This window comes from Procambarus clarkii, chromosome 29, assembly GCF_040958095.1.
Source record: "Procambarus clarkii isolate CNS0578487 chromosome 29, FALCON_Pclarkii_2.0, whole genome shotgun sequence".
Taxonomy (NCBI): domain Eukaryota; kingdom Metazoa; phylum Arthropoda; class Malacostraca; order Decapoda; family Cambaridae; genus Procambarus; species Procambarus clarkii.
The window spans coordinates 31,413,412-31,557,590 of record NC_091178.1 but is presented as its reverse complement, the minus strand read 5'-3'; the positions used below and the strand labels follow the sequence as shown (position 1 = coordinate 31,557,590).

General features: G+C 44.8%; 2 protein-coding genes across 2 annotated transcripts; both read left to right on the top strand.

The window, feature by feature from the left end:
* The first annotated feature begins 8,915 nt into the window (after nucleotides 1–8,915).
* LOC138369701 (uncharacterized) lies at nucleotides 8,916–9,743 on the top strand. Its single transcript, XM_069333135.1, has one exon. The coding sequence runs from the start codon at nucleotides 8,916–8,918 to the stop codon at nucleotides 9,741–9,743; it is 828 nt and encodes a 275-aa protein (XP_069189236.1).
* Nucleotides 9,744–11,458: 1,715 nt separating this feature from the next.
* On the top strand, nucleotides 11,459–12,400 carry LOC138369700 (uncharacterized). The gene has a single exon (XM_069333134.1). The coding sequence runs from the start codon at nucleotides 11,459–11,461 to the stop codon at nucleotides 12,398–12,400; it is 942 nt and encodes a 313-aa protein (XP_069189235.1).
* Nucleotides 12,401–144,179: the final 131,779 nt, after the last annotated feature.

Here is a 144,179-nt window from a genome sequence, read left to right as displayed (position 1 = left end):
GTATGTGTGTGTGTTTGTACCTATTTGTACTCACCTATTTGTGCTTGCAGGGGTTGAGCTTTGGCTCTTTGGTCCAGCCTCTCAACTGTCAATCAACTGGTGTACAGATTCCTGAGCCTACTGGGCTCTATCATATCTGCATTTGAAACTGTGTATGGAGTCAGCCTCCACCACATCGCTGCCTAATGCATTCCATCCGTTAACTACTCTGACACTGAAAAAGTTCCTTCTAAAGTCTCTGTGGCTCATGTGGGTACTCAGTTTCCACCTGTGTCCCCTTGTTCGCGTCCCACCAGTGTTGAATAGTTTATCCTTGTTTACCCGGTCGATTCCTCTGAGGATTTTGTAGGTTGTGATCATGTCTCCCCTTACTCTTCTGTCTTCCTGTGTCGTAAGGTGCATTTCCCGCAGCCTTTCCTCGTAACTCATGCCTCTTAGTTCTGGGACTAGTCTAGTGGCATACCTTTGGACTTTTTCCAGCTTCGTCTTGTGCTTGACAAGATACGGCCTCCATGCTGGGGCCGCATACTCCAGGATTGGTCTTACATATGTGGTGTACAAGATTCTGAATGATTCCTTACACAGGTTCCTGAACGCTGTTCTGATGTTAGCCAGCCTCGCATATGCCGCAGACGTTATTCTTTTTATGTGGGCTTCAGGAGACAGGTTTGGTGTGATATCAACTCCTAGATCTCTCTCTCTGTCCGTTTCATTAAGTACTTCATCTCCTATTCTGTATCCTGTGTCTGGCCTCCTGTTTCCAATGCCTAGTTTCATTACATTGCATTTACTCGGATTGAACTTCAACAGCCATTTGTTGGACCATTCACTCAGTCTGTCTAGGTCATCTTGTAGCCTCCTACTATCGTCCTCAGTTTCAATCCTCCTCATAATTTTTGCATCATCGGCAAACATTGAGAGAAACGATTCTATACCCTCTGGGAGATCATTCACATATATCAGAAACAGTATAGGTCCAATACTGACCCCTGCGGGACTCCACTCGTAACGTCTCACCAATCTGAGACCTCACCCCTCACACTGACTCGTTGTCTCCTGTTGCTTAGGTATTCCTGTATCCAACGGAGTACCTTCCCTTTCACTCCAGCCTGCATCCCCAGCTTTTTCACTAGCCTCTTGTGTGGCACTGTATCAAAGGCTTTCTGATAATCCAAAAATATGCAGTCTGCCCACCCGTCTCTTTCCTGCCTTATTTTTGTTGCCTGGTCGGTAGAATTCAAGTAACCCTGTGAGGCAGGACCTGCCATCCCTGAATCCATGTTGGTGTCTGTGTGTGTGTGTGTGTGTACTGACCTAGTTGTACTGACCTAGTTGTGTCTGCAGGATCGAGCATTGACTCTTGGATCCCGCCTTTCGAGCATCGGTTGTTTACAGCAATGACTCCTGTCCCATTTCCCTATCATACCTGGTTTTTAAATTATGAATAGTATTTGCTTCCAGAACATGTTCCTGAAGTGCATTACATTTTCCCACTACTCTCACGCTAAAAGAAAACTTCCTAACATCTCTGTGACTCATCTGAGTTTCCAGTTTCCACCCATGTCCCCTCGTTCTGTTATTATTACGTGTGAACATTTCATCTATTTCCACTTTGTCAATTCCCCTGAGTATTTTATATGTCCCTATCATATCTCCTCTCTCCCTTCTTTTCTCTAGTGTTGTAAGGTTCAGTTCCTTCAGCCGCTCTTCATATCCCATCCCTCGTACCTCTGGGACGAGTCTCGTTGCAAACCGCTGAACCAATTCCAGTTTCATTATATGCTTCTTCAGATGGGGACTCCATGATGAGGCGGCATACTCTAAGACTGGCCTCACGTAGGCAGTGTAAAGCGCCCTAAATGCCTCCTTACTTAGGTTTCTGAATGATGTTCTAACTTTTGCCAGTGTAGAGTACGCTGCGTTCGTTATCCTATTTATATGTGCCTCAGGAGATAGATTAGGTGTTACGTCCACCCCCAGGTCTCTTTCGCGCGTCGTCACAGGTAGGCTGTTCCCCTTCATTGTGTACTGTCCCTTTGGTCTCCTATCTCCTAGTCCCATTTCCATAACTTTACATTTGCTCGTGTTGAATTCCAGTAGCCATTTCTCTGACCATCTCTGCAACCTGTTCAGGTCCTCTTGGAGGATCCTGCAATCCTCATCTGTCACAACTCTTCTCATCAACTTTGCGTCATCCTCAAACATCGACATGTAGGACTCTACGCCTGTAAACATGTCGTTAACATATACAAGAAATAGAACTGGTCCCAGCACCGATCCTTGTGGTACTCCACTTGTTACTGTTCGCCAGTCCGACTTCTCGCCCCTTACCGTAACTCTTTGGCTCCTTCCTGTTAGGTAGTTCCTTATCCATGCTAGGACCTTTCCCACCACCCCCGCCTGTCTCTCGAGCTTGAACAGCAGTCTCATGTGCGGTACTGTGTCAAAGGCTTTTTGGCAGTCCAGAAATATGCAGTCTGCCCAACCATCTCTATCCTGTCTGATCCTCGTTATTTTATCATAGAATTCCAGAAGGTTTGTTAGGCACGATTTCCCTGTCCAGAACCCATGTTGATGTTTGTTCACAAACCTAATGTTCTCCAGGTGTGCAACCAGTCGTAGCCTAATTATTCTTTCCAGTATTTTACAGGGGATGCTTATCAGTGATACAGGTCTATAGTTAAGTGCCTCCTCCCTTTCACCTTTCTTGAAGATCGGCACGACATTTGCCTTCTTCCAGTAACTGGGCAATTCTCCTGACATAAGTGACTCTTTAAAGATCATTGCCAGAGGCACGCTGAGGGCCTGCACTGCTTCTTTTAGTATTCACGGTGATACTTTGGGTAACTAGGGTAACCCCTTCCAACAATGGGAGCTGCTCAGGCTCGGTAGTGAACACTCCATGGAAACTGGCATTCAGTGCCTCGCAGATTTCCTTGTCACTTTCAGTATATGCCCCCTCTGTCTTCCTTAGTCTTGTCACTTGGTCGTTCACCGACATTTTTCTTCTTATATGACTGTGTAGTAACTTAGGTTGTTTTTTCGCTTTGATTGCAATATCGTTCTCATAGTCCCTTTCCGATGTTCGTCTTATGTTAATGTAATCGTTCCTAGCTCTGTTGTATCTGATCCTTTTGTTTTGATTGTTGCCGCCGAAGGCGGCTAGTTTATTGTGCACCCCATACTCATCCTGTGAGCGGTAGCGCAAAAGCATTACAGAGGGCACAAAAGGTCTTTATCAGACCTCATCTTAGATTATTACATAAACAATTTATTCAATCCTTCACACCTTATAGATACAATGTCAGCTAGTTACAGAGAAAGTGCTATTACAAGAGCTACATATTTACAGTAAGTCATCATACATTAATGGTAGGTCTTATCGTTAATACATAATAGTTTGGCCAATGGGGATATTACAGAGTCATAGGGGAGCTTCTGTTTATTATTAGTCCTCACAATACACTACTTGTTTCTGAATCTCATATGTCGTTCATCTACTGGAAGCAAAATATGGGTACAGTGCAAGGATTTCAGGTAATTTATCCATGGTAATAAGATAGGTTGCCATATCATACAGAGTGAGCTTAGATCTATCCCTAAAAGGCTCAATTTTACAACAATCCAAGATATAGTGCTCGAGTGTGTGTCCGTGCCTATGTCCACACACTTTACACTTTACTTCATCTAAATCCCTATACAAGCCGAACTGCCAGAGATACTTGTAGCCAAGTCTTAGATCCTGTTGTCCTCTGTCCTTTGTCTTCTGTACTTCCTCCACTCCCGCCTGCTGGCCATTTTTGCTTCCTGACACTGTCTATTAAACCATGGGTTATTATATTCCTTCTTATTTTTTCCCTTTACTGTTGGTATAAATCTCTCTTCAGCCTCCTGGCATTTCTGTATGACTAGGTCCATCATATCTTGGACTGTTTTTCCTCTAATTTCTTCCTCCCACTGCACTTCACCCAGATAGTCCCTTATCCTCTTATAGTCCCCTTTCCTGTAGTCAATTCTCTTTATCCCAGATCTCTTGTCCCATGGTCATAAGTTTGAATTCCATCATGTAGTCAAAGACTGACACAATGGTCACTGGCCCCTAGAGGTATTTCATGCTCTAAATTCTCGATATCTTCTACGTTCTGGGTGAAAATCAGGTCTAATAGGCTCGGTGCATCTCCTCCTCTTTCCCTTGTGTCTTCCTTCACATGTTGTGTTAGGAAATTCCTGTCTATAACATCTATAACACACACACATCTGTGTGTGTGTGTGTGTGTGTGTGTGTGTGTGTGTGTGTGTGTGTGTGTGTGTGTGTGTATGTGTGTGTGTGTGTGTGTGTGTGTGTGTGTGTGTGTGTGTGTGTGTGTGTGTGTGTGTGTGTGTGTGTGTGTGTGTGTGTGTGTGTGTGTGTGTGTGTGTGTGTGTGTGTGTGTGTGCGTGTGTGCGAGTGTGTACGTGTGTGTGTCCAAGCGTCGTAAGTCTGGCAGTAGAGCCGGGAGCCTGAAGCTGTACGACAATTGGGTTGGCTATCGTTGTTGACCCAGCAGTAGAAATTGACCGGGGGGGGGGGGCACCAACCTTCTAATTGGCAGACACTAAAATACCGGCAATTCATATCTTGTGAAATGGGAACGCGTTGCCTCTCTGCGTGATCCTATTGAAACGTTTCTCGTCCTGGGGAACCTAATGCTCTGCCGTCTGGTCTCAAACAATACATCGCAATTTAGCGTGAAATTGACACAATGCCTAATGGACACAATGCCTTTTGGATACAATGCCTAATGGACACAATGCCTATTGGACACAATGCCCATTGGACACAATATGATGTACTATATATCATATCGGCTCACAAACTACAGGGCTTACGAGGCCTGGGTCATACAGTCAGCTTAGGGTAGGTTGAGGCAATTTAGTATATCATTTTTGTGATGTCCAAGGTACCACATACGTCTGATCCCTTTAAACCATTATCATTAACCTTTCTTCTCCTGCCAACCAACCTCCCAAAAATATATAATGATTACAAATAATAGCAACAAAGACATGAATAATAATAATTTTAAACTAATATATACATATGAAACAATTATTAAAAAAAAACAATTTTATAATCGTCACATTTCATATTCTAACAGCGTTACTGGACATGATCCTGGATGAAATTGGGGTGTTGTAAAGAAAAAGGTCACTTTTAATTATATAATCTATATAAAATGTGAAAGTCTGTGTCTGTCTGTTAGTCTGTCCGTCCGAGGTTGGACGCCAGATGCTGGGTCTTGCCTCGTTAAACATTCTCAAATTAATGATGATTTTATCTGGGGTGCTATAGATAGGTCAGGGATCGGCCCAGTGCCCCCCTGGAGGGGGGTTTGACCTCCAGTTCCCCTACTTCACAAATACTGTTGATAGGAAATGTTCTGCCTCGAATCCATAGATTTTAGCATTAGCTTAAATAATAGTTAACTAACTCACTTATTGGGTGAGAGGGAAGTGAGATCTAGCTCTGTGTGCCCCGTCAGCTGGGCTCATCGTTAAAGTTGTGTATGGAGGTGGCTTCCACAACCTTTTCTCTCATTGTATTCCTCTTGTTGACCACCTATACAGGGTATGAGCATTTTCATCTTTTATATTCAACACATTTAGCTTTCCAACTTCTAGAGCCTAGATGGTCTCCCTTCATGCAGGTCGGCGTTCAATCCCCGACCGTCCAAGTGGTTGGGCACCATTCCTTCTCCCTTCCCCCGTCCCATCCCAAATCCTTATCCTGACCCCTTCCAAGTGCTATATAGTCGTAATGGCTTGGCGCTTTCCCCTGATAGTTCCCTTCCCCTTCACTTATTGCCTTTCAGAGCGGACCTTCAGATGATATATTTCCTTGGTGGACCTCTAGGCACAACCTCTTGCCTACAGTGGTGCAGGAAGGGTGTGTGGGCTAGGAAGGAGGAGGAGGAGGAGGAGGAAGGGTGTGAGGGGCAGTGAGGTAAGTGGAAGATGGGAAGGGGCGTGTGACGGGGCGGAGGAAGGGGAGGGGAAGAAGGACGTGTGAGTGATGGGGAGGAAGGGGAAGGAGAGGATGTGTGTGTTTTTTGGCCGGACGAAGAGAGGGAGAGTGTGTGTTAGTGAGACAGGGAGAGTGTGTGTTAGTGAGACAGGGAGAGTGAGTGTTAGTGAGAGAGGGAGAGTGTGTGTTAGTGAGACAGGGAGAGTGAGTGTTAGTGAGACAGGGAGAGTGTGTGTTAGTGAGACAGGGAGAGTGTGTGTTAGTGAGACAGGGAGAGTGTGTGTTAGTGAGACAGGGAGAGTGTGTGTTAGTGAGACAGGGAGAGTGTGTGTTAGTGAGACAGGGAGAGTGTGTGTTAGTGAGACAGGGAGAGTGTGTGTTAGTGAGAGAGGGAGAGTGAGTGTTAGTGAGAGAGGGAGAGTGTGTGTGTTAGTGAGACTGGGAGAGTGAGTGTTAGTGAGAGAGGGAGAGTGTGTGTTAGTGAGACTGGGAGAGTGAGTGTTAGTGAGAGAGGGAGAGTGAGTGTTAGTGAGACAGGGAGAGTGTGTGTTAGTGAGAGAGGGAGAGTGAGTGTTAGTGAGACAGGGAGAGTGTGTGTTAGTGAGAGAGGGAGAGTTAGTGTTAGTGAGACAGGGAGAGTGTGTGTTAGTGAGACAGGGAGAGTGTGTGTTAGTGAGACAGGGAGAGTGAGTGTTAGTGAGACAGGGAGAGAGTGTGTGAAGAGAGAGACAGAGTTGGTGTGTTTAGGGAAAGATTGGGAGGGTGCCCTGGGTGAGACGTACGACCCCAGATTGACCCCGGGCACCGCTGAGTACCCCCATCTAATATTCCATATATATAAAATCCTTTGCAACTAATATTTCTGCTCTTCAACTGTGTTCAAACTTGATTTAGTATCAGCTCACTACCTCAACAATACCCCAACATTGCCCCAACAATACTTCAACAGTGCCTCAACAATACCTCAACAATACCTCAACAATGCCCCAACAATACTTCAACAGTGCCTCAACAATACCTCAACAATACCTCAACAATGCCTCAACAATACTTCAACAGTGCCTCAACAATACCTCAACAATACCTCAACAATGCCTCAACAATGCCCCAACAATGCCTCAACAATACCTCAACAATGCCTCAACAATGCCTCAACAATACCTCAACAATGCCTCAACAATGCCCCAACAATACCTCAACAATACCTCAACAATGCCTCAACAATGCCCCAACAATGCCTCAACAATACCTCAACAATGCCTCAACAATACCCCAACAATGCCTCAACAATACCTCAACAATGCCTCAACAATACCTCAACAATGCCTCAACAATACCTCAACAATGCCTCAACAATGCCTCAACAATACCTCAACAATGCCTCAACAAACTATCAACAATACCTCAACAATGACTCAACAATGCCTCAACAATGCCTCAACAATGCCTCAACAAACAATCAACAATGCCTCAACTATACCTCAACAATGCCTCAACAATGCCTCAACAATACCTCAACAATGCCTCAACAATGCCTCAACAATGCATCAACAATACCTCAACAATGCCCCAACAATACCTCAACAATGCCTCAACAATACCTCAAAGATGCCTCAACAATACCTCAACAATGCCTCAACAATACCTCAACAATGCCTCAATAATGCCTCAACAATGCCTCAACAATGCCTCAACAATGCCTCAACAATGCCCCAACAATACCTCAACAATGACTCAACAATGCCCCAACAATGCCCCAACAATGCCCAACAATACCTCAACAATGCCTGAACAATGCCCCAACAATGCCCAACAATACCTCAACAATGCCTCAACAATGCCTCAACAATGCCTCAACAATGCCCCAACAATACCTCAACAATGCCTCAACAATGCCTAAACAATGCCTCAACAATGCCCCAACAATACCTCAACAATGCCCCAACAATGCCCAACAATGCCCAAACAATGCCCAACAATACCTCAACAATGCCCAACAATACCTCAACAATGCCCCAACAATACCTCAACAATGCCTCAACAATACCTCAACAATGCCTCAACAATACCTCAACAATGCCTCAACAATACCTCAACAATGCCTCAACAATACCTCAACAATGCCTCAACAATACCTCAACAATGCCTCAACAATGCCTCAACAATGCCTCAACAATACCTCAACAATGCCCCAACAATACCTCAACAATGCCCCAACAATACCTCAACAATGCCTCAACAATACCTCAAGAATGCCTCAACAATGCCTCAACAATGAATCAACAATGCCTCAACAATACCTCAACAATGCCTCAACAGTGCCTCAACAATGCCTCAACAATGCCTCAACAATGCCCCAACAATACCTCAACAATGCCTCAACAGTGCCTCAACAGTGCCTCAACAATGCCTCAACAATGCCTCAACAATGCCCCAACAATACCTCAACAATGCCTCAACAATGCCCCAACAATACCTCAACAATGCCTCAACAATGCCCCAACAATGCCTCAACAATGCCTCAACAATGCCCAACAATAACTCAACAATACCTCAACAATGCCTCAACAATACCTCAACAATGAATCAACAATGCCTCAACAATACCCCAACAATGCCTCAACAATGCCTCAACAATACCTCAACAATGCCTCAACAATACCACAACAATGCCCCAACAATACCTCAACAATGCCTCAACAATACCTCAACAATGCCGCAACAATACCTCCACAAGGCCTCAACAATACCTCAACAATGCCTCAACAATGCCTCAACAATGCCTCAACAATGCCTCAACAATACCTCAACAATGCCTCAACAATACCTCAACAATGCCTCAACAATACCTCAACAATGCCTCAACAATACCTCAACAATGCCTCAACAATACCTCAACAATGCCTCAACAATGCCTCAACAATACCTCAACAATGCCTCAACAATGCCTCAACAATGCCTCAACAATGCCCCAACAATACCTCAACAATGCATCAACAATGCCCCAACAATGCCTCAACAATGCCTCAACAATGCCCAACAATACCTCAACAATACCTCAACAATACCTCAACAATGCATCAACAATGCCTCAACAATGCCCCAACAATACCTCAACAATGCATCAACAATGCCCCAACAATGCCTCAACAATGCCTCAACAATGCCCAACAATACCTCAACAATACCTGAACAATACCTCAACAATGCATCAACAATGCCTCAACAATGCCTCAACAATGCCTCAACAATGCCCCAACAATACCTCAACAATGCATCAACAATGCCCCAACAATGCCTCAACAATGCCTCAACAATGCCCAACAATACCTCAACAATACCTCAACAATACCTCAACAATGCCTCAACAATGCCTCAACAATGCCTCAACAATGCCCCAACAATACCTCAACAATGCATCAACAATGCCCCAAACAATGCCTCAACAATGCCTCAACAATGCCCAACAATACCTCAACAATACCTCAACAATACCTCAACAATGCATCAACAATGCCTCAACAATGCCCAACAATACCTCAACAATGCCCCAACAATACCTCAACAATGCCCCAACAATTCCTCAACAATGCCCCAACAATTCCTCAGCAATGCCTCAACAATGCCCAACAATACCTCAACAATGCCCCAACAATACCTCAGCAATGCCTCAACAATGCCTCAACAATACCTCAACAATGCCTCAACAATGCCTCAACAATGCCTCAACAATGCCTAAACAATACAATACAATGCCTCAACAATCCCTCAACAATGCCTCAACAATACCTCAACAAAGCCTCAACAATACCTCAACAATGCCTCAACAATGCCTCAACAATGCCTCAACAATGCCTCAACAATACCTCAACAATGCCTCAACAATACCTCAACAATGCCTCAACAATACCTCAACAGTGCCTCAACAATGCCTCAACAATGCCTCAACAATGCCTCAACAATACCTCAACAATGCATCAACAATGCATCAACAATGCCCAACAATACCTCAACAATACCTCAACACTGCCTCAACAATGCCTCAACAATGCCCCAACAATGCCTCAACAATGCCTCAACAATGCCCAACCATACCTCAACAATACCTCAACAATGTCTCAACAATACCTCAACAATGAATCAACAATGCCTCAACAATACCTCAACAATGCCTCAACAATACCTCAACAATGCCCCAACAATACCTCAACAATGCCTCAACAATACCTCACCAATGCCCCAACAATGCCTCAACAATGCCTCAACAATGCCTCAACAATGCCTCAACAATACCTCAACAATGCCTCAACAATACCTCAACAATGCCCCAACAATACCTCAACAATGCCTCAACAATGCCTCAACAATGCCTCAACAATGCCTCAACAATGCCTCAACAATGCCCCAACAATACCTCAACAATGCTTCAACAATACCTCAACAATGCCCCAACAATACCTCAACAATGCCTCAACAATACCTCAACAATGCCTCAGCAATACCTCAACAATGCCTCAACAATACCTCAACAATGCCTCAACAATGCCTCAACAATGCCTCAGCAATGCCTCAACAATACCTCAACAATACCTCAACAATGCCTCAACAATGCCCCAACAATGCCTCAACAATGCCTCAACAATACCTCAACAAACAATCAACAATGCCTCAACAATGCTTCAACAATACCTCAACAATACCTCAACAATGCCTCAACAATGCCCCAACAATGCCTCAACAATGCCTCAACAATGCCCAACAATACCTCAACAGTACCTCAACAATGCCTCAACAATACCTCAACAATGAATCAACAATGCCTCAACAATACCTCAACAATACCTCAACAATACCTCAACAATGCCTCAACAATGCCTCAACAATACCTTAACAATACTTCAACAATACCTCAACAAAGCCTCAACAATACCTCAACAATGCCTCAACAATGCCTTAACAATACTTCAACAATACCTAAACAATGCCTCAACAGTACCTCAACAATTCCTCAACAATGCCCTAACATTGCCTCAACAATACCTCAACAATGCCCCAACAATGCCCTAACATTGTCTCAACAATGCCCCAAAAATTCCGCAACAATGCCTCAACAATGCCTCAACAATGCCCCAACAATACCTCAACAATCCCTAAACAATTCCTCAACAATGCCTCAACAATGCTTCAACAATGCCTCAACAATGCCTCAACAATGCCTCAACAATACCTCAACAATACCTCAACAATGCCTCAACAATGCCCCAACAATGCCCCAACAATGCCTCAACAATGCCTCATCAATGCCTCAACAATGCCTCAACAATGCCCCAACAATACCTCAACAATGCCCCAACAATGCCTCAACAATGCCTGAACAATGCCTGAACAATGCCCCAACAATGCCTCAACAATGCCTCAACAATGCCTCAATAATGCCTTAACAATGCCCCAACAATGCATCAACAATTCCTCAACAATTCCTCAACAATGCCCCAACAATACCTCAACAATGCCCCAACAATGCCTCAACAATGCCTTAACAATGCCTCGCCAATGCCTCAACAATTCCTCAACAATGCCTCAACAATACCTCAACAATACCTCAACAATGCCTCAACAAGGCCCCAACAATGCCTTAACAATACCTCAACAATACCTCAACAATGCCTCAACAATGCCCCAACAATGCCTCAACAATCCCTAAACAATTCCTCAACAATGCCTCAACAAGGCCTCATCAATGCCTCAACAATACCTCGACAATGCCCCAACAATGCCTCAACAATGCCACAACAATGCCCCAACAATACCTCAACAATACCTCAACAATGCCTCAACAATGCCTCAACAATCCCTAAACAATTCCTCAACAATGCAACAACATTGCCTCAACAATGCCCCAACAATGCCTCAAGAATACCTCAACAATTCCTCAACAATGCCCTAACATTGCCTCAACAAGGCCCCAACAATGCCTCAACAAGGCCTCAACAATGCCACAACAATGCCGCAACAATGCCTCAACAATGCCTCAACAATACCTCAACAATTCCTCAACAATGCCCTAACATTGCCTCAACAATGCCTCAACAATGCCTCAACAATACCTCAACAATACCTCAACAATACCCCAACAATGCCTCAACAATACCTCAACAATACCTCAACAATGCGTCAACAATGCCTCAACAATACCTCAACAATGCCTCAACAATGCCCCAACAATGCCCCAACAATGCCTCAACAAGGCCTCAACAATGCCCCAACAATGCCCCAACAATGCCTCAACAATGCCTCAACAATGCCTCAACAATGCCTCAACAATACCCGAACAATGACTCAACTATTCCTCGAGGCCAGAAGATGATTCGACTGATTTTCAGGCTACATTACTAATAGCATATTGAGGTTCAATGATATAAAGCGTGTGTTTGGAGCACCGAGGATGCTGGTTCGAATCCCCCCTCATGGTTCCTGCTGATTTTCTCATTGATTCATTCCATTAACGTGATCTCTTTGTACAATAATAATAATAATAATAATAATAATAATAATAATAATAATAATAATAATAATAATAATAATAATAATAATAATATAAAGAATATTTATTCAAATACTATTACGAATAATCAAAATAATGAAAACATTAAGCAATATTCATGAACATTGTTTCACGTCGTACAAAATAAAATTGAAGGGAAGCCAAATATGCCGACAGTTCCTGAGACAAATATAGTGGCAATATTCAAGCTTAGCAGAGTTTGGATTTTACATGTGTCAGAGGATGGTTGGAATTGGAGGAGCATCGATACCCTGCACTCTGGTCTCATTTGTTGTCGAGCAAGGAACAGACTGCTACAGTGAGGTAGTGCTTCATGAAGGTGAAGGAAAGACCAAATTTATGCTTCAGTGTATTAAAAAAAAAAAAAAAAATCGGATGTACCCTACATCCATTCTCAAGGGTAAAGTTACAACGTTCCTTCCCTTAACTTAACTTTTCACAGAGAAAAGATTACCAGTTCGTGAGGGAAAATGGAGTTAATAGAAGAATGGATCATGAAAACGCAATCATTTATTATCAGAGTTTCTGCATGTACCACATAGGGTCAAGTGCATCATGTACCACATAGGGTCAAGTGCATCATGTACCACATAGGGTCAAGTGCATCATGTACCACATAGGGTCAAGTGCATCATGTACCACATAGGGTCAAGTGCATCATGTACCACATAGGGTCAAGTGCATCATGTACCACATAGGGTCAAGTGCATCATGTACCACATAGGGTCAAGTGCATCATGTACCACATAGGGGCAAGTGCATCATGTACCACATAGGGTCAAGTGCATCATGTACCACATAGAGTCAAGTGCATCATGTACCACATAGAGTCAAGTGCATCATGTACCACATAGGGACCAGTGCATCATGTACCACATAGGGTCAAGTGCATCATGTACCACATAGGGTCAAGTGCATCATGTACCACATAGGGTCAAGTGCATCATGTACCACATAGGGTCAAGTGCATCATGTACCACATAGAGTCAAGTGCATCATGTACCACATAGGGTAAAGTGCATAATTTTTGCTTCTCCTTCGATTAGCAACTCAATTTTAAAATATATTTAATAATTCTTTAATCCACTTAAACATTTAAAATCCAACCTCTGCTAAGCTTGAATGTTGCCACTAAATTTCCCTCGGAGAGTGCAGGCATATTTGGCTTCCCTTAAGCTATATTTTTTATGACGTGTGGAATTTTGTTCAATATTTTTATTATTTATTTGATAACAAATATATTTAATACTTTGAAGGTAACTTAAACAAAGTTTGACTGTGAACAGGAATCTCAACTTTATGGCGAGTACTCAATGTTAGAACTAATTCTCGTGCTGCAGAGTACTATCCTTCCCCCAGCATGTTGGTGATGCGCTAGCCATGATAGTTTGTTAACATGCTAGTGTTAGCATGTTGACATGCTAGTATTAACATATTGACATGCTAGTTTCCTAAAGTTGACATGAAGTTAACATGCTAGTTTCCTAACGCATCTTGCTGTAACATTTTTCATGTTTCGTAAAGAATAAATGTTCATTCATTAAAGCATAGAAAATTATATAAGGTAATAGAGTAATGAGAACTCAGGTGACCTTAGTGAGCATGGCTTTTTGAACAGTGACGTCAAATGTTGGCAGTCAGCTGAGTAACGCCAGTGAATGATTGCAGATGTTGTGAATGTTGCAGATATCTATATTGAATTTTTTTACTTATTTCCATTCCACCAAGCGAATAACGAAGCACATTCCCATATGATACTCACTACCACAGAACTGATAGTGAGTAGTCGTCCAGCTGTGAAGACTCCCCAGTGATAGTGGTGTACCAGCTGTGAAGACTCCTCAGTGATAGTGGTGTACCAGCTGTGAAGACTTCCCAGTGATAGTGGTGTACCAGCTGTGAAGACTCCTCAGTGATAGTGGTGTACCAGCTGTGAAGACTTCCCAGTGATAGTGGTGTACCAGCTGTGAAGACTCCCCAGTGATAGTGGTGTACCAGCTGTGAAGACTCCCCAGTGATAGTGGTGTACCAGCTGTGAAGACTCCCCAGTGATAGTGGTGTACCAGCTGTGAAGACTCCCCAGTGATAGTGGTGTACCAGCTGTGAAGACTCCCCAGTGATAGTGGTGTACCAGCTGTGAAGACTCCCCAGTGATAGTGGTGTACCAGCTGTGAAGACATCCCTGTGGTGTACCAGCTGTGAAGACTCCCCAGTGATAGTGGTGTACCAGCTGTGAAGACATCCCTGTGGTGTACCAGCTGTGAAGACTCCCCAGTGATAGTGGTGTACCAGCTGTGAAGACTCTCCAGTGATAGTGGTGTACCAGCTGTGAAGACTCCCCAGTGATAGTGATGTACCAGCTGTGAAGACTCCCCAGTGATAGTGGTGTACCAGCTGTGAAGACTTCCCAGTGATAGTGGTGTACCAGCTGTGAAGAGTACGCAGTGACAGTGGTGTACCAGCTGTGAAGACTTCCCTGTGGTGTACCAGCTGTGAAGACTCCCCAGTGATAGTGGTGTACCAGCTGTGAAGACTCCCCAGTGATAGTGGTGTACCAGCTGTGAAGACTCCCCAGTGATAGTGGTGTACCAGCTGTGAAGACTCCTCAGTGATAGTGGAGTACCAGCTGTGAAGACTACGCAGTGACAGTGGTGTACCAGCTGTGAAGACTCCCCAGTGATAGTGGTGTACCAGCTGTGAAGACTCCTCAGTGATAGTGGTGTACCAGCTGTGAAGTCTACTCAGTGAAAGTGGTGTACAAGCTGTGAAGACTTCCCAGTGATAGTGGTGTACCAGATGTGAAGACTCCTCAGTGATAGTGGTGTACCAGCTGTGAAGACTCCCCAGTGATAGTGGTGTACCAGCTGTGAAGACTCCTCAGTGATAGTGGTGTACCAGCTGTGAAGTCTACTCAGTGAAAGTGGTGTACCAGCTGTGAAGACTCCCCAGTGATAGTGGTGTACCAGCTGTGAAGACTTCCCAGTGATAGTGGTGTACCAGCTGTGAAGACTCCCCAGTGATAGTGGTGTACCAGCTGTGAAGACTCCCCAGTGATAGTGGTGTACCAGCTGTGAAGACTACGCAGTGACAGTGGTGTACCAGCTGTGAAGACTCCCCAGTGATAGTGGTGTACCAGCTGTGAACACTCCCCAGTGATAGTGGTGTACCAGCTGTGAAGACTTCCCAGTGATAGTAGTGTACCAGCTGTGAAGACTCCCCAGTGATAGTGGTGTACCAGCTGTGAAGACTCCTCAGTGATAGTGGTGTACCAGCTGTGAAGACTACGCAGTGATAGTGGTGTACCAGCTGTGAAGACTCCCCAGTGATAGTGGTGTACCAGCTGTGAAGACTCCTCCGTGATAGTGGTGTACCAGCTGTGAAGACTTCCCAGTGATAGTGGTGTACCAGCTGTGAAGACTACGCAGTGACAGTGGTGTACCAGCTGTGAAGACTCCTCAGTGATAGTGGTGTACCAGCTGTGAAGTCTACTCAGTGAAAGTGGTGTACCAGCTGTGAAGACTCCTCAGTGATAGTGGTGTACCAGCTGTGAAGACTCCCCAGTGATAGTGGTGTACCAGCTGTGAAGACTCCTCAGTGATAGTGGTGTACCAGCTGTGAAGTCTACTCAGTGAAAGTGGTGTACCAGCTGTGAAGACTCCTCAGTGATAGTGGTGTTCCAGCTGTGAAGACTCCCCAGTGATAGTGGTGTACCAGCTGTGAAGACTCCTCAGTGAAAATGGTGTACCAGCTGTGAAGACTCCTCAGTGATAGTGGTGTACCAGCTGTGAAGACTCCCCACTGATAGTGGTGTACCAGCTGTGAAGACTACTCAGTGATAGTGGTGTACCAGCTGTGAAGACATCCCTGTGGTGTACCAGCTGTGAACACTCCTCAGTGATAGTTGTGTACCAGCTGTGAAGACTCCTCAGTGATAGTGGTGTACCAGCTGTGAAGACTCCTCAGTGATAGTGGTGTACCAGCTGTGAAGACTCCTCAGTGATAGTGGTGTACCAGCTGTGAACACTCCTCAGTGATAGTTGTGTACCAGCTGTGAAGACTCCCCAGTGATAGTGGTGTACCAGCTGTGAAGACTCCTCAGTGATAGTGGTGTACCAGCTGTGAAGACATCCCTGTGGTGTACCAGCTGTGAACACTCCTCAGTGATAGTGGTGTACCAGCTGTGAAGACTCCTCAGTGATAGTGGTGTACCAGCTGTGAAGACTCCCCACTGATAGTGGTGTACCAGCTGTGAAGACTACTCAGTGATAGTGGTGTACCAGCTGTGAAGACATCCCTGTGGTGTACCAGCTGTGAACACTCCTCAGTGATAGTTGTGTACCAGCTGTGAAGACTCCTCAGTGATAGTGGTGTACCAGCTGTGAAGACTCCTCAGTGATAGTGGTGTACCAGCTGTGAAGACTCCTCAGTGATAGTGGTGTACCAGCTGTGAAGACTCCTCAGTGATAGTGGTGTACCAGCTGTGAAGACTCCTCAGTGATAGTGGTGTACCAGCTGTGAAGACTCCTCAGTGATAGTGGTGTACCAGCTGTGAAGACTCCTCAGTGATAGTGGTGTACCAGCTGTGAAGACTCCTCAGTGATTGTGGAGTACATCTCATTTCTTGTCTCTCCTACATTAAGTTTAGCCTCCCTCCCTTCACCTCCTGCTGGTACCATTTCTTCTCCCTGTCTCCCATTTTCTTCTCCGTTACCCCACAGACGACGTACACAGTGCGCGTCCCATCCTGGGTGTTGCTCCCCAAGCACCAGTTAAGGTGTGTTGCCGCACAGGCGTAATGTATGTTAACTGGATAGAGTGAGTTACACAGATAGATCTGATTGGATTATTACCAGGGTGGTCCGGAGGGTAATATTGCCTCGCCTAAAGAGGTCGTAATTCATGGGCGATGATTAGTTCTTGGCGCGCGTCACTCCTCCGTGGGGGGGGGGGGGGGGGGGGGGGGCGGCGGGGACGGGGATGCTGGATTATGGAAGAGGAGATATCTTCTCCTCTCCCACGACACAGCGATGAGGAGCACCATGGGATCTTAAACTTCTCTCCAGGGCTTGGCTCTCCTCTCAAGATGGTCCCTAAGCACGCAACAACTGGTGAATGACAAGGCAAAAACTGGTGAATGACATGGCAAACACTTGTTTATGACATAGCAACCACTGACGGATGACAAGGCAACCACTAGTGGATGACATGGCAACCACTGGTGGACGACATGGCAACTAATGGTGGATGACATGGCAACAAGTGGTGGATGGCATGGCAACCACTGATCGATGACATGGCAACCACTAGTAGATGACATGACAACCACTGGGGGACGACATGCCAACCATTTGTAGATAACATGGCAACCACTGGTGGATGACATGGAAACCATTTGTGGATGACATTACAACCACTGGTGGATGACATGACAATTTTTGGTGGATGACATAGCAACCACTGCTGGATGACATGGCAACCACTGATGTATAACATAGCAAGCACTATTGGATGACATGGCAAACACTGATGGATGACATGGCAACTACTAGTGGACGACATGGGAACTAATTGTTGATGACATGAATACCAATCGTAGATGACATGGCAACCTCTGGTGGATGACATGGCCACCACTGGAGGATGATATGGCAACTACTGGTGAATGACATAACTACCACTGGTGGACGACTTGGCAACCACTGTTGGATGGCATGGCAACCACTGGTGGATGACATGGCAACCAATGGTTGATGACTTGGCAACCAGTAGTGGAAGACATTGCAATCACTGTTAGGTGACATGGCAACCACTGGTGAATGACATTGGCAACCACTGGAGGAAGACATTGAAATCTCTGGTGGATGACAAGGCAACCACTGGTGGATGACAAGGCTTCCACTGTTGGATGACATTACAACCTCTGGTAGATGACATGGAAACCACTGTTAGATGACATGGCAACCACTAGTGGATGACATGGGTACTACAGGTGAATGACAAGGCAACCATTGGTGGATGACATAGCAACCACTGATGAATGACATGGCAACCACTGGTGGATGACATGGCAACCACTGATGGATGACATGGCAACCACTGGTAGATGACATGGCAACCACTGGTGGATGAAATGGTAACCACTGGTGGACAACATGGCAACCACTGGTTAGTGATATGGCCACCACTGGTGGATGACATGGCACCCATTGGTGGACGACATGGCAACTAATGGTGGATGACATGAACACCACTGGTAGATGACATGGCAACCACTGGTGGATGACATGGCAACCACTGCTGGACGACATGGCAACCACTGGTGTATGACATGGAAACAAGTGGTGGATGGCATTGCAACCACTGATGGATGACATGGCAACCACTGGTAGATAACATGAAAACCACATGGCGACGACATGGCAACCATTGGTGGGTGACATAGCAACAACTGGTGGATGGCATGGCAACAACTGGTGGATAGCATTGCAACCACTGGAGGATGACATGGCAACCATTTGTAGATGACATGGCAGCCCCTGGTGGATGACATAGCAACCATTGGTACATGACTTGGCAACCACTGGGGGATGGCATTGCAACCACTGGTGGATGGCATGGCAACCACTGGTGGATGATATGGCAACAATTGGTGGATGACATGACAACCACTGGTGGATGACTTAGCAAGCACTGGTGGATAACATGGCAACCTCTGATGGATGACATTGGCAACCACTGGTGGATGACATAGCAACTACTGGTGGATGACATAGTAACTAATTGTTGATGACATGAACAACACTGCTTGATGACATGGCAACCTCTGGTGGATGACATTGGCAACCACTAGTGGATGATATGTCAAACACTGTTGTATTAGATAACAACCACTGGCGGATGACATGGCAACCACTGGAGGATGACATGTCAACCGCTGGAGCACGACATTGCAACTAATAGTGGATGACATGAACATTATTGGTAGATGACATGGCAAACTCTGGTGGATGACATAGCCACCACTGGTGGAAGATATGGCAACCACTGGTAGGTGACAAGGCAACCATTGGGGATGACATGGCGACCACTGTTGGATGGCAAGGCAACCATTGGTGTATGACATAACGACCACTGTTGGATGGCATGTCAACCACTGTTGGATGTCAAGGCAACTACTGGTGTATAACATGGCAACCACTGGTGGATGACATGGCAACCACTGAGGATGACATGGCAACCACTGGTGGATGACATTGGCAACCACTGGTGGATGACTTGACAACCACTGCTGAATGACATTGGCAACCACTGGTGGATGACATAGCAACTACTGGTGGATGACATAGCAACCAATTGTAGATGACATGGCAACCACTGATGGATGATATGGCAACCACTGGTGGATGACACTGCAACCACTGGTGGACAACATCGCAACCGCTCGTGGATGACATGGCAACCACTGGTTAATGATATGGCAACCACTGGTAAGTGACAAGGCAACCATTGGGGATGACATGGCCACCACAGTTGGATGGCATGGCAACCATTGGTATATTACATAACGACCACTGTTGGATGGCATGTCAACCACTGTTGGATGTCAGGGCAACTACTGGTGTATGACATGGCAACCACTGGTGGATGACATGGCAACTACTGAGGACGACATGGCAACCACTGGTGGATGACATTGGCAACCACTGGTGGATGACATGACAACCACTCCTGGACGTCATGTCAACCACTGGTGGATGACATGACAACCACTCCTGGACGTCATGTCAACCACTGGTGGATGACATGACAACCACTCCTGGACGTCATGTCAACCACAGGTGGACGACATAGCAACTAATGTTTAATGATATGAACACCACTGGTAGATGCCATGGCAACCTCTGGTGCATAACATAGCAACCACTGGTGAATGACATGGCATCCACTCGTGGATGACATGGCAACCACTGGTGGGGAACAAGGCAACCAGTAATGGATGGCATATCTTCTTGAGGTTATCTTGAGATGATTTCGGGGCTTTAGTGTCCCCGCGGCCCGGTCCTCGACCAGGCCTCCACCCCCAGGAAGCAGCACGTGACAGCTGACTAACACCCAGGTACCTATTTTACTGCTAGGTAACAGGGACGTAGGGTGAAAGAAACTCTGCCCATTGTTTCTTGCCGGCGCCTGGGATCGAACCCAGGACCACAGGATCACAAGTCCAGCGTGCTGTCCGCTCGGCCGACCGGCCAACCGACCGGCATGGCAACAACTGGTGGATGATATGGCAACCACAGGTAGATGACATAGTAACCACTGGTGGATGGCATGGCAACAACTGGTGGATGACATGACAACTATTGGTGGATGACATGGCAACCACTGGTGGATGACATGAAAACCACTGGCGGATGACATGGCAACTACTAGTGGATGACATAACCACTGGTGGATGACATGGCAACCACTGTGGATGGCATTGGCAAAAACTGGTGGATGACATGACAACCTCTGCTGAATAACATTGGCAAATACTGGTGGATGACATGGCAACCATTGGTGGACGACATTGCAACCACTGGTGGATGACATGGCAACCACTGGTGGACGACATGGCAACCACTGGTGGATGACATTGGCAAACAGTGGTGGATGGCATGACAACCACTGGTAGATGACATGGCAACCACTGATGGATGACATGGCAAGTATTGGTGGATGACATGGCAATCACTGGTAAGAAACATGGCAACCACTGGTAAGAAACATGGCAACCACTGGTGAATGACATTGGCAACCACTGGTGGATGACATGGAAATCACTGGTGGATGACAAGGCAACCACTGTTCAATGACAAGGCAACCACTGTTGGATGACATGGCAACCACTGATGGATGAAATGGGAAAAACTGGTTGATGACATTGCAACCCGTGGTGAATGACATGGCAACCACTGGTGGATGACATGGCAACTACAGGTGGATGACAAGGCAACCAAAGGTGGATGACAAGGAAACAACTAGTGGATGGCATGGCAACCACTGGAGGATGACATGGCAAGCTCTCGTGAATGACATGGCAACCACTAGTTGATGACATGGCAACCACTGGTGGATGACATGGAAACCACTGGTGGTGAAATGGTAACCACTAGTGGACAACATGGCAACCACTGGTTGTGATATGGCCACCACTGGTGGATGACATGGCAACCACTGATGGACGAAATGGCAGCTAACAATGGATGACATAAACACCACTGGTAGATGACATGAACACCACTGGTAGATGACATGGCAACCATTGGTGGACGACATGGCAACTAATGGTGGATGACATGAACACCACTGGTAGATGACATGGCAACCACTGGTGGATGACATGGCAACCACTGCTGGACGACATGGCAACCACTGGTGTATGACATGGAAACAAGTGGTGGATGGCATTGCAACCACTGATGGATGACATGGCAACCACTGGTAGATAACATGAAAACCACATGGCGACGACATGGCAACCATTGGTGGGTGACATAGCAACAACTGGTGGATGGCATGGCAACAACTGGTGGATAGCATTCCAACCACTGGAGGATGACATGGCAACCATTTGTAGATGACATGGCAGCCCCTGGTGGATGACATAGCAACCATTGGTACATGACTTGGCAACCACTGGGGGATGGCATTGCAACCACTGGTGGATGGCATGGCAACCACTGGTGGATGATATGGCAACAATTGGTGGATGACATGACAACCACTGGTGGATGACTTAGCAAGCACTGGTGGATAACATGGCAACCTCTGATGGATGACATTGGCAACCACTGGTGGATGACATAGCAACTACTGGTGGATGACATAGTAACTAATTGTTGATGACATGAACAACACTGCTTGATGACATGGCAACCTCTGGTGGATGACATTGGCAACCACTAGTGGATGATATGTCAAACACTGTTGTATTAGATAACAACCACTGGCGGATGACATGGCAACCACTGGAGGATGACATGTCAACCGCTGGAGCACGACATTGCAACTAATAGTGGATGACATGAACATTATTGGTAGATGACATGGCAAACTCTGGTGGATGACATAGCCACCACTGGTGGAAGATATGGCAACCACTGGTAGGTGACAAGGCAACCATTGGGGATGACATGGCGACCACTGTTGGATGGCAAGGCAACCATTGGTGTATGACATAACGACCACTGTTGGATGGCATGTCAACCACTGTTGGATGTCAAGGCAACTACTGGTGTATAACATGGCAACCACTGGTGGATGACATGGCAACCACTGAGGATGACATGGCAACCACTGGTGGATGACATTGGCAACCACTGGTGGATGACTTGACAACCACTGCTGAATGACATTGGCAACCACTGGTGGATGACATAGCAACTACTGGTGGATGACATAGCAACCAATTGTAGATGACATGGCAACCACTGATGGATGATATGGCAACCACTGGTGGATGACACTGCAACCACTGGTGGACAACATCGCAACCGCTCGTGGATGACATGGCAACCACTGGTTAATGATATGGCAACCACTGGTAAGTGACAAGGCAACCATTGGGGATGACATGGCCACCACAGTTGGATGGCATGGCAACCATTGGTATATTACATAACGACCACTGTTGGATGGCATGTCAACCACTGTTGGATGTCAGGGCAACTACTGGTGTATGACATGGCAACCACTGGTGGATGACATGGCAACTACTGAGGACGACATGGCAACCACTGGTGGATGACATTGGCAACCACTGGTGGATGACATGACAACCACTCCTGGACGTCATGTCAACCACTGGTGGATGACATGACAACCACTCCTGGACGTCATGTCAACCACTGGTGGATGACATGACAACCACTCCTGGACGTCATGTCAACCACAGGTGGACGACATAGCAACTAATGTTTAATGATATGAACACCACTGGTAGATGCCATGGCAACCTCTGGTGCATAACATAGCAACCACTGGTGAATGACATGGCATCCACTCGTGGATGACATGGCAACCACTGGTGGGGAACAAGGCAACCAGTAATGGATGGCATATCTTCTTGAGGTTATCTTGAGATGATTTCGGGGCTTTAGTGTCCCCGCGGCCCGGTCCTCGACCAGGCCTCCACCCCCAGGAAGCAGCACGTGACAGCTGACTAACACCCAGGTACCTATTTTACTGCTAGGTAACAGGGACGTAGGGTGAAAGAAACTCTGCCCATTGTTTCTTGCCGGCGCCTGGGATCGAACCCAGGACCACAGGATCACAAGTCCAGCGTGCTGTCCGCTCGGCCGACCGGCCAACCGACCGGCATGGCAACAACTGGTGGATGATATGGCAACCACAGGTAGATGACATAGTAACCACTGGTGGATGGCATGGCAACAACTGGTGGATGACATGACAACTATTGGTGGATGACATGGCAACCACTGGTGGATGACATGAAAACCACTGGCGGATGACATGGCAACTACTAGTGGATGACATAACCACTGGTGGATGACATGGCAACCACTGTGGATGGCATTGGCAAAAACTGGTGGATGACATGACAACCTCTGCTGAATAACATTGGCAAATACTGGTGGATGACATGGCAACCATTGGTGGACGACATTGCAACCACTGGTGGATGACATGGCAACCACTGGTGGACGACATGGCAACCACTGGTGGATGACATTGGCAAACAGTGGTGGATGGCATGACAACCACTGGTAGATGACATGGCAACCACTGATGGATGACATGGCAAGTATTGGTGGATGACATGACAATCACTGGTAAGAAACATGGCAACCACTGGTGAATGACATTGGCAACCACTGGTGGATGACATGGAAATCACTGGTGGATGACAAGGCAACCACTGTTCAATGACAAGGCAACCACTGTTGGATGACATGGCAACCACTGATGGATGAAATGGGAACCACTGGTTGATGACATTGCAACCCGTGGTGAATGACATGGCAACCACTGGTGGATGACATGGCAACTACAGGTGGATGACAAGGCAACCAAAGGTGGATGACAAGGAAACAACTAGTGGATGGCATGGCAACCACTGGAGGATGACATGGCAAGCTCTCGTGAATGACATGGCAACCACTAGTTGATGACATGGCAACCACTGGTGGATGACATGGAAACCACTGGTGGTGAAATGGTAACCACTAGTGGACAACATGGCAACCACTGGTTGTGATATGGCCACCACTGGTGGATGACATGGCAACCACTGATGGACGAAATGGCAGCTAACAATGGATGACATAAACACCACTGGTAGATGACATGAACACCACTGGTAGATGACATGGCAACCACTGGTGTGTGACATGGCCACCATTGATGGATGACATGGCAACCACTGGTGAATGACATGGAAACCACTGTTGGATGACATGGCAACAAGTGTTGGATGGCATTGCAACCACTGGTGGATGACATGGCAACCACTGGTGGATGACACCGCAACCACTGGTGGATGACACCGCAACCACTGGTGGATGGTATTGCAACCGCTGTTGGATGACAGGGCAACTACTGGTGTGTGACATGGCAACCATTGGTGGATGACATGGCAACCATTGTTGATGACATGGCAACCACTGGTGGATGACATTGACATCCACTGGTGGATGACATGGAAATCACTGGTGGATGACAAGGCAACCACTGTTGAATGACAAGGCAACCACTGTTGGATGACATGACAACCATTGATGGATGAAACGGCAACCACTGGTGGATGACATGACAACCCCTGGTGGATGACATGGCAACCACTGTTGGATGACATGGCAACCACTGTTGGATGACATGGCAACGAACGCTGGATGACATGGCAACTACAGGTGGATGACAAGGCAACCACAGGTGGGTGACAAGGTAACTACTGGTGGATGACATGGCAACCACTGGTGGATGACATGGCAACCACTGGTGGATGACATGGCAACCACTGGTTGATGACTTGGCAACCACTGCTGGATGACATGGCAACTACAGGTGGATGACAAGGCAACCACAGGTGGATGACAAGGCAATCACTGGTGGATGACATGACAACCACTGGTGGATGACATGGAAACCACTGGTGGATGAAATGGTAACCACTAGTGGACAACATGGCAACCACTGGTTGTGATATGGCCACCACTGGTGGATGACATGGCAACCACTGATGGACGACATGGCAACTAACAATGGATGACATAAACACCACTGGTAGATGACATGGCAACCACTGGTGGATGACATGGTAAGCACTGTTGGATTACACGGTAACAAGTAGTTAATGGCATTGCAACCACTGGTGGATGACATGGCAACCACTGGTAGTGACATGGCAACCACTGGTGGATGACAGGGCAACCGCTGTTGGATGACAGGGCAACTACTGGTGTGTGACATGGCAACCATTGGTGGATGACATGGCAACCACTGTTGATGACATGGCAACCACTGGTGGATGACATTGACAACCACTGGTGGATGACATTGACAACCACTGGTGGATGACATGAAAACCACTGCTGAATGACACTGGTAACTACTGGTGGATGACATGGCAACCACTGGTGGATGGTATAGGAACCTCTGGTGGATGACATTGCAACCACTGGTGGAGGGTATGGCAACCACTGTTGGATAACACAGCAACTACTGGTGGATGGCATGGGTAACCACTGGTGGATAACATGACAACCACTGCTGAATAACATTGTCAAACACTGGTGGAAGACATGGCAACCACTGGTGGATGACATAGCAACCACTGGTGGAAGACATGGAAATCACTGGTGGATTACAAGGCAACCACTGGTGGAAGACAAAGCAACCACTGTTGGATGACATAGCAACCACTAGTGGATGACATGGCAACCACTGGTGGATGACATGGCAACCACTAGTGGATGACATGGCAAACACAGGTGGATGACATGGCAACCACTGGTGGATGACAACGCAACACTGTTGGATGACATGGCAACAACTGGTGGATGACATGGCAACCACTGGTGGATGACATGGCAACCACTGGTGGATGACATGGTAACCACTGGTGGATGACTTGCTAACTAAAGGTGGATGACATGTCAACCACTGGTGGATGACAATGGGCAATCACTGGTATATGACATTGCAACCACAGGTGTATGACATAGACACCACTGAGGATGACAGGGCAACCACTGGTAGATGACATTGGCAACCACTGGTGGATGACTTGACAACCACTGCTGAATGACATTGGCAACCACTGGTGGATGACATAACAACTACTGGTGGATGACATAGCAACAAATTCTAGATGACATCCAACCAGTGATGGATGACATGGCAACCACTGGTGGATGACATAGCAACCACTGGTGGATGACATAAACTATTGGTGGATTACATATCAACCACTTGTGGAGAACATGGCAACCACTGGTTGATGACATGGCAACCACTAATTAATGACATGGCAACATCTGTTGGACGACATTGCAACTAATTGTGGTTGACATGAACACCACTGATAGATGACATGGCATTTTCTGGTGGATGACATGGCGACCACTGTTGGATTCCATGGAAACCATTGGTGGATGATATGGCGACCACTGTTGGATGGCATGACAACCACTGTTGGATGACAGGGCAACTACTGGTGTATGGCATCTTCTTGAGGTTATCTTGAGATGATTTCGGGGCTTTTTAGTGTCCCCGCGGCCCGGTCCTCGACCAGGCCTCCACCCCCAGGAAGCAGCCCGTGACAGCTGACTAACACCCAGGTACCTATTTTACTGCTAGGTAACAGGGGCATAGGGTGAAAGAAACTCTGCCCATTGTTTCTTGCCGGCGCCTGGGATCGAACCCAGGACCAAGTCCCGCGTGCTGTCCGCTCGGCCGACCGGCTCCCCTGACCGGCATGACAACCATTGGTGGATGACATGGCAACCACTGTGGATGGCATGACAACCACTTCTGAATGACATTGGCAACCAATGGTGGATGACATGGCAACCACAGGTGGATGACATGGCAACCACTTACGGATGACATGGCAGCCACTGGTGGATGACATTGGCAACCACTGGTGGACGACAAGGCAACAACTGGTGGATGACATCGCAACCACTGGTGGATGACATGGCAACCACTTACGGATGACATGGCAGCCACTGGTGGATGACATTGGCAACCACTGGAGGATGACATAGAAATCACGGGTGGACGACAAGGCAATAACTGGTGGATGACAAGGCAACCACTGTTGGATGACATGGCAACCACTGGTGGATGACATTGCAACCACAGGTGGATGACATGGCAACCACTGTGTGATGACATGGCAATTAATAGTGGATGACATTGCAACCACTGGTGGATGACATAGCTGTCACTGGTGGGTGACATTAGCAACCACTGGTGGATGTTATTGGCAACTACTGGTGGATGACAAGGCAACAACTGGTAGATGACAAGGCAACTACTGGTGGATGACGTGGCAACCACTGGTGGATGACATGGAAACCAATGGTTAATGATATGTCAACCACTGGTACATGACTAGGCAAACTATTAATGGATCACATGGCGACCACTGTTGGATGGCATGGCAACCATTGGAGGATGACATGCGACCACTGTTGGATGGCATGCCAACCACTGTTGGATGACAGGGCAACTACTGGTGTATGACATGGCAACCACTGGTGGATGACATGACAACCACTGGTGGATGACATGGCAACAACTGTTGAATGGCTTGGAGTCACTGGTGTTGTCCACTGGCAACCACCAGTGGACAACATTGCAACCACTAGTGGATGACATGGCAACCAATGGTGGATGACATGACAACCCCTGGTGGACGACATGGAGACTTGTAGTGGATGCCATTGGCAACCTCTGGTGGATGACATTGGCAACCACAAGTGGATGACATGACAACCACTGTTGGATGACATGGCAACCACTGGTGGATGACATGACAACCACTGGTGGATGACATGGCAACCACTAGTAGATGACATGGACACGACTGATGGATGACATGGCAACTACTGATCGATGACATGGCAACCACAAGTAGGTGACATGATAACCACTGGTGGATGACATGGAAATCACTGGTTGATGACAAGGCAACCACTTGTGGATGAAATGGCAACCACTGGTGGATGACATGGCAACCACTCGTAGCTGACATTGCAACCAATGGTGGATGAAATGGCAACCACTTTCGGATGACAGGGCAACCACTGGTGCATGACATTGCAACCACTGGTGGACGACAAGGCAACAACTGGTGGATGACATCGCAACCACTGGTGGATGACATGGCAACCACTGATGGACGACATGGCAACCACTGGTGGATGACATGACAACCACTGATGGATGACATGACAACCACTAGTGCATGACATTGCAACCACTGGTGGATGACATAGAAACCACTGGTGGATGACATGGTATCACTAGTGGATGACATGGCAACCATTGGTGGAAGACATGCCAACCACTAGTTGATGGCAAGGCAACCATTGATGGAAGACATGGCAACCATTGGTGGATGATATAGCAACAACTTGTGGATTACATGGTAACTACTGGTGGATGGCATAGCAAACACTGGTGGATGACATAGCAACCACTGGTAGAAGACATTGACACGACTGATGGATGACATGGCAACCACTGATCGATGACATGGCAAACCACTGGTAGGTGACATGGTAACCACTGGTAGATGATATTGGACACCACAAGTGGATGACATGAAACCATTGGTGGATTACAAAGCAACCACTGGTGGATGACACGGCAACCAGTGTTGGATGACATAGCAACCACTTGTGGATTAAATGGCAACCACTGGTGGATGACATGGCAACCACTGGTGGATGACATGGCAACCACTGATGGATGACATGGAAACCACTGGTGGATGACTTGGAATCACTGGTGGATGAAATGGCAACAACCAGTGGACAACATTGCAACCACTAGTGGATGACATGGCAACCACTGGTGGACGACATGGCAACTTGTAGTGGATGCCATTGGCACCCACTGGTAGATGACATTGGCTACCACTAGTGGATGACATGGCAACCACTGGTGGATGAAATGGCAACCACTCGTGGATGACTTAACGACCACTAGTGGTTGACTTTGAAACCACTAGAGGATGGCATGGAAACCACTGGTGGATGACATGGCAACCACTGGTGGATGACATAACAACCGCTGGTGGATGACTTGGAAACCACTGGAGGGTGGCATGGAAACCACTGTTTTATGACATGGCAACTACTGGTGGATGACATGGCAACTACTGCTAATGACAAGGCAACCACTGGTGGATGACAAGGCAACCACTGGTGCATGACATGACATGGCAAACACTGGTGGATGACTTGGCAACAACTGGTGGATGACATGGCAACCACTGGTGAATAACGTGGCAATCACTGGTGGATGACATGGAAACACCTTGTGGATAAAATGGCAACCACTGGTCGACAACATTGCAACCACTGGTAGATGACATAGCAACTACTGGTGGATGGCAAGGCAGCCACTGGTGGATGACCAGGAAACCACTGGTGGATGAAATGGCAATAACTAGTGGACAACATGGCAACCATTGGTTGATGACATAACAACCGCTGGTGGGTGACATAGCAACCACTGGTGGACGACATGGCAATCACTGGTGCATGACATGGCAACCACTGGTGGACGACATGGCAACCACTGGTGCATGACATTGCAACCACTGGAGGATGACATACAAACCACTGGTGGATGACATGGTATCACTGGTGGATGACATGGCAACTTCTGGTGGACGACATGGCAACTAGTTTTTGATGACATGAACACCACTGGTTGATGACATGGCAACCTCAGGTTGATGACATGGCCAGTACTGGTGGATGACATAGCAACCAATTGTGAATGACATAAAAACCACTAGTGGACGACATGGCAACCACTAGTGTATGACATGGCAACCAGTGTTAAATAGCATGTTAATAACTGTTAACAACCACTGGTGGACGATATAGAAACCACTGGTGGATGACATGGCAACCACTGGTGGATGATATGGCAATTACTGGTGGATGACATGGCAAACATTGGTGGATGACATGGCAAACATTGGTGGATGACATGGCTACCACTGGTGGATGATATGGCAACCACTGTTGGATGACATGGCAACAATTGGTGGATGGCAAGGTAACCGCTGGTGGATGGCATGGCAACCATTGATGGAAGACATGGCAACGATTAGTGTATGGCAAGGCAACCATTGGTGGATGACATGGCAACCATTGGTGGATGATATAGCAACAACTTGTGGATTACATGGCAACTACTAGTGGATGACAAGGCAACTACCAGTGGATGGCATAGCTACCACTGGTGGATGACATGGCAACCACTGGTAGAAGACATGGACACGACTGATGGATGATATGGCAACCACTGGTAGGTGACATGGTAACCACTGGTAGATGCCATTGGACACCACAGGTGGATTACATGAAACCATTGCTGGATGACAAGGCAATCACTGGTGGATGATATAGCGACCACTTGTGGATGATATAGCGACCACTTTTGTATATCATGGAAAACACTAGTGGATGGCTTGGAATCACTGGTGGATGAAATGACAACCACCAGTGGACGACATTGCAACCACTAGTGGATCTAATGGCAACCAATGGTGGATGACATGGTAACCACTGGTGGACGACATAACAACTTGTAGTGGATGCCATTGGCAATGACTGGTTGATGACATTGGCAACCACTAGTGGATGACATGGCAACCACTGGTGGAAGACATGACAACTACTCGTGGATGGCATAACGTCCACTAGTGGTTGACTTGGAAACCACTGGTGGATGACATGGCAACTACAGTTAATGACAAGGCAACCACTGGTGGATGACAAGGCAATCACTGGTGGATGACATGGCAACAACTAGTGGATGACATGGCAACAACTGGTGGATGACAGGGCAACCACTGATGGATGACATGGCAACCACTGATGGATGACATAGAAACTCCTTGTGGATGAAAAGGCAACCACTGGTCAACAACATGGCAACCACTGGTAGATGACATGGCAACCACTAGTGGATTACATGGCAACCACTGGTGGATGACATGGAATCACCTGGTGGATGCAATGGCATCCACTGGTGGACAACATGGCAACCACTGGTGGACGACATGGTAACCTCTGGTGGATTACATGGCAACCACTGGTACTAACATGGCAACTAATAGTGGATAATTTGAACACCACTGGAAGATGACATGGCAAGCTCTGGTGGATGACATTGCCCCCACTGGTGGATGACATGGCAACCACTGGTGAATGACATGCAACCATTGGTGGATGGCATTGCAACCACTAGTGGATGACATGGCAACCATTTGTGGATGGCATGGCAACCACTGGTGGAGGACATGGCAACCACTGGTGGATGACATGACAACTATTGGTGGATGACATGGCAACCACTGAAGGATGGTATGGCAATCACTGATGGATGACATGGCAAACATTGGTGGATGACATGGCAACCACTGGCGGATGACATGGCAACCACTGGTGGACGACATGCTAACTAATTGTTGATGACATGAACACCACTGGTGGGTGACATGGCAACCACTTGTGGATGACATAGCAACCACTGGTGGACGACATGGCAACCACTGGTGGATGACATGACAACCACTTGTGGACAACATTGCGACCACTGGTAGATGACATGGCAAGCACTGGTGGATGGCATAGCATCCACTGGTGGATGACATGGCAAACATTGGTGGATGACATGTCAACCACTGGTGGAAGACATGGCAACCATTGATGGATGGCAAAGCAACCACTAGTGGATGGCATGGCAACCATTGATGGATGGCATGGAAACCAATAATTGATGACATGGCAACCACTTGTAAATGACATGGCAACCATTGGTGGATGACTTGGCAACCACTAGTGGATGAAATGGCAACCACTGGTGGATGACATGGCAATAACTGGTGGATGACATAGCAATCAATGGTGAATGACATGGCAACCACTGGTGGATGACATGGCATCCACTGGTGGACGACATGGCAACTAATTTTTGATGACATGAACACCACTGGTTGTTGACATGGCAACCTCTGGTGGATGAAATAGCAACCACTTGTGGTCGACATGGCAACCACTGGTGGATGACATGGCAACCAGTGGTAAAACGCATGTCAATAACTGGTGGATGACATGACAACCACTGGTGGACGACATGACAACCTCTGGGCGATGACATGGCAACCACTGATGGATGGCATGGCAACCACTGGTGGATGACATGACAACCACTCGTGGATGACATAACGACCACTAATGGTTGACTTGGAAACCACTGGTGGATGGCATGGAAACCACTGGTAATGACATGGCAACCACTGGTGGATGACATGGCAACTACTGTTAATGACAAGGCAACCACTGGTGGATGACAAGGCAACCACTGGTGTATGACATAGCAACAACTGATGGAAGACATGGCAACAACTGGTGGATGACAGGGCAACCACTGATGGATGACATGGCAACCACTGGTGGATGACATAGAAACTCCTTGTGGATGAAAAGGCAACCACTGGTCGACAACATGGCAACCACTGGTAGATGACATGGCAACCACTAGTGGATTACATGGCAACCACTGGTGGATGACATTCAATCACCTGGTGGATGCAATGGCATCCACTAGTGGACAACATGGCAACCACTGGTGGAAGACATGGCAACTAATAGTGGATGATTTGAACACCACTGGAAGATTACATGGCAACCTCTGGTGGATGACATTGCCCCCACTAGTGGATGACATGGCAACCACTAAAGAATGACATGGCAACTACTGGTGGACGATATGGTAACCACTGGTGGATGAATTGGCAACAAGTGGTGGATGGCATGGCAACCACTAGTGGATGACATGGCAACCACTGGTGAATGACATGGCAATCACTAGTGGATGACATGGCAACTACTGGTGGATGTCATGGGAACCACTGGTTGATGAAATAACAACCACTAGTGGACAAAATGGCAACCACTGGTGAATGACATGGTCACCACTGTTGGATGACATGGAAAACACTGGTGGACGACATGGCAACTTATAGTGGATGACATGAACACTACTTGTATACGACATAGTAACCTATGGTGGATGACTTGGCAACCACTGGTGGATGACATGCAACCATTGGTGGATGGCATTGCAAACACTAGTGGATGACATGGCAACCATTTGTGGATGGCATGGCAACCACTGGTGGATGACATGACAACTATTGGTGGATGACATAGCAACCACTGAAGGATGGTATGGCAACCACTGGTGGATGACATGGCAAACATTGGTGGATGACATGGCAACCACTGGCGGATGGCATGGCAACCATTAGTTGATGACATGGCAAACACTGGTGTATGACATGGCAACCACTAGTGGATGACATGGCAACCACTGGTGGACGACATGGTAACTAATTGTTGATGACATGAACACCATTGGTAGATGACATGGCAACCTCTGGTGGATGACATGGCCACCACTTTTGGATTACATGGCAACCACCTGTGAATGACATAGCAACCACTAGTGGACGACATGGCAACCACTGGAGGATGACATTGGAACCAGTGGTAAATAGCATGTCAATAACTGGTGGATGACATGACAACCACTGGTGGACGACATGGCAACCACTGGTGGATGAAATGGCAACCACTGGTGGATGGCATTTCAACCACTGGTGGATGACATGGCAACCACTTGTGAATGACATAGCAACCACTGGTGGACGACATGGAAACCACTGGTGGATGACATGGCAACCAGTGGTGGATGGCATGTCAACAACTAGTGGATGACATGGCAACCACTGGTGGATGACATGACAACCACTTGTGGACAACATTGCAATCACTGGTAGATGACATGGCAAGCACTGGTGGATGGCATAGCATCCACTGGTGGATGGCATGGCAAACATTGGTGGATGACATGTCAACCACTGGTGGATGGCAAGGCAACCACTAGTGAATGGCATGGCAACCATTGGTGGATGGCATGGAAACCAATAATGGATGACATGGCAACCACTGGTGGACGACATGGCAACCACTGGTGGATGACATGGCAACCACTGATGGATGGCATGGCAACCACTGGTGGATGACATGGCAAACATTGATGGATGACATGGCAACCACTGGTGGATGACATGGCAACCACTGGTTGATGACATGGCAACCACTGGTGGATGGCAAGGCAACCACTGGTGGATGACATGGAAACCACTCGTGGATGATATGGACACCACTAGTGGATAACATGGCAACCACTGGTGGATGACATGTTAACCACTAGTGGACGATATGGCAACTAATGGTGTATGACATGAACACCACTGGTAGATGACATGGCAACCTCTGATGGATGACATGGCAACCACTGGTGGATGGCATTACAACCACTGGTGGATGACATGGCAACAAGTGGTGGATGGCATGGCAACCACTGGTGGATGACATGGCAACCACTGGTAGATTACATGGCAACCACTGGTGGACGACATGGCAACCATTCGTGGATGACATGACAACCATTTGTGGACAACATTGCAACCACTGGTAGATGACATGGCAACCATTGGTGGATGGCATGGAAACCAATAATGGATGACATGGCAACCACTGGTGGACGACATGGCAACCACTGATGGATGGCATGGCAACAACTGGTGGATGACATGGCAAACATTGATGGATGACATGACAACCACTGGTGGATGACATGGCAACCACTGATGGATGGCACGGCAACCACTGGTGGATGACATGGCAAACATTGGTGGATGACATGGCAACCACTGGTGGATGACATGGCAACCACTGATAATTGGCATGGCAACAACTGGTGGATGACATGGCAAACATTGATATATGACATGACAACCACTGGTGGATGACATGGCAACCACAGATGGATGGCACGGCAACCACTGGTGGATGACCTGGCAAACATTGGTGGATGACATGGCAACCACTGGTTGATGACATGGCAACCACTGGTGGATGGCAAGGCAATTACTGGTGGATGACATGGAAACCACTCGTGGATGAAATGGCAACCACTAGTGGACAACATGGCAACCACTGGTGGATGACATGTTAACCACTAGCGGACGATATGGCAACTAATGGTGGATGACATGAACACCACTGGTAGATGACATGGCAACCTCTGGTGGATGACATGGCAACCACTGGTGGATGGCATTACAATCACTGGTGGATGACATGGCAACAAGTGGTGGATGGCATGGCATACTCCAGGATTGGTCTTACATATGTGGTGTACAAGATTCTGAATGATTCCTTACACAGATTTCTGAACGCTGTTCTGATGTTAGCCAGTTTCGCATATGCCGCAGACGTTATTCTTTTTATGTGGGCTTCAGGAGACAGGTTTGGTGTGATATCAACTCTTAGATCTTTCTCTCTGTTCGTTCCATTAAGTACTTCATATCCTATTCTGTATCCTGTGTTTGGCCTCCTATTTCCACTGCCTAGTTTCATTACTTTGCATTTACTCGGGTTGAACTTCAACAGCCATTTGTTGGACCATTCACTCAGTCTGTCTAGGTCATCTTGTAGCCTCCTACTATCGTCCTCAGTTTCAATCCTCCTCATAATTTTTGCATCATCGGCAAACATTGAGAGAAACGATTCTATACCCTCTGGAAGATCATTTACATATATCAGAAACAGTATAGGTCCAAGGACTGACTGACTGAGGTGTGTGTGTGTGTGTGTGTGTGTGTGTGTGTGTGTGTGTGTGTGTGTGTGTGTGTGTGTGTGTGTGTGTGTGTGTACTCACCTATACTCACCTATATGTGCTTGCAGGATCGAGCATTGACTCTTGGATCCATCCTTTCTAGCTATCGGTTGTTTACAGCAATGACTCCTCTCCCATTTCCCTATCATACCTAGTTTTAAAAGTATGAATAGTATTTGCTTCCACAACCTGTTCCCCAAGTGCATTCCATTTTTCTACTACTCTCACGCTAAAAGAAAACTTCCTAACATCTCTGTGACTCATCTGAGTTTCCAGTTTCCACCCATGTCCCCTCGTTCTGTTATTATTACGTGTGAACATTTCATCTATTTCCACTTTGTCAATTCCCCTGAGTATTTTATATGTCCCTATCATATCTCCTCTCTCACTTCTTTTCTCTAGTGTCGTAAGGTTCAGTTCCTTCAGCCGCTCTTCATATCCCATCCCTCGTAACTCTGGAACAAGCCTCGTCGCAAACCTCTGAACCTTCTCCAGTTTCTTTATGTGTTTCTTCAGGTGGGGGCTCCATGATGGCGCGGCATACTCTAAGACGGGTCTCACGTAGGCAGTGTAAAGCGCCCTAAAAGCTTCCTCATTTAGGTTTCTGAATGAAGTTCTAATTTTCGCCAGTGTAGAGTACGCTGCTGTCGTTATCCTATTTATATGTGCCTCAGGAGTTAGATTAGGTGTCACATCCACTCCCAGGTCTCTTTCTCGAATCGTTACAGGTAGGCTGTTCCCCTTCATTGTGTACTGTCAATTTGGTCTCCTGTCACCTGATCCCATTTCCATAACTTTACATTTACTGGTGTTAAACTCCAGTAGCCATTTCCCTGACCATCTCTGCAGCCTGTTTAAGTCCTCTTGGAGGATCCTACAATCCTCGTCTGTCACAACTCTTCTCATTAATTTTGCGTCATCTGCAAACATTGACATGTATGATTCCACTCCTGTAAACATATCATTTACCTAAATTAGAAAGAGGATTGGTCCCAGCACCGATCCTTGAGGTACTCCACTTGTTACTGTTCGCCAGTCCGACTTTTCGCCCCTTACCATTACCCTCTGGCTCCTTCCTGTTAGGTAGTTCTTCACCCATACTAGGGCCTTTCCGCTTACTCCTGCCTGCCTCTCAAGTTTGTATAGCAGTCTCATGTGCGGTACCGTATCAAAGGCCTTTTGGCAGTCAAGAAATATGCAGTCTGCCCAGCCTTCTCTGTCCTGCCTTATCCTTGTTACTTTATCATAGAATTCTAAAAGGTTTGTTAGGCATGATTTCCCTGTCCAGAACCCATGTTGGTGCTTGTTAACAAACCCTATGCTCTCCAGGTGCTCAACAAGTCTTAGCCTAATTATTCTTTCAAGTATTTTGCAGGGGATGCTTGTCAGTGATACGGGTCTGTAGTTAAGTGCCTCCTCCCTATCACCTTTTTTGAAAATCGGTACGACATTTGCCTCCTTCCAGCAACTGGGCAATTCTCCCGACATAAGTGACTCATTAAAGATCATTGCCAGAGGCACGCTGAGAGCCTGCGCTGCCTCTTTAAGTATCCACGGTGATACTTTGTCTGGTCCAACAGCTTTATTTGCATCCAGTGTTGTCAACTGTTTCATTACATCCTCTGCTGTCACCTCTATATCTGATAGTCTTTCATCTTGGGTAATCTCTTCTAACAATGGGAGCTGCTCAGGCTCGGTTGTGAACACTCCATGGAATTTTGCATTCAGTACCTCGCAGATTTCCTTGTCGCTTTCTGTATATGCCCCTTCTGTTTTCCTCAGTCTTGTCACTTGGTCATTTACCGACATCTTCCTTCTTATATGGCTATGTAGTAATTTTGGTTGCTTTTTCGCTTTGACTGCAATATCATTCTCATAATTTCTTTCCGACACTCGTCTTATGTTAATGTAATCATTCCTAGCTCTGTTACATCTAATCCTGTTGTCCTCTGTCCTTTGTCTTCTGTACTTCCTCCACTCCCTCCTGCTTCTCACCTTTGCTTCCTGACACTGTCTATTAAACCATGGGTTATTATATTCCCTCCTGCTTTTTTCCTTTATTGTTGGAATAAATCTATCTTCAGCCTCCTTGCATTTCAATATGACTTGGTTCATCATACCTTGCACTGTTTTTCCTCTAAGTTCTTCCTCCCACTGCACTTCTCCCAGGTAGTCCCTTATCCTTCTGTAGTCCCCTTTTCTGTAATCAAGTCTCCTTTCCCGGACCTCTTGTCATTTGGTCACAATTTTAAACTCCTTCATGTAGTCAAAGACTAGGACACAATGGTCACTAGCTCCTTGTGGTATTTCATGTTCCAACTGCTCGATGTCTTCTACATTCTGAGTGATAATGAGATCTAATAGGCTGGGCGTATCCCCTCCTCTTTCCCTAGTATCTTCTTTCACATGCTGTGTTAGGAAATTCCTGTCAATAACGTCTACCAGCTTCGCTCCCCAGGTCTCCTCCCCGCCATGGGGATTCCTCGTTTCCCAATCTATCTCTCCGTGATTTAGGTCCCCCATGACCAGCAGCTTCGCTCTCATTCTATGCGCTAAAGTTGCTGCCCTCTGCAGTTCATCCATACATGTCTTGTTGCTGTCCTCGTACTCCTGCCTGGGCCTTCTACTGTTTGGTGGGGGATTGTAGAGTATCAAGATTACAATCTTCTTCTCATCCACTGTCAGAGTTCCATATATGGAGTTCATGCTTTCATTGGTACCCGGATTTTCCAGCTCATCAAACTTCCATTTCCGCTTTATTAGTAGTGCCACTCCTCCTCCCTGTCTCTGTGTCCTTTCTTTTCTTATCACCTGGTACCCCTCTGGAAAGATTGCATCCGAGATCATGCCATTTATTTTAGTTTCCACTATTGCCACTATTGTGTGTGTGTGTGTGTGTGTGTACTCACCTAGTTGAGGTGAGTACACACACACACACCTCAGTCATGTGTGTGTGTGTGTGTACTCACCTAATTGTGCTTGCGGGGGTTGAGCTTTGGCTCTTTGGTCCCGCCTCTCAACTGTCAATCAACTGGTGTACAGATTCCTGAGCCTACTGGGCTCTATCATACCTACATTTGAAACTGTGTATGGAGTCAGCCTCCACCACATCACTTCCTAGTGCATTCCATTTATTAACTACTCTGACACTGAAAAAATTCTTTCTAACGTCTCTGTGGCTCATCTGGGTACTAAGTTTCCACCTGTGTCCCCTTGTTCGTGTCCCACCCGTGCTGAAGAGTTTGTCTTTGTCCACCCTGTCAATTCCTCTGAGAATTTTGTAGGTGGTTATCATGTCTCCCCTGTGTGTGTGTGTGTGTGTGTGTGTGTGTGTGTGTGTGTGTGTGTGTGTGTGTGTGTGTGTGTGTGTGTGTGTGTGTGTGTGTGTGTGTGTGTGTTTGTGTGTGTGTGTGTGTGTGTGTGTGTATGTGTGTGTGTGTGTGTGTGTATGTGTGTGTGTGTACTCACCTAATTGTACTCACCTAATTGTGCTTGCGGGGGTTGAGCTCTGGCTCTTTGGTCCCGCCTCTCAACCGTCAATCAACTGGTGTACAGATTCCTGAGCCTATTGGGCTCTATCATATCTACATTTGAAACTGTGTATGGAGTCAGCCTCCACCACATCACTTCCTAATGCATTCCATTTACTAACTACTCTGACACTGAAAAAGTTCTTTCTAACGTCTCTGTGGCTCATTTGGGTACTCAGCTTCCACCTGTGTCCCCTTGTTCGCGTCCCACCAGTGTTGAATAGTTCATCCTTGTTTACCCGGTCGATTCCCCTGAGGATTTTGTAGGTTGTGATCATGTCCCCCCTTACTCTTCTGTCTTCCAGTGTCGTGAGGTGCATTTCCCGCAGCCTTTCCTCATAACTCATGCCTCTTAGTTCTGGGACTAGTCTAGTAGCATACCTTTGGACTTTTTTCCAGCTGTGTGTGTGTGTGTGTGTGTGTGTGTGTGTGTGTGTGTGTGTGTGTGTGTGTGTGTGTGTGTGTGTGTGTGTGTGTGTGTGTGTGTGTATGTGTGTGTGTGTGTGTGTGTGTGTGTGTGTGTGTGTGTGTGTGTGTGTGTGTGTGTATGTGTGTGTGTGTGTGTGGGTGTGTGGGTATAAATCACGAAAATTAACACGTGATGAAACATGTGACAGTGTCAGACCACGAAGGAAGAACCTCTTTGTTGATCAACTGATGTCTGCTCTGAGCCTCTGGAGTCACATTCTTATTTTTTAACTGGTAATCCTTCATTGATTATCTTTAGACTCGATTCTTCCCATGGAAGAGGCTGCCGAAAGTGTTGATATGGTCTATCTTCCCCTTTGATTTTATTGGTCCATTTCAAGTTCACTTTCTCTAGAATCTTGATCAGATTATCCGTCCATGCACTTGTTCTATATTGAAGGTTTCTGTGAAGCGATCTGTGTATGCTATCTTTGATTGACAGTCTGGCTGTGGTTCCAACAAGTTTTGCTGTTATGGTGGCTATTCTTTATTTGATCTTGTTTTCTAAGGCTGGTAAGATGGTTTCTATTCTCAGATTCTCTCGACGCGTCCATATAGGTGCTCCCGGCATTGTTTTGATGGGATCATCTTGAGACACTTCCAGTTTCTCCCATTGGTTATCACTGATGGATGTAAGAGCAGGAGCAGCATAGTCAATGAAGGAGGGAGGGAATTATCAGGGAAAATGCCAAGCCATTACGACTATATAGCACTGAGAATGGGTCAGGATAAGGATTTGGGATGAGATGCACTACCTCTAAGACTTGTCAGGTAGCGCCAAGCTAAGTTTCTGGCTTTACAACGTTGCCGAAGATATTCAATTTCTTGAGTGAATTTCAACTGCTATCTATTATGACTCCAAGGTATTGAAAGGAGGAAACCCACTCAATTTTGTGTCCTTGTATTGCGAGTCTGATGTCTTGAGTTCTCATTTTAACGGACATTGCTTTGGTTTTATTGCTGTTTATTTTATCAGTTATGCGTTCCGGTTCCCTGCTGATGATGTCTAGACATTTTTGTTCATGGTTCCCGGTGCCTTTACCATTGATGATGACCACTAAGTCGTCTGCATAGTTACGGTGGTTGGCGTTTGGTAACTTGAGCTTCAAAAATTGTTCTATGAGACAGTTGAAGAGATAGAGGCTTAGTATTCCTCCCTGCAAAGTTCCATTTGCCCGCCTCTTTGAGGAGGATGTTTTCCTTGTAATTTGACTTTAGCTTCTCGGTTAAGCAGGCTTCCTTTCTCTTCCATTTGCAAGGAAAAAGCGTATCCTTTGATTTCCTTATCGACCAGGCAGTATAGTGTGGCTCGTGCATTGGCTAGCTCCAGGCACGTCTGGGATCCTCTAGGACGTAGGTTCGAACCCCTATGATAGATGCCTTCTAATGAATTTATATTAATTCTATAGTATGGCGACCAACTCTGAACTACATTATCTAAATGGGGCCTAGCCAGAGCAAGATATAGCTGAAGAACAACACCAGGTGTCTTGTTACTATCGCTTTGATTAATAAATTCCAGTGTCCTATTTGCCTTACTACAAAAATTTATGCATTGATTTTGGGTTTTAAATTCTTACATTCATAACTCCCAGATCCCTTTTGCAATCCGACTTCGCAATCTCAACACCATCTAGCTTGTATCTTGTAACTCTATTATCATTACCTAACCTCAAAACTTTACATATGCCAGCATTAAACTGCATCTGCCAATCTTTTGACCATTTCAAAACTCTTTTAGATCGTCTTCAAGTGATAGTGAGTCCCTTTCCGTGCTTATTTCCCTCCCGATTTTTTAATCATCGGCAAATTTGTCAATATTGCTGCTCATACATGAAACTAAATTATTTATATGTATTATGAATAACAGAGGCCCCAGGACAGAGCCTTGAGGCACTCCACTTCCAATATTTTCCCACTCTAACTTAACCCTATTTATACTAACATTCCTTTAGTACAGCCATGCCCTAATCCAACTTAATATAGCATCTCCAATACTATGAGCCTCTATTTTTGTTAATCAGTCTTTCATGTGGCACTGTATCAAAAGTTTGCTAAAGTCAAGGTACACAACATCGCAAACCTTACCACTATCAACTGCCTCAACTATGCTGGAGTAAAATGACAGCAAATTTGTTAGACATGAACGCCCAATTGTAAAACCATGTTGTGAATCATTTATTAATTATATTTTTCAAGATGACGACTAATGATATTTGCAATTGCAGACGAGGAGTCACAATAACGTGGCTGAAATATGTTGACCAAACCACACACTAGAAAGTGAAAGGACGACGACGTTTCGATCCGTCCTGGACCATTCTCAAGGTGATGCCTGGCGTTCCGCGAGCGCTGTGTCATGGGTTCGTATCCTGGCCGGGGAGGATTTACTGGGCGCAATTCCTTAACTGTAGCCTCTGTTTAACGCAACAGTAAAATGTGTACTGGGATTAAAAAACGATTCTTCGCTGCAGGGGATCGTATTCCAGGGACCTGCCCGAAACGCTACGCGTACTAGTGGCTGTACAAGAATGTAACAACTCTTGTATAAAAAAAAAAAAAAAATGTGAGATCGACACAGTCACAATCGACTTGAGAATGGTCCAGGACAGACCGAAACGTCATCGTCCCTTCACTTTCTAGTGTGTGGTTTGGTCAACGTATTTGCAATTATAAATTCAAGTAATTTTCCTACAATTGATGTTAGGTTAATTGGTCGATAGTTTGACGCAAGTGATCTATCTACTTTTTGAAAAATTGGTACCACATTAGCAACCTTCCACTACCCTGGCACTCTGCCTGACTCTATTGATTTATTAAATATGGTAGACAATGGCTCGTAAAACTCCTCTTTTCATTCTTTAAGTACCCTGGCAAACACTTCATCTGGCCCTGGGGATTTATTTGGTTTGGGTCTCACTGTTTGGCTAATAACATCATCCCTTGTAACCGCTAAACTAGTCAACCTGTCCTCATCCTCACCCACATAGACTTGTTCAGCTGAAGGCATAGTGTTAAGTTCCTCTTTCATAAATGCAGAGATAAAATATTTATTAAAAATACTACTCATCTCTTCGTCATTACCCGTTATCTGACCTGTCTCAGTTTTTAATGGACATATCCTTTCCCTAGTCTTTGTTCGATTTAACTGAAAAAACCTTTTGGATATGCCTTTGCTTGCCCTGCTATGCGAATTCATAGTTGCATTTTTCCCTCCTTATTTCTTTTTTAACATTTCTAACCAGTTGTACGAATTCTTGTTCTAAACTGACTTACCCATTCTTAATCCTTTTGTACCACGCTCACTTTCTACCTGAAAGGTTCTTCAGATTCTTTGTTATCCATTTCGGGGCATTAGTATTCGATCTATTCAATTTGTATGGTATACTACGTTCCTGTCCTTTCCTTAGAATATTTTTAAATGAGTTATAATTTGAAACCACATCGAAATCCCTTTTTACGTCACCTATCGCTGGGTTCATGTCTCGCTCCAAAACTGGCCCACCCCCTACGTCAAAGATTTTTCATTCAATTTGACCCAATACATTTGTTAGGCTATTAAAATCAGCTTTTCGAAAATCTGGCACGTTAACATAATTTTCTCCTACTGATCTATTCCATTCTTTGCAAAATATGATTTCTTTGTGAGCACTGTTCCCTAGCTCACTCCTTATTTCGATATCATTAATTTGTGTTTCCCTGTTAGTTGACACTAAATCTAAAATATTATTTTCCCGTGTTTGTTTGTTCCTTAATGTGTTGCCATCGCAACACATCGTCAATTAATTCTAGAAAATTTTCTGCTTCATTATTCCCTGTTCTGTTAAACCAGTTTATTCCACTATAATTAAAATCACTCATGACACAAATACTGTTATGCCTTGATGCTCTCGATATTTCATAAAATAGATGATCTGCTTCCATTCTGTCTAAGAGTGGTGGCCTATTATAATTTCTATTATAAGATTAGTTGCTTTTTCGTTAAATTCTAGCCAAATAGTTTCTGTGTGTGTGGCTCAGTTTTGATTCGTTCTTTGAGACTACATGCCAAATTTCCCATAACATATATGGCTACTCTCCCTCCTCGTCCAATATATCTATCTGTGTGAAATAGTTTAAATCCATTTATTATATATTCAGCTAATAGTTCTCTATTTTCTACATTCTTGGACGTTTCAGTAAGTGTAATAATGTCTATTTTTTCTATGCAGACAAGAGCATTACAACCGTTTATTTTGTTTCGTAGACTCCTGTTAGTGTAATATACCCTATATGTATTGTTATTTTGAGGCCCCTTCTCTTTCCCTGATCATTTTGCCAATTTGTTTCTCACACAAACACATACTTTTATTACCTCCTTTTTCCACTATGGTAATGGGTTTTTAGCGGTTTTCAATGTCTTATAATAATATCAACCAATCTATTATTTAAAAGTCACAATTAGTTATTACACAGGTTAGTTATTAAACACAGTAATTAGTTATTAAATACAGGTTTTGTTTTCGCTTAAGCCAAACGTGCTCCTTTTTTGCATATTAACAACAGCCCCCAAACAATTTCCGGATAAACGGTAAGTTCCCGTTGTGGGTAATTAAGAAACAAGATATTTTAAATATGAATATTATATTTTCCATTGACGCCAAAAGGCGAGGGAGCGGAGCCCTAAAGTTGGAAACTGGAGAGTTTTGGAAATTAAAACATTGGAGGACCGGTATGCAAAGTGATGGAATCGACGAACACTGAAAAAGGGAGAGGAAGGGAACTGGAAAGTAGGGAGCGAAACGCAGGAATAGGGCAAGGGAGGAAGAGACGCAAGAACGTACAAGAGAAAACCCTGAAGTCAGAAAAGAAATATCTGAAGGTTCAAAGTGAAAAGCCTTGAAAGTCGAAAATGGAGAGTGTTAAATGCTGGAATTCGGGATTGTTCTTCAATCGAAGAAGTATATTTTATGTGGCACTAAAAATGCAGTGCTTTTGATCCCATGTACAGTGCCACCTGCGTTGCCTACATATGATCCCATGTACAGTGCCACCTGCGTTGCCTACATATGATCCCATGTACAGTGCCACCTGCGTTGCCTACATATGATCCCATGTACAGTGCCACCTGCGTTGCCTACATATGATCCCATGTACAGTGCCACCTCCCCTGCACTACATATTGTCCCCATGTACAGGGACACCACCACTGCACTACATATGATCCCATGTACAGGGCCACCACCCCTGCACTACATATGATCCCATGTACAGGGCCACCTCCCCTGCACTACATATTGTCCCCATGTACAGGGACACCACCACTTCACTACATATGATCCCATGTACAGGGCCACCACCCCTGCACTACATATGATCCCATGTACAGGGCCACCTCCCCTGCACTACATATGATCCCATGTACAGTGCCACCTCCCCTGCACTACATATGATCCCATGTACAGGGCCACTTGTGCTACCTAGAATAGGGAACAATGTCCCCACAACTTATGAGACACTCGGCGCCTGGGGTAAGAGTGCCACCAGTTTTTGAAGGAACTGGGTTCTAGGCTAATTGAAACAACAGAAGACTCTACAATACATATTGTGCATTTGTTCATTTGATATATCACGTTATTGTGATTTTTGTGTAGTGTAGTGTAAGAGACCCTAGAGCTGCCAGCTTCCTTTTCCAGCGCCTCAGCGTGGCGATACAGAAGGGAAATGTACAATGAATTCATGGTTCCTGAATGCATTGAATTCCTGAATAGGACCGGAGTTCCAATGACTCCGGTCCTATTTCCTTAACAAATCTAGTTTTAAAATTATGAATATAATTTGCTTCCACAACTTGTTCCTTAAGTGCATTCCATTTTTCCACTACTCTCAGGCTTAAAGAAATCTTCATAACATCTCAGTGACTCATCTGAGTTTCCGGCTTCCACCCATGTCCCCTCGTTCTGTTGCCATTCTGTGTGAACATTTCCACTCTGTCAATCCTCCTGAGTATTTTATACGTTCCTATCATATTCCCCCCTCTCCCTTTTTTTTTAGTGTCGTAAGGCTCAGTTCCTTCAGGTCCTCTTTATACCCGATCCCTCGTAACGCTGGGAAGAGTCTCGTTTCAAACTTCTGAAACTTTTCCAGTTTCCTTATGTGTTTCTTCAGGTGGGGATTCCATGATGGGGCGGCATACTTTTTAAGACTGGCCTCACGTAGGCAGTGCAAAGCGCCCTAAATGCCTCCTTACTTTGGTTTCTAAATGATGTTCTAACTTAAGCCAGTGTAGAGTACGCTGCTGTTGATATCCTATTTATATGTGGCTCAAGAGATAGATTAGGTGTTACGTAAACGCCCAGGCCTCTTTCTCGCGTCGTCATAGGTAGCAAGTTCTACTTCATTGTGTACTGTCCCTTTGGTTCTTATCACCTAATCCCATTTCCATAACTTTACATTTGCTCGTGTTGAACCCCAGTAGTCATTTCTCTGACCATCTCTGCAACTTTTTCAAATCCTCATGGAGGATCCTACAATCCTCATCTGTCACAACTCTTCTCATGTGTCAGATGTGTAAATTAACACATCTGTCAATGTGTTAAACAGTGTGTGAATTGAGTAGCATATTGGGCCTTAGGTGTACCAACCAAATCCCAGTAGCCCAAAGTAAGACTATAGCTATGAGTCCACACCATTCCATATTCTTCAAGAAATAACTGGCCCATCTTAACACCCATCGTTTGAAGTAACTCTCCCGCCTTTGACGTCAAGCCAGCTGGTACACATATCAACACAGATAATGTATCTTTAGTCTCAAGCGCCAACGCTCCACTCTCAACCCTTCAATACTATGGCACTCTGCTCCACACCAATGATTCATTAAATATGCAAGGGAGGCACTCATGCAAGTCATGCTTACCTTCTCTAAGAACCATGTAAATGTTCATTCCGTCCAGGGAACTCTTTAAACCTTAATTCTGTCATTTGTCTAGTGGCGTATCACCTGACGGCAGCCAAGCTGGTAAAGTTGTCCCCCTCATCTATATAAATAAAAATGGAAATGTTCGTTTGTTCAAAATGGCTAATCTCCGAAAGTTCTTCACCGATTGCTTTGAAATTTTCACACAACGTACCATTCGCATCCGAGCGGGTTTTTATATGCATATTATATAGAAGTCAGCTTTGTGACGAGAAAAAAATATGTTTTTGAATGATGATTTTCATGTGAGGAAAATCTTTGCAACCCCTTTACCAATTGCTTTGAAATTTTGACACAACGTTGCATACGAATAAGGACGTGTTTTTATATACTTAATATATAGCTGCCACACTTGTGTCAGGTAAAAACATGCGTTTTTTGAAAAACAGCGCCATCTGTTGGACGTAAGAGCAACACAAGCTGTGATCTCCGAAAGTTCCTCACTGATTGCTTTGAAATTTTGACACAACGTTTCATTCGAATACGCATATGTTTTTATATACCTTCAATATAGATGCCACACCTGTGACAGGTAAAAATATGATTGTTTGAAAAAACGCACCATCTGTTGCACGTAAGAGCAACACACGTTATGCTAAATATGTTATGATTTCATTTCAATGTTTCCAGTTATATTGATAAATTGAATTTTCATATATTTCGATTTATTTTCATTTTGATTTAATTATTTCGTGTGACATTACGTTGGAATTGAGCTGTGCTGTTTGTCATGTCATTTAGTTCGTGAGTATAAATACTGATGCCACACCTGTGACAGGAAAAACTTAAAAAAAAAAACACCATCTGTTGCATGTAACAGTAACACACATTATACTAAATATATTATGATTCCATTTACATGTTTCCGATTGCACTGATAAATATAATTTTCATAGATTTCGATTTATTTCTATTTTGATTTAATTATTTTGTGTGATATTGGCGTAGATTTGAGCGTGTTGTTTACCATGCCTTTCATTTCATGGGTATTGTTTATTGTTTTCAATTTAAATTTCTTAACTGTTATTCTTATTTTTCAGTGATGGAAACATCAGATCATTTGATGTTCCCAATTTTCTGATGGGAACATCAGATCATTTGGGAATGCATTGGACGAGGGAGTAGGATATGGTTGGGATGACAAGGGGCAACCCATCCTCCGAACTGACAGTACGATTTATTACTAAGTTTAATAAGTACACTTTCTTACTGTCATAAACAGTGCATAATTTCATCCTCAGAATTTTAGGATGAAGTTTTCAATTTCAATTTGAAATACATAAGTTTTTAATATCAAGAATTTCTTTTTCAGGTTTATTAAACAATATAGATTTTATAAAAAAAATTTAAATATCCTGAGTTACTTTACAATTTATTGATATATTTTAGTTTGTTTTATTAGTTTTATGAAACTGTAATATCAATATAGCTATAGGTTAAGTACTAATTGTAATAAAGAAGCAATAAAATTGTCGTGACGCTGAACCCCGGTTCATTCCGAACACAGCGATTACACAACACATAACACCTTGCCTCAGCAACCGTTACTACCACCGTGTACTCCTACACACACCAGACCCTTGAAGCGTACCACTCGGTTTGTACTGGAACACAATGAATGAACATATGGAAGGTATTTAAAGGCCGTCGGGTTTTGTCATTTAATTACAAAGAATAGACTCTGACAAATAATAACATATTAACATACTCTATTAGGTAAATACACTTCCAATACCCATAACCCACTTGTCCTCCACGATCGTGGTGATCGTGGGATGACAAGGGGCACTCGTAAGTTGCACTCGTAACTTCCGCCTAAGTCCCTAATACGGAATAATTACTACACACCCGGTTAGTCTTACATTCAATACTCACATACTGCAGACTTAACTGGGTCACTAGATCACATCAGGCTCTCGCATAGCTGTCTGCTACATTTCACTGCTGCCGCAAATGGGGCCCCCGGAGGACTTGCCAGTTCCACTCCCACAACCAGACTGTCTTCAGCCAGCCATGGCCTCAAACATTTCACCACGCCTCTCAAGGAAGGTATAATCCGATTAACCTATCCCTAGAAGCAGTAACCTTGTTCCTAGAAGCCTGAGTCCTCTTTCCAGGAATTATTAGTTTGGCTAACAGCTGCAGTCTTAATCCCTATGACCTTTCTTGGATATGTGATCCATAGTCTGTCTACTTAACATGTACTTCCAATCATCATTCGTTAAGTGTTGTAGTAATGATCCTCTAGCTAATAATCCCTACTAACTTGTGAATTACAACACCACTCCCCTCCTTAAACACGCATATGTCCCCCATATGTTTCATTGCACTGGTTCCATTGGTGCAAGGACCTGGAGGATGCACCTACCATATATGTACGACAAAAAAATCTTCGAATAAGTTCATCATACACACGATGAACTAAATTAAAATTATCCCCGACATGACTCACAACACTTCTACAACATATATATTATATTCTCTTCATAGCGTAGGTAAAATAGTCTGTAATATTTTTTCCCATCTCCAACAATGCACATATACCTAAACTGCTGACATAATTACATACAAACATAACCATAAAATTACATGGACCAGAATGCTGGCACTTTAACAGAAATGACACTAGTCATTAATATCTACACAACACATATGTATCTAAGGCTCTTCATCCTTAGTAACAAGTTAATAACAATTTAACATCTTGCCCTGTACTGTTGACATAAGGGCTTACAATGGTCACACAATGTCTCACTGGCCTCCTCCACAATTGGCAGCATCACTTCTCTTGTCTTCGTGTCCCATGGTTGCTAGGTCATAGATCCTCCATGACCCACACAAAACCCAGGCTGTCCAGCCTGGTGAATGTTGTCAATGTCCCATCGTTGCTCTGAGCTACCGTGATCCTGGCCTCCAGAGCAACGGAGATTCCTACCCCAGGGTCATGTTCCCTCGGGTCTATGCTGCCGTCTCGTTCCAGGGCACCAACCCCAGAACGTTGTAGATACCTCACAGCTCTCTGGTCATCCTTCCTTGCTGTGCTCACCACAGCTGTTGCACATTACTCTACGCCCATCTGCCCAGAGTGTGTCCACCTGTATTCACACCTTCCCGACCTTCAAAATATTCCCTCGGAGCCCCCTGGCTCGATCCCATTATTACATGACACCCCCTCGGCTCCTTACTCTCTCCCCGTATATAGCCTGAGCACAGCTACAAAGCCATTGCAGCTGGCCCTTATCCCTGCTTTGATGTCAGGGGGCGAATTTCGCCTATAACGTCACGTTGGCTTCACTTCCTCCCCCCCCCCCCTTTTAGTAGAATTACTGAGTGTAGCCTCATGGCTTCCCTTCTACTCTACCTGAAGCTCTGTGACATGATCCCGGGGGACCTTCTCAAGCCTAACAATCAGAAATGGTGCCGATGAGGTAATATACAGTATAAACATACACATACATTATCACAATAAATACCTCATTAAAATAATTCCACAACTAATGTCACTAAAGCATCATACTGCCACTGGCTCGCCTCCAGCGAGATTCCTGTAACAACTTAATTAATGAGAAATTAGTATATCTACTTGGCTCGCCCACTGCAACCACCAACACCTGAAATTTTGAATTTCTACATTGTAATCTTATCCATAAGACTTACCCACTCCGACTTAATTAATGAAAATTTTAATGAAAATAATGAATTTTTATTAGTCTTTTATGAGTCTTGCTGGATGAGTCCCCTTGGCTCGCCTACTGCAGCCACCAACTCCTGCAATTATCCACATTTCATCTTATCCATAAGACTTTCCCACTCCGACACATCATCACTTCTGGTCATCCCAACCACTGATGACCTCATTATAACGCCACACATCCCCACAACCACTTCCTGCGTCCTAACGCACCGACCTTGCTACGCCAATACTCACCTTACCGACCACTACCTGGCGCCCCTGCGCCACCATATACACCACAACACCACACTCCATACCAGGCGTCCAAACGCCACTACACTACACCACCCACTAGCGTCCCCAACGCCATCAACAACACACACGGCGTCCCCATCGCCATCAACACAACACCCGGCGTCCCCAACGCCATCAACACAACACCCGGCGTCCCCAACACCATCAACACCTGGCGTCCCTAACGCCACCCACACAACATCTGGCGTCCCCAACGCCATCAACACAACATCTGGCGTGCCCAACGCCATCAACACAAAATCTGGAGTCCCCAACGCCCTCAACACCACACACGACGTCTCCAACGCCCTCAACACCACACACGGCGTCCCCAACGCCCTCAACACCACACACGGCGTCTCCAACGCCCTCAACACCACACACGGCGTCTCCAACGCCCTCAACACCACACACACGCCGTCCCCAACGCCATCAACAACACACACGGCGTTCCCAACGCCATCAACACAACACACGGCGTCCCCAACGACATCAACACAACACACGGCGTCCCCAACGCCATCAACACCACACACGGCGTCCCCAACGCCATCAACACCACACACGGCGTCCCCAACGCCCTTAACACCACACACAGCATCCCCAACGCCCTCAACACCACACACGGCGTCTCCACCGCCCTCACCACACGCGGTGTCCCCAAAACACCACGAGACATCACCACCAATAAGTAACCAAATGCAACACACACACACTCCCTGTTCTCTGATAATCCATTAATTACCTAACCCACACTCGTCAGGTATAATCACTTTTGTAGTGGCCACTCGCCACACTCTACCACCTGCGTTAACACACATCAACGCTAATATCTACAATGAACCCAGTCTTACAACAACCAGTAACGCTACACATGCTACACCTTGGCGCTACAATCCCAACAATGTCATGGACTATACTACATCCATAATATCAACAGTCGAAACATGCACATTTCACTACAGTAAACACTACGCATTACGATGGCGTTTAATAAGCCACTACACGTGCATTACACTACAGACCCCGTCGTACAAACGCCAATACACAACCATGCACTACACTCGACGTCCAAACGCCAATACACACTGCGTCGCCACCTCTCGACGCCACACACACCCACCAACGGGACACGCTCCCCGTGTCCCACGGTAACACTCTCCATAATGCTACCTGCACCCACTAAAAATCTCCATGGACCTCTCCAGGGTACACTATACGGCGAACCCCAGACGTCAAATTATGCGTTGCTCGCTATGCCAAGGCGTCCATAGTTCCCTGCGCCTATTTTCTGTATCTACATCTGACAACGCCGGAACTCGCACAGTACTTTAGGTAATATTTCATTATCCTTAAAATATTCGATTTACACGTTATATGAAATTTAATTAACTTTAAATTACGTAGTTTTCACGCTTAATTCCACCTTAGCAATGGTTTCTCACTATTTCCGACATAAAAACGATATATAACAGCTCCAAAATGCGGCTCGCTCGGCCCCACTTGGCGTGCACATGGTCCGCACATAGCCAACGCTGGCCCACATTCACCCGCGCAAGTTTCCCTCGCCACTCTGTATAATCCGCACTACGAGCCGTGCACTTGTTTTGGATCCCGATGCTTCAGTGATCCAGACTTGCCTCTTAGCCGTCTCTCGTTGCAGGAACCTGGAAATAAATAAATAAATCCCACATGTGCCCCACGATGACCAAGTCCCTTTAATTACCTAACTCCTCTGACCTGGTCTCACCGGACCCTTCTTTCCTCCGTCTAGTAACCACCGTTCTCAACACAACCCGACGTCTACCATTTCCCGAACATTCCCTCACCAACTAAACCAATAACACACTTCCTTCATCCCTCAAAGTGTTCCAAAACCTGTTTGCGCTGCCACCAAATATGTCGTGTACCAATTCCCTAACATTCCCTCACCAACCAAACCCGGAACACTATGAGGGGACAGATAAAAGGTATTTAAAGGCCGTCGGGTTTTGTCATTTAATTACAAAGAATAGACTCTGACAAATAATAACATATTAACATTCTTTATTAGGTAAATACACTTCCAATACCCATAACCCACTTGACCTCCACGATCACCACTTGCACTCGTAACTGCCGCCTAAGTCCCTAATACTGAATAATTACTACAACGCTTCACACCCGGTTAGTCTTACATTCAATACTCACATACTGCAGACTTAACTTGGTCACTAGATCACATCAGGCTCCCAGATAGCTGTCTGCTACACTTCACTGCGGCCACAAACGGGGACCCCGGAGGACTTGCCAGTTCCACTCCCACAACCAGACTGTCTCCAGTCAGTCATAGCCTCAAACATTTCACCCCGCCTCTCAAGGAAGGTATAATCCGATTAACCTTATCCCTAGAAGCGGTAACCTTGTTCCTAGAAGCCTGAGTCCTCTTTCCAGGAATTATTAGTTTGGCTAAGCAGCTGCGGTCTTAATCCCTTGACCTTTCTTAGATATGTGATCCATAGTCTGTCTACTTAACATGTACTTCCAATCGTCATTCGTTAAGTGTTGTAGTAAGGATCCTCTAGCTAATAATCCCTACTAACTTGTGGATTACAACAAAATTATTATCTTCAAAACCTAAGACGGTTAGGTGAGGTGTGGGTTTTCTATTAGGTTTTTCAGGAAAACTCAAATATTCACAATATATTTGACAGTACGATTTAATACTAAGTGAAAGTAGGTTCAATTCCTAACTGCTATGAATAGTACATAATTGCACTTATTTGTCTTCTCTCATTTACCACCCCGTTTTTGGTGGACGGGCTGCAAGGGGACAGGGGAGGGAGGTAATGGTGGGGAGGATGAGGGGATGGAGGAGTTGGGGATGGTGGGGGGACGAGGGGATGGGGGAATGGAGAATGGTGGGGAGGACAAGGGGACAGGAAATTGGGGGATGGTGGGGAAGGAGAGGGGTCATGGGAGGGGGAATTGGAAGGGAGGACGAGGGGATGGGGGAGTGGAAGATGGTAGGAAGGATGAGTGAATGATGGAGTGGGGAATGGTGAGGAGGACTTGGGGATGGGGGAAATGGTGGGGAGGACGAGGGGATGAGAGAGTGGGGAATGGTTGGGAGGACGAGGGGATGGGGGAGGAGGAAATGATGGGGAGGACTCGAGAACAGGGAAAGGTTGCTGTGGCTCAGCAACGCATGTGCGTTGCTGAGCCACAGCAATGCATGGCCAGGTACAGCTAGTCATCTATATAGATGTATTCATCTGAAGGCCAAACATCAAACATTCCTCCAATAAACTCAGTGAAATATCACTTATCCAGAATACCACACATTATCAGTTATCAGGAGTCACTTGGCCTGACTCACTCATCACTCTCTTAATTCTCTATTTAATTCAAGTTTGATGAACCTAACAGAACTCCTCTATTTTCCTCTACCGGCTCAGGCTAAGTCGAAACATAATTCATCCAGATAAAACCTTATCTTTAAAACGTTTGTATATAGCTGCTTCTCTTACTACCTGATTTGTATCACCGTGTTTACCCATTTTGTGTCATCTACACTTCAGACATAACGTTTTCAAATAATTTTACAATTCAGATTGACATTATCCAGCTTCGTTTAATTTGCCTTAAAGCCACACAACCCTAAATACGACCCTTCCCACAGTCCAGGTTCGTCTAATATATTCTTCTCAACTCGTTAATGTCTCGAAGTCAATGTCTGAACTCGTCAGTGCGATGCTAAATACGATTTCTTCTTGACAACCCTCCCCGAATTCACTCCCAGTCTTGTTGTTATGAATCGTTACCTTCCTGTTAACCGATATTAAGGCTGAACATGTTTGTTGTCCTCTCTGGTTCCACACTGCATTGTTCAAGACTTTTACAGTCCAATATTCCTGTTCCTTTGTTCTTCCCTGTTTATATGTCCTTTCTACTCTAGCAACGTTCATGTCAGCCACAATACGATATCGAGCCAGACGCCGCAGGTAACTCCTTCTCCCCCCCCCCCCCACCCCCACACATGCCAACAACGCAGCAGGTAGTCCCCCCCCCCTACATGAGGTAACAACGCCGCAGGGAGAACCTCCCACACATGCCCACGACTCCACAGGTCTCGTAGGGGGGCCTCGTAGCCTGGTGGATAGCGCACAGGACTCGTAATTCTGTGGCGCGGGTTCGATTCCCGCACGAGGCAGAAACAAATGGGCAAAGTTTCTTTCACCCTAAGTGCCCCTGTTACCTAGCAGTAAATAGGTACCTGGGAGTTAGTCAGCTGTCACGGGCTGCTTCCTGGGGTGTGTGTGTGTGGTGTGGAAAAAAAAAAGTAGTTAGTAAACAGTTGATTGACAGTTGAGAGGCGGGCCGAAAGAGCAAAGCTCAACCCCCGCAAAAACACAACTAGTAAACACAGGTAGCTCCTCTCCCACACATGCACACGACGCCGCAGGTAGCACCCCCACACATGCCCACAACGCCGCAGGAAGCACCCCCAAACATGCCCACGACGCCGTAGGCAGCACGCCTACAGATTCCCAAGAAGATGCAGGTATGTCCCCACCCCCACCATATGCCCACGACACCGCAGGTAGCTCCTCCCCCACACATGCCCACGACGCCACAGGTAGAACCCACACACATGCCCACGACGTAACAGGTAGCACCCCCACACATAACCACGAGGCCACAGGTAGAACCCACACACATGCCCACGACGCAGCAGGTAGCTCCTCCCCCACACATGACCACGACGCCACAGGTAGAACCCCCACACATGTCCAGGACGTAACAGGTAGCACCCCCACACACATGCCCACGACACCGCAGGTAGCATCCCCACACATGCCCACGACACCGCAAGTAGCATCCCCACACATGCCCACGACACGCAGGTAGCATCCCCACACATGCCCACGACACCGCAGGTAGCATCCCCACACATGCCCACGACACCGCAAGTAGCATCCCCACACATGCCCACGACACCGCAGGTAGCATCCCTACACATGCCCACGACACCGCCGGAAGCACCCACCCACCACATGCCCACGACGCCGCAGGTAGCACCCCCACACATGCCCCTCACGCCACAGGTAGCACCCCCCCATACATGCCCACGACGCCACAGGTAGCACCCCCCTCGTACATGCCCACGACGCCACAGGTAGCACCCCCCATACATGCCCATGACTCCACAGGTAGCACTCCCCACACATGCCCACGACGCCCCAGGTAGCACCCCCACACATGCCCATGACGCCGCAGGTTGCACCCCACACATGCCCACGACGCCGCAGGGAGCACCCCCACACATGACTCTCCCGATGCTAGGTGCCCATTTATAACTCTCTATACAGCCACTATTTTTCTGCAAACTCTATCCAAATTGCTTCTGCATTCAAGGGCTCCGGTATTAAAGTAAGTTATCCAATATCTCGCGAGTTATACCCATTCATCAACTTGCACACCTCAATCATGTCACCCCTTACTCTTTGCCCTTATTGAGAATGTAAATAATTTTTTTTTAATCAATCTTCATTTGGATGTTTTCTAATTTGCCGGATTAACTTTATCGTCCTACCCTGTTCGCGCTATATTGAAGGTATGGCCATTCTAATGTGTGGCGATCAGACCTGAACTGCATAATTTAAATGGGGCCTAACACGATCAAGATATTGCCGAAGAATAATACCAGGTGTTATTACTAACGCTTCGAAATATGAATCCCCATGTCCTATATATGCCTTATTGTGAGGGAATGAAGATTCCCTCAGCTAGTTTTCCTAGTTTCTAGATTAGGCTAGTAGCTCTAGGGACTAGAAACTGAAGCTTTCAAACTAACATATACTTGTGGGGTGTTGAATGAAAGCTTATGTTAAGGACTGTCGTTTGGGACTGGCTAGAGGTCTGTGATTGCTCTGTAGAGAGAATTACAGAAATTTTCCTGTTTCTATGAAATGGGATGAGAGGTGAGAGTGAAGTGGCATGTGAGGTACTTGACTCTCAAACCGTTAGAGGTGGGGGGAAAGTGGGGTGAACGTTGCCCCCCCCCCCACCATGTGAGACATTGCGCCTCTGTCTTTAGGCCTCCCCCTCCTTGTGACGTCACGGGACGCCTGAGGGTGAGTGAGGCCTGTGATTGGGTTAGGCACCTCTGCTCTTAGCTGAGTTTGGCGCGAACAGCTGTTATTGGAAGCGGCAACATGGTGGTGTGCCGGCTTCCTGCTGATTGGTCAAGACAAAGTAGGGGGGGGGGGAGATATGGGCATTTTTAGTTTCCCTAGCCCGTGAAATCGTCAGTTTGAGCTGGGTAGCAGGTGGAGGAGGACGTAGCTGGGTGGAGGTGGGTGTCGGCCACCTCCACCCCCGTTAATCGCTGTCGTTACCGTGTTGTCCAGCGGGGATGGCACTCCTGCCATCCCGGGTTGTGTCTAGGCCCAGTTTTCGTGAAATTTGGGGCCGATGAGGTACGGAAGGACCAGTAAAATAGCCTCAGAGACAGTGGGCACCCAATAGGCAGCTGGCAGAGCCTCATGGTGTAACAGGTGGTTCGAATAACTTGTCTAGTGTTGATGGACAATTGGTGGAATCAGGGCAGTGTAAGTGAGGTGTCATTACAGGCCCCTGTTGGACTTTGTATTCCACCGTGTTGGGTCCGCCATGTGGTGACGCCGCCGGCCATTGTCACCTGAGTGTACGAGCGAGCATGCTGAGGATGGGGTGTAAAGTGATCTCCCATCCACGTGTGTATGTTGGTGGGCGCCAACCAGCCAGTCGAGGGCCATCCCAGGCTGCCCGCAGCCACACGCGCCGCCCACCTTGGCCAGCAGCCTGGAGGGGAAGGGCCACCCAGCCAGGTCCCCCACGCGGCCAAACCCGCACCTCACCCCCCCCCCCCCCGCGCACCAGCTCAGCCGGGTGGGGTGATCTGACATCATGCGCTACCTGTGGCCACCCCTTAGGGCCACGTGGTTAGGCCACCTTCCCTGGACATTCGAGGGCCACACCTCGCACGAGGAGCGAGCTAGGTGTTTACAGCCAGAGAGGTAGTGACCAGGAAAAGGATTGTGGAAAATACCCGAGAGCCGTGAGTACAATGAAAGTGTTACAAGTGAGGGAAGCAGTTGAGTGACAGCTGTCAGTGGCACGTCCAGGTGACTGGTAGGGCGGTACCTGGAGATGGATGTTGTACACGGGATCACACTGTAGATATAGAATTATAAGTATATAAGTGTGTAGACTGACTCGAGTATGTAACCGGTCAGTGTAGAGATTTATCATATAAATGATCCAGTTGTCGATTCTATATAATCGGTCAAACTGGATTAGTGCGATGGAGTACCAGCATGTAAAATTATAATCATTATGTTGCAGGGATGTCAGTGGATACCCTGAGGTCTGTGTAGTTAGAGATACATTTACCTGGTGATATAATTTTCATTGATTATGTGAATGCCATTTCTATATGTTCATTTGCATGTTTTATGTACTGTGTTGTGTGGTGAGTCAGTAGATGTGATTGCTGACTGATTGCCTAATGATGTCATTAGCATGTGGGGTATGCTGACGGCATCATTATGTTGCAGGTTTGTGCAGTGTTGTTATCAGTTTATGCGATATTGCTGCCCTGGGAGCTGTGTTGAGGGTTTAAGGGACCTCTAGGATTATTCAGGGGAATTCACTTTACTTAATGAGAGCAGGCAGTTGATTGGTTAATTTCCTTGCTGAGGTAAGTGTGTGCTCACAGTAGTCGTTTGCAACGGTTGCAAGATAAGGGGGGCAGTAATATTGGTATACTCTTGTTGTTGCACAACCGTGTGTCATTACTGTGTGGGCACAGTAATTAACGAGTTGCAGTAGCTGCAACCGTATGTGGGCAGTGCATTTGTGTTGTTGCATGCCATTGTAGTGTGACCTATGTAACACTGGGGTTACTTTGTTTCTTTAAGTTGTGTTGAGGACTTAAGGATTCAGTGAGTTAATTAGTAAGGGGTAATTAACTGGATAAGGGGTGCACACTTATTGTTGAGTGAGTGAGAGCTGTTATGGGAGAACAGTGTTGAGCTTGAGTGAGATACGTCTCGGGAGCAATTAATTGTCCGTGTGACAACTAATTGACCACTCTAGCTAATTATGTAATTAGCCTTCTCATCATGAATTCACGTAGTGGGAGAGGATCTGTCAGTATTTGTGTTAACGGAATTTGCTCGGGACTAATTACCTTTCGGGAGTATAGCAATTAGTGGCTCATGATAATTAGTGGAGTAATTAACATCTGGAGTCTTGAGGACTCAGATGACTCGGTAAAGCGAGGTCATGGAGCTAGCATAATTCGTTATATTAATCATATCCTGTCTGAGGACAGTGTATTAATTGCACTCATGTTAATTAGGGGTAATTAACTCCTTTCCCGTGAATTCACAGTGTTTGATGAGACCTGCTTAGGCAGTGCGGAGTGAGACGTATTTATGGATGATTAATTATCGGTCCTGGTGACAGTTAATTAATTGCTCGGAGTTAATTAGGGTAATTAACGCTCACAAGTAATTTTTGACACCGACTGTTGAGAAGCTACCAAGTTAGGGTAGGCTTAATTAACGTAACTCAATGGGATGTAATTAGTGGTCCGTTTGACCTTAATTAAGAATTACTCACTGAATACTTGCAAGGAGTCAAGTGTGATGTAATATAAGAGTTTAAGTTATTGTTAACAAGATGACTTGTATTGAGAGAAACAAGTGTTGATGATTACCGTAGAGTACCATCATGTTGTTGTCTAGTGTGAGACAATTGTTGTGATTACCGTAGAGTACCATCATGTTGTTGTCTAGTGTGAGACAATTGTTGTGATTACCGTAGTACTTTGTTGCTGACTGCTGCGATCAGTCAATTAACGTAATTAATCACATAATCAATGTAGTAATTGATTAAGGCAATTTCTTTTGGTTGTCGTCTGGTGACGAGAGTAGAGTAAGTTGGGGATTTGTGGAGCTGTGTCCCAGAATCCCGCCTTGCCTGACTTTGTTTACTGTTTACAGTGCAGCTTCTTGTAGGGAGTTGCAACGAGTGTTCACACTGGGTTGTGATAAGGGGAGTCACTGTTGGACTACCCGCCTAGTTACGGGGGTCACTCCTGTTTGGAAGGAGGACCCTTAAGCTTGTGATTAGAGTAAGCTGTCAGGGAAGCCGTGACACTATTGATTGCATACTTGTGTCTTCAGTGGGCATCATTGTTCAGTTAGTTCACTTGTCAGCCCGAAGTGTCAGCAGGATGGAGCCTGCTGTCACTTCTTGAGGGGCTGTTGAATACCTGTGTTGCAATTGCCACTTGATGGACAATAACGTAACCATTCGCTGTGGTGTAACTTAGTCTGTGATATTTTTTTGATTTGCAATATTGCGTCATCAGTGGGCACACCTGTGTTCAGGTTAGTTCAGTATGCAGCCTCACAGCAAGGGTTGCTATTTAGCTGTTTGTTATCGTGCCACTGGATGGACATTAACGTAACGTAAACTCGGTAATGTAGTAGTTAGTCTCTTATTATTAATAAATTGTTATGTTATAGAAAACGGTTTTTGATGTCAACCCTTCAACCATCCTTTTCCACCCAATGTTTCTGCATATTACGACTAAATGTTGATGTGATCTTGATATGACGGCTGTTCTTGGGAATTCGAATTCCAATTCATAGCGCCACATCAAATATAAATATTTGATTGTGAGAACCCGTCGGTTACCCTTTATTAGTTTTAACGTCCTGTTTAACTAGGAGGAGCCAGCGGCCTATTGTGGACAAGTTTTCACCCCTAATGGTGGAGGCCTGGCGGTTTGCTCCCGCTTTTCCTTTTTCTATTGGACTCATGTTTAACTGCCGTGAGCAGCCTTTAAACTTGTAGTCCACCTCCTAAGGGAGGTAGGCATAGAAAAAAATCTCACACTTATTTCCAACATATATGCAATGATTTTTTGGCTTTAAATGCTTATTAAAGATAGCTCCCAAATCCCTTTCGCAATGTCAACACCATCTAGCTCATATTCCGTACATCTATCATCATTACCTTGCCTCTAAACCCAGAAAGTCTTTTGCAGCTTTTCAGAATATTGGTCATTAATTAACATGAAATTTATCATGACAAATATTTTATGGTGAGTTAGAATCAATACGATGGTAAAGATGATATAATGATGAAGGTGGTAGTCAGGTAGGGGAGATGGTTAGTGTGTTGGTGAACTCACATCTAACGTAGGATTACACAGGCAAGTCTTCAGAGAAACATCGAATCAATGTGTTTATAATAGGCGGGTCCTGTTTAAATCCTCTCCCTTACACCCATATTCACTTCCAATCAGTTCCTGAAGCCCCTTATATATTTGATCTCACTTATGCAAACTGGCACCCCCATTACAATGATTATTGGACGGAAATTTTGAATTTCGATAATTAGAGAATTTCAAAGCCTTGATATTTTATACTATCTGAGGAAGCCTGGAGATGTGCAAGTGATCTCGTGGGACCTATTTTTGAAATACGTGAAAAAAAGGGCCGAAAGTGTGATTATAATTACTCCTAAAATATTTATCCTGGAAACTCAGTGTTGAACTGGAATAAGGAATTGGTACAATATTAGCTTCCTCAGCTTGTTGGGCCCATGGAGTTTATTTTTATCTTGGGACCTGTTTTTATTTTTTTTAGGTAACTATCGTTTAAATTTATATTATTTGTTAACCTTTCGTTTCGGTGGATGATGTGGTTTAGTGTTCATTCATGTATTATCTATGATGTCTTCATCTGGTACTCACAACACCCATGTATTATCTATGATGTCGTCATCTGGTACTCACAACACCCATGTATTATCTATGATGTCTTCATCTGGTACTCACAACACCCATGTATTATCTATGATGTCGTCATCTGGTACTCACAACACCCATGTATTATCTATGATGTCTTCATCTGGTACTCACAACACCCATGTATTATCTATGATGTCGTCATCTGGTATTCACAACACCCATGTATTATCTATGATGTCTTCATCTGGTACTCACAACACCCATGTACTATCTATGATGTCGTCATCTGGTACTCACAACACCCATGTACTATCTATGATGTCGTCATCTGGTACTCACAACACCCATGTATTATCTATGATGTCGTCATCTGGTACTCACAACACCCATGTATTATCTATGATGTCGTCATCTGGTACTCACAACACCCATGTACTATCTATGATGTCGTCATCTGGTACTCACAACACCCATGTATTATCTATGATGTCGTCATCTGGTACTCACAACACCCATGTATTATCTATGATGTCGTCATCTGGTACTCACAACACCCATGTACTATCTATCATGTCTTCATCTAGTACTCACAACATACTGTGAGGCAAGTGTCTACTCTCCTCACGAATGTGAGGCACGCTACGTCTAGGACCCTTGTGAGGGTAGAACTCATGACAGACTCATATTATCTGAACTATTCAAATAAAAACTACTATAAGTGCCTCATTAATTCGAACTCTCTTAAGTAGCTTTCTCACGAGTGTTTCTTTCTAGCAGGCCATTACCTTCCCTAAGTCAACCAACACATCTATCATTTCTGCCTTCCCATCTCCCTCTTCCCTTGCCTTCCCATCTTCCCTTCCTCTTCCACACTGGTCGAGAAAATCAGTCTAAAGTTGACTAAGAAATTGGAGCACTGTGGCTTCGTTGTGGCCTCAAAGACTCCAATTACTACCAAAGACGCTCGAGTTGGCCTCAGCAGACGCAAGACAAGTGGCCCAAGTAGGTGGAGGAGGAGAAGGAGTCGCTCTTGGGCTGGTCGATTTTTAGGAAGAGTTGTTCGAGTGCCACTCATGACACAGGAGGAGCAGCCTCTTCTTGCCCTGGTCGAGTGCTTAAAGTTGAGGTTGTTTCTGTCAATGTTACTCTTATCGTTATTGTTGGATTTCTGTCCTTACTGACGTATTATATTATTATTATATTACATTGTAGTATTATATAAGATTTGGATTATTTCTGTTAGTATTATTGTGACTTTTTATTATTTATATTTTATAATTGTAATAAAATTTATCATAATTTAAGTCATTACAATTAATATAATTATAATATTATTATTAACATTATTATCCATAAACGTAATTATTTTAGTAATTAATGTATGTTGCAATGCAGTACATTACTCTTGCTTGCGAAGACTAAGCTCACCCTGACCCATGCTAGAGAACAGCCTGACCACATCTGTCCTACACATCGCATTATTGGCGTAATGAGCCTCACCAGAAGAGAAGGTTCGAACCCCTCCCAGCGCCCCCATCGTGTCACTATGAACACTACACACGGCCCTCGCTATGATTACCTAACCCTGGTAATTGTCGACCTTTGATGGAAGAGGGAATATTGACTTCCCTGGCACTTAGAGTCAATTAGTTACACCTGTGACCTCGCTATTGATCTGCAGGTGTGTGAGTGTGTTCCAGAGAGTTATTATGATCTGCAGGTGTGTGAGTGTATTCCAGAGGGTTATTATGATCTGCAGGTGTGTGGGTGTGTCCCAGAGGGTTATTATGATCTGCAGGTGTGTGAAAGTGTCCCAGAGGGTTATTATGATCTGCAGGTGTGTGAATGTGTCCCAGAGGGTTATTATGATCTGCAGGTGTGTGAAAGTGTCCCAGAGGGTTATTATGATCTGCAGGTGTGTGGGTGTGTCCCAGAGGGTTATTATGATCTGCAGGTGTGTGAATGTGTCCCAGAGGGTTATTATGATCTGCAGGTGTGTGAATGTGTCCCAGAGGGTTATTATGATCTGCAGGTGTGTGAATGTGTCCCAGAGGGTTATTATGATCTGCAGGTGTGTGAATGTGTCCCAGAGGGTTATTATGATCTGCAGGTGTGTGAATGTGTCCCAGAGGGTTATTATGATATGCAGGTGTGTGAATGTGTCCCAGAGGGTTATTATGATCTGCAGGTGTGTGAATGTGTCCCAGAGAGTTATTATGATCTGCAGGTGTGTGAAGGTGTCCCAGAGGGTTATTATGATCTGCAGGTGTGTGAAAGTGTCCCAGAGAGTTATTATGATCTGCAGGTGTGTGAAGGTGTCCCAGAGGGTTATTATGACCTGCAGGTGTGTGGAGGTGTCCCAGAGGGTTATTATGACCTGCAGGTGTGTGAATGTGTCCCCGAGGGTTATTATGATCTGCAGGTGTGTGAAGGTGTCCCAGAGGGTTATTATGACCTGCAGGTGTGTGAATGTGTCCCCGAGGGATATTATGCGTCTGGCCTAACTTCCCACATGGTGCCTTGTGTTAGTGATCTTCTCTGGTCAGGTGATATACGTTATATTTGGTCTTCAGAGAGAGCTTGAGTGATGATAATATAAGGAATTACTTTCATGGAGAATACAATTACTGTTAACCATGACAGAAGTATTAATATTCGGTGGGGTTGTAATTTATGTGTACCGCTTGTAGAGGTTGTAGCAGTAGTTCTTGTAGATTTCAACTAATTTTGTCTGGGACAGGTAGCCTGCGTATGTATATACGTTAGGCTTGTATCGCAACCTGTCCTCTCGGAAACACATCGTATTTTGAAGTAAAAATCCCTCAACGTCGAATTTAAGATGTACTCCAGTCAAGCAGCTCGCAAAATTGCTTTGGGGGCGCAAAGTTGGCCTGTTGATATAATGGGGCATTTGTACGTCCTCGGCTAGGTTAGGTTAGATGCATTTAGTACATCATTTTAGTGACGCTGGGAACACTCGAGAGAACGGGGTGCCCCACATGGTCGAATTACTGACCTGACACAGGAAGTAACTCTACAACAGTTGACTAAGTCCCGGCTAACTGTTTCTACTAGGTGAACAGGTGCATTAGTTGCTATGAAACGGGCCCAAATATTTCTGTCTCACCAGAGATTCGAACCTTGGAAACCCGATATTGATATGAGAACGAACTCAACAGTACTACGGATACCGTACTAGTTAAAGCAAACGCAGCAGCACTAACATTAGTTGTGACATTGAATACAGTAGTAGATGAAGTAGAAGTACTCGCTGGAAGAGTACTGTGAATATTAGCAGCAGAGTAGTAGATGAAACCCGCCAACCACACGACGAAACTACGACGTTATTACAACGTTTGAACAAGGTTTAACACTTAACAAGTTGTAACAACCGATATAGCAAGTTGTAACAACGTCCTAATACGTCAAAAAAAGATGTAACAACTTCATTATGTAAGATGTAACAACTTCATTACAATTTGCAACCCGGGGATTATTGGAACCGTTACGTTGTGTGTTTGCAGGAAATAGTACTATGAATATTAGCAGAGTACTAGTAGAGTTAGTACTACTAAAGCAAGTACTTGTACTGGCATTAGTAGCAATAACAAGGAGCAGTTTCAGTACTTAGAGAGCTGGTAGCAATAGTAACAGCAGGAATTGTCGTAGAAGGAATATTATAAGCAGAATTGGTAAGGTCATTGACTCAAAGGTCTGATTTTTAGAGGAGAAATGTGTCTGTTTGCCAACGGTACAAGTCTTACCTTATAAATTTGTTAGTGAGAGAGGTCTATAGTCGCTAAGTATGGGAAATATATTTTGTTAACTTTGTATGATATCAGACATGAAAAATTTAAATCTGAAAAAAAGTTCAAATTATAACAATAATAATCAAGCCAAAAAAATTACTGAACTAATGATTTTAATAACAAGAAATTTATCTGCCTTGCAAGCGCTTACGAGAAGCAGCACTAAACCCATTGCAAACGCTGCACATTTGCCGAGGTGAAACAACTTAATATTGCAGCACACTTTAAACTGGCGTCTACCGCGACAATGCAGCGATTATCATCCAGTGTGTGATGCAAGAGTCCACGAAGAAAACTGTTTCGAAATTTCTGTTCCACGATGCTCAAATTTCGTCCGTCTTAGCATAGACGGGCGAAAAACACTTGTTAGACCAATAGGTAAACAATAGCAATATACTACTGTTTTAGCATATTAATTTGTTTGATAAATGATACAAAAGCATGGTAAATACAATTAAATTCGTCATGTCTACTGGTCTGCAAGGTTGGTCTTTTCACGAAATTTTTAACCACTATCGACTCTTCATCTTTCAATATTTTTTTTAATCCCTTTTTCCATCCAGTCTATTAATCCTATTTCTCACAAATCAATCCCCTCACTTTCTTCCCCGAGTCGTGGTGTAATATGTTACTTTTATGGGTGTTGTAGGCTTCGCACTGATTACTTCAGGGAATAAGGATGCTCCGTTAATACTCACTTCCTGAAGACATATTGTCCCATCCAGCTACACACACACACACACACACACACACACACACACACACACACACACACACACACACACACACACACACACACACACACACACACACACCTACCAAATTCTCAGGGAAATTTACTAGGTGGACAAAGACAAACTCTTTAGCACAGGTGGAACACGAACAAGGGGACACAGGTGGAAACTAAGTACCCAGATGAGCCACAGAGACATTAGAAAGATCTTTTTCAGTGTCAGAGTAGTTAGTAAATGGAATGCATTAGGCACAGATGTGGTAGAGGCTGACTCCATGCACAGTTTCAAATGTAGATATGATAGCGCTCAGTAGGCTCAGGAATCTGTACACAAGTTGATTGACAATTGAGAGGCGGGACCAAAGAGCCAAAGCACAACCCCTTGCAATGACTAATATGTGAGTACATATAGGTGAGTACACACACACGCACACGCACACATGAGAAACCCGTGGTTTAATCAGAGATGTAGGCTAGCTAAGCAGCAAAGTAAAAGGACGTGGAGAAAACTATAGAAATAACATGACACTTGAGAGCAGAGAAAGATACCAGAGTGCCAGGAAGGAATACGTCAGGATGAGAAGAGAGGCAGAAGGGCAATACGAAAATGACATCGCAAGCAAGGCAAAGACTCAACCTAAATTGCTGCACAGCCACATCAGGAGATGAACAACAGTGAAGAAACAGGTAATGAAACAGAGGATAGGGGCAGACAGATTCACTACAAACAACAAGGAAGTGTGTGAGGAACTGAATAAAAATTCCAGGAAGGCTTAACATTAGAGCAAGGAGAAGTTCCAGAGATAAAAGAGGGAATAGCTAACCAGGCACCACTAAAAGAGTTTGGTATTAACAGGAGGAATGTAAGGAAGCTCTTGCTAGAGTTGGATGTGACAAAGGCTATAGGCCGAGATGAAATCTCCCCTTAAATCCTAAAGGAACAAGCATAAGCACTGAGCCTGCCACTCTTCATAGTTTATAACAAATCACTGGCAACAGGGGGAACTGCCAAATATTTGGAAAGCAGCTAATGTAGTCCCTATATACAAGAAGGGGGATAGACAGGAGGCACTGAACTACAGGCCAGTGTCCCTAACTTGCACACCATGCAAGCTGATGGAGAAGATCGTGCAAAAAAAGCTAGTGGAACATCTGGAGCGAAAGAACTTTGTAACACAACATCAACATGGGTTCAGGGATGGTAGGTCCTGCCTCACAGGATTAATTGAGTTCTACGTCTCTGGCCGTAACAATAGAACCAGTGAAGAACAGGGTCCCATTGGCACAATCAGAGAACACTGTATAAAGATCAGAAGTCCACGGTTGTTCAACATCCTCCCAGCGAGCATAAGAAATATTGCCGGAACAACCGTGAACATCTGTAAGAGAAAACTAGATAGTTTTCTTCAATGAGTGCCGGACCAATCTAGCTCTCATGTGGGCTTGCAGGCCGCTCCAAGCAAGAGCCTGGAGGACCATCCTCTTTCAAGTCAAGTCTGGACTCGGGTCGGGCTTGGGGAGCAGAAGAACTCCCAGAACCCCATCAAGCATGTATGAAGCAAGCAGGCAAAAAAAATCAGGCAAGAAAGAGAGGGGTGGGCAGACTGCATATTTTTGGATTGCCAGCAAGCCTTTGACATAGTAACACACACGAGGCTTGTGCAAAAGCTGGAGATGCAGGCAGGAGTGAAAAGGAAGGTACTCCGTGAGATAAGGGAATACCTAAACAACAGACAACAGTGAGAGGTGACGTCTCAGCTTTGCGAGGCGGCACCAGTGGAGTCCCACAGGGCTCAGTCCTCAGACCTATAGCGGTTTCTGATATATGTAAATGATCTCCCAGAGGGTATAGAATCGTTCCTCTCATTATTTGCTGATGATGTAAAAATTATGAGAAGGATTAAGACAGAGGAAGATAGTATGAGGCTACAAAATAACCTAGACAAACTGAATGAATGGTCCAACAAATGCCTACTAAAGTTCAACCCGAGTAAATGTAAGGTAATGAAACTAGGCGGTGGAAACAGGCCAGACACAGGATACCGAATAGGAGATGAAGTACTTCATGAAACTGACAGAGAGAAAAGTTCTAGGAGTTGATATCCCACCGAACCTATCTCCTAAAGCCCACATAAAAAGAATAACGTCTGAGGCGAAAGCGAGGCTGGCTAACATTAGAACTTGCCTTCAGGGACCTGTGTAAGGAACCATTCATCCAGAAGTGTCATCTATAGTACTGCCGTCGCACACGACGTCACTGCTATTGCTACTTCCAGGGTGTTCTTCATCGTGGAACACTCCGGCCCAAGAGCCTAACCGGTGAAGTGGACGGCAGAGCGACGGTCTCGCTTCATGCAGGTTGACGTTCAATCTCGGACCGTCGAAGTGGTAGGGCACCATTCCTTTCACCCATCCCATCCCAAATACTTATGCTGACCCATTCCAGGTGCTATATAGTCGTAATGCCTTGACGCTTTCTCCTGATGATTCCCTTCCCTCCCTCTCCTCGTGTGACATTCCTGCACTTTCCCTTCCATCTCTCTTCCGTCCCTCTCTTTTTCTCCCGCCCCCCCCCCCCGAAAACTATATTCATCACGCGTAAAAATTTCGACACAATCAAGAATACCAAATAAAGTCGAATCCTGTACCTCTCGCTCCGAAATTTTGTCACAGTGTACCACGCTGCGTTTGTCATCTAATCTAACTTCTTGACTGAATACCTGGGAGTCTCCTGCCGCCTCGCGCACTCTCTGTTTGGACGAAGATTATAATACTTGTCTATCAGTTTAACTTTGTATATTTTTGCGCATCTCTGATCTCATTTTCCTTTGAATTGTTTCGTCCAATAGTTTTTTCTTTTTCATGCAAAAATAATAATATTAGGGACAAAATTCTGTACATTTAAATATTTATCTAATAGTATTTTGTAGGAGGCCTGGTCGACGACCGGGCCGCGGGGACGCTAAGCCCCGGAAGCACCTCAAGGTAGGTCCAAATGGTTGTTTAATGCAAAGACTCAAGCTCTTTTGAACATTTGTATTAGCTGCTATGGACAGATTTGTTTCCTCAACTCTGAAGCCTCGTGATCAATCCACTCACCGCCTGACCCTCATTACTATGACTCGCCTACGTTTAAAGCTTCCACACTGTTCATTCGCAAATTAAACGTATCATCTCTGTTTACCGTATAGCAGCCCTTGTGTATGTGTCTCGTGTTTACTCTGACTCTTCATTCTTATTCCGTTCTCGCCTGAGTGTGTTTACTAGTTGTGTTTTTGCGGGGGTTGAGCTTTGCTCTTTCGGTCCGCCTCTCAACTGTTTACTAACTACTTTTTTTTTTCCCCCACACCACACACACACACACACCCCAGGAAGCAGCCCGTGACAGCTGACTAACTCCCAGGTACCTATTTACTGCTAGGTAACAGGGGCACTTAGGGTGAAAGAAACTTTGCCCATTTGTTTCTGCCTCGTGCGGGAATCGAACCCGCGCCACAGAATTACGAGTCCTGCGCGCTATCCACCAGGCTACGAGGCCCCCTCGCTATCCACCAGGCTACAAGGCCCCCTGTGTGTCTTCGTACTTCATCTCTGTCAACTCTAGGAACAAGCCTTCAGTTCTTTTTAATGGAATCTCTATGTGTTTGTTCTGTAAACTTAAACTCAGGTCATACGCATTTAATCAATCCCTTGAGCATGTGTGTGTATGTGTTTTGTATCGATACACACATTTCCATTTGTGTATCGTGTATCTATTGGTGACGTGTTCTGCTTTGTGTCTACTCCCATGTCTTCATTTCATCGTCACTGGTACGTTCCTCCTTTTCATGGGTTGTTCGTTCTGCCTCCAAAGATCTTTTTATATGGCCTTGTTTTTGTTATGAATTTAGTCTAGAAGTTATTTCTCAAACCACACCTGAAGTAAACATTTTTCTTGTTCTTTGCAGCCCTTGTTTGTCTTATCGTGGAATATATAAAAAAAGAAACAAATTTAACTATCACCGGCGAGTTCACCTTCCTCAACATGGGTCAGTCCATCACCGTATCATCACGATGTCCTTATATACACCCCACGTCTCCTCTCCAGAAACACACTGGCAGAGGTTTTCAGCAACACGCTGACAGGGGTCACAAAATCACTTCCAGGGATCTCTGAGACCCTGGGAGATGTCTCTAGCAACACGCTAGCAGCAGACGGCTACTACTATCGTCTAGTAACTCCTCTTGGTCGAATCCCGTGTACGTTGGTCCACACAACACTGCCTAACTACAACAGCCTAGACATTGCTTACTACCGATGGCGGCCACTTATCCTCGCAGGAAACAACTCAGCAGTTCTGGACTACCCGAGGTGATATGATTTCCACAGCACAATAGACTCTTTACGTCACCTCTGTGGACCTTAAATTCAATAGTCAGACAGAAAACATATAATTGAGAATAATTTACATGATGTCATCAGTCATACCGAATCTAAATCTTCGCTCCAAGCATTGTTATCCAGTCAACACCGAGATAATATACAAATCTTCACAGAAATCCAACATATAGGAAAAGAAGCCCATAATTTAGGGCTGTCAATCACCCTAAATTGGATACCAAGTCACATTGGCATAGATGGTAATGAAAAGGCTGACTCACTAGCGAAAACTGTCGCTGCTCTACCTGTTGTACAGGTTCAAATACCTCCAAGTTTTTCACAGATTATGGAGCAAATCAAGAAGAAAATACTCTCAACTATCAAAAGCCGCCACAGATTCAAAATAGCGGAAGGAAGATCCACTGCGGTATGGTACGAACAAGCCACTGGGTACTACTCTTTTAAGCCTGGCAAAAAGATATCCAGAGACATTGCAATAGCCGTACGCAGACTCAGTTTTGGTTACAATTGCTGCTGGGAGGTAGTAAACTCAATAGATAAGGAGTGTCCTATCTGTGAAACTGAAGCAGAGGCACCACTGTTGCACTACTTACTGGAATGTGAAGCTACTGAAGCCCTGTGCATCAAACTCAGCATTAATCCAACGACAGCAGCTGCATTAGATGCACATTCCACAGCGACTACAATGATTAGAAAAGCCATTAAAGAATGGGACTCATAAGTTAACATTCTGCACCTACATCCGCCACCAAGATCATGTTATTAAAACACGACTAAAACAGACTTGTTCGCATTTGTGTTCCTCACGTGTGCCGCAAAGAATGAGGTGATTTGGTAAAATGTTATGCCCAAGATTACTATCCGAGTGCCGGCGGTGGGGTGGTTCAAATAGCCTCGGCTATCACCTCATTATGTCCGGTCGTGATGGTCAAGTGGATTAAGGCGTCTTGTACATACCAGTTGCGTGGCATCTGGGAGTATGGGTTCGAGTCACTTCTGGGGTGTGAGTTTTCAGTTGCATATTGTCCTGGGGACCATTCAGGCTTGTTCGCATTTGTGTTCCTCACGTGTGCCCCAAAGAATGAGGTGATTTGGTAAAATGCTATGCCCAAGATTACTATCCGAGTGCCGGCGGTGGGGTGGTTCAAATAGCCTCGGCTATCACCTCATTATGTCCGGTCGTGATGGTCAAGTGGATTAAGGCGTCTTGTACATACCAGTTGCGTGGCATCTGGGAGTATGGGTTCGAGTCACTTCTGGGGTGTGAGTTTTCAGTTGCATATTGTCCTGGGGACCATTCAGGCTTGTTCGCATATATATATATATATATATATATATATATATATATATATATATATATATATATATATATATATATATATATACAGATGTGAAAAAGAAACAGGGAAAAAAAGGAGGAAACCCCACCTCCATTTAAAACTTTGACCCAAATATCAGAGTAACAAGGTTATCGCAAATAACCGAACTCAATTACGAGCTCACCATAGCCTGTGCTACATGGACATTTCATTCTGAGTAGCTAAATCTAAAACAACAATAACAACAAAAAATATACAAAGAGAACATAGGCTGCCAACCTTTCACCAGGGAACTGAGATTGTAATAGTATGCATAATCTAGATGATATCTTTACGTCACTCACCAGAGGTCGTCATAATCGACCTCACCTCCTAACTGAAGTATGAAACAGGAGCCTTTCACAGACGTCACACCTCTGCCAACAGATGGCGTTGTCTTCGTCTCATTTAATGCCTTGGAGTTGGAGTGCAGGTCCGTAGATGGCGTCGTTGCTATCGCCACATCGCACTCCAGAAAAAGTGGTCATACCGTAACAGTCCTAGACCCTCCCTAAGTCGTATAAAGCAAGCGAGATGATGATTGATTGATAACGATCAAGCCACCCAAGAGGTGGCACAGGCATGAATAACACATAAGTGGTAGATGTTTTGGAGTGAATGTGATCTTTGGACATGAGCAAGCGAGTTGTTGTAGTTTTAGATTCAGCTTCTTGGAACAAAAAGTTTGAAGTAGCACGGGGTAAGGTGAGCCCGTAGTGGTATTACCTGGTACAGGAGCAGGGCTGTAATTCTGGAGGAGAAAGCGATAAAGACAAGAAGTAAGACACGACACTAAGGTAACATAAGAATAACTGTGACATCCAAAGTTCTTCGATCACCCCGTTTTAACATTGGTTATATAAATTCTCTCTCTAACCAGAAGTCTATAAACCTATGCACCTTAGCTTGCCTCTTGGCTCAGATGCCCCCGATGCGTATACTTTTATTAGAGGTGCATCATTATCACACTGTCATTGATAACGTCCAATCATTAAGTGAGAGGACAGAGTACACCGACCAGCATGGCTGCCGTGATACTTCACTCGGGTCCAGATGGATCATATCCCCATAACCGTTCCTATTATAGATCGCATGTTAATTGCCGTTCTCGTAATTTCAATCCAATTAAAACTTAAATAATGAATTTGTTTACAATAAAAAGAAACCATAAAATACTTGTCTGCTTGTTTTTCCATGATTTTGAGTTTTGAAAACGTTTTTTGAAAATATGTTTTCAAAGGAAACTGTCTCTGTTAGTCTGTCTCTGTCTCTCTCTCTCTCTCTGTTACGGCCCTATTGGAATGCAACCGGGTTCTTTTCTGATGGTAATAGTTGTTTGGGAATCCGGCCCCAAGTTAGTAGAGGCTTTCAAGGGTGTGTTCCATAACGCAAGTTAAAACAACGGGGGAGGTACATAAATACACAAGTATTCTAATTTATATGTATATATATATATATATATATATATATATATATATATATATATATATATATATATATATATATATATATATAATATATATATAAATATTTATATATAATATATATATATATATATATATATATATATATAATATATATATATAAATATTTATATATAATATATATATATATATATATATATATATATATATATATATATATATATATATATATATATATATATATATATGCGAACAAGCCTGAATGGTCCCCAGGACAATATGCAACTGAAAACTCACACCCCAGAAGTGACTCGAACCCATACTCCCAGATGCCACGCAACTGGTATGTACAAGACGCCTTAATCCACTTGACCATCACGACCGGACATAATGAGGTGATAGCCGAGGCTATTTGAACCACCCCACCGCCGGCACTCGGATAGTAATCTTGGGCATAGCATTTTACCAAATCACCTCATTCTTTGGGGCACACGTGAGGAACACAAATGCGAACAAGCCTGAATGGTCCCCAGGACAATATGCAACTGAAAACTCACACCCCAGAAGTGACTCGAACCCATACTCCCAGATGCCACGCAACTGATATGTACAAGACGCCTTAATCCACTTGACCATCACGACCGGACATAATGAGGTGATAGCCGAGGCTATTTGAACCACCCCACCGCCGGCACTCGGATAGTAATCTTGGGCATAGCATTTTACCAAATCACCTCATTCTTTGGGGCACACGTGAGGAACACAAATGCGAACAAGCCTGAATGGTCCCCAGGACAATATGCAACTGAAAACTCACACCCCAGAAGTGACTCGAACCCATACTCCCAGATGCCACGCAACTGGTATGTACAAGACGCCTTAATCCACTTGACCATCACGACCGGACATAATGAGGTGATAGCCGAGGCTATTTGAACCACCCCACCGCCGGCACTCGGATAGTAATCTTGGGCATAGCATTTTACCAAATCACCTCATTCTTTGGGGCACACGTGAGGAACACAAATGCGAACAAGCCTGAATGGTCCCCAGGACAATATGCAACTGAAAACTCACACCCCAGAAGTGACTCGAACCCATACTCCCAGATGCCACGCAACTGGTATGTACAAGACGCCTTAATCCACTTGACCATCACGACCGGACATAATGAGGTGATAGCCGAGGCTATTTGAACCACCCCACCGCCGGCACTCGGATAGTAATCTTGGGCATAGCATTTTACCAAATCACCTCATTCTTTGGGGCACACGTGAGGAACACAAATGCGAACAAGCCTGAATGGTCCCCAGGACAATATGCAACTGAAAACTCACACCCCAGAAGTGACTCGAACCCATACTCCCAGATGCCACGCAACTGGTATGTACAAGACGCCTTAATCCACTTGACCATCACGACCGGACATAATGAGGTGATAGCCGAGGCTATTTGAACCACCCCACCGCCGGCACTCGGATAGTAATCTTGGGCATAGCATTTTACCAAATCATGGGGTGTGAGTTTTCAGTTGCATATTGTCCTGGGGACCATTCAGGCTTGTTCGCATTTGTGTTCCTCACGTGTGCCCCAAAGAATGAGGTGATTTATGTACATACCAGTTGCGTGGCATCTGGGAGTATGGGTTCGAGTCACTTCTGGGGTGTGAGTTTTCAGTTGCATATTGTCCTGGGGACCATTCAGGCTTGTTCGCATTTGTGTTCCTCACGTGTGCCGCAAAGAATGAGGTGATTTGGTAAAATGTTATGCCCAAGATTACTATCCGAGTGCCGGCGGTGGGGTGGTTCAAATAGCCTCGGCTATCACCTCATTATGTCCGGTCGTGATGGTCAAGTGGATTAAGGCGTCTTGTACATACCAGTTGCGTGGCATCTGGGAGTATGGGTTCGAGTCACTTCTGGGGTGTGAGTTTTCAGTTGCATATTGTCCTGGGGACCATTCAGGCTTGTTCGCATTTGTGTTCCTCACGTGTGCCCCAAAGAATGAGGTGATTTGGTAAAATGCTATGCCCAAGATTACTATCCGAGTGCCGGCGGTGGGGTGGTTCAAATAGCCTCGGCTATCACCTCATTATGTCCGGTCGTGATGGTCAAGTGGATTAAGGCGTCTTGTACATACCAGTTGCGTGGCATCTGGGAGTATGGGTTCGAGTCACTTCTGGGGTGTGAGTTTTCAGTTATATATATATATATATATATATATATATATTTATATATATATATATATATATATATATATATATATATATATAAATATATATATATAAATATATATATATAATATATATATATATATATATATATATATATAAATATATATATATATATATATATATTTATATTCCCACCACCATATGTAAAAAGTCACACACGGGAATTATTACTACACAATTATATACAGCTTCGTCTTCCTACGAAGATACTGGACATTCGGAGACACTCACTCTGGGTAGCCTTTCCTGGTCTCCTCTGCCGTGGCCCAGAAACCACGATGAATCCACCCTGGCCACAGGCCAGCCAAATCACAATCCCACTGGGTGCCTCGTCGTGATGGCCTACAACCACAGTCCAGCCTGTAGCTGGCAGGTACTAGTCGATTTCACTGTCAGGCCACTCCACGACTAATACTAGGGTTGCGAGCCCTAGGCAGGAGCCTCGTGTGACTCGCTGGTCACCCTTCTCGGTCGGCACCTCAGTGGGTGGTCTCTTCCACCAGCCAGCCCTGGATATGGCGAATCCCGTTACTGCCACTCCTCAGGCAGGCAATCACACACTCAGCAGAGTTCGTCCGGGGGTGGCTCACAGCTTCTACAATGCAGACTGGTGAAGAGAACTTGGCTGCCTTGGGTAGACTGATTCCACGTACCTCCCAACCATCCTAGGTTGTCCATCTGTATTCACACCTTCCCGACCGCTGTATCTGCAAAATATTCCCTCAGAGCCTCCTGGCTCAATCCAATGATTACATGACACCCCCTCTGCTCCTTACTCTCTCCCCGTATATAGCTTGAGCGCAGCTGCAAAGCCATTGCAGCTGGCCCTTATCCCTGTTTTGATGTCAGGGGATGAATTTCGCCTATAATGTCACGTTGGCTTCACTTCCTCCCCCCTTTTTTTCTAGAGTTAAACTGAGTTTAGTGTCATAGCTTCCCTTCTACTCTACCTGAAGCGCTGTGACATGATCCCGGGGGACCTTCTCAAGCCTAACACTCAGTAATGGTGCCAATGAGGTAATATGCAGTATACACATGCACATACATTATCACAATAAATACCTCATTAAAATATTTTCCAACTTATGTCACTAAAGCATCATACTGCCACTGGTTCGCCTCTAGCGAGATTTCTGTAACAAATAAAAAGTTTAATGAAAATACGGAAGTTTTATAAGTCTTGCTAGATGAGTCCCCTTGGCTCGCCTACTGTAGCCACCAACTCCTGCAATTATCCACATTGCATCTTATCCATAAGACTTACCCACTCCGACACCGCATCACCTCTGGTCATCCCAACCACTGATGACCTCATTATAACACCACACCTTCCCCACAACCACTTCCTGCGTCCTAACGCACCGACCTCGCTACGCCGATACTCACCTTACCGATCACTACCTGGCGCCCCTGCACCACCATATACTCCACAACACCACACTCCATACCAGGCGTCCAAACGCCACTACACTACACCACCCAATGGCGTCCCCAACACCATCAACACAGCACCCGACGTCCCCAACGCCATCAACACAACACACGGCGTCCCCAACGCCATCAACACAACACAAAGAGTCCCATACGCCATCAACACAACACTCGGCGTCCCCAACGCCATCAACCCAACACACACTGTCCCTTTTCTCTGGTAATCCGTTAATTACCAGACCCACAGTCGTCAGGCATAATTTTTTTTGTATTGGCCACCCGCCGCACACTACAACCTGCGTTAACACACTTCAACGCTAATGTCTACAATACACCCGGCGTTACAACAACCAATAACGCTACACACATGCTACACCTTGGCGCTACAATGCCAACAATGTCATGCACTATACTACATCCATAATATCAACAGTCAAAACATGCACATTTCACTACAGTATATACTATGCATTACGCTGGCGTTTAAAAAGCCAGGACACGTGCATTACACTACACAAGGCGTACAACCGCCAATACACAACCATGCACTACACCCGGTGTTTAAACGCCAATACACAATGCGTCGCCACCTCCCGACGCCACACACCCCCACCAACGGGACACGCTCCCAGTGTCCCATGGTAACACCCTCCATAATGCACCCACTAAAAATCTCCATGGACTTCTCCAGGATACACTAGACGGCGAACCCCAGACGTCAAATTACTCGTCGCTCGCTATGCCAAGGCGTCCATAATTCACTGCACCTTTTTTCTGTATCTACGTCTGACAACGCCGGAAATCGCTCAAATCTTTTCGTAATATTTAATTATCTTTAAAATATTAGGTTTACACTTTACGTGAAATTTAAATTACGCAGTTTTCACGCTTGATTTGTCCATAGCAACGTTTTCTCACTATTACCACCATACCGACGATATAAAACAAGCTCCAAGGTGCGGCTTGCTTGGCCTACCCATCGCTTGGCCCGCACCTGGCCGCACATGGCCCACGCTGGCCCACATTCACCCGCGCTAGTTTCCCTCGCCACTCTGTATAATCCGCACTACAAACACTGTATAATCCACACTACGAGCACTGTATAATCCGCACTACGAACACTGTATAATCCGCACTACGAACACTGCACTTGTTTTGGATCCCGATGATTCAGTGATCCAGACTTGCCTCATAGCCATCTCTCGTTGCGGGAATCTGGAAAGAAATAAACCCCACATGTGCCCCACAATGGCTTAGTCCCTTTAATTAACTAAATCCTCTGACATTGTCTTACCTGACCTTTCTTTCCTCCGTCTAGAAACCACCGTTCTCAATACAACCCAACACGTCTACCAATTCCCTAACATTCCCTCACCAACTAAACCAACAACACACTTCCTTCATCTTTCATAGTGTTCCAAAACCTGTTTGCGCTGTCATCAAATTTGTCATGACGCTGAACCCCGGTTCATTCTGAACACAGCGATTACACAATACCAAACACCTTGGTCAGCAACCGTTACTTCCACCGTGTACTTCTACACACACCAGACTCTTGAGGCGTACCACTAGGTCAATACAGGAACACATTGAGGGAACATATGGAAAGTATATAAAGGCCGTCGGGTTTTCTCATTTAATTACAAAGAATAGACTCTGACAAATAATAACATACAGTACATAATAATAACATACAGTACTCTATTTAGTTAAATAAACTCCCAATACCCATAAACCACTTCACCTCTGCGGTCACCACTTGCACTCGTAACTTCCCCTAAGTCCCTAATACTGAATGATTACTACAACGCTTCACACCCGGTTAGTCTTACATTCAATACTCACATACTGCAGACTTATCTTGGTCACTAAGATCACATCTGGCTACTATATAGCTGTCTGCTACACTTCGTTGCTGCCACAGACGGAGATCCAGAGGACTTGCCCGTCCAACTCCCACAACCAGACTGTCTTCAGCCAGCCATGGCCTCAAACATTTCACCACGCCTCTCAAGGAAGGTATAATCCGATTAACCTTATCCCTAGAAGCGGTAACCTTGTTCCTAGAAACCTGAGTCCTCTTTCCAGGAATTATTAGTTTGGCTAAGCAGCTGCGGTCTTAATCCCTTGACCTTTCTTGAATGTGTGACAATAGTCTGTAAACTTAGCATGTACTTAAAATCCTCATTCATTAAGTGTTGTAGTAATGATCCTCTAGCTAATAATCCCTACTAACTTGTGGATTACAACACTTTTCGTAATTCGTATTACATTTTCAAAGACTTAATTTACACACAAATTCTTCGTACTTATACTCTATTGGATGAGGAGATATGATAAAAAACGATTTTGGGTGTGAAGACAAACACAAGACAGAACACGAAACAATGGGAATCAATTGGACAAGTGAACATATGAATGGAAGTAACTGCAAAAGGCCTATTGGCCCATACTTCCTCTTGCTGCTTCCATATTGGTTCGGGGTCTTGAAGTCGGTAGAATATAGTTGTGCATTAACTGGCACTTGATTGCTGGGTTGGTGTTGACTTTTTGATGTGTAGTGCCTCACTGATGTCAAGCCGCCTGCTATCGCTGTACCTATCGATGATTTCTGTGTTGTTTGTTAAGATTTTTCTGGTGATGGTCTGGTTGTCAGAGGAGATTATGTGCTCCTTGATAGCTCCCTGTTGCTTATGCACTGTTAGTCGCCTGGAAAGAGACGTCGTTGTCTTGCCTATATACTGAGTTTTTTGAGACTTACAGTCCCCCAAGTGAGCATTTAAAGGCATAGACGACGTTGGTCTCCTTCAAAGCGTTCTACTTGGTGTCTGGGGAGTTTTTCATAAGTAGATTGGCCGTTTTTTTGGTTTTATAATAAATTATCAATTGTATTTTCTGATTTTTGTCTGTAGGGATGACGTTCCTATCAACAATATCTTTCAGGACCCTTTCCTCCATTTTATGAGGCGTCGAAAAGAAGTTCCTGTAAAATAGTCTAATTGGGGGGTACAAGTGTTGTGTTGGTTGACTCTTCAGAAGTTGCATGGCGTTTTACCTTTCTTTTTAAGATGACATCATCAAATCTTGGCATTCACAGTTTCGATCAATTTTGCAAGGTGTCTTTGGTGGTGACACCAAAGACACCTTGCAAGGAGAACTTATCGCAGAAGGAGGAAAGATTCGAGGCAACTACAAAAGCACACTACTGTCCCCCGAGCTCAAAGCGGCAGCTAAGAGCCTTCGTGAGAAAACAAGGAGATAGTCGTCAGGAGAGGTGCCAAGTCGCCAATATACACCATTCTTAAAAAAGACGAATATCTGGCGAAAATGAACCTCATACTCTCTGACCAAACTAAATTCTAAAGGATAACAAAGGACACTGCATCCGAATTGAAAACAAAGGTAAACAGATTGATCGAAACTGTGAACGCCAAGAAATCCGGACTCCACCTGCTAAAGATTATTGGGGAATACAAACCTGGGTATGCGTATGGAAATGTCAAGACACACACGCCTGGAAACCCACTTTGGCTAATCATCAACCAGATACCCACACCCACGTACAGACTGGCGAAGTGACTCAACGGCTTGATGACTCCCCATGTTCCTTGCGCTTTCAGCCTGAAGTCTCCAGAGGAATTTGTTGACTTACTGTGGGGAACACGGGCCACAGGGATAAGAGCCTCGTTGGATATAGAATCACTGTTTACCAACGTACCTGTGGATGAAACAATCGGGATGATAGCGGGCAGAGTGTATCGTGATCTGGCTTGTACTACTCTTGACATACCAGAAAACATTCTAAGGAAACTACTCCAAGCTTGTACTAAAGAGGCACCCTTCTTGAGCCCTCATGGGCACATGTATAAGCAAGTAGATGGGATCGCCATTGGTTCTCCCCTAGGTGTCCTGTTTGTGAACTTCTACATGGGTATCATCGAACATAAGGTCTTAGTTGACCTGAACTTGAAACCTGCCATGTACTGCAGGTATTTTGATGACATTTTTACACATGTACCTGATGTCAGACGTCTGCAAGAGCTGAAGGAGGCATTCGAGCCGAATTCTGTGTTGAGTTTCATTTACGAGATTGAGAAGGATGGGAAGCTGCCCTTTCTAGATGTAACAGTAACAGTCAGTGGAGGTTTCCACACTGCAGTCTACACAAAGGAAACAAACATAGGAATGTGCCTCAATGCCAGCAGTGACTGTCCAGACAGGTACAAGAGGAGAGTTGTCAATGCTTACGTTACGCTTATGTCGACAGCGCTCTAAGCTACAGCTCAGGATGGAAGCAAGTCAATGAAGAGCTCTGTTGGGTAAGGCAGGTCCTAGTCAACAACGGCTTCTTCAATAATTTCGTTGATGACATCATAAAAAGAAAGGTGAAATGCCATGCAACCTCTGAAGAGTCAAATAACACAACACCTGTACCCCCTTATTAGACTATTTTACAGGAACTTCTTTCTGACAGTTCATAAAACGGAGGAAAGTGTCCTGAAAGATATTGTTAATAGGATCGTTATCCCTACAGACAAAAATCAGACGATACAATTAACGATTTACTATAAAACCAAAAAAACGGCCAACCTACTCATGAAAAACTCTCCAGATACAGAGCAGAACGCCTTAAAGGAGACCAACGCCGTCTATGCCTTCAAATGCCCACTTGGGGACTGTAAGCACCAAAAAACTCAGTATATAGGGAACACAACAACGTCTCTTTCCAGGCGATTAACAATGCATAAGCAACAGGGGCTCCATTGAGGAACATATAATCTCTTCCCACAACCAGACCATCACCAGAGAAGTCTTAACAGACAACACAGAAATCATCGATAGATACAGCGATAGCAGGCGGCTCGACATCTGCGAGGCACTAAACATCAAAAAGTCAATACCAGCAATCAACAGCCAATTAATGCACAACTATATTCTACCCACTTCAAGACTCCGTTCCAATATAGAAGCATCAAGAGGAACTTTGGGCTAATAGGTCCTTTGCAGTTACTTCCATTCGTATGCTCATTCTTATATACATACACATACACACACACACATATATATATATGTTTTACGTTCGTCAACATAGACTCTATAGCACATGGACAGATGTTGCTAGTCTGGCACTATCATATCAACATATTAACTCCACATATTTACTTATTTTACCCAACGCACCTAGCCTTCTAATTGCCATTAATCTCGCTCACCACAATATACATTAGTGCATTTAATTAAATACACTTCTTTCTTGCCTTACTGATGGCCGTGCCTTTCTCGTCTCTTCACAATCTCGTCACAATCGACTTGATAATGGTCCAGGACAGAACGAAACGTCGTCTTATTTTCATCTTCTATTGTTCTATTGTGTGGTTTGGTCAACATTCTGCACCCACGTTATCGTGACTCATCATCTGTATATATATACATATATATATATATATATATATATATATATATATATATATATATATATATATATATATATATATATATATATATATATATATATAAGTATATTTTGGTAGCAGTCTTTCCTGTAGACATATATTATTAAATATGACCGAAAAAGTAAGATTAATAATTCTAACACGAATTTTCTCAATCTTTCGTACATTTCTTTTCACTGTTGATGGTAATTCAAAAATCAATTCTCCAAAATTCATTTTTATTTCTACTCTGACGCGACACTTGAGCGCAATTCGTAAAACTTATTACATTTTCAAAGACTTTAGTTTACACATACACAACTGATTAGAACCTAGTAAACAACACAGAAATCATCGATAGATACAGCGATAGCAGACGGCTTGACGTTTGCGAGGCACTACACATTAAGAAGTCAACACCAGCAATCAACAGCCAATTAATGCACAACTATATTCTACCCACCTCAAGACTCCGCTCCAATATAGAAGCATCAAGAAATATGGACCAATAGGCTTTCTACAATCACTTCCATTCAATACTTATTGTTTCGTGTTCTGTCTTGTGTTGATGAATTTAATACCCTATTAATACCACCTCACCCCATCCACCTCACTCAAATGTAGATATAAACAAATCGGAGATGTGTAAGTTCTATTCAGTTGTGTATGTGTAAACTAAAGTCTTTGAAAATGTAATTAGTTTTACGAAACGCGCTCAAGTGTCGCGTCAGACTAGAAATAAAAATGAATTTTGGAGAATTGATTTTTGAATTACCACCAGCAGTGAAAAGAAATGTACGAAAGATTGAGAAAATTCGTGTTAGAATTATTAATCTTACTTTTTCGGTCATATTTAATAATATATGTCTACAGGAAAGACTGCTACCAAAATATACTTATATATATATATATATATATATATATATATATATATATATATATATATATATATATATATATATATATATATATATATATGTCGTACCTAATAGCCAGAACGCACTTCTCAGCCTACTATTCAAGGCCCGATTTGCCTAATAAGCCAAGTTTTCATGAATTAATGTTTTTTCGTCTACCTAACCTACCTAACCTAACCTAACCTAGCTTTTTTTGGCTACCTAACCTAACCTTACCTATAAATATAGGTTAGGTTAGGTTAGGTAGGGTTGGTTAGGTTCGGTCATATATCTACGTTAATTTTAACTCCAATAAAAAAAAATTGACCTCATACATAGAGAAAAGGGTTGCTTTATCATTTCATAAGAAAAAAATTATAGTAAATATATTAATTCAGGAAAACTTGGCTTATTAGGCAAATCGGGCCTTGAATAGTAGGCTGAGAAGTGAGTTCTGGCTACTAGGTACGACATATATATATATATATATATATATATACAGATGATGAGTCACGATAACGTGGGTGCAGAATGTTGACCAAACCACACAATAGAACAATAGAAGATGAAAATAAGACGACGTTTCGTTCTGTCCTGGACCATTATCAAGTCGATTGTGACGAGATTGTGAAGAGACGAGAAAGGCACGGCCATCAGTAAGGCAAAAAAGAAGTGTATTTAATTAAATGCACTAATGTATATTGTGGTGAGCGAGATTAATGGCAATTAGAAGGCTAAGTGCGTTGGGTAAAATAAGTAAATATGTGGAGTTAATATGTTGATATGATAGTGCCAGACTAGCAACATCTGTCCATGTGCTATAGAGTCTATGTTGACGAACGTAAAACACTCTACACATGACGCACGACAGATGACGTTCGAGCATTTGTCGAAAAGTTCTTTGCTTACGTTCGAATCGCACCTGTAAAGGCTTCACCCAATAATCTCCAATAAAACCTGAACACCACCACCACCTAACCAGACTTAACTCTACTGAAAGTTATATGTACATCAATATTAATTAAATGAGACAACGGACTGCTTACCCTGAGGACGGGTTGTTCAACCTGTCCTCAAGCCAGGCTCATCAGAGTAGTGCGCGACCTCCTCAGACTCGTTCATCAATTATAACATACTGTTTATTAAAAATTGGTTTCTCCCCATATATAAGTTAATATTATTATGTATTAAATTTATTTGCTTAGTATATCTTGAGGTTATCTTGAGATGATTTCGGGGCTTTTTTAGTGTCCCCGCGGCCCGGTCCTCGACCAGGCCTCCAATCCCAGGAAGCAGCCCGTGACAGCTGACTAACACCCAGGTACCTATTTTACTGCTAGGTAACAGGGGCATAGGGTGAAAGAAACTCTGCCCATTGTTTCTCGCCGGCGCCTGGGATCGAACCCAGGACCACAGGATCACAAATCCCGCGTGCTGTCCGCTCGGCCGACCGGCTCCCCATCTCATAGTATAACACATATTAAATTTCTATGTATAGTTAAGAGTTGTTTTAAATCATTTTTCATTCATAAATGGGTTTTGGCAGCTGCCGGATTATTTAACATCAGGCGTTTGTTTGTGAGGACGGGCTTGGTTCTGAGAACATTGAGTTGTTATGTATGGTCAGTGCTGTGCTGGGCTGTGCTGGGCTGGGCTGTGCTGGGCTGGGCTGAGTGTGACGGAACTACGGAAAGTTTAACTGAAAATTTTATTCGCTTCAGATGGATAAATCAAACACGTGTTTAGTGAACGTGATTTACTGGTTGTAGACGTTGTATTGTTAATGCCTAAGAGTGTACAGTACAATTGTATTGCATATTGGGTGTTGATGCCTTAATTGTTAGATCCTTGCCGGACAATGTCCTAAAAGTAAACTGCTGTTTACATTGAGTTATGTGCGGAAAACCAGCGCAGAAAACGGCGCTACTGCTGTACGGGGCGAAGTGTTGACTCCTGATAATTTAGTGTTTTACAGGAAATATTAGACGACGACACGCCTTCACTGCTTCATGACGAGTATTTCAGCCCCCCTCGTCCTTCATGACGAGTACTCCAGCCCCCTCGTCCTTCATGACGAGTACTCCAGCCCCCTCGTCCTTCATGACGAGTACTCCAGCCCCCTCGTCCTTCATGACGAGTACTCCAGCCCCCTCGTCCTTCATGACGAGTACTCCAGCCCCCTCGTCCTTCATGACGAGTACTCCAGCCCCCTCGTCCTTCATGACGAGTACTCCAGCCCCCTCGTCCTTCATGACGAGTACTCCAGCCCCCTCGTCCTTTATGACGAGTACTCCAGCCCCCTCGTCCTTCATGACGAGTACTCCAGCCCCCTCGTCCTTCATGACGAGTACTCCAGCCCCCTCGTCCTTCATGACGAGTACTCCAGCCCCCTCGTCCTTCATGACGAGTACTCCAGCCCCCTCGTCCTTCATGACGAGTACTCCAGCCCCCTCGTCCTTCATGACGAGTACTCCAGCCCCCTCGTCCTTCATGACGAGTACTCCAGCCCCCTCGTCCTTCATGACGAGTACTCCAGCCCCCTCGTCCTTCATGACGAGTACTCCAGCCCCCTCGTCCTTTATGACGAGTACTCCAGCCCCCTCGTCCTTCATGACGAGTACTCCAGCCCCCTCGTCCTTCATGACGAGTACTCCAGCCCCCTCGTCCTTCATGACGAGTACTCCAGCCCCCTCGTCCTTCATGACGAGTACTCCAGCCCCCTCGTCCTTCATGACGAGTACTCCAGCCCCCTCGTCCTTCATGACGAGTACTCCAGCCCCCTCGTCCTTCATGACGAGTACTCCAGCCCCCTCGTCCTTCATGACGAGTACTCCAGCCCCCTCGTCCTTCATGACGAGTACTCCAGCCCCCTCGTCCTTCATGACGAGTACTCCAGCCCCTTCGTCCTTCATGACGAGCACTCCAGCCCCCTCGTCCTCATGACGAGTACTTCAGCCTCCTCGTCCTTCATGACGAGTACTCCAGCCCCCTCGTCCTTCATGACGAATACTCCAGCCCCCTCGTCTTTCATGACGAGTACGCCAGCCTCCTCATTCTTCATGACGAGTACTCCAGCCCCCTCGTCCTTCATGACGAGTACTCCAGCCCTCTCGTCCTTCATGACGAATACTCCAGCCCCTCGTCTTTCATGACGAGTACGCCAGCCCCCTCATCCTTCATGACGAGTACTCCAGCCCCCCTCGTCCTTCATGACGAGTACTCCAGCCCCCTCGTCCTTCATGACGAGTACTCCAGCCCCCTCGTCCTTCATGACGAGTACTCCAGCCCCCTCGTCCTTCATGACGAATACTCCAGCCCCCTCGTCCTTCATGACGAGTACTCCAGCCCCCTCGTCCTTCATGACGAGTACTCCAGCCCCCCTCGTCCTTCATGACGAGTACTCCAGCCCCCTCGTCCTTTATGACGAGTACTCCAGCCCCCTCGTCCTTCATGACGAGTACTCCAGCCCCCTCGTCCTTCATGACGAGTACTCCAGCCCCCTCGTCCTTCATGACGAGTACTCCAGCCCTCTCGTCCTTCATGACGAGTACTCCAGCCCCCTCGTCCTTCATGACGAGTACTCCAGCCCCCTCGTCCTTCATGACGAGTACTCCAGCCCCCTCGTCCTTCATGACGAGTACTCCAGCCCCCTCGTCCTTCATGACGAGCACTCCAGCCCCCTCGTCCTTCATGACGAGTACTCCAGCCCCCCTCGTCCTTCATGACGAGTACTCCAGCCCCCTCGTCCTTTATGACGAGTACTCCAGCCCCCTCGTCCTTTATGACGAGTACTCCAGCCCCCTCGTCCTTCATGACGAGCACTCCAGCCCCCTCGTCCTTCATGACGAGTACTCCAGCCCCCTCGTCCTTCATGACGAGTACTCCAGCCCCCTCGTATTATATTATACGACACTATAATACAGTATTATATTGCTGTATTATAGTGTCAGTAAATTAATGACATTTTTAAGGCCGGATGACAAAGTCAATTAATAGACAAAGGCAGGAACAGTGACGTCTAGGAGGACCGTCCGGGGGACAACAGAGCTACAATGTCTCTGGTCATTAGTGTAAGTGTAGTACCCGAGGACAAGGAAGGAGGGGAAGCCAAGCGTTGAGTGACCGGAATCGAAATTGTAAAGAGGGAAACACGGTCCTGGGTGAACGTTTCCTGTGTACTGGGTGTGTGGCGGCGCACTTGTGGTACAGTCCTGTGTACTGGGTGTGTGGAGGCGCACTTGTGGTACAGTCCTGTGTACTGGGTGTGTGGAGGCGCACTTGTGGTACAGTCCTGTGTACTGGGTGTGTGGAGGCGCACTTGTGGTACAGTCCTGTGTACTGGGTGTGTGGAGGCGCACTTGTGGTACAGTCCTGTGTACTGGGTGTGTGGCGGCGTATTTGTGGGTTGAACAATGTCCAGCAATTGGTGTCACGCTGCCTAGCAAACCAGAAGTAAACTGGCCAGTCAGTCCTCGAGGAGGACTAACCAGGAGGTCATTGTTGACTGGTCTTGTAATGGGAGAACCAGCACACAACCCCAGGTAAACCGCTGTTGAACACATGTTAAATTGTTTGGTCTGTCAGGTATCTGTATTAGCGGCAAACAAGTGACTTTGTTATAAACTTCTAAGTGAAGAGTAAGCTGCTGTAAATTTGTTCCTTGAGACACATAATATGGCACAATGAACACATTCTGTAATTCTATAGCACAATAAGGGCGGCAATAATGTACAGTGATGGAGAGGCAGCAGACATGGCAGCAGGCTGGGGCTCCAGCACCTGCTGGGGTCGACACTGTGGCCAGCATCACACTGACTTATGGTGTTAGATGCAGGACGCTTGCTGAGTATCTGATAGTAGCAGCGGTGACTGTCACTGCTGGTGGGTGTCCACCCAACACCCCCTCTCACCACAACACCACCCAACACCCCCCTCTCAACACCACACCACCCAACACCCCCTCTCAACACCACACCACCCAACACCCCCTCTCAACACCACACCACCCAACACCCCCTCTCAACACCACACCACCCAACACCCCCTCTCAACACCACACCACCCAACACCCCCTCTCAACACCATACCACCTGTGGGGGTTTTCTTTTTTTGCTTTCACGACTGCAATGCGTACGTCGCCAATGTACATGTGGCAGACGCTTCACGAAACTGTCGGAATCAGCAGAGACAATACGAGAGCAACCGTACAGGGCCTGGGAGCAAGGTCGAGTTAGAGTCCTTGAGGGTCTCTTCTCAGACTAGCCTCACCTGGTCCTGCTCCACGTTGATCGTTGGAATCTCCTCAATGATTTAACACTTTAAGGGACTCCCAGGGTCCTCATCACATTTATAGTTTAGTGAATTAGACAACTCGGTGTTGAAGACACTTAGAGCTGAAGGCGTGAGTAATAGATTTGCAGTATTCAGAAGTGGTTCAACGGAAACACCGCATAAAGCTTAACAGTAGTTTATTTACTAACTTAACCACTAATACAAAGGGTGCTTGCTTTACTTTAGATTGGCGTCAGCAAAGCTATGGTTGTATTAGCGAGACTCTTGACGTCTGGCTAAACGACTCGTATCCACTCGTGGAGAAACACCTAAGTTAACACAGTTGACAGCCAATCATTAACACGGCAGCCTAACTGCCGGTATGCAAAGGGATCACAAGAGTTCCAACCGGATACTCGGTAATGATATTATGCAATAAACACAATGGCACTGTCAATATGACAGGCAATAACATGCACAATAATAATCACACACAATACTAAATGTTTGGTGTATGAAACGTATGTGAAACTCACATTCACAGACGAGTGTAATGCCGTGATACCACACAGATAAACACGCATTCACCGTCGATTCACCTATAACCTGTGACAGGTATGAGAAGGTGAGAACTGTGGTTGATCCCTCAGATCAACACAGACACAATAAAACAATGACAAGATCTTGTACTTACAGATAAGGTACCTCTCTTTACTCACTCACTCAGGCACATTTATGCAAGAACTCGTAGGTGGCCTGACAGCTGGGCGCTCGTTCTGACGTGAGACCATTGACGACAGGCTTCCCACAATCCGTACTTGACACTGGGGTACTGCAGGAGGGTGTGTAGTATGCTTAACAGACACACGCACACACACTGGCACTGGTGGTGAGTAAGGTGGTGACGTCACGTGGTACAGTGAGGGCGGTGGCGGGCGAATCGAGGTACTGAGGTACAGAGGTACTGGGTACTGAGGTGCACGCTCGGGACGAGTGGCGGCTGTAGTACCATGCAGGTACACTTGTGGTAAAGTCACACACAGGTTACTTAGGCGGCGGCACTGCCTTAGGTCACTCTAAGTCACTCACAAGGATCTTTGTCACCAGGGGTTACCTGATACCAGTCTGTTTCGCTCTGGAGATTTGTCACTTTAGGCTTTTGAACAATATATTCACACTCGTGATTCTGGGCGAGTGTGTGGTATATCGCAGAGATGCTAAGTTAACTTGACGGTGAGGAATAGACAGTGTTCTTCTACCTATTGGCCGTTAGACAGAATAAGACACGTCCTCTATGCAAGAGTTCCCTCACAAGAATGTTTTTGCCTGAAGCTCAGGGCGTCTCGTGGGCACACAACACAAAAAGAGTTACAATTTGACCAATAGCATTGCAGCAAATGAGCAGGAACCAATCATATTGACCGTTCGATGATCAGTAGCAGGAGTGACGTCATGAACACGTCATAGCTGTTATTTTCCATCGCGCTGGTTGACCCCAGAGGTCAGACGCTGCTGGCGTCTCCACTCTGTCCCACTCTCCCACCGGCCAATGTACCCACTGACCCTGTGGCAAGTATGCTTAACTTCCGTGTATCTACTTCCTGCCTGGACATACGGCGGCCTCCGTATTATGAAAGTGTTCCTGGTTAAGTGGGCATTCTGGAGATACCCAACATGCCAGGTCACTATCCAGGGTTAAGAGATAGGACCTTGTGTACGAAGTCGGTGCACTGTGCACTGCAATGAGCCATTCCAGTCAGCTGTGGGAGAATCTTAAGAGACATACTCCCACACCACCCAACACCCCCTCTCAACACTATACCACCCAACACCCCCTCTCACCACCACACCACCCAACACCCCCTCTCAACACTATACCACCCAACACTCCCTCTCACCACCACACCACCCAACACCCCCTCTCAACACTATACCACCCAACACCCCCTCTCACCACCACACCACCCAACACCCCCTCTCAACACTATACCACCCAACACCCCCTCTCACCACCACACCACCCAAAACCCCCTCTCACCACCACACCACCCAACACCCCCTCTCAACACCACATCGCCCAACACCCCCTCTCAATACCACACCACCCAACACCTCCCCACTCTAAACACCATACCACCCAACACCCCCTCTCAATACCACACCACCCAACACCCCCTCTCAACACCACACCACCCAACACCCCCTCTCAACACCACACCACCCAACACCCCCTCTCAACACCACACCACCCAACACCCCCTCTCAACACCACACCACCCAACACCCCCTCTCAACACCACACCACCCAACACCCCCTCTCAACACCACACCACCCAACACCCCCTCTCAACACCACACCACCCAACACCCCCTCTCAACACCACACCACCCAACACCCCCTCTCAACAACACACCACCCAACACCCCCTCTCAACAACACACCACCCAACACCCCCTCTCAACAACACACCACCCAACACCCCCTCTCAACACCACACCACCCAACACCCCCTCTCAACACCACACCACCCAACACCCCCTCTCAACAACACACCACCCAACACCCCCTCTCAACAACACACCACCCAACACCCCCTCTCAACACCACACCACCCAACACCCTCTCCATTTTTATTCTGTTTTTACATCAAAATTGTGATCAAAGAAAAATAAAGAGGCAGAATTATTTTAAAAAGGCGATAACTACCTAGAAGAAAGATCTTCAAAAGAGTTAGATTAAAGTAATATTAAATTTAAATAATTATTTTAATCTAAGATAATTATTAGTACGAAAGTTTTTATAATTCCATTATTATTCAAATGTTTAATAATGTCATGAATTATTTTTTTTCGCTATGTAAGCCACGCTATTTATAAAATAGTTAAACCTGGGCCTAATTATGAAATTTTAGTAAACTGACATGACCAGGCATGACATTATGTCATAAATTCCCCAGAACGCGTCAATTATATATGAGCGTTTATACATTTAATTAAGCTTCCCAGTCATCTGATCTCTATGAGCTGTCAGTTGGCTACTCTGCAACATAAATCAATTGGCAACTCCAGAGTAATTCATATTTTCAACTTGATAAGTAGAAACAGGCTTTTGTCTTTTGAGTAATAATATTTTACCAGAAGCTAATTCATGATATATTTTATGGTTGATTTTGTTTTAGTTTACATTAAATTATCTCTTTTAACTTCTATCATTCATTCACCAATGACTGTCAAATAGCCTTTTAGTGTATCCTAAGTAACAGTAAGCCATTCTAAGTAATGTGTCGTGTAGAGTGGATCCAGGTGAAAAGTTGTAATCCAAAGTAAAAATACCTGTATATCCTGGGGATGGCATGTACCAAAGACGACTTGTTCAACTGTTGCACACAACTAAATAATGCAACTAAAAATATCATTCCTGAGTACAAATCAACAACTTGTATGAGAGAGGATAAAACTTAAGAATACACGGATAGGTACGAGGCCTATTGGGCCATACAATGCACCTCATATGTATATCTTCCCAAACTAATTCATATATATATATATATATATATATATATATATATATATATATATATATATATATATATATATATATATATATATATATATATATATATATATATATATATATATATGTGTGTGTGTGTGTGTGTGCGGAAAAAACACAAAGAAATGGGGAAGAGAGATGAACGTTTCGGCCTGTTAAAGCCGTTGTCAACACCAGACTGACTAGAGAAAGAGAGAGAGGATACAAGCGAACACCTGGAACCTGACCAACCCATCTCTAGGAAAAGGATTACCAGAAACAGGAATGGTCAAAGAGGATTAAGCGGTCAGAGAATAAGGATGAAAGATTAAAGAAAAGCCTCATGAACACACAATAAATGAATATAAAATTGTAATGAGACTTTGTAAGCCTCTCTTTCAGAGTTTTTTCTTAAACTGTTGTGTAATATTGTAACTTAAAACAGGGTCAAGTTCGTACATACCAGTACTAACATTGACAAGATTTGGACATTGACCCTGTTTAAGTTACAATATTACACAACTGTTTAAGAAAAAACACTTCTTTTTTCACTGTCGATGGTAATTGAAAAATCAATTCTCCAAAATTCACTTTTATTTCTAGTCTGACGCGACACTTGAACGTGTTTTGTAATAACATATTACATTTTCAAAGACTTTAGTTAACACACACACAACTATAACCTGCAAACACTAAACAGAGCTCTATTATGCTATAATTTAAACGGCTTTTCATTTTATATACCTGCATTTGGGTGAGGTGATATGCTACAACAGTTTTGGATGAGGTGAAAACAAACTTTCAACACAAGATAGAACACGAAATATTGGGTAATATTGGGTAAATTTAAAGGGAGGAATGGAAGTAAATGCAAAGGGCCAATTGGCCCATATTTCTTGATGCTCCTATATTGGTGCGGAGTCTTGAAGTGGGTAGAATATAGTTGCGCATTAATTAGCTGTTGATTGCTGGTGTTAACTTCTTAATGTGTAATGCCTCGCAGATATCAAGCCGCCTGCTATCGCTGTATCAATCGATGATTTCTGTGTTTTTTGTTAAGACTTCTCTGGTGATGGTCTGGTTGTGGGAAGAGATTATATGTTCCTTAATGAAGCCCTGTTGCTTATGCATCGTTAATCGCCTGGAAAGAGATGTTGTTGTCTTGCCTATATACAGAGTTCTTTGAGGCTTACAGTCGCCTAGTGGGCATTTGAAGGCATAGACGACATTGGTCTCTTTTAAAGCGTTCTGCTTTGTGTCTGGAAAGTTTCTCATGAGTAGGTTGGCCGTTTTTTTGGTTTTATAGTAAATCGTCAATTGTATCTTCTGATTTTTGTCTGTAGGGATAACGTTTCTATTAACAATATCTTTCAGGACCCTTTCCTCCGTTTTATGAGCTGTGAAAAAGAAGTTCCTGTAAAATAGTCTAATAGAGGGGTACAGGTGTTGTGTTAGTGGTCTTTTCAGAGGTTGCATGGCGTTTCACCTTCCTTCTTATGATGTCTTCAACGAAACCATTGGAGAAGCCGTTGTTGACTAGGACCTGCCATATCCTACAGAGTTCTTCATCGACTTGCTTCTATCCTGAGCTGTGGCAGAGAGCACGGTCGACATAAGCGTAACAACACTCCTCTTATACATTGTTTCTAATGGAAAGGAGCGGAGGTTTCCACATTGCAGTCTACACTAAGGAAATAAACATAGGAATGTGCCTCAATGCCAACAGTGACTGCCCAGACAGGTACAAGAGGAGTGTTGTTAACGCTTATGTCGACCGTCCTCTCAAATTTACCCAATATTACCCAATATTTCGTGTTCTATCTTGTGCTGAAAGTTTGTTTTCACCTGATCCAAAACTGTTGTAGCATATCACCTCACCCAAATGCAGGTATAAAAAATGAAAAGCTGTTTAAATTAAAGCATAGTAGAGCTCTGTTTAGTGTTTGCAGGTTATAGTTGTGTGTTTGTAAACTAAAGTCTTTGAAAATGTAATAAGTTATTACGAAACGCGTTTAAGTGTCGCGTCAGACTAGAAATAAAAAATGAATTTTGGAGAATTGATTTTTCAATTACCATCGACAGTGAAACGAAACATAAGAAATATTGAGATAATTCGTGTTAGAATTATTAATCTCAGTTTTTCGGTCATATTTAATAATATATGTCTACAGGAAAGACTTCTACCAAAATATACTAACATACATATAAATAAATAAATGAAATGCGCACTGCATCCAGGGTTCCTGCCCGCCATCTGAGGAGCTGGAGGAACTCGACAACCTCTGACAACCATCTTTGTAACCCATATGTAACTCCTTTTTTGTAACAAAGTTCAAATAAAGTAAATATATATGTGTATATATATATATATATATATATATATATATATATATATATATATATATATATATATATGTACATATATATATGTACATATATATATGTACATATATATATGTGCATATATATGTACATATATATATATATATATATATATATATATATATATATATATATATATATATATATATATATATATATATATATATATATGCGAACAAGCCTGAATGGTCCCCAGGACTATATGCGAATGAAAACTCACACCCCAGAAGTGACTCGAACCCATACTCCCAGAAGCAACGCAACTGGTAACTACAGGGCGCCTTAATCCGCTTGACCATCACGGCCGTCAAAAGGAAGTGATAGCCGAGGCTATATGAGCCACTTCCCCGACGGCAACTCGGATGGTAATCTTGGGCATAGCATTTCACCAAATCACCTCATTCTTTGGGGCACACGTGAGGAACACAAATGCGAACAAGCCTGAATGGTCCCCAGGACTATATGCGAATGAAAACTCACACCCCAGAAGTGACTCGAACCCATACTCCCAGAAGCAACGCAACTGGTAACTACAGGGCGCCTTAATCCGCTTGACCATCACGGCCGTCAAAAGGAAGTGATAGCCGAGGCTATATGAGCCACTTCCCCGACGGCAACTCGGATGGTAATCTTGGGCATAGCATTTCACCAAATCACCTCATTCTTTGGGGCACACGTGAGGAACACAAATGCGAACAAGCCTGAATGGTCCCCAGGACTATATGCGAATGAAAACTCACACCCCAGAAGTGACTCGAACCCATACTCCCAGAAGCAACGCAACTGGTAACTACAGGGCGCCTTAATCCGCTTGACCATCACGGCCGTCAAAAGGAAGTGATAGCCGAGGCTATATGAGCCACTTCCCCGACGGCAACTCGGATGGTAATCTTGGGCATAGCATTTCAAAGTGGCTCATATAGCCTCGGCTATCACTTCCTTTTGACGGCCGTGATGGTCAAGCGGATTAAGGCGCCCTGTAGTTACCAGTTGCGTTGCTTCTGGGAGTATGGGTTCGAGTCACTTCTGGGGTGTGAGTTTTCATTCGCATATAGTCCTGGGGACCATTCAGGCTTGTTCGCATTTGTGTTCCTCACGTGTGCCCCAAAGAATGAGGTGATTTGGTGAAATGCTATGCCCAAGATTACCATCCGAGTTGCCGTCGGGGAAGTGGCTCATATAGCCTCGGCTATCACTTCCTTTTGACGGCCGTGATGGTCAAGCGGATTAAGGCGCCCTGTAGTTACCAGTTGCGTTGCTTCTGGGAGTATGGGTTCGAGTCACTTCTGGGGTGTGAGTTTTCATTCGCATATAGTCCTGGGGACCATTCAGGCTTGTTCGCATTTGTGTTCCTCACGTGTGCCCCAAAGAATGAGGTGATTTGGTGAAATGCTATGCCCAAGATTACCATCCGAGTTGCCGTCGGGGAAGTGGCTCATATAGCCTCGGCTATCACTTCCTTTTGACGGCCGTGATGGTCAAGCGGATTAAGGCGCCCTGTAGTTACCAGTTGCGTTGCTTCTGGGAGTATGGGTTCGAGTCACTTCTGGGGTGTGAGTTTTCATTCGCATATAGTCCTGGGGACCATTCAGGCTTGTTCGCATTTGTGTTCCTCACGTGTGCCCCAAAGAATGAGGTGATTTGGTGAAATGCTATGCCCAAGATTACCATCCGAGTTGCCGTCGGGGAAGTGGCTCATATAGCCTCGGCTATCACTTCCTTTTGACGGCCGTGATGGTCAAGCGGATTAAGGCGCCCTGTAGTTACCAGTTGCGTTGCTTCTGGGAGTATGGGTTCGAGTCACTTCTGGGGTGTGAGTTTTCATTCGCATATAGTCCTTGGGACCATTCAGGCTTGTTCGCATTTGTGTTCCTCACGTGTGCCCCAAAGAATGAGGTGATTTGGTGAAATGCTATGCCCAAGATTACCATCCGAGTTGCCGTCGGGGAAGTGGCTCATATAGCCTCGGCTATCACTTCCTTTTGACGGCCGTGATGGTCAAGCGGATTAAGGCGCCCTGTAGTTACCAGTTGCGTTGCTTCTGGGAGTATGGGTTCGAGTCACTTCTGGGGTGTGAGTTTTCATTCGCATATAGTCCTGGGGACCATTCAGGCTTGTTCGCATTTGTGTTCCTCACGTGTGCCCCAAAGAATGAGGTGATTTGGTGAAATGCTATGACCAAGATTACCATCCGAGTTGCCGTCGGGGAAGTGGCTCATATAGCCTCGGCTATCACTTCCTTTTGACGGCCGTGATGGTCAAGCGGATTAAGGCGCCCTGTAGTTACCAGTTGCGTTGCTTCTGGGAGTATGGGTTCGAGTCACTTCTGGGGTGTGAGTTTTCATTCATATATATATATATATATATATGTCGTACCTAATAGCCAGAACGCACTTATCAGCCTACTAATCAAGGCCCGATTTGCCTAATAAGCCAAGTTTTCATGAATTAATGTTTTTTCGTCTACCTAACCTACCTAACCTAACCTAACCTAGCTTTTTTTGGCTACCTAACCTAACCTTTCCTATAAATATAGGTTAGGTTAGGTTAGGTAGGGTTGGTTAGGTTCGGTCATATATCTACGTTAATTTTAACTCCAATAAAAAAAAATTGACCTCATACATAGAGAAAAGGGTTGCTTTATCATTTCATAAGAAAAAAATTAAAGTAAATATATTAATTCAGGAAAACTTGGCTTATTAGGCAAATCGGGCCTTGAATAGTAGGCTGAGAAGTGAGTTCTGGCTACTAGTTACGACATATATATATATATATATATATATATATATATATATATATATATATATATATATATATATATATATATATATATATTTTGTGACGATAATCTCTTTCAAGAGAGATTGAGCCTGCTCTTCCCTACATAATTACGTCAAAATACAAGATACTATATACAAGATACGTTCACCAAGTATCGCCAAACGTTTTGCCCAGAGAGCAAATCGTACCCAGAACACCTGGCCACCGCTGTAACTAGCTAACTGCTCATCCTTTGCCTGCCTGTTGCTGATTGGCTGGTGTCTCGTCGCCCCTGCCCTCCGCCACCACCACAAGTCGACGTCTGGGCTGCAGTGCGCCAGTCTAGTCAGAATATCTCAGTGCTCCATGCAGTTGACATCTCTCGCTGGTAGACTAAGCCTTGGCTTTCGTGTACTAAGGGAGGTGGCAGTTCGAAGCCAGTATTCCAGCACTCATATTTTATTTTGCTATCACTGTAACTTACTTGTCTTAGCGTAACTTTTCATTTGCCAGTGATTATTCATGATATTTTGTTTGTTGACTTGTCCTGCATATTTTTATGAGATTACCTTTATTCATGTCTTGTTTTCTTGAGTAATTCAAATTTCATTGTTTATATACTTGTGTTTTGTGTCTTCACATTACCCTTACCTGTCATGTGACGAGGCCCTGCCCCTAGCTTTTGAAACAGCCGAACACCAACGCTTTACCGTCACATAACGAGGGGGCCTGTCCGGGAGCTTCACTCAGGTACTGGTGCCAAGTAGTAAATTTATGGTAAGCGTATTTGGCTTTGGTAACATAGCTTTTCACTATTTTTAATATTCAATTTTATTTTCATATGGTGCTGTGTGTATTGTGCATTCCGAGAGTAGCATATGGTGAAGGTGAGACAACTTTGGATTACGTGGTGACTGTAGGCCTCAGTCATTCTCTTAATTGGTCATCTCTCCCTCCGTATTATTACTCGTGATTACCATCTTTTGTCCCTAGGATATTTCTCATATTTTCGGCAGATCATCATATTGGTACCCTGGTACTGTGGTCTGTCCCCGGGTCAAGTGCACCTAATCTTCTGCAATCTGACAGTAGGAGGATAAAGAGGGCCATAGTTCCTCTCGCACGAACTTTAGTTGCTGAATTGGGACCTCAGCAGCAGTGCTCGTCACCAGTTGACACCTCGCACCCCTACACGTCGGTCAGAGATGATGATATTTACATTGCTAGGGAATTAGCCTTCTTTTTCAGAGCACAAAAGTTCGCTAATTCTGTAAGTATCATATTAATTTCAGTGGGAAAAACTTGCTTATGTCCTATAGAGACTCGGCAAGGTATGCCTACAATCTTGGACTACCAATTTTACTTTTGAGGCAATTATCTGTTTCATTTGTTTTAGAAACTCAGTTTCGCTTGTTTAGTAGGATTTTTTTGCCCTTATCCTCTTACATGAGTACCGGGTACAAGATTTCCTGCGACCTTGATTTATTAATCATTTATCATCTTGAAATTAACATTAATTGTTAAAGATTCCACAGGATAGGTACCAGTTGCCACGTTGTCCTGTTTCTGACATTCACAATATCACAACAGTATATTCGTTGTGCATTTATTTGCTAATTTCACCATGTTTCGTCTCCAAGCTTTCCGTGCAGATCCAGCAGGTGAAATAGGGACTTTAAGTCGTGCCAAGAGGACTGAATTACTCTTGCACATGAGTATCAACTAGAAGTTCCCTACCAAGCCAACAAAAATGAAATACATAACCTGTTACTGGATCATCTCTTAGAGGAAGGTAAGATAGACTCTGAAACTCACGAAACTTACTTTTCTGCTGATAAAACTGATTTGGCAACGATGAAACTCAAACTAGAGCTGGCCAAGATCGAACGCGAGCAGCAAAGGGAAGCAGCTGCCATGCAAAGAGAGGCCCTCGAGCAACAAAGGGAAGCAGCTGCCATACGAAAGGAAGAAAAGGAACGAGAAGCTGCCTTGAGGAAAGAAGAACAAGAGCATGAGATTGCAATACTCCATGAGCGGGAACGAGTACAGCTTGAAACAAAACAACGCCAATTGGAGATGCAACACGAACATGACAAACAACAAGCAACTCTGGCTATGGAATGTCGTCAACGAGAATTCGCGTTGGAAACTTCACACCTCGCTCAACGCCAGCAAGCTACCGCCAATCTTCCCATCAGTTTCAATATATCACATGCAAGTAAGTTAATGCCACCATTCGTAGAGACAGAAGTTGATGTGTTTTTCACCACCTTTGAAACCCTTGCTAATCAACTCAGTTGGCCTGCCAACCAATGAGCAACCCTTCTCAGAGTACATCTTACAGGTAGAGCTGCAGTTACACTCAGTACTTTGGCGTCTGAGAATGACTACCAGACTCTGAAACAAGCAGTGTTGGACGCCTACCTTCTCTCCACCGAAAGTTATCGAAGGAAATTCCGTGACCACCTGAAGGCAAGTACCACTACCTTTCTCGAGTTTGCTAATACCAAAAGGAGATATTTTATGAAATGGCTGGAAGCAGCACATGTCTCTACCTTTGCAGAACTCGTCAACCTCATGCCAGTCGAAGAATTCTTGAGGCGTGTGCCGCCTCCTGTCCGTCTATATTTAGCAGATAAAGAAGAAACCGACTACCTAAAGTGTGCTAAGTCGGCTGACACTTACAGCCTCATCCACCGGCTGACACCAGAACCATCTTCCAGTAAGAAGTCGTGGTACAGTTACGAGAAAGTAAGTACCGATCAAGCTGGCTCGCAATTGTACTGTAAGTATTGTAGACTCTATGGACATAACATAGATAAATGTGGTAAGTCTCAATACAAAGGAAACACCGAAACGCCAAAACCCAAACCAACTCCTCCTAAGTCCGGTAAGCCTGTGATGAATGTTGGTGTTCATGTTAATGATCTTTCTCTTTTCAGTAAACACCTGTATACTGGAACTGTCTCTGCCAACGGTTCAAATACGGAGGAACGTTTCAAATTGAAGATCTTAAGGGACACAGCGGCTCTACAATCGATTATTTTGAAGTCGGCTGTGCCCAACATCGCTTACACCGGAGAAACTGTCTTCCTCACGGACCTCACTGCTACCACTCCTTATCCTCTCGCCAGAGTCCACCTGGATTGTCCCTTCGTGACCGGAGAAGTCCATCAGGGAAAAGCCTTTTCCCATGCCTGGAGTGCAACTTCTCCTGGGCAACGACTTGGCAGAAGACCTGCAACCGACCAACCTGATCGTCATGGACAAACCCCCGGTGTGTACCTCTGTAATGGATAATCCCATCTTTGTGCATGTTCCAGCAAAGGTTCAAGAGAGCGATGAAGTTTCTCCTCCGGTTTTAGTGACCACCCGTGCACAAGCTGCACGACCACAGCCAGCTGACTTTACTGCTACCGCTGTCCCTCAAGACCCTCAGAAACTACCCCTGAATCTGACCAAGTTGGAGTTCCGTATGTTACAGAGGGAAGATCTTACCTTGACACCATTATTTTTCCAGGCTGAGACTTACCTGACAGTATTCCTGGGTTCTTCCTAGAGAGCGAGTTGCTCTACCGCAGATATAGACCCAGTAAACTGAAGGAGGAGGACGATTGGGCCAACGTCGAACAACTAGTGATTCCTGCCAGCCTGCGGCCCACTATTCTACACCTGACCCACGGAGCACTCTTCCACTACGGATTTAACAAGACCTACCATGGAATCCGTCAAGACTACTTCTGGCCAGTTATGGTAAATAGCGTCAAATAGTACGTCAAACAGTGTCATACATGTCAGATGGCAGGTAAACCGAACATCTCTATTCCCAGAGCACCATTGACTCCCATACAGGTGCCTGCGGAACCTTTCCACAGACTTATTATAGATTGTGTTGGTCCTTTACCTCGGACCAGTTCAGGTAACGCCTATATCTTAACCATCCTGTGTCCTACCACCAGATTCCCCATAGCAGTTCCAGTAAAGAACATTACGGCTGCTACGGTTGTGAAACACTTATTGAAGATCTTCACCCAGTATGGATTTCCAAGGGAGGTTCAGAGCGACTGTGGCACCAACTTCACCAGTGATCTCTTCAAGAGGACACTGGAAGAGTTCAACATCAAACAGGTATTGTCCAGCCCCTATCATCCTGCTTCACAGGGTTCTCTTGAGCGTAGTCATCAGAGTATTAAAGCACTCCTGAAGAAGTTTTGTAATGAAACCTCTAAGGATTGGGATAAGCAAATCGTCCTAATAATGTGTATCTATAGAAGTCTTCCCAATGAGTCCCTAGGAGTAGATCCTTATGAGATGCTCTACGGACGTAAGTGCCGTACTCCCCTCAAGGCTTTCAAAGACTCTCTACGTGATGCCACCTTCAGTGAGCATCAAAATGTGCCCCAGTTTCTTCAAAACCTACAACACATTCTAGAGAGGGTCCGCAGTTTTGCCCAAGATAATCTATTGAAAGCACAGGAGAGGATGAAGACTCATTACGACCAGACCAGCAAAGTAAGAAAATTTAAGCCGGGAGACTTCGTACTTGCTTATTTCCCTATCCCAGGTTCTCCTTTACAAAACAGGTTTTCAGGACCCTACCGCATCAAGGAGTGCAGAAACAACCATAACTACGTTCTAGAGACTCCAGATAGGCGGTGGGAGAACCAGTTGTGCCACGTCAACCTCCTGAAGCTATATAACGGTACTCCTCCCACTGTCATGATTAATTACTCTTCATTTAAAGAGCCATACATCCACAGTGAGACCTTCTCTGCTTCTCCTCCCGAAAGCACTGACAAGGAGTCAGCGCTTTCTAATTCGGAAATCCTAACTGATCTTCCAACCTATTTTCAGGACAATCATAGTGCACCTCTTGTCAAGATCTTCAAAGAACATCAGGTGTTGTTCCGAGATGACCCCCAAGAGTGTAATGTTACCCAGCACGACATCCAATTGCTCCCTGACACCCGGCCGATTCGTCAACCCTTCTACCGAATCAGCCCTAGCAAGAAGGAAGTCATGCGTGCTGAGGTGCAGTACCTCTTGGATCATGGACTGGCTACACCTTGTGAGTCCCCCTGGGCCTCACCCTGTATCTTGGTGCCAAAACCCCAAGGTAAGGTGAGACTGTGCACGGATTTCCGTAAGTTAAATAATGTGACTGTCAAGGATGTATACCCCTTGCCAAGGATAGATGACATTCTTGACGCCATTGGTAATGCCCAGTACTTGTCCCAAGTGGACTTGCTTAAGGGGTATTAACAAGTGTGTCTAACAGAGCGAGCCAAAGAAATATCTGCCTTTATCACTCCCTTTGGACTTTTCAGATATGAACGCCTTCCTTTTGGACTATGTAATGCCCCGGCCACCTTTCAGAGAGCTGTCAACCGCGTCATCCAGGGCTTGGATAACACCTACGCCTATTTGGATGATATCGTCGTAGCATCCAACACCTGGAGCGAACATCTGCTCCAGCTGCAACGACTGTTCGCCAAGCTTCTGACAGCCGGCCTCACCATCAACCTGGGCAAGTCCACCTTCGCCAAAGGTAAAGTGCGTTATCTGGGTCATGTAATTGGGAGTGGCAGCCTAGCTCCGTTAAACACACACACTCAAGCCATCCAGCATTATCCACAGCCTACCACCAGGAAGCAGCTCCTGCGCTTCCTTGGTCTTGCCTCCTACTACCGTAGGTTTGTGAGAAATTTTAGTACAGTCGCCACACCATTAATCATTTTAACCAGTCCCATGCAACGGTATAATTGGACCATTCAGCAAACCGTTGCTTTCGAACAATTCAAATTCCTCCTCTGTTCTAATCCCATTCTCGCCTCGCCAGATATCACCAAGCCTTTCGTCCTTCATGTCGACGCCAGTGGTACCGGCGTTGGTGGTGTCCTGATGCAGCAACGAGGCGAGGAGGTTCTACCTGTCAGCTACTACAGCTACAAGTTGAAACCCCACCAGAGGAACTACAGCACTATTGAAAAGGAGCTACTCTCCATCGTCCTGTATCTCCAACACTTTGCTCCATACCTACAAGGTGCCAGGACTACCACCATCTTCTCAGACAACAATCCTCTCCGCTTCTTATATCAAGCCCAATTCAATAACCAGCGTCTTCTACGATGGGCTTTATATCTGCAAGATTTCAACCTGGAGATCCACTATATCAAGGGTTCTGACAACATCATAGCCGACGCCCTCTCCAGAGTCTATGAAGTAGAAGCAACTCCAACTATTACTCCACCACATGAAGACGTAACTTCTTCCAGAACCACAGGCTTCGGGGGAGAGTTGTGACGATAATCTCTTTCAAGAGAGATTGAGCCTGCTCTTCCCTACATAATTACGTCAAAATACAAGATACTATATACAAGATACGTTCACCATGTATCGCCAAACGTTTTGCCCAGAGAGCAAATCGTACCCAGAACACCTGGCCACCGCCGTAACCAGCTAACTGCTCATCCTTTGCCTGCCTGTTGCTGAATGGCTGGTGTCTCGTCGCCCCTGCCCTCCGCCACCACCACAAGTCGACGTCTGGGCTGCAGTGCGCCAGTCTAGTCAGAATATCTCAGTGCTCCATGCAGTTGACATCTCTCGCTGGTAGACTAAGCCTTGGCTTTCGTGTACTAAGGGAGGTGGCAGCTCGAAGCCAGTATTCCAGCACTCATATTTTATTTTGCTATCACTGTAACTTACTTGTCTTAGCGTAACTTTTCATTTGCCAGTGATTATTCATGTTATTTTGTTTGTTGACTTGTCCAGCATATTTTTATGAGATTACCTTTATTCATGTCTTGTTTTCTAGAGTAATTAAAATTTCATTGTTTATATACTTGTGTTTTGTGTGTGTTCCCATTACCTTACCACAGACGAAAGGACCAACTTTTCTCTTTTTTTTTTTTGTCATGTGACGAGGCCCTGCCCCTAGCTTTTGAAACAGCCAAACACCAACGCTTTACCGTCACAATATATATATATATATATATATATATATATATATATATATATATATATATATATATATATATATATATATATATATATATATATATATATAATATATATATATATATGTGGGAGACATATGGGGAGGCTGACAAGGCCACAGTGGGAGACATGCAGAGAAGGCTGATAGGGCCACAGTGGGAGACATGTGTGAGAGTTTGACCTGGCCACAGTGGGAGACATGAGAGGAAGGCTGACAGGGCCACAGTGGGAGACATGTTGGGGAGGCTGACAGGGCCACAGTGGGAGACATGTTGGGGAGGCTGACAGGGCCACAGTGGGAGACATGTTGAGGAGGCTGACAGGGCCACAGTGGGAGACATGCAGGGAAGGAAACAGGGCCACAGTAGGAAACATGTTGGGGAGGCTCACAGGGCCACAGTGGGAGACATGAAAGGAAGGAAACAGGGCCACAGTAGGAAACATGTTGGGGAGGCTGACAGGGCCACAGTGGGAGACATGAAAGGAAGGCTGACAGGACCACAGCGGAAAACATGCAGGGGTGGCTGACAGGGCCACAGTGGGAGACATGCAGGGGAGGCTGACAGGGCCACAGTGGAAGACATGCAGGGGTGGCTGACAGGGCCACAGTGGGAGACATGAAAGGAAGGCTGACAGGACCACAGCGGAAAACATGCAGGGAAGGCTGACAGGGCCACAGTGGAAGACATGCAGGGGTGGCTGACAGGGCCACAGTGGGAGACATGCAGGGGAGGCTGACAGGGCCACAGTGGAAGACATGCAAGGGTGGCTGACAGGGCCACAGTGGGAGACATGCAGGGGAGGCTGACAGGGCCACAGTGGGAGACATGCAGGGGAGGCTGACAGGGCCACAGTGGGAAACATGCAGGGGAGGCTGACAGCCACAGTGGGAAACATGCAGGGGTGGCTGACAGGGCCACAGTGGGAAACATGCAGGGGTGGCTGACAGGGCCACAGTGGGAAACATGCAGGGGTGGCTGACAGGGCCACAGTGGGAAACATGCAGGGGTGGCTGACAGGGCCACAGTGGGAGACATGCAGGGGAGGCTGACAGGGCCACAGTGGGAAACATGCAGGGGAGGCTGACAGGGCCACAGTGGGAGACATGCAGGGGCGGCTGACAGGGCCACAGTGGGAGACATGCAGGGGCGGCTGACAGGGCCACAGTGGGAGGCATGCAGGGGAGGCTGACAGGGCCACAGTGGGAGGCATGCAGGGGAGGCTGACTGGGCCACATTGGGAGAAATGCAGGGGAGGCTGACAGGACCACATTGGGTGACATGTAAGGGAGACTGACAGGGCCACAGTGGGAGATATGCAGGGGAGGCTGACAGGGCCACAGTGGGAGACATGTTGTGGAGGCTGACAGAGCCAAAGTGGGATAAATGCAGGAGAGGCTGACAGGGCCACAGTGGGAGACATGAAAGGAAAGCTGACAGGGCTACGATAGGAGACATGTTAGGGAGGCTGACAGGGCCACAGTGGGAAACATGTTGGGGGACGGCTAAGGGAGGTGGGGGGGGGGGTAGAGTGTCCCCCCTTCAGCATGAATGGGTGAGGATGAGCTGTCAGCTATTATGCCTGACATTGCTAACCACTCAGAATTGTCAGTCGATAACGAGCCAAGGTTGGCTAAGCTGTCATCCGAGTCAAGGCTATTCTCACTTCTCACTCTGTTGATGTTGTTCTCATGGATTGTGACGCTGTTAACGTTACTGCTTTTGCTACTGCTGCTGCTGCTGCTGACGGCAGAGCTGCTGATGCTTGATCGAGGAAAAAGGACTTGGGGGAGGAATGAGGAAATGAGTGTTGGTGTGAACGCCTCCCTCCCGCTCCTGGAGTTGTGGGTTGTGACTCGTCTATGGGTAATGACGGCTCCGCTGAGCTGTCACTGCTGTTGTCGCTGTTGTCCGTGTCTGTCTCACTGTCACTCTCACCGCTGGTGGATACCAGGACTGCCCACACTGGTGTGGATTTTGTAAAAAAAAAAATATTTTCTCAAGAAAGAATGAAAACATATATATATATATATATATATATATATATATATATATATATATATATATATATATATATATATATATATATATATATATATATATATATATATATATATATATATATATATATATATATATATATATATATATATATATATATATATATATATATATATATATATATAATGTCCTTCTGTTTGGCAATGTATGCCTCACCGTCCCTCCAAGGAGGAACAAATTACTTGCTTTCTCGATCCTGAGGGCGATAAATGAATACCCAAGGGGGACAACCTAGTTCGCCTGCCTCTCCGGGCAAAACACACCCACCGCAGAAATGGTAACAACAACATACCGGAAACGTACAAAATCAGAGCACAAATCACCAAGAAAACTGAAGAGGGAAATACCGCAAGTGCAATTAGAGTCCTCACCAGTGAAGAGAAAATTGCTCCTCGAAACTCCAGGGCCCAAGCCACAGCACGGGCCCTGCAAAGCAAGCACCCACCCAGAGCCCGGCGAGGCAACAACATCGTTCTGCCATTAGCCGACACCATTTCAGACCCAATAACCATTGGTGAATCTGAGGTCTACAATGCAGCCCTTTCTTTTCCACCTGGGTCAGCATGTGGCTTTACAGGGTTAAAACCTCAACACATCAAGCAAATGTTAAATCCTGCAGTTGGTGATGCTGCACAAGATCTTCTTATGGAACTCACAAGGTTCGTCAACATGTGCCTGGCTGGTGATATACCTGAGGTCTTCAGGCCCCTCTTCTTTGGCGCCTCCCTCTGTGCTCCCAAAAAGAAGGACGAAGGAATCAGGCCAATCGCTGTTGGCAACACTCTCCGACGCCTGATTGCCAAGGCTGCTACGAGGGTTGACAGCCAGCAAGCGGTTGAATTGCTGAAACCAATCCAGCTAGGATTTGGAATCCCTCAAGGCTGTGAAGCGGCTGCCCATGCAGCACGAGCATACATCACCAACATTTCTGATGAAAAGGCTCTGCTCAAACTGGACTTTAAGAATGCCTTCAACATGGTCAGAAGAGATGCTGTACTTTGTGCTGTACATCGCCATGTCCGGCCCCTCTACCAATTCATACTATCCTGCTATAGTGGTGAGTCCAAACTGCTCTTTGGTGAACACGAAATCAGATCATGTGAAGGTGTTCTGCAAGGTGATCCTCTTGCTCCCCTTCTTTTCTGCTTACTCTTCAAATAAATCACCGAAAGCTTGTCCAGCGAGTTCAACATCTGGTTTTTGGATGATGGCACTATAGCTGGCACCGTAGACCACCTCTTGGCTGATATCAGGAAAATAAGGGAGTAAGAAGTAAGCCTGGGTCTCGTCCTGAACCCTTCCAAGGGTGAAGTAGTCTCCTTCATCCCAGACATCGTAGCTAGAATAAGGTCTGCCTTGCCTGGAGCCCATGTCATTAGGGCCAAGAACAGCACCCTCCTTGGAGCCCCCCTCGGGTCTAATGCCATTGAGGGAATCCTTGACAAGAAAATCGCAGACCTAGGAGGATGGAAGACAGAATAGGTGACATCGATGCCCACGATGCTTTTTATCTCCTCACCAAATGCCTATCCCTTCCGGGGCTAACCTACTTTCTGAAGTGCTCTTACGATAACCGAAAGTTTGAAGAGTATGACCACTTACTGAAGACCATGCTGGAAAAAGTTGTTAACTTCTCCCTCAACGATTGCCAGTGGAAACAAGCCACTCTATCTGTTGGGCTCGGTGGTTTGGGTGTCCACACCGCCACCCAAATTGCTGTCCCAGCCTTCCTGTCTTCCTTCTCAGCATCAGATGACCTGGTTAAGGAAATTCTACCTGACACCCTGAGTGATGTAGCGGGGATACAGGACCTCCACTACATGGAATGCGACACGAAATGGGGAGCCATGACAGACCCACTCAGACGAGCCATGCCGAAAGCCAAGAAACAATCCAGTTGGGAAAGCCCCATTGTAGACAAAGAAACCACAGCTTTGCTGGAGGCAGCAACAACCCCGAGTGATTGTGCACGCCTCACAGCTGTGCCGGCTCCCCATGCAGGGGACTTCCTTTTGGCAGTCCCTATGTCTGCGACAGGCACACGTCTTGATCCGCAGGAGCTCCGGATTGCAGTCGCTCTCCGTCTTGCTGCCCCTATCCACAGTGTTCATAGGTGTATTTGCGGCGAGGCAGATGCTGACGAATATGGATTACATGGCCTGCACTGTGGAAAATCCGGTGGTTGGCACACTACACACGACGATGTCAATGACATCATTAAAAGAAGCCTTGCTTCTGCTCAGTGTTCAGTGTCAACTCTGCCGGCCGACCAGACGGAATCACACTACGACCGTGGAAGGGTGGCAGGCAGTTAGCATGGGACTATACTTGTGTATCCACCCTGGCAACCACATACATTAACCTCTCTGCCGGCACAGCAGGAGCCGCGGCGACACACAGAGAAAGACTCAAGTCAGACAAGTACAGGCAATTAGATCATCGGAACAACTTCGTTCGAATAGGGTCTGAGACCCTAGGCCCATGGGGAGATAGTGCAAGAAGGTTTCTTAAGGATCTTGGTTCCAAGCTCATTGACACCACAAGAGACCCTAGAGCGGCAAGTTTTCTCTTTCAGCGCCTCAGTGTCGCGATCCAGAGGGGGGAATGCTCGCTGCATCCTCGGTTCCTGCCCGGCGTCGGAGGAGTTCGAGGAAATCTACAGCCTCTAGGAAGCGAACTTTTTTTTGTGTCCTCTTAATGTTCATTTTTTGTATAAAATCAGATATGTAACTGTATAACCTTGCATAATAAAGTGTACACCATAATAAAAAAAAGGGGGGTGGTAGGAGAAGCGAACACTCTTACGTATTCAGAGTTAAATAGCAAGATTTTCTCTGAATGTTCTGTGTTCTCTTCTCTGAGGCTGTGGGTCACTATAATTGCACCAGAGGTAGTACCCCCTATACACACACACACACACACATATATATATATATATATATATATATATATATATATATATATATATATATATATATATATATATATATATAAGGCACAACTCTCCTAAACACGAGAGTGAAGTATACAACTTTAGAACACTTTCCCACCAGGAGACTCGAACCCTAGCCAGCACAGAAGCCTTCCAGCAACTGGCATAACAGGTACGCCTTAACCCTCTTCACCACCTGCTCAGACCCTTAAAAGAGATGGTAATTTCGGAGTATTTAAATACACCAAAGATCAACACCTCCCAAGAGCACTAGAGCAAGTGAGGGACTTGATGAAATTAACGTCTAAATGACCCCTCACTTGCTCTAGTGCTCTTGGGAGGTGTTGATCTTTGGTGTATTTAAATACTCCGAAATTACCATCTCTTTTAAGGGTCTGAGCAGGTGGTGAAGAGGGTTAAGGCGTACCTGTTATGCCAGTTGCTGGAAGGCTTCTGTGCTGGCTAGGGTTCGAGTCTCCTGGTGGGAAAGTGTTCTAAAGTTGTATACTTCACTCTCGTGTTTAGGAGAGTTGTGCCTTAAGCATAGACACTGTGTCTTCCCATATTAACAGGGACTTGATGAAATTAACGTCTAAATGACCCCTCACTTGCTCTAGTGCTCTTGGGAGGTGTTGATCTTTGGTGTATTTAAATACTCCGAAATTACCATCTCTTTTAAGGGTCTGAGCAGGTGGTGAAGAGGGTTAAGGCGTACCTGTTATGCCAGTTGCTGGAAGGCTTCTGTGCTGGCTAGGGTTCGAGTCTCCTGGTGGGAAAGTGTTCTAAAGTTGTATACTTCACTCTCGTGTTTAGGAGAGTTGTGCCTTAAGCATAGACACTGTGTCTTCCCATATTAACAGGGACTTGATGAAATTAACGTCTAAATGACCCCTCACTTGCTCTAGTGCTCTTGGGAGGTGTTGATCTTTGGTGTATTTAAATACTCCGAAATTACCATCTCTTTTAAGGGTCTGAGCAGGTGGTGAAGAGGGTTAAGGCGTACCTGTTATGCCAGTTGCTGGAAGGCTTCTGTGCTGGCTAGGGTTCGAGTCTCCTGGTGGGAAAGTGTTCTAAAGTTGTATACTTCACTCTCGTGTTTAGGAGAGTTGTGCCTTAAGCATAGACACTGTGTCTTCCCATATTAACAGGGACTTGATGAAATTAACGTCTAAATGACCCCTCACTTGCTCTAGTGCTCTTGGGAGGTGTTGATCTTTGGTGTATTTAAATACTCCGAAATTACCATCTCTTTTAAGGGTCTGAGCAGGTGGTGAAGAGGGTTAAGGCGTACCTGTTATGCCAGTTGCTGGAAGGCTTCTGTGCTGGCTAGGGTTCGAGTCTCCTGGTGGGAAAGTGTTCTAAAGTTGTATACTTCACTCTCGTGTTTAGGAGAGTTGTGCCTTAAGCATAGACACTGTGTCTTCCCATATTAACAGGGACTTGATGAAATTAACGTCTAAATGACCCCTCACTTGCTCTAGTGCTCTTGGGAGGTGTTGATCTTTGGTGTATTTAAATACTCCGAAATTACCATCTCTTTTAAGGGTCTGAGCAGGTGGTGAAGAGGGTTAAGGCGTACCTGTTATGCCAGTTGCTGGAAGGCTTCTGTGCTGGCTAGGGTTCGAGTCTCCTGGTGGGAAAGTGTTCTAAAGTTGTATACTTCACTCTCGTGTTTAGGAGAGTTGTGCCTTAAGCATAGACACTGTGTCTTCCCATATTAACAGGGACTTGATGAAATTAACGTCTAAATGACCCCTCACTTGCTCTAGTGCTCTTGGGAGGTGTTGATCTTTGGTGTATTTAAATACTCCGAAATTACCATCTCTTTTAAGGGTCTGAGCAGGTGGTGAAGAGGGTTAAGGCGTACCTGTTATGCCAGTTGCTGGAAGGCTTCTGTGCTGGCTAGGGTTCGAGTCTCCTGGTGGGAAAGTGTTCTAAAGTTGTATACTTCACTCTCGTGTTTAGGAGAGTTGTGCCTTAAGCATAGACACTGTGTCTTCCCATATTAACAGGGACTTGATGAAATTAACGTCTAAATGACCCCTCACTTGCTCTAGTGCTCTTGGGAGGTGTTGATCTTTGGTGTATTTAAATACTCCGAAATTACCATCTCTTTTAAGGGTCTGAGCAGGTGGTGAAGAGGGTTAAGGCGTACCTGTTATGCCAGTTGCTGGAAGGCTTCTGTGCTGGCTAGGGTTCGAGTCTCCTGGTGGGAAAGTGTTCTAAAGTTGTATACTTCACTCTCGTGTTTAGGAGAGTTGTGCCTTAAGCATAGACACTGTGTCTTCCCATATTAACAGGGACTTGATGAAATTAACGTCTAAATGACCCCTCACTTGCTCTAGTGCTCTTGGGAGGTGTTGATCTTTGGTGTATTTAAATACTCCGAAATTACCATCTCTTTTAAGGGTCTGAGCAGGTGGTGAAGAGGGTTAAGGCGTACCTGTTATGCCAGTTGCTGGAAGGCTTCTGTGCTGGCTAGGGTTCGAGTCTCCTGGTGGGAAAGTGTTCTAAAGTTGTATACTTCACTCTCGTGTTTAGGAGAGTTGTGCCTTAAGCATAGACACTGTGTCTTCCCATATTAACAGGGACTTGATGAAATTAACGTCTAAATGACCCCTCACTTGCTCTAGTGCTCTTGGGAGGTGTTGATCTTTGGTGTATTTAAATACTCCGAAATTACCATCTCTTTTAAGGGTCTGAGCAGGTGGTGAAGAGGGTTAAGGCGTACCTGTTATGCCAGTTGCTGGAAGGCTTCTGTGCTGGCTAGGGTTCGAGTCTCCTGGTGGGAAAGTGTTCTAAAGTTGTATACTTCACTCTCGTGTTTAGGAGAGTTGTGCCTTAAGCATAGACACTGTGTCTTCCCATATTAACAGGGACTTGATGAAATTAACGTCTAAATGACCCCTCACTTGCTCTAGTGCTCTTGGGAGGTGTTGATCTTTGGTGTATTTAAATACTCCGAAATTACCATCTCTTTTAAGGGTCTGAGCAGGTGGTGAAGAGGGTTAAGGCGTACCTGTTATGCCAGTTGCTGGAAGGCTTCTGTGCTGGCTAGGGTTCGAGTCTCCTGGTGGGAAAGTGTTCTAAAGTTGTATACTTCACTCTCGTGTTTAGGAGAGTTGTGCCTTAAGCATAGACACTGTGTCTTCCCATATTAACAGGGACTTGATGAAATTAACGTCTAAATGACCCCTCACTTGCTCTAGTGCTCTTGGGAGGTGTTGATCTTTGGTGTATTTAAATACTCCGAAATTACCATCTCTTTTAAGGGTCTGAGCAGGTGGTGAAGAGGGTTAAGGCGTACCTGTTATGCCAGTTGCTGGAAGGCTTCTGTGCTGGCTAGGGTTCGAGTCTCCTGGTGGGAAAGTGTTCTAAAGTTGTATATATATATATATATATATATATATATGAGAGAGAGAAACTGTACTTATGTACAATGCCTTAATATATATACATGTAATATATTGTATATAATGTGGATAGAGATATATCCGAATATATCCACGATGAAGTTTTTATGCGAACTTATTTCTTGTCCTTGGTCAGACCTCAGCACAGTGTGTCGCACCTGACAATAGGTCATGCTGAGGCTGACACCTGATCAAAGTAATGTACCCCGTTATATTACAAATAAACATAAGGTAAACACTCAGAACAAACCTATTTTAAATGTTTTGGGTTGTCGACAGTTCGATCCCAACACATACGGGGGTCTGTCCGGGAGTGTTTTGAGCAAGACACACTGTGTACACTTGTAGCACTCATTGCTAGTCAACTAGGTATCTAGCCAGGTAAAGTTTTCATCATGGATCGTGCCCAAGAATTTATAACAAAAGAGGACCCATTGATTTTGGAGAGCTGTACGAAAGAACAGTTGAAGCAAATCGCCGAACACTATGAGATAGAATTAGTGTTGACTTAAGTGGTCTATATGAGACAAGAACTTAGAAAGGTCTCGACGCGAAGATGTAGGAGCGGTAGGATTAGATGTGAGTGCAAAGGAAATTGGGGAACCAGATAATGAGGAAGTATCTTCTAATACGTCACAAAGGAGTGGAAATTTAGAATATGAATTGGGACGTTTGAAACTGGAAGCTCAAATTAAGAGGGAAGAGAGACAGTTTCAATTAGAGAAACTGGAGCAAGAGAAATTGAGACTTGAGAGTGAGCAAAAAACGCGTGTAGAATTAGAAAAGGAGAAAACGAAGCAAATGGAAATCGAAGCAAATAAATTTGTGGCTGCTCAGAGGCGAGAGCGAGAGGTACACTCGGAGAGCACACCTATGCCTGCAGCATATGATCGCAAGGCACGTGAAAAGGAGGTTCCACAATTTTGTCCAGAAGAGTCTGAGTCTTTTTTTGAGCATTTTGAAAAAGTTGCTACACTAAAGCAGTGGCCAGAGGAGGATTGGGCCCAATTGGTGCAAATAAGATTGACTGGGGCAGCGAGAGAGGCCTATACCCAGCTCTCTCTTGAAGATTGTAAAATTACTGGACTGTGAAAAACAGCGTATTAAGGTCATTTCTACTGACACCTGAAGCTTACCGGAAGCGGTTCAGAGAAATGGTAAAGACACAGAGGAGCACATATGCTGAAACAGCCAGAGATTTGGAACATAGATCCCAAAGATGGATGGGTTCCGAAAAGGTAGAATCTTTCGAAGACTTGAAACAATTGATGTTAATGGAAAAATTCTTGGCGATGGTGACTCCAGACACCAGGTTTAAGGTTCAAGAAGCAGGAATAAAAACACTCTGAGAAGCAGCTGACAAAGCAGATGTAATTACGGAAGCTTACAGAAGTCTCCAGGAACATAAAGAAAAAGGTCACGCAAAGTTGCAGGGTAGTAAAAGACAGTATACGTGGAACAGTGGAGATGGTCGTGGATATACTGGCAAGCCGATAGCCCGACAAAGTCAGGGGTATGTGGAATTTTCTCCGTCGGGAGGTGATACAGTCGAGGGTGAGGCTAGCGCACCCTCGGGTCAGGGAGGAAGTACAACATCTAGAAATCGAGGTAAAGGACAATGGAGACGTGGCGAATCCTATTATAATGAACAACGTAGTTCGAGAGGACAAGGATTCTCTTCTCAGGTAATATGCTACACATGTAACAAGCCTGGACACTTAAGTAGAGAGTGTAGGCAAGGCAGGAGAGTGGTGTCCCTCACAGTGAGTAAATACAGTCGTCCGTATGAAAGTTTAAAGGAGGAATTGCCCCAGGAGAAGATGTTCATTGCGAAAGGATATAACCCTTTCATTAGCAAAGGTATGGTGAGTATTGGGGGTCAGCCTGACCAACAAGTCACAATATTACGTGACACAGGAGCGAATCAGAGCTTAATACTGAAAAGCCTATTTCCTGAGTACACATCTTGTATAAACGGACAAATAATTAAGGTACGGGGTATAAATTCAGAGATGGATATACCTGTGTGTGCAGTAAAGGTAACCTCTGATTACTTTACAGATGAAGTGATGTTAGAAGTGTGCTCGGACATGCCCATTCCTGGAGTACACGTCATCTTGGGCAACGATTTGTGCGGTTCAAGTGAGTTGCCAGAGGTACTGCGCAGTGATATACCAAACGGACATCAAAACAATTTGGAAGATGAAAAATGTGATAACATAACGCTCGCCAGTATTCTGGATGATCCCTCGGAAGATGACCAAATAGAAGTATATCCGGCCTGTGTCGTAACCCGAGCGCCGAGTGCGCTCGGGCTAAGAGATGTGCCAGAGAGGATGGACGTATCTTCTGCAGAGGAGGAAGAGGTGGATTTTGGCTTAAAAGACTTGTTCGAGGAACATTCAGCACCAAGTACAGCGAGTGTGGAAGTAAGACCACAATTACCATCCCACATAAAGGTAAGCAAACCAGATTTTATAGCTGCCCAGAAATTAGAATTTGAGAAATATATCAAGGAAGCTAAGAGGAAATGATTGTATCACGTCACTCACTTACTATTACCTGGACGACGGGGTTTTGATGCGAAAATGGCGATCAGACCACGCGCCAGCTGACAAAGACTGGGTTGAAAAGGATCAAGTGATTGTACCTAAAGGTTATAGGAACTCTGTATTGGAAGTAGCCCATGCATTAGAAATGGCGGGACATCTCGGTGTCCATAAGACACTTAGGAAAATACAAGAGCATTTTTATTGGCCCGGTATGGCTGCAGACGTAAAAAGGTATTGTAAAACTTGTTTATCCTGTCAGAGAGCGGGAAAACCTGCTCCAGCTCTTCCTAGAGCCCAACTAAAGCCAATTCCAGGCATTTGGGGAACCTTTTGAAAGGGTAATAGTGGATTGCGTAGGTCCCCTACCTAGAAATAGAAAAGGGAACGAATACTTATTTACCATCATGTGCTCAGCGACTCGTTTTCCCGAGGCATTTCCCGTGCGAAAGATAACCTCCAGAATATTGCTTGACAGGTTACAGCAATATTTTTCGTGGGTAGGAATGCCGAAGGTTTTGCAATCAGATTTGGGCAGTGTTTTTCAATCAAAGCTGTTCCAGAAGACAATGAGGATTGGGATGTGAAACAGGTTAGGTCATCTCCTTATCATCCCCAATCTCAAGGGGCCATCGAACGTTTTCACGGCACTATGAAGAGCCTTTTGCGAATTTATTGTGCTGAGCAAGGGGCACAGTGGGACGAGGCCATCGCCCCAATAATGTTTGCTATCAGGGATTCGGTAGTAGAGTCCTTAGGCATGACACCGTTTCAATTAGTATATGGGCATACGGTGAAAAGTCCGATAGTTATGTAGAAGGATTGGTTAACATCTGAAGGTTCAAGAGATAATCTGGAAACGTATGTTCAAAAGTTTAAATGCAGATTGTTCAGGGCGCGAGAGTTGGCGAAGGAAAATTTGAAAATATCCCAAGCAACCATGGCAAAATATTACAACGAAGGTACCTAAAAGAGAAGTTTTAATGCAGGTGATAAGGTATTGGTCTATCTACCTGTAAAAGGGACGGTAAATGATTCAAAATTTTGTGGACCCTATATGGTCAAGAAGAAACTTGGTGATTTAACATATGTAATACACATGCCTGACAGACCGAGAAAATCCCAGATATGTCACGTAAACTTAATGAAAAGGTATTGGGATAGAGATGAGGAAGGGCAACTAGACACTGCTGTAATGTGTGCAGTTTCCAATGAGTTTACGGAATTAAACAATAAGAGGCTAGAAAGAGCAGATGGAGCCCGAATTTCTAATTCTCAGTGGTTACGAGATATGAATGAACACTTGACATACATAGATGATCAAAGGAGACAGGACATAGAAGAGATTCTCATGAAATACATATCACTATTCTCTGACGTACCGCGACGACACCGTGAAATTACGCATGAGGTAAATGTAGGAGGAGCTCGACCAATAAAGCAACATCCGTATAGAATAAATCCTGAAAAGAGAGAAATTATGCGACGTGAGGTAAAATATCTATTGGATAACGATCTGGCAGAATTGAGCGACAGTGATTGGAGCTCACCTTGTCTACTGGTGAAAAAGCCAAATGGCGCACATAGGTTGTGTACGGATTACAGAAAGGTGAATTCGGTCACTATCGCAGACTCGTACCCAATTCCTCGAATTGAGGATTGTATCGACCAAATAGGACACGACCAGTTCGTATCTAAAATTGACCTTCTGAAAGAGTACTATCAGATACCCCTCTCAGAGAGTGCCAAGAGAATCTCTGCCTTCGTGACACCTGACGGTCTTTATCAATATAAAGTACTACCATTCGGTATGAAAAATAGTGGAAGTTGTTTCCAGAGAGCCATGTATAAAATCCTACAAGGGATGGTAGGTTGTACAGTTTATATTGATGACATCATAGTGTATTCACACTCGTGGGAAGAACATCTTCATCAACTAAAAGAATTGTTTGATAAATTGGAAGAGGTAAATTTGACTATTAATCTCCCAAAAAGTGAATTTGGCAAAGCAAAATTGCAATACCTTGGATACATCGTAGGACAAGGGGAGGTTGCCCCTGTCAGACAGAAAGTTGAAGCCATAGATAAGTACCCGGTGCCTAGAGGGAGAAGAGATTTACTCGTGTACCTAGGCATGGTGGGGTACTATAGAAAATTATGCAGAAATTTTGCAACCATTGCGGCACCATTAACAGGACTTTTAGCGAGGCATAAGAAGTGGCAGTGGGACGAAGCCTGTCAAGAATCGTTTAATTAAACGAAATCATTGCTAACAGAAGCCCCTGTATTGGTTTCACCCGATTTTCAGAAGCCATTTTCACTCTTTGTCGATGCAAGTGATGTAGGTGCTGGCGCTGTTTTGACTCAGGACCAAAGTGGAACTTGTAAACCAGTGTCCTATTTCTCTAGGAAGTTTTTACCTAACCAAAGAGCATATAATACCGTTGAAAAGGAAACCTTAGCCTTAGTGATGGCGCTACAGTATTTTGAGGTATACGTGGGAGCGGGCATAGGACCTATTACGGTCTTCACAGATCATAACCCGCTCGTATTTTTAAATAAAATGAAGAATACCAATCAGCGCCTAACCAGGTGGGCTCTAATATTACAAGACTATAACTTAAATATAGTACATATTAAAGGAAAGGAAAACGTAATGGCTGACGCATTATCCCGTAGTATGGTATAAAGAAAACAGTAGACAGTGTGAAATCTAACATTTTAGAAAAGAAAATAAGAAAATAGTGAAGTGATGAAGGATGGTAGACCTCAGGAAAGTACTTGTGCATCAGCCACACCGTCCAAAGCGGTGTGTTCAGAAAATGTACATATGTATTTGTTGTATATACTAATAAAGATAATTTGTTGTTAAAACAGATTTTGTGTGCAGTTGGAGGCAAAGGAGATCCTGTACGCCATAGATCAGTGGTCAGTAGGTACGGCACCATGTCTACAAAATGATAAGGTATGTCTGATAAGACATGTCATGACTAGAATGAGTTAAATCTTTGTAGGATGGACGAAAAAGGAATAGTGCTACATCCGGTAGATAAAATTAGTTTAGATGCTCCGAAATAACAAATAAGGGGAGAGGAGTGTTACGAAATACCGTATCGTGTTATTTCGTCGCATAAAGGCACGGTTATTTAATAGTAATACGTTCATCATTACAGGAAGAACGAGGTTAACGACCATGGAGGTCGTTAACGGTCAGCACGGTATGGCTCGTCCGGTGGCGGGAATTTCTGTTAGCCAATCAGAAGCACCGGGCGAGGTAATGAGTGCTGGTCGGAGCATGAGGAGAAATAGACATCTACTTCCCTCCATTTAGTCAACATTCTGTCGTCGCTTTCGGATGTTTGACCAACTGACCCAACTGTTAGTGTGCTCCACCCTCACGAAGGAAGAGGACCTCGTTGCACGGTCGTAGTATCTCTCTCTCTCTCTCTCTCTCTCTCTCTCTCTCTCTCTCTCTCTCTCTCTCTCTCTCTCTCTCTCTCTCTCTCGATATATATATATATATATATATATATATATATATATATATATCGAAACTGTACTTATGTACAATGCCTTAATATATATACATGTAATATATTGTATATAATGTGGATCGAGATATATCCAGGATGAAGTTTTTATACGAACTTATTTCTTGTCCTTGGTCAGACCTCAGCACAGTGTGTCGCACCTGACAATAGGTCATGCTGAGACTGACACCTGATCAAAGTAATGTACCCCGTTATATTACAAAGAAACATAAGGTAAACACTCGGAACAAACCTATTTTAAATGTGTTGAGTTGTCGACAGTTCGATCCCAACACGCATTAATAAATGTTAACATGCTATTCATTCAAAACAAGAATTTTCTCAATTATAAATTACAAATATTATTTATTAGCATATTGTGCATATTTAGGCATTAGTTAGGTTAGGTGTTTACGTTCTGTTGTCGATTGTTTGCATTTGTAGTACGTGGGTGAAGTATTTACAGCGTTACCTATACCAGAGCTCTAGGAGACTCGATCTCCTGACCCCACGTGGGTGGACAGAAACTCTGTCGACCTAGCTATTAAGTAGTCTTAATAAGGAAAGTTTCCAGCATTGTGGTTCCAACAAAAGTCATCAGCAAAGCACTTGTTCCAGAAGTGTTCGAATGTCACCAGTTGTGAGTCGTGTGTAAACAGTTTTGCATTCATAAACAGCGGGTTTGGAGGGTGCATGGAATGGACTTTGACCTCTTCTTATGAGGACGAGTTGACGCGAGGACTAGATAAGAGCTTGGGGGGGATGTTGCCAGGCTCCACCAGTGTATCTGTGTAGTGTCAAAGGCGGCACTAATATATATACATTTATTCATATTTTGTTAATTATTTTAGTAAGCATTATTAAGCTTGTGGATGCTTGTGTGCTTGTGTCCCCCTGCAGGGAAGACAGGGAACGACACGACGAGCTTCAGGATATAAAACATGGCCAAGCCACTGACATTATCCATATTGGCGGTGGATTTTATTTCGTATATATGTTGAATTATTAATATTAAACTGAAAATTCTTAAACGTGGGAAAACCGTAAAATATTCCCTGAATCGTCGACTACCGGATCCGTCGCGACTCCTGTATTCACTCATCCGTATGAGCGCGCCAAGGTCTGAAGCAGTGATTAAAGGACATAATTTTTTGGCGTTTCCCTTTATGATCACTGTTAAGATTCAACTTGTGACGTCCAGTACAACTCATGGTCATTGTTAAGTCCGGTGTCGGGAGTGGTGATTGTTGGACAATCCCAAGGAGAGGCTGAGAGCGTCCCAGTAACGTGTGAACGCTCACCATTTATGTCATTATATTAATTTACTTCAATTCGTGAGTATTGTGAATTCTCACATTGATAGGCTTTAAAAACAGACCTATGCCCGAGAAAGGGTTACAATGCATTAGCCAGAACATTTTTTGTTATTGTAGCTATTGAATACAACTGTACCATCATTTAGTAAGATTATAATTGAAGGCCACTATATCCAGGGAGTAGAAGCTGTGTGTCAGGATTGACTTTGCTGTCATATTGATGATGCATATAGTGTAGGAGCTCGTTCTTATTGCAGAAAAAGTATATATGTGAATTAGGATATTTAACTCTGTTCTGGTGATAAGATTCAGACTGAGAGTTGAAGGACTAATTTGAGGCGTCATCCTTATTTGGTTCCATTGTATTTTTGTTTTTAGATGTCATAGTTCCTTTAGATTAAGGTGTTTTCCTTGCTGGCTCTGTGGATCTGATAACTCTTGAGAGAGAAAAAAAATACCCCACGCTAGTCCCATTAAATTTAGGAGGAACATTAGTGGATAAATAATCAAATGAGAGTTGGAGGAGAGTGACACGAGGCTACCTAGCTGAGTGAGGGACCAACCGCGGGTTAAGCACTGGATGTGACACATGACGACAGGTTCCTGCTGGTGTGAACTCCTCACACTCAACGTGAACTTCCTTACAAAGCGTGAGGCATTATTTGGTTACTTCTTAAGGTGTTATAGGCGTCAAAGAGGTTACAGTTGGGGGGGGGGCTAATTTGTTTTATATTTTTATTTATTGCTGAGGATGGGGGGGGGGAACGGAAGGAGGGAAACTATCAGGAGAAAGCGCCAAGCCATTGCAACTATTTAGCACTGGGAAGGGATCAAGATAAGGATTGGAGGTGGGACGGTGGGAAGGACTGGTTGAGAAGGGGGTGTGCAGAGCCTCTTGAGAGTGAATATGACTTCGCCATAACCCTGCTGCCTCGTTGCTGTTCGCGAGTGAGTTAGTGAATAAAGATAACTCCCTGGAGACATGAGAAGACTTCCCCCTGCACCTGTCCTTGCATGCAGCACCCATAACAGTTCACAAGTTCCGGGGTACCTTACTGCTAGGTGAATAGGGCATTAAGTGAAAGAAAACGTGCCTAATAATTTCAGTCCAATTCTTTGATATTTCTCGTCTTTTTCTTTCGTCAAATCAGCATCCTCAGTGATATCTTGGAGCTTTGAGTATTCCGAACCATTGTATTCGCTGTTTAGTCCTCCATTCATGACGCTTTCTATTCATAGTTACATACTGTTCATCTTCTTTTTCTTCGTCTTGATAGTATGTGAGTTTGCATGTAGGGAGTTACATATTCACACCTCCAGCTTCACACTGGCCTCTGACAACTCACCTTCGGCAACTAAGGGTTGTCATATGACAAGAAAAATCTGACACTTCCTGTGTTGGAAATAATATATTTATGCCAAATATAATGGATTCTTCAACTCTAATAACGCAATATTAAATGGAGACACAGTAGGTGGCATTAACGGGGCTCAACATTACACACCCAACTCACAGGTCTGAAAGTGAAGGCACTGATTACCTGTATTCACCTAGTTGTATTCACCTAGTTGTGATTGCGGAGGTTGAGCTCTGGCTCTTTCGACCCACCTCTCAACTGTCAATCAACGGGAGGAAGGAAGGAAATTATCAGGGGGGAAAGCGCCAAGCCATTACGACTATGTAGCACTTGGAAGGGGGTCAGGATAAGGATTAGGGATGGGACGGCGGAATGGACTGGTGCCCAACCACTTAGACGGTCGGGGGTTGAACGCTGACCTGCATGAAGCGAAACCGTGATCCTACCGCCCAGACCAAGTTATTATTATTATTATTATTATCATTATTGTTATTATTATTTTCACACACACACACACACATACCTACACACGCCAAAAAAGCAGCCTGTAACAGCTGTCAAACACCCAGGTACCTATTTACTGCTACGTAACAGTGGCATCAGAGTGAAAGAAACTCTGCCCATCAGTTTCCGCCATCGCCGGGGATTGAACCCTAGTCCACAGGAGTATGTAACCCGAGCGCTGTCCACTCAGCCACCAGGCGCACCCCGGACAATTATGATGGACCACGAGGCACCGACACCTTCTCACTTCCATCATTCCCAAAAGTGTTGCTGTGTGAACCGACCTGTGAGATTTATATTTAATTTATATAAATTTATATTGAATTTATAATTACGTTAATTTATATATTTCGATAGCAATTTGTATGATATTTAGCGGACTGTATTTCTGCAAATTCTCACAAATCGATCCTTACACATTAGGGGGGATGTATATATTAAATTTATATGCAGCCAATCAAACTACAGTATTAAACTATATATATTAATAATATTGAAGGTGCCTTATCTTATTGTATGGTAGGCTTAGTCCACCCGGTATAACTAGGATGTAGACACCAAATTATCCTCGTGAGAGGCTAGCTTCCATCACTCAAGTAACTGATGTACCAAGATTAATTCTTTCTTCCTCTTCTTGTTCCTGTCAAAGGGCACTAGCTGTAAAGCCGGAATCCCAATATATGACAACTATATCCGAGAAAACTCTGTATATTATTAGATAAGGACCAACGCTTAATTACCTGTGTTTAGTCGATCGTTCGTGATCTAACCGGAAATAATCCTATCTAACATAACATTACTGGCCAATAATGACTAAGATAAGATTTCGGAAAGACACTTCCCTTGTGGTTGACAGCGTGTTGATGATGGTAGAGCACTAATAGATTTGATCTCCATAACACTTCGTCCAAGAGAATTATAGGAGCTGAATTTGCTCCAACGACTCTGGTCTTAACAATGGCTGACCTTCCTCACCACTACTGATGCCTTGGCTCTCCTTGTCCAATGTTAATAAGTGATAGAAGGGTCACATTAACTCTATTTTGATACTTATCATTTGAGTTAACCTAATTATATGTTTTTATGATATTAAAAGTCCAAAGAATAGTGTGTTTAAGAATAATTTCTAATAGAATAGCTGGTGAATTTATAATACTTATGCCCTGATATTTAGTAGGGCTACCGATGAATCGATGTTAGTAGTCTGTACTTACAAGGAGACCGAAGTCGGTGAGGTGATCAGACTTAATATAATCTGCCAATTTTATTCCTCTATTTCTCAGGAAATTGGCTGTTGCTCTCAGACCTTGTACTTGTAGGTCTGCTGGTATTTTGTCCACCACAATGGCTTGTACTCGACAGACGTACCTGCCTAAACGTACTGATGGTTGTACCACCTGGTAGACTTGAGGTCCTGCATCTGTTAGAAACCCTGAGATATTGATTGTCGTCTGGGCTACAGGGCTTAATTGCCGTTCATCTGCCAACTTTTTAGTGACATATGTTCTCTAGGATCCTTGGGGGAATAATCTTGCGAGGGCACGGCCACTAATTTGGCTGGCTTTAAAATAAGCGCTGTCACTTCACAGAATAACACTCCACCAATTGGTGAGTGACGATGAAACCGCTGAGTGAGGCTGGGCTGGGCTGAGAAGCTCCTGAGCTCTCTTGAGGGATTTATATTTAATTTATATGAATTTATATAGAATTTATAATTACGTTAATCACCCTTGGTCAAAGAACCCATGGGTATGGACCTTGGCCCTCTTATTCTGGATGGAAATTTGGGCAGTAGGCAAAGTCTTATTACCTTTGGACTTTGCCGATTTGACACTAATTGTTTGCTGCACCTTGCAGTACTGTACTGTGGTGGGAATGCTATCTTCCACCTTGAGGTTTGGAGACGTTGTTTTGGTGTCTCCGCACAATTCTGCATGGTGTGGATCCTTGTTACACCTATTACAGGTGTGTAATTGGGTCTCACAGTCGTTAATTTTATGTTTCCTGAGGCACCTCATGCAATGTTGTAAATCTTTGAGTCGCTCAACACGGGCATCACTATCAGGAAAATTAGAGCAGTAGTACATTGAATGTTTCTCATTGCAAAACAAACATGTTCCATAGCTTCCAGTACCCTTTGGTGTCACGTTCTTGAGTGACACCGTAACTATAGGCTTGGAGGGTCTCACTGCATATACGCCCACTCTGCCACTGTTCCACTTTGGTGTTGAATTATATTGTTTAGATTAATTTCGAGTACCTTTGGTACTCTGTGGTTTACTATTATTGGTTTCTGAAGGTTTACTTGGTGGTTTTAATTTGTCATGTGTTCGTAATTTATGAACTACTGAATGTAAACCCTCAGATATTTCATTCAGAGATAAGATACTTTTATTGTATGACAAATGAGCACTCATTTGTCTCAATACGTCCCTAGGTATTTTCTCCTGGGCAATTATTATCAAGACCCACTCAGCCGTTAGTATCAGTTGTCAGGCTGATCATTGATTTTACTTCCTGCTTAAAGACTTGGAGTGAATCAGCTGAAGCCTCCGGTGGGGGTAAATGCAACAGCTCATGAACTAAATATGATGTTCTTACTTCTGGATCAGCATAATTATCCTTGAGGAGTTGTACTACCAGGTCATAGCCGTCATTAGTTAATCTCAGATGGGATACTACTGTTTTAGCCTCACCTGATAATTGGCCTTGAAGATAAGAGAATTTACTACTCTTAGGTAAAGATTGTTTTGAGTCCACAAGGTCTACGAATTTATTCCAAAATTTGTCTCACTCTTCCTCGTCTTTTCCTGAGAAAGTGGGTAAATTTATTGGAGGGAGTCGAGCCTCTGCTTGACTCATATTAGATTAAACTGTTGTTGTTGTTGCCTTGTTCTGGGCAAATAATTTGACGTAAGGCTGTAACGTGGCCTGAGTGTGATCTTCATAACTCGCTAGACCAACCATAATGTCGTCTATTTCCGTTTCTGATAAATTGGTGTTAGCAAGTTCAGCCACATATGTTGCTATTTGGCATTTGATTTGCTCAAATTTACCTGCAGCTGCTTGATAATAGCTTTCCAGGTGAGCATAATCAACTGGAGATTGTGACAAATCCTCACATTTCTTGATCTGTCTTGTTAAGTGGCCTTTAAGACCTGCAAGGGTTCTTTTCATTCTTCCTGCATTATCCATACTGGCTAGTTGGTGAAGCCTTGTGGGGCTTGTACTTGGGTCGCTCATAATACTGAACAAGCACTAATGGTAGCCTAGGGTTAAATTCTGCACTCACTAGGCAATAATCCTACCTCTACTAGAGGTTAGCACTTGAAATTAATACACATTAAATATATATAATCATACACACTAATGATTTGAGTGACAAACCAGAGGCATTTGAAGTACCTTTAGGTTAGCTCCTCAATTATCGCCCTAGGATGGTATAGACACTAATTAATCACTCAAAAGTGCAATGATTATAAGTAATTATTATATACACAGCTCAACTCGAGATGATAAAAATTTCACCCAAAATAGGGCCTATACCATTCATTAATGGTGCTAGGTTGTTCAATATAGTACAACTAACCTATGGTAAAAATGGGACTAGTATGAACAATAAATAGTTCAACTAGTCAATGGTAATAGGGGACTAGTTTATCTATATACACTAGTCAATATATATCTTACCCTGTTGAGGGTTGGCAATTGGTAAATATTGTATTGTGAAACTAGTGCAATGTATATTAAATAATTCTCTATTTTGGAGAAATAATGTACACAATTATTGATGATAGCCTCTTAATAGCCTCTATGAAACTTCTAATATTATCTAGAAGTATTAAATATTATTAGTGACCTCGCAAAATTAACTCCACAAAATTCGTGGATAATCTTGCGAGGGCACATCCACTAATTTGGCTGGCTTTAAAATAAGCGCTGTCACTGTACAGAATAACACTCCACCAATTGGTGAGTCACCATGAAACCGCTGAGAGAGGCTGGGCTGGGCAGAGGGGGCTCCTGAGCTCTCTTGATGGATTTATATTTAATTTATTTGAATTTATATAGAATTTATAATTACGTTAATTTATATATTTCGATAGCAATTTGTATGATGTTTAGCGGACTGTATTTCAGCAAATTCTCACAAATCGATCCTTACACATTAGGGGGGGGGTTATATTAAATTTATATATATGCAGCCAATCAAACTACGGTATTAAACTACATATATTAATAATATTGAAGGTGCCTTATCTTATTGAATGGAAGGCTTAGTCCACCCGGTATAACTAGGATGTAGACACCAAATTATCCTCGTGAGAGGCTAGCTTCCATCACTCAAGTAACTGATGTACCAAGATTAATTCTTTCTTCCTCTTCTTGTTCCTGTCAAAGGGCACTAGCTGTAAAGCCGGAATCCCAATATATGACAACTATATCCGAGAAAACACTGTATATTATTAGATAAGGACCAAGGCTTAATTACCTGTGTTTAGTCGATCGTTCGTGATCTGACCGGAAATAATCCTATCTAACATAACATTACTGGCCAATAATGACTAAGATAAGCTTTCGGAAAGACACTTCCCTTGTGGTTGACAGCGTGTTGATGATGGTAGAGCACTAATAGATTTGATCTCCATAACACTTCGTCCAAGAGAATTATAGGAGCGGAATTTGCTCCAACGACTCTGGTCTTAACAATGGCTGCCCTTCCTAACCACTACTGATGCCTTGGCTCTCCTTGTCCAATGTCAATAAGTGATAGAAGGGTCACATTTACTCTATTTTGATACTGATAATTAACTTAACTCAAATGAGATGTTTTTATGATATTAAAAGTCCAAAGAGTACTGTAATTAAGAATAATTTCTAACAGAATAGCTGGTGAATTTATAATACTTATGCCCTGATATTTAGTAGGGCTACCGATGAATCGATGGTAGTAGTCTGTACTTACAAGGAGACCGAAGTCGGTGAGGTGATCAGACTTAATATAATCTGCCAATTTTATTCCTCTATTTCTCAGGAATTTGGCTGTTGCTCTCAGACCTTGTACTTGTAGGTCTGCTGGTATTTCGTCCACCACAATGGCTTGTACTCGACAGACGTACCTGCCTAAACGTACTGATTGTTGTACCACCTGGTAGACTTGAGGTCCTGTATCTGTTAGAAACCCTTAGATGTTGATGGCCGTCTGGGCTACAGGCCTTAATTGTAGTTCATCTGCCAACTTTTTAGTGACATATGTTCTCTGGGATCCTTGGGGGAATAATCTTGCGAGGGCACAGCCACTAATTTGGCTGGCTTTAAAATAAGCGCTGTCACTTCACAGAATAACACTCCACCAATTGGTGAGTGACCATGAAACCGCTGAGTGAGGCTGGGCTGGGCTGAGGGGCTGCTGAGCTCTCTTGAGGGATTTATATTTAATTTATATGAATTTATATAGAATTTATAATTACGTTAATCACCCTTTTTTTTTTTTTTTTTTTTTTTTTGAGATATATACAAGAGTTGTCCTTGGTCAAAGAACCCATGGGTATGGACCTTGGCTCTCTTATTCTGGATGGAAATTTGGGCAGTAGGCAAAGTCTTATTACCTTTGGACTTTGCCGATTTGACACTAATTGTTTGCTGCACCTTGCAGTACTGTACTGTGGTGGGAATGCTATCTTCCACCTTGAGGTTTGGAGACGTTGTTTTGGTGTCTCCGCACAATTCTGCATGGTGTGGATCCTTGTTACACCTATTACAGGTGTGTAATTGGGTCTCACAGTCGTTAATTTTATGTTTCCTGAGGCACCTCATGCAATGTTGTAAATCTTTGAGTCGCTCAACACGGGCATCACTATCAGGAAAATTAGGGCAGTAGTACATTGAATGTTTCTCATTGCAAAACAAACATGTTCCATAGCTTCCAGTACCCTTTGGTGTCACGTTCTTGGGTGACACAGTAACTATAGGCTTGGAGGGTCTCACTGCATATACGCCCACTCTGCCACTGTTCCACTTTGGTGTTGAATTATATTGTTGAGATTAATTTCGAGTACCTTTGGTACTCTGTGGTTTACTATTATTGGTTTCTGAAGGTTTACTTGGTGGTTTTAATTTGCCATGTGTTCGTAATTTATGAACTACTGAATGTAAACCCTCAGATATTTCATTCATAGATAAGATACTTGTGTTGTATGACAAATGAGCACTCATTTGTCTCAATACGTCCCTAGGTATTTTCTCCTGGGCAATTATTATCAAGACCCACTCAGCCGTTAGTATCAGTTGTCAGGCTGATCATTGATTTTACTTCCTGCTTAAAGACTTGGAGTGAATCAGCTGAAGCCTCCGGTGGGGGTAAATGCAACAGCTCATGAACTAAATGTGATGTTCTTACTTCTGGATCAGCATAATTATCCTTGAGGAGTTGTACTACCAGATCATAGCCGTCATTAGTTAATGTCAGATGGGATACTACTGTTTTAGCCTCACCTGATAATTGGCCTTGAAGATAAGAGAATTTACTACTCTTAGGTAAAGATTGTTTTGAGTCCACAAGGTCTACGAATTTATTCCAAAATTTGTCCCAATCTTCCTCGTCTTTTCCTGAGAAAGTGGGTAAATTTATTGGAGGGAGTCGAGCCTCTGCTTGACTCATATTAGATTAAACTGTTGTTGTTGTTGCCTTGTTCTGGGCAAATAATTTGACGTAAGGCTGTAACGTGGCCTGAGTGTGATCTTCATAACTCGCTAGATCAACCTATGTCGTCTATTTCCGTTTCTGATAAATTGGTGTTGGCAAGTTCAGCCACATATGTTGCTATTTGGCATTTGATTTGCTCAAATTTACCTGCAGCTGCTTGATAATAGCTTTCCAGGTCAGCATAATCAACTGGTGATTGTTGTGACAAATCTTCACATTTTTTGATCTGTCTTGTTAAGTGGCCTTTAAGACCTGCAAGGGTTCTTTTCATTCTCCCTGCATTATCCATACTGGTTAGTTGGTTAAGCCTTGTGGGGCTTGTACTTGGGTTGCTCATAATACTGAACAAGGACTGATGGTAGCCTAGGGTAAAATTCTACACTCACTAGGCGATAATCCTACCTCTTCTAGAGGTTAGCACTTAAAATTAATACACATTAAATATATATAATCATACACACTGATGATTTGAGTGACACACCAGAGGCATTTGAAGTACCTTTAGGTTAGCTCCTCAATTATCACCCTAGGATGGTATAGACACTAATCACTCAAAAGTGCAATGATTATAAGTAATTATTATATACACAGCTCAACTCGAGATGATAAAAATTACACCCAAAATAGGGCCTATACCATTCATTAATGGTGCTAGGTTGTTCAATATAGTACAACTAAGCTATGGTAAAAATGGGACTAGTATGAACAATAAATAGTTCAACTAGTCAATGGTAATAGGGGACTAGGTTATCTATATACACTAGTCAATATATATCTTACCCTGTTGAGGGTTGGCAATTGGTAATTATTGTATTGTAAAACTAGTGCAATGTATATTAAATAATTCTCTATTTTGGAGAAATAATATACACAATTATTGATGATAGCCTCTTAATAGCCTCTATGAAACTTCTAATATTATCTAGAAGTATTAAATATTATTAGTGACCTCGCAAAATTAACTCCACAATATTCGTGGATAATCTTGCTAGGGCACAGCTTCTAATTTGGCTGGCTTGAAAATAAGAGCTGTCACTGTACAGAATAACACTCCACCAATTGGTGAGTGACCATGAAACCGCTGAGTGAGGCTGGGCTGGGCTGAGGGGCTCCTGAGCTCTCTTGAAGGATTTATATTCAATTTATATGAATTTATATAGAATTTATAATTACGTTAATTTATATATTTCGATAGCAATTTGTATGATGTTTAGCGGACTGTATTTCAGCAAATTCTCACAAATCGATCCTTACACATTAGGGGGGGGGGTTATATTAAATTTATATATATATGCAGCCAATCAAACTACAGTGTTAAACTACATATATTAATAATATTGATGGTGCCTTATCTTATTGAATGGAAGGCTTAGTCCATCAGGTATAACTGGGATGTAGACACCAAATTATCCTCATGAGAGGCTAGCTTCCATCACCCATGTACCTGATGTACCAAGATCAATTCTTGCTTCCTCTTCTTCTTCCTGTCAAAGGGCACTAGCTGTAAAGCCGGAATCCCAATATATGACAACTATATCAGAGAAAACACTGTATAATATTAGATAAGGACCAAGGCTTAATTACCTGTGTTGAGTCGATCGTTCGTGATCTAACCGGAAATAATCCTATCTAACATAACATTACTGGCCAATAATGACTTAGATAAGATTTCGTAATGACACTTCCCTTGTGGTTGACAGCGTGTTGATGATGGTAGAGCACTAATAGATTTGATCTCCATAACACTTCGTCTAAGAGAATTATAGGAGCGGAATTTGCTCCAACGACTCTGGTCTTAACAATGGCTGACCTTCCTCAACACTACTGATGCCTTGGCTCTCCTTGTCCAATGTTAATAATATTTGATACTTATAATTTGGTTAACTCAAATGAGATGTTTTTATGATATTAAAAGTCCAAAGAGTACTGTATTTAAGAATAATTCCGAACAGAATAGATGGTGAATTTATAGTACTATGTGGAAATGATATCCCGTTTTCTATTGACGGAAAATTCCACTACAAACTATATTTCTATGGGTTAACTTGTATATACAACGGCAGCAGTATTATTATCTGCTGCCTATTGTATGTAATATTATTAAATGGTGTCGGGTTTTTCGACAGTTGCTCGGATGTCTACAATATAACAAATTAAATCATCTTAAAACTGAAAATTTTCTGGTCAAATTATGTTTAAACTAACCAGTATTTTTCACACTGTTTGCGAGCCGAGGCTTCCGTCAATGGTTTAGGACACATTCCACTTAGGAATCTGTCCTGTTTATATTTAGGACACAGTCCAAAGACACTCTCAAAATCACGTGTCTACAAAAAGAAAAATACCTGCACACTTTCACACAGGTTTTTATGATATCTGACCCTCAGGAGCTACAAGAGCTGCCACTTACAACTTGAAAAATTACAGAAAATTGCAGGATCTTCTGAGAAGGTATTTTTGTCTTGCAATGTTGCTTCGGTTGGCCTGGATGAAGTGTGTTTACACAGTTCTCTGTGTGTAACGGTGGATGGTGACGCCAGGCGTAGAGCAGGATGGTGTACTGGCCTAGGTGCACTTACCTAGTTGTGCTGGCGGGGATTGAACGTTGGCTCTTTGGTCCCGCCTCTCAACTATCAATCATCTGTTGTACAGATTCCTGAGTCTACTGGGCTCTGTCATACATACATTTGAAACTGTGTATGAAGTCTGCCTCCACCACATCACTTCCTAATGCATTCCATTTGTTAACTACTCTGATACTAAAAAAAATAATGTCTCTGTGGCTTATTTGAGCACTAGGTTTCCACCTGTGTCCCGTTGTTGGTGTGCACCAGTGCTAAAGAGTTTGTCTTTGTCCACCCTGTCAATTCCCCTGAGATTTTTGTAGGTGGTTATCATGACTCCTCTTAGTCTTCTGTTTTCCAGGGACATAAGGTTCAGCTCCCTTAGCCTTTCCTAGTAGCTCATACCTCTCAGATCCGGGACGAGTCTAGTGGCATACCTCAGAATCTTCTCTAACATTATCTTGTGCTTCACTAGGTATGAACTCCAGGCTGGAGCTGCATGTTCCGGGATTGGTCTGACATATTTGGTATTCAAGGTTCTGAGCGATTTCTTACACAAGTTTTTAAAGGCAGTTCTTATGATGGCCAATCTAGCATATTCCACGGATGATATCCTTTTGATGGGCCTCTGAGGGACAGATTCGGTGTAATTCTTCTCATATTTTATGCATCATCTGGAAACATCGAAAGGAGTGAGTCTAAATCCTCTGGAAGATCCTTTACATATATTAGAAACAGGTTGGGTCCAAGTACTGTTGGACTTCACTGGTGATATCTCGCCACTCTGACGTCTCCCCTCCTCAGAGTTACTCGCTGTTTCTTGTTGCTTAGATACTCCCTTATCCACCGGAGCACCTTATCTTTACTCCTGCCTGTTCTTTCAACTTTTTTAACCGCCTTTTATGGGGTACTGTGTCAAAAGCTTTCTGATAGTCCAAGAAAATGCAGTCTGCCCACCTTTCTCTTTCTTGCCTAATTTATGTTGCTTGTTATAGAATTCTATTAAACCTTTGAGGCATGATTTACCATCTCTGAACCCATGCTGCTGGTGGTGTGTTACAAAACTATTTCCCTCCAGAAGCTCCACGAGCCTTTTCATCACGATCTTCTCCATCACCTTGCATGGAATACAAGTTAAGGAAACTGGCCTGTAGTTCAGTGCCTCTTGCCTGTCACCCTTTTTGTATATTGGGACTACATTAGCTGTCTTCCAACTTTCCGGTAGGTCTTCAGTTTCCAGTGACCTGTTATACACCATAGAGAGTGGCACACTTAGTGCGTCTGCATCTTTTTTTTAGTATCCATGGTGAGATTCTGTCAGGCCCAACAGACTTTGTCACATTCAGCTACAACAGATTCCTTTTGACCTCATCACTGGTGAGGTTAAATTCCTCCAAGGTTGCTTGGTTTGCCTCCTCATTTAGTGCAGGAGTTTCTCCTTGTTCTATTGTGAAGACCTCCTGGAATCTCTTGTTGAGTTCTTCACACACCTCCTTGTCATTCTCTGTGTATCTGTTCTCCCGGTTTCTCAGTTTCATCACCTATTCTTTCACTGCTGTTTTCCTCCTGATGTGGCTGTGGAGCAGCTTTAGTTGGGTCTTAGCTTTACTTGTGATGTCATTTTCATACTGTATCCCTGCTTCTCTCTTCACTCTGAGGTACTCATTTCTGGCCCTCTGGTATCTCTCCTTGCTTTCTGGTGCTCTGTTATTCCTCTAGTTTCTCCATGATCTTTTACTCAATTGCTTCTCTACCTTACATTCCCGATTGAACCATGAATTCTTCTGTTACTTTCCGTTTTTCTCTTTTTGGACCGGGATAAACGTATCTGCTGCTTCCTGGCACTTCTGGGTAACATAATTCTTCATATCCTGTACGCGCGCGTGCGTGTGTATGTGTATGTGTATGTGTATGTGTATGTGTGTGTGTGTGTGTGTGTGTGTGAGTGAGTGAGTACTCGTTGTATTCACAAACTTAAGTCTGCACTTAAGGGTGAGTGTCTGATGTAACACTCACCTTTCTTCAAACTAACACACATCGTAGTAATCTGGTTCACACTGGTCCTCCTGCTTCCAATGTTGCTGGTGTCTTCTCTATTTCCTGTTTGTTTTGCTCTCTCTATAACTGAAATTATGGAGAGGACATAATTGAAATCTTCCATTGTCTTCCTCTCAACCTAAGAGATACATCAGTCTTACTTTTCATAGTATTTATGCAAGTCCTGTTTGCACTCTCGTATCATGGCTGGGTCCCTTATTTGTGTCTAGGAGTCTGCATATTACAGACGCAAACACATTTTCCTTCCACAGAAACATTTCCTGCGACATAGTCCGCATTATTAGTATGCCCCTCTAAAGTTACGTCTTTAAACTTACTGTAATTTTTTACCTGCAGTGCAACTCCCTTTTCTGCCTTCTGTTAGTTTTCTCTTCTTGATATCTTAATATAATGCATTAATGATCATTTCAGTAAATTTAATTTCTATCATTACTATTATTTCTTGATTTGTTTCATCAGTCCTTTCTTTCAGTTCATCTACTTTCTTTGACATTCCATCTGAATTTGTGTACTAGATTTCTAAGCTCTTCATTAATACTTTGTTTTCTACCACATCACCAAACCCGCATTATCCTCACCAGTACCACCACTGAGTACCATCCCAACACCAACGTCTGTCATCACCACCACATATCCACTACTACTATCACCACAACACACTCATAATCACTTCACCCATCACAACTACGAGGTCCGCCTTCCCTACGACCACCACTGCTACTCCAACATTTCGATCACCATAACTACTACACCATCACCATAACGACCACCACGACCCAAATCACCCCACCACTATTGTCAAAATTACTTTCAATTTACGCATCGCCACTATGACCACTGAATACCTCACTACCGCCACCACTACCACCACCACCACCACCTCTCACACCACTACCACCACCACCACCTCTCACACCACTACCACCATCACCGCCACCACCACCTCTCACACCACTACCACCATCACCGCCACCACCTCTCACACCACTACCACCATCACCGTCACCACCACCTCTCACACCACTACCACCATCACCGTCACCACCACCTCTCACACCACTACCACCATCACCGCCACCACCACCTCACACCACTACCACCATCACCACCACCACCTCTCACACCACTACCACCATCACCGCCACCACCACCTCTCACACCACTACCACCATCACCGCCACCACATCTCACACCACTACCACCATCACCGCCACCACAACCTCTGACACCACTACCACCATCACCGCCACCATCACCTCTCACACCACTATCACCATCACCAACACCACCTCTCACACCACTACCACCATCACCGCCACCACCACCTCTCACACCACTACCACCATCACCGTCACCACCACCTCTCACACCACTACCACCATCACCGCCACCACCACCTCACACCACTACTACCATCACCACCACCACCTCTCACACCACTACCACCATCACCGCCACCACCACCTCTCACACCACTACCACCATCACCGCCACCACATCTCACACCACTACCACCATCACCGCCACCACAACCTCTGACACCACTACCACCATCACCGCCACCACCACCTCTCACACCACTATCACCATCACCAACACCACCACCACCTCTCACACCACTACCACCATCACCGCCACCACCACCTCTCACACCACTATCACCATCACCGCCACCACCTCTCACACCACTACCACCATCACCGTCACCACCACAACCACCATCACCGTCACCACCACCTCTCACACCACTACCACCATCACCGCCACCACCACCTCACACCACTACCACCATCACCACCCCCACCTCTCACACTACTACCACCATCACCGCCACCACCACCTCTCACACCACTACCACCATCACCGCCACCACATCTCACACCACTACCACCATCACCGCCACCACAACCTCTCACACCACTACCACCATCACCGCCACCACCACCTCTCACACCACTATCACCAACACCAACACCACCACCACCTCTCACACCACTACCACCATCACTGCCACCACCACCTCTCACACCACTACCACTATCACCACCACCTCTCACACCACTAACATCATCACCACCACCACCTCTCACATCACTACCACCATCACCGTCACCACCTCTCACACCACTACCACCATCACCACCACCACCACCTCTCACACCACTACCACCATCACCGCCACCACCACCTCTCACACCACTACCACCATCACCACCACCACCACCACCACCTCTTACACCACTGCCACCATCACCGCCACCACCACCTCACACCACTACCACCATCACATCACCACCATGAAAAATGACAGGTTGGATAACAAGAACTTTTCACACCGGAGATGCTATACCGATGATGATACTTTTCAAAACGCTAGTGCTCTCTAGAGTGGAGTACTGCTGCACAATGACAGCACCTTTCAAAGCTGGAGAAATTGCTGACCTGGAGAGCGTGCAGAGATCCTTTACTGCTAGAATCCACTCAGTAAAACATATTAATTACTGGGACCGACTAAAGAGCCTAAATCTGTACTCCCTTGAACGCAGGCGGGAGAGATACATAATAATTTACACGTGGAAAATATCAGAGGGGCTGGTCCCAAACCTGCACACAGAAATAACATCACATGAGACCAGAAGACATGGCAGGATGTGCAGAATACCCCCGTTGAAAAGCAGAGGTGCAACAGGTACTCTGAGAGAGAACTCTATCAACATCAGAGGCCCGAGACTGTTCAACACGCTTCCGCTACACACAAGGGGCATAACTGGCCGACCCCTCACAGTGTTCAAGAGAGAACTATCAACATCAGAGGCCCGAGACTGTTCAACACGCTTCCACTACACACAAGGGGCATAACTGGCCGACCCCTCACAGTGTTCAAGAGAGAACTATCAACATCAGAGGCCCGAGACTGTTCAACACGCTTCCACTACACACAAGGGGCATAACTGGCCGACCCCTCACAGTGTTCAAGAGAGAACTGGATATGCACCTCCAAAGGATACCTGATCAACCAGGCTTTGACTCATACGTCAGGCTGCGAGCAGCCGCGTCCAACAGCCTGGTTGATCAGTTCAGCAACCAGGAGGCCTGGTCGACGACCGGGCCGCGGGGACGCTAAGCCCCGGAAGCACCTCAAGGTAAGGTAACCACCACCTTTCACACCACTACCACCATCACCGCCACCACCACCTCTCACACCACTACCACCATCACCACCACCACCTCTCACACCACTACCACCATCACCACCACCACCACTCACACCACTACCACCATCACCGCCACCACCTCTCACACCACTACCACCATCACCGCCACCACCTCTCACACCACTACCACCATCACCACCTCTCACACCACTACCACCATCACCGCCACCACCTCTCACACCACTACCACTATCACCTACTACCTCAACCACCACTACAACCACACCTACTACCCCAACCACCACCAAGGAGGGTGATGACATGCCCAGGTGTTGTCCCTCCTGGAGGCCAAACTCTTTCTCATGAAATGTTTCTTCCCTATCTCTCTCACCTTGTGTTGGTCTCTCGCACCCTGTGTTGGTCTCTCGCACCCTGTGTTGGTCTCTCTCATCCTGTGTTGGTCTCTCTCACCCTGTGTTGGTCTCTCTCACCCTGTGTTGGTCTCTCTCACCCTGTGTTGGTCTCTCTCACCCTGTGTTGGTCTCTCTCACCTTGTGTTGGTCTCTCGCACCCTGTGTTGGTCTCTCTCACCCTGTGTTGGTCTCTCTCACCCTGTGTTGGTCTCTCTCACCCTGTGTTGGTCTCTCTCACCCTGTGTTGGTCTCTCTCACCTTGTGTTGGTCTCTCGCACCCTGTGTTGGTCTCTCTCACCCTGTGTTGGTCTCTCTCACCTTGTGTTGGTCTCTCTCACCCTGTGTTGGTCTCTCTCACCTTGTGTTGGTCTCTCGCACCCTGTGTTGGTCTCTCTCACCCTGTGTTGGTCTCTCTCACCCTGTGTTGGTCTCTCTCACCCTGTGTTGGTCTCTCTCACCCTGTGTTGGTCTCTCTCACCTTGTGTTGGTCTCTCGCACCCTGTGTTGGTCTCTCTCACCCTGTGTTGGTCTCTCTCACCTTGTGTTGGTCTCTCTCACCCTGTGTTGGTCTCTCGCACCCTGTGTTGGTCTCTCTCACCCTGTGTTGGTCTCTCTCACCTTGTGTTGGTCTCTCTCACCCTGTGTTGGTCTCTCTCACCCTGTGTTGGTCTCTCTCACCCTGTGTTGGTCTCTCTCACCTTGTGTTGGTCTCTCGCACCCTGTGTTGGTCTCTCTCACCCTGTGTTGGTCTCTCTCACCTTGTGTTGGTCTCTCGCACCCTGTGTTGGTCTCTCTCACCCTGTGTTGGTCTCTCTCACCTTGTGTTGGTCTCTCGCACCCTGTGTTGGTCTCTCGCACCCTGTGTTGGTCTCTCTCACCCTGTGTTGGTCTCTCACCCTGTGTTGGTCTCTCTCACCCTGTGTTGGTCTCTCTCACCCTGTGTTGGTCTCTCTCACCTTGTGTTGGTCTCTCGCACCCTGTGTTGGTCTCTCTCACCTTGTGTTGGTCTCTCTCACCCTGTGTTGGTCTCTCTCACCCTGTGTTGGTCTCTCTCACCTTGTGTTGGTCTCTCTCACCCTGTGTTGGTCTCTCTCACCCTGTGTTGGTCTCTCTCACCCTGCGTTGGTCTCTCTCACCCTGTGTTGGTCTCTCTCACCCTGTGTTGGTCTCTCTCACCCTGTGTTGGTCTCTCTCACTCTGTGTTGGTCTCTCTCACCCTGTGTTGGTCTCTCTCACCCTGTGTTGGTCTCTCTCACCCTGTGTTGGTCTCTCGCACCCTGTGTTGGTCTCTCTCACCCTGTGTTGGTCTCTCTCACCCTGTGTTGGTCTCTCTCACCCTGTGTTGGTCTCTCTCACCCTGTGTTGGTCTCTCTCACCCTGTGTTGGTCTCTCTCACCTTGTGTTGGTCTCTCGCACCCTGTGTTGGTCTCTCTCACCCTGTGTTGGTCTCTCTCACCCTGTGTTGGTCTCTCGCACCCTGTGTTGGTCTCTCTCACCCTGTGTTGGTCTCTCTCACCCTGTGTTGGTCTCTCTCACCCTGTGTTGGTCTCTCTCACCCTGTGTTGGTCTCTCTCACCCAGTGTTGGTCTCTCTCACCCAGTTTTGGTCTCTCTCACCCTGTGTTGGTCTCTCTCACCCTGTGTTGGTCTCTCTCACCCTGTGTTGGTCTCTCTCACCCTGTGTTGGTCTCTCGCACCCTGTGTTGGTCTCTCTCACCCTGTGTTGGTCTCTCTCACCCTGTGTTGGTCTCTCTCACCCTGTGTTGGTCTCTCTCACCTTGTGTTGGTCTCTCGCACCCTGTGTTGGTCTCTCTCACCCTGTGTTGGTCTCTCTCACCCTGTGTTGGTCTCTCGCACCCTGTGTTGGTCTCTCTCACCCTGTGTTGGTCTCTCTCACCCTGTGTTGGTCTCTCTCACCCTGTGTTGGTCTCTCTCACCCTGTGTTGGTCTCTCTCACCCTGTGTTGGTCTCTCTCACCCTGTGTTGGTCTCTCTCACCCTGTGTTGGTCTCTCTCACCCTGTGTTGGTCTCTCACCTCTTTTCAGTTCATGAATTAACCTTATTACCTGCTTATGTCTATTAATATATATCTCTTTATATAGACATGTGTCTATGTAAATCCTTTGTGTGTATGTCATTACTTATACATTTCAAACAAATTTTATCTGTCCTGTCTGACGCGCTATACATTTTCTACGTAATATTAATTCGATTTATACATCTGCAAAAACTTTTAGATAGATAAATACGATGAATTTTCCCATCTGTTTATCAAAATTGTTTTTGTTACAGCCAATGAATCTCTGCATGTAGGCCCACGTCAACCCGCCCTCCTGATATGAGAGTACTTGCTCTAACTATGCAGGATATTCACACAAAAATTCAATTATTCAGTTATTCGTTAGTATCCACTAAGAAGATGAAACGAAAGTTCGGAACGAACGTTTTCGTGTGTAAATTCGTTATCAAGAAAATACAAAATATCAACGAAATTTCTGTATCCATGTGGGCGATCGAGCAAATAGGATGTGATGGAGAAATAGAAAGTAGAATTGTTTATTCAGGTAAGGTATATACATACATACAAGTGATGCTACATTAATGGATTGATATATAGATAGAGCTAGTACATACAATGCCTAAAGCCACTATTACGCAATGCGTTTCGGGCAAAATTTGGAACTAATCATTTTGTAGAGTCCAGAAAAACACTAAAATGGAAATGTAAATTTTTCTAGGCCTACAATTGGCCAAATATGTTCCATGTTAGGCTTCAGATGTCGTTTATTAGACCTAGAATGGTTTGGTTAGGAGAGGTTAGTTTAGTTTAGGTAGCAACTAAACTTAGGAATGTAAATGTAACAGGTTTTCTGGTTGTCAGCTTCAGTAATACAAAAGTCTACTTTCTACTAGTCCCTCACGTCCATGTTTGTATGATCGACCACATTGCTGGTATGAGTACTGTCAGTTTAGCAGGTTGGGCTGCGTTATGTAGGTAAACATCTTGTGTGGTGTGCTATTTTCTTCTGTGCTTCTCGTCTACTTTATCACCGGTCATTGTCCCTCCCATTGTAGGAGTAGTCATTGTAGGGGCCTCGTAGCCTGGTGGATAGCGTGCAGGACTCGTAATTCTGTGGCGCGGGTTCGATTCCCGCACGAGGCAGAAACAAATGGGCAAAGTTTCTTTCACGCTGAATGCCCCTGTTACCTAGCAGTAAATAGGTACCTGGGAGTTAGTCAGCTGTCACGGGCTGCTTCCTGGGGGTGGAGGCCTGGTCGAGGACCGGGCCGCGGGACACTAAAAAGCCCCGAAATCATCTCAAGATAACCTCCCTATTTATATGGCTAGTGGAATGTTATTCTCTCTCTCTCTCTCTCTCTCTCTCTCTCTCTCTCTCTCTCTCTCTCTCTCTCTCTCTCTCTCTCTCTCTCTCTCGTATCACAATATCTCAATATCTTCTCAATTATCTTCTCCCTTCGTTCCTTCCGTTTCATCTCTTAATAACCTACCTTAGCTTCTGTCTTACATTTCTATTATCTATTGATTTCCCCCTCTCTCCTTCTTTCCTCTGCGTCGTCCCCTCGCCCCTTAAGAGTCCCCTCGCCCACTGAGAGGAACAGCGTGAAAAAGTCTCTCCACCAAATCAAGCATAATTGTTTCCATAATTGAGTTACCTCAGAGGAGGCACTCACAGTAATGGCGCCTCTCTTCCGTCCAAAGACTCAACAGGTGTGCTCAGACCGTCACGGCTGTTCTTCTGTTGCTCCTGGTGTTCTTCTGTTGATCCTGGTGTTCTTGTGTTGCTCCTGGTGTTCTTGTGTTGTTCCTGGTGTTCTTCTGTTGCTCCTGGTGTTCTTCTGTTGTTCCTGGTGTTCTTGTGTTGCTCCTGGTGTTCTTCTGTTGTTCCTGGTGTTCTTGTGTTGTTCCTGGTGTTCTTGTGTTGTTCCTGGTGTTCTTCTGTTGTTCCTGGTGTTCTTGTGTTGTTCCTGGTGTTCTTGTGTTGTTCCTGGTGTTCTTGTGTTGCTCCTGGTGTTCTTGTGTTGTTCCTGATGTTCTTGTGTTGTTCCTGGTGTTCTTGTGTTGCTCCTGGTGTTCTTGTGTTGTTCCTGGTGTTCTTCTGTTGTTCCTGGTGTTCTTGTGTTGCTTCTGGTGTTCTTCTGTTGTTCCTGGTGTTCTTGTGTTGTTCCTGGTGTTCTTGTGTTGTTCCTGGTGTTCTTCTGTTGTTCCTGGTGTTCTTCTGTTGTTCCTGGTGTTCTTGTGTTGCTCCTGGTGTTCTTGTGTTGTTCCTGGTGTTCTTGTGTTGCTCCTGGTGTTCTTGTGTTGTTCCTGGTGTTCTTCTGTTGTTCCTGGTGTTCTTGTGTTGTTCCTGGTGTTCTTCTGTTGTTCCTGGTGTTCTTGTGTTGCTTCTGGTGTTCTTGTCTTGTTCCTGGTGTTCTTGTGTTGTTCCTGGTGTTCTTCTGTTGTTCCTGGTGTTCTTGTGTTGCTCCTGGTGTTCTTGTGTTGTTCCTGGTGTTCTTGTGTTGTTCCTGGTGTTCTTCTGTTGTTCCTGGTGTTCTTCTGTTGTTCCTGGTGTTCTTCTGTTGTTCCTGGTGTTCTTCTGTTGTTCCTGGTGTTCTTCTGTTGTTTCTGGTGTTCTTGTGTTGTTCCTGGTGTTCTTGTGTTGCTTCTGGTGTTCTTGTGTTGTTCCTGGTGTTCTTGTGTTGTTCCTGGTGTTCTTGTGTTGTTCCTGGTGTTCTTGTGTTGTTCCTGGTGTTCTTGTGTTGCTCCTGGTGTTCTTGTGTTGTTCCTGGTGTTCTTCTGTTGTTCCTGGTGTTCTTCTGTTGTTCCTGGTGTTCTTCTGTTGTTCCTGGTGTTCTTGTGTTGTTCCTGGTGTTCTTCTGTTGTTCCTGGTGTTCTTGTGTTGTTCCTGGTGTTCTTGTGTTGCTCCTGGTGTTCTTCTGTTGTTCCTGGTGTTCTTGTGTTGTTCCTGGTGTTCTTGTGTTGTTCCTGGTGTTCTTGTGTTGCTCCTGGTGTTCTTGTGTTGTTCCTGGTGTTCTTCTGTTGTTCCTGGTGTTCTTGTGTTGTTCCTGGTGTTCTTGTGTTGCTCCTGGTGTTCTTCTGTTGTTCCTGGTGTTCTTGTGTTGTTCCTGGTGTTCTTGTGTTGCTCCTGGTGTTCTTGTGTTGTTCCTGGTGTTCTTGTGTTGCTCCTGGTGTTCTTGTGTTGTTCCTGGTGTTCTTGTGTTACTCTTGGTGTTCTTCTGTTGTTCCTGGTGTTCTTGTGTTGTTCCTGGTGTTCTTGTGTTGTTCCTGGTGTTCTTGTGTTGTTCCTGGTGTTCTTGTGTTGCTCCTGGTGTTCTTGTGTTGTTCCTGGTGTTCTTGTGTTGTTCCTGGTGTTCTTCTGTTGTTCCTGGTGTTCTTGTGTTGTTCCTGGTGTTCTTGTGTTGTTCCTGGTGTTCTTGTGTTGTTCCTGGTGTTCTTGTGTTGTTCCTGGTGTTCTTCTGTTGTTCCTGGTGTTCTTCTGTTGTTCCTGGTGTTCTTGTGTTGTTCCTGGTGTTCTTGTTTTGTTCCTGGTGTTCTTGTGTTGTTCCTGGTGTTCTTGTGTTGTTCCTGGTGTTCTTGTGTTGCTCCTGGTGTTCTTGTGTTGTTCCTGGTGTTCTTGTGTTGCTCCTGGTGTTCTTGTGTTGTTCCTGGTGTTCTTGTGTTGCTCCTGGTGTTCTTGTGTTGTTCCTGGTGTTCTTGTGTTGCTCCTGGTGTTCTTGTGTTGTTCCTGGTGTTCTTGTGTTGTTCCTGGTGTTCTTGTGTTGTTCCTGGTGTTCTTGTGTTACTCTTGGTGTTCTTCGGTTACTCTTGGTGTTCTTCGGTTACTCTTGGTGTTCTTCGGTTACTCTTGGTGTTCTTCGGTTACTCTTGGTGTTCTTCGGCTACTCTTGGTGTTCTTCGGCTACTATTGGTGTTCTTCGGCTACTATTGGTGTTCTTCGGCTACTATTGGTGTTCTTCGGCTACTATTGGTGTTCTTCAGCTACTATTGGTGTTCTTCGGCTACTATTGGTGCTCTTCTGTTCCAGGTGTTCTTCTGTTCCTCCAGTTTTTATGTTCCTCCAGGTGTTCTTCTGTTCCTCCAGGTGTTCTTCTGTTCCTCCAGGTGTTCTTCTGTTCCTCCAGGTGTTCTTTGGTTATTGTAGATGTTCTTCTGTTTCTCTTAACTTTTTATTATTATCATAAGAAGCAAATTTTTTTCACATTTCTATCATAATTTATTATGGTTCTTGCAATGAAGAAATGCAATTTCAATTAAGAACCATTTTGTTCATCAAGTATTTACAAGGTGTTTAAAAGTTTTCTAGGTGCACTAGAAAAGACGCTTGACCGACTCCAAACTAAATTCTTTACACAAGTAAACCAACCCATTCACGAGACTGACCCAACACACACCTCATCCACATGTACAGACAATGACATCCGACCTAACGCAGCCACCATTGTTGTATGCAAGTCGTTTGAGTTGCTGGTGGACAAGCTCCAGTATCACTACTCAGCACGCCTTACCCGAGTCACTGCCCAGGCTGACTTGCCACAAACCCCAACTACCAGCACTATGAGTAAGATGCCCCCAGCTGTACAAATCTCCCAGCGACCTGACACTGGGACTGAACAACCACACCATCCACACTCTCCCACGACACACCCTCCAACCATACTCTACCATGACACATCCTCC

What these genes read in the sequence shown, in the direction of transcription:
- LOC138369701 (XM_069333135.1), top strand. Translation starts at nt 8,916, where the DNA reads ATGCCTCAACAATACCTCAACAATGCCTCAACAATGCCTCAACAATGC.
- LOC138369700 (XM_069333134.1), top strand. Translation starts at nt 11,459, where the DNA reads ATGCATCAACAATTCCTCAACAATTCCTCAACAATGCCCCAACAATAC.